This window comes from Cinclus cinclus, chromosome 1 (genome assembly GCF_963662255.1).
Source record: "Cinclus cinclus chromosome 1, bCinCin1.1, whole genome shotgun sequence".
NCBI lineage: Eukaryota > Metazoa > Chordata > Aves > Passeriformes > Cinclidae > Cinclus > Cinclus cinclus.
In genome coordinates, this window is record NC_085046.1 from 13,696,159 (window position 1) to 13,840,337 (window position 144,179).

At 40.1% G+C, this 144,179-nt stretch overlaps 1 protein-coding gene across 2 annotated transcripts; it reads left to right on the forward strand.

Moving 5' to 3' along the window:
- Window positions 1-1,389: 1,389 nt before the first annotated feature.
- NRP1 (neuropilin 1) lies at window positions 1,390-114,816 on the forward strand. 2 transcript variants are annotated; one of them, XM_062506816.1, is made up of 18 exons: window positions 1,390-1,475; window positions 1,641-2,086; window positions 5,346-5,520; window positions 48,203-48,384; window positions 52,874-53,101; window positions 60,510-60,665; window positions 63,353-63,519; window positions 80,911-81,066; window positions 83,741-83,885; window positions 85,287-85,618; window positions 90,154-90,298; window positions 93,170-93,274; window positions 96,239-96,298; window positions 103,441-103,572; window positions 107,323-107,594; window positions 108,082-108,175; window positions 109,759-109,818; window positions 111,057-114,816. In XM_062506816.1, the coding sequence occupies exons 2-18, from the start codon at window positions 2,020-2,022 to the stop codon at window positions 111,344-111,346; spliced, it is 2,766 nt and encodes a 921-aa protein (XP_062362800.1). In that variant the 5' UTR covers window positions 1,390-1,475; window positions 1,641-2,019; the 3' UTR covers window positions 111,347-114,816. The 2 variants fall into 2 exon arrangements, with proteins under 2 accessions (XP_062362800.1, XP_062362809.1); XM_062506825.1 differs by having other exon boundaries at window positions 93,170-93,253; window positions 107,320-107,594.
- The last annotated feature ends 29,363 nt before the right edge of the window (window positions 114,817-144,179 follow it).

Below are 144,179 nucleotides of genomic sequence, written 5' to 3' on the forward strand. Positions count from 1 at the left end.
GCCCTGGGAGATGAGAGTGGCTGACATCCGCCACTGGCTACAGGTAATTTTCCTAGCACAGACTTGTCTTTGGGGACCATTTAACACTGTGTTTCAGCTTTCAGCCTTGGAGCTCTTCCTGTAACCCCTACCGCAGCGACTGCATTGCCTTCACATAGAGGGTGTGTGAAGTACTCCATAAAAGAAGCAGTCGGGTTCAGCAAGGTGATCACTCCCCAGGTGCAGGGACAGCCTGTAAGGCAGGGCAATAGGGCAAGGAAGAGACAGGGCCCATAGCTGGTGAGCACCAGACCGTGCAGCTAAAGCAGCAGGATTTAGAGTCAAATATGTCCTCACTTTGTTCCAGTCCTCTGGTGCCAGTGGTGGTGGTGGGGAGAACGCTCAGAAGGTGCACACTCCCCAGTGAGGAGTTCATGCTCCTTCATCTCCATCGGGAGCAGAGCCGGACCCCAGCAGCTCCTCAGCCCCTCAAGAGGCTTCATGAGTCACAGACTGAGGGGGGCAAAGCTGCAACAGGAGCTGAGAGAGACGGGAATGACAGCAAGAGCGAGTGAGAAGAGAGGTGGGAAGAGGGTCGGAAGAGAGGGGATACAGGGAGGCCTTCCCCCGAGACACAAACATGCGGTGGCCAGATGAGCCTGACACCTGGGGGGTACTCTGATGGGGGGTCCTGGCAGCTTACCCCACATCAGCACAGCCCTGGGACAACAAGGGACGATGTGTCCCACTGGGGACAACAAGGGACGGTGTGTCACACTGGGGAAACGGCAGGGACCCCGAGGGACACGCACTCTAGCATGAAACAAGAGTGAGTTGGGAGGGGGAGAGGATGGAGGAGGAGAGAAAGGTGGCAGAGGGGATGACCCGGGAAGGGACGGGGCAGGGCTCCCAGGGGGTACCCGAGGCGAGCGAGCCGGGAGGCGGGCAAGGGTGCGTGTATGTGTGCGTGTCTGCGTGTGGGGCCGGGGCGATGGGGGCGGCCGGGCAGGACACGGCAGGACACGGCAGGCAGGACACGGCTGGCAGGACACGGCTGGCAGGACACGGCTGGCAGGACACGGCTGGCAGGGGCCCGCGGGGCGGCGGGCGCAGGTGGTGCCACCGCCCGCATCGACTCTACCTGCCGGGGCGGGGGCCGCCGCCTCTCGCCCACCCTCGGCCCCTCGCGTTCCCCCTCGCCAGTCCCCGCCTCGCCTGAGTGCCAGAGCTGGGGCTCGCCGTGTTTGTTTGTTCGTTCTTCCGCGCTGCCGATGTCTTGGGGGGCTGAGGAGGAGGAGAAGAAGGAGGAGGGCGGGGAGGGGGTGGGGACTGGGGCTTGGGAGACGGCGGCTCCTCGGCCTCTCTTATTGCCGCTGAGTTGCGCTCCTCTTCCTCAGGCTGCGAGCAGGAGCCGCCCGGGCGCTTCCCACTTCCCCGGCCGTCCGGGAGTCCCTGCGGCGGCACCGCGCTCGCTCGCTCGCCTCCCGCCGGGGCAGGTGAGTGCGGGCACCGCCGGGCACGGCCGCCCCGAGGCTCCGGAGCTGCCACGGAGCCGCGGCCGCTGGAGAGCGGGGCAGGCAGGGGGACGCAGTTTGCCAAACTCCGGCGCCCGGCTGGTCCCCGCTCACGGCCGCTTTCCCTTCCTTATCTCCCCTCCGCAGAGCACCCTCGCCCAGCAGAGCGCTCCCGAGGTGCCGACAGCCGCCAGTTTTTTTGTCTGTCTTGTTTGTGTGTTTGTTGGGTTTTGTTTTTGTTATTTTTTCCCCTCGTTTTCATTTGGCTTTCTAGTCTCGCTGGGAATGGCAGGGGCAGCGACGCCGGGAGAAAGAACAAGTGTGGGGAAAGCGAGAGGGAGCCGGAGCTAAATGACAGGATGCGGGCGGCTTGAGGCACAGAGAGAAGCCAGCCTTCTTCTGCCCCCGAGACTGCCCCTGCGGACCGTGCTTTCTGCTCCTCATTCCGGGTGGAAAATTTAAAGAAGAGTTGTGCGTCGAGGGCATTTTTATTTTTTTCCTCCTTTCCCTGCTGTCGGAAGGGAAAATGGATTGGGGACTTCTCCTGCACTGTGCAGCCCTCACGTTCACCCTCGCCAGGGCTCTGCGGAGCGGTGAGTGTCACCGGGGACGTCGGGTCTCAGTTTGGGCAGCTGCGGGGCCGGGCTCCGGGGCTGCCGGAGCGGCGGGCGGGCGGGCCGTGGGACCGGCACCGACATAAACCCGGCTGGGGGAACTTTCTTCCGGAGGAGGGATGCGGCGCAGTCCTCGCCTGAGGATCGCCCGCCCTGACGTTGTCTTCCGACTTTATTTTCGGCACTTTCGGTTTATTGTGTGAAGCCGGCTGCTCATTCTCACTAGATCAGGACAGCCAATTATCCTAATAATGTCCCGTCCCATAGGCAATTAAATGTCTCTCCTTCGATATCTGAAAGATAATGAACGCTTTAAAGGGAAGGCTCTCTTCCCTGCCCGCCCTTTCTGTTTTCTAAAGCGTAAAATTTTAGATCATGCCTCCTACTAGCTGTGTGTGTAAGTGCGAATAATCTTCACACAGAGAACTCTCTGGAGTACCCCTTTCCCAAGCCTGCAGTTTACGTGCAACTTACACTGTGCCAAGGGGGGAGCTGAGCTTCTCTGTGAAGGCTCGAGACTGCCTTCCAAGAGGAGAAATCCCATAACAAATGCGTGATGTGGCTAGTTTACTGTCAGGCAGCCCTTGAAAACGCAACTAATTAAAAGCAGCGTGCTCCTCCTTCCCCGAACAATGCCAGGGCACCGTGAATATTTCACTGCATGATGCATTTTTAAAGATGGTCTAACTGTGGGACTGCTTGACGTTTAAGTCTTGCACATGAAACAGCTCGTGTCAGTCTTCCTTTCCTGACAAATCCTGAGCAATTATTATTAACTAATTATCAAATATTTACTTTTGCCTGACTGGGTTTTCAATCAAAGTAATTAAAAAAAAGAGAGCATCCTCCACTTACCCTGGTATATTGTTTTAATAAGAGACCGCAAGTGGAGTGTCAAGTAAGAGTATTAAAATCGCATATTTTATGATGGAAGTTAATCTCTTTCCCAGTATGTTTTGAGGAGGCTGCTTAGTTTAATTAGGACGAGTTTTCTCCCTCAGTGCTGTGGCACAGGAGCAAGGGTGCTCTAGGGGTACACCAAGCCTGCTGTGAGGATGCTCTGAGAGGTTCACTTTGCTCATCCCTCCAGCCCAGCTCGGGGTGTGGGCAGCTGCCTCCCACACAGACCCATACTGCCCCCCTGTACCTCTGAGGGACAGAAGGGGGCCACCCCCATGCTCTTGTTGATCATTTCTCCCTGTGAAAAGAAGGGGAGGAGAGTGAGTTGCTGGGCAGAAGCCTCCACCACAAGTGGTTAATGTGGTGGTCTTGCTCGAGTCACCAAGGCCATTAACCTCCTCTATAACCTACTAGACCTACTAATGCCACCTTCACCTACACGCAGTATTAGTGTCCACTAAATTAATTCATTAACCTTATTTGGAACTAATGGTCCAAAGTCATTAGAAACTGCTCTTCTTAATCAAGTGTGTGAGAGATTGCACAGAGCCAAGGAGTCTAGCAGACTGCATTATCTTATTACACTGTCACTTTCCCAGAAGTCGCAGATTAAGGAGTGCTGGTGGTAGTGAGTCCACCTCAGCATCCTCTGAAGTGACTCTGTCAACTCTGTCAAGTGACTAGAAGCAGTAACTGCTTTATTTCAGGCATTTAACAGATGCCAGACCCTGCCATGCTGTTTGCTGGGCTGGAGTGGTCTTAATGAGACAAGATCACTTTCCGAGTATGCTTACACAGGGAGGAAAAGGCAAGATTCCCTGAGAGCCCCAGACAGCGGATTAGCAAGATCACCAGTGACAGCTTTTGAGCTTTGAGCAGCAATGCCTTTTGTTCTGGTCAGAGGAAAACAGCCTGTTTGCAAAGGCACAGCAGAAATACAATAAGATAGCCTTTCCCCGCAATGTGCTTGGCAGTATCTGGGTTTTGACCATACATCTGAGTACCTATCAACCCATTCCCTGCTAATTTATGGCAAATAATTTCTATAAAGAGTGTTGCTTTATGCATTTTTGATGTGTGCTTCCTCATTCCTTTCCATTTGACCTGTTTTTCCTACAATAAAGTCCTGTATATTTATAAATTCATGCTGAGAGCAAGGATTGCCATTTTGCTTTCACAGGGAATGTATTAGGTAGAGCACTGCAGCCTGTATATACCATTACTGAGATGTAGTGATACATAATCTTGCTTTAGTGGGACATTCTTCCTGGGCATAGTTTACTGTCATGCCTTATTGCTCAAAATTAAGCAGCCAACACTTGGAGAAAGTTTTTCCTATCTGAAGGTCCTCAGAAAGGAATCCATAGTAGTAAAAAAACCTGGTAACACAAACCTGTTCTGGATAGTGAAGTGAGTGACTGTGTAGGTTGTATTTTTTTTGTCCCTTTTTAGTTTTTCTATAAACCTTAAACTGCAACCCTGACATAGCTGACCAAAGGAGCAAGATGCAGCATACTACACTTCACAGTTGCGCTTTGTGATTCTAGAAACTTTTGCAACTATTTTGCTCTTAGAAATGAATCTTTTTTGTTGTTGTTCAGGGGAGGAAGGAATGAAGGGAAGAGGAAGGGAGGTTGTTCTGCTCCATTACTTTGATGCAGTCTCCAAGCATGAACAAACTTCCTTGAAAGAGTAAATAGCGGATGGTTTCTGCTTCACTAGAGCTACTTTGTTCTCTTCTGCCCTGGGTTTGAAGAGCACAGATAGTTTCAACCTGCCTAGATTTATGGACTGATAAAACAAAGGGAGAGTCTCCTGCGAATGGGATTGAATCCACCAATACAATCCCAGTGGTCGGTGACACAGACCAGACTTATCCCATAGCTGGGCAGAGGGTCAAATGGCATCCCTTAACATCTCCTCCCAGCTTTTCTTAAAACTTCATACTTAAGACGATTTTCGTTTTTGGAGTTAATTTTGTCCCAGGATCCCTTCTTAGCCAAAATTAACGCTGTTATGAAGGTGCAACGTTTTAACACTGTAAGGGGCTCTGTTAGAGTGGAGGGCTTTTTAAAAGGATACTGTTTAGAAATGGGGTGCCTTCTGCTACCTGCTGGCTGTCCTGGATTTAAGGAATGGGGGGCGGACAGGGAGTCCTCTTCCCTCCGCTAGAAAGTAGCACAGATACCTTTAAAAGCATAAGGATGCTAGTTTAGCCTGAAGAAGACTGCGGCCCCGCGGCATTCCCACGGCAGTCTTCCGGCTCCGCTGCTGCGGGCCGCGCTCGAATTCTCGCCGGGGACACTGAGACCAGCCCATGTGTTTTCTTCCCACGCAGACAAGTGCGGCGACACGATCAAAATTTTAAGCCCCGGGTACCTGACGTCTCCCGGCTACCCGCAGTCCTACCACCCGAGCCAGAAGTGCGAGTGGCTGATCCAGGCGCCCGAGCCCTACCAGCGCATCATGATCAACTTCAACCCGCACTTCGACCTGGAGGACCGCGACTGCAAGTGAGTGCGGGAGCGCTGCGGAGCGCCACGGCGACACCTGCCGGCCGCTGCGGGCCGGGCCGAGCGGGGCCGGGAGGGAGTGAGGGACAGACGGACGGACGGACGGACGGGGGCAGGGAGGGAGGTGTGCTCGTGCTTGCGTGTTAAAAATGACCTTACAGCCGTCTGAGCTTTGTAAGCTGCGTCTGAGCTGCGCCGCCCGGTGCGCTGCGGGAGGGGGGTGATGCGCGGAGTGGGGGTGCGGCACCGCTTGCTGGTCCGCTTCCTCTTGTAAGTCTCTCGTTAGAGTTTGAGTTTGAAAAAGGAGCTCCTTCTCCTTTTGTACTCTCACGAAAGAGACAGGCCGTTTATGAATTGCCAAATCTTCTTAACGCGGAGTTAGTCTGGCATTTGTCCTCCCCCTTCAAGGGCTGGTGGACTGGAGAACTGATAGTCGTATTTCCTTCTTTTTCCCTTTGCTGCTGATTTATAGCCAGAAACTTTTACTTCCCCTCCTCCTGCTCTCCTGTAGAGCCCTGAGAGGAGGGAGGGAGCTGAGGATCCCTTTGTCCCCTGTCCTCACATTCCCTTTGACCACCAGTTCCAAAAGTGAGAAGGAGAACCGGAACCTCCCAGAAGCTGTTCTCCACTTTTCCCCAAATCTGTAAATCTCACAGCTTGTGCAAGGCAACATATGGTCAGATCATTCCCCTCTTCAACGTGCCCTCTGAATTCAGCCTGCTTGTTGCATGAAGAAAATATTTTAGTGATTCATTATTTAAATATTTCTGGAGTATCATAGTAACTTAAATATTTCTTGTGTATCATAATTCTTTATCCCCCGCTGATAACTGCAAGAGAGTTGCTGTTCATTAATGCTACAAGTCAAGATTTTCTCTGCATGACAGAAAGATTAAACTCAGTAGCCAGTGGTGTTTGGTATTTCATGGGAGCATACAGGATTTTGTCCCATAAAATGATGCTCAGTTTATCAGGAGTGGTTGTGATAGACCATGAGATGAGAGTGTTGGACTTGGGGAAAGAGAGCACCTGTATTCAAGGACTTAATTTTTATGATGCATGTCTTTGCCCTATTATTTAATAAATTGATTACTTAGATCACAATTATTGTTTTTTCTTAAAATGGAATTTTGAATGATGCATTGTGGTGCTTAGTTGCTTTTTTGTGGTATTTTATAACTACTTATAGATCAGCATTTCAGTGCCATAGTTGAGTGATAATGCAGGAAAGCCCTGTGCTCATAAAACAAAACTTTGCGAAAATGAGTTTTTACTGTGGTGTTGGAGCTGCAGCTTGTATTCACACCATATGTTCACACCCTGACTTCCCATTCTTTAATTTTTAATGTCTTGTACTCAGGCAATGGTTCACTTCTGTGTCTTCTTGATACAGGTTTTGCTTTCATTCTGTGGAACGTTGCTAGTGCTTCAAAATATATGTCACTCTTTGCCTCTTAGAGAGAAATTAGGAAATTAAATCAAGCATATTTCAGTGTCAAATCCTTTTTCTCCCTTGCTAGAATGTGTGTTTTTCCAACTCTGTAAAACCATCATGGTCTTTGGCAGCAGTAAAATGGTGTACAGCATACAATTATTCGAAGAACAAGTAATCTTTGTGGCACAGTGTTGTGCTAAACAGTGCTAGACTGAGCTGAACTGGGTCCAGAGAAAGGATTGACTCCCTCCCTCTGTTGCTTCCTTCGCAGTGTTCATTGTCCACTCTCCCCACTGCATTATTTCTGCCCCTGAAGTGGAGCCCAAACCAGTAATGAGATGGTAGTGAGTGGAAGGAAGTCTCCCAACAGGGTTGTTTGCATTGTCTTTGCAGTGTATGATGGTGATGACTTTACCATTATTTTGTCTGTGCTGAAACGCTAATTTTCTAGGCTATGCTAAATTACTCAGCTGCTACTTCGTTTGTATTGAAAATTGCTCTTTTTAAGTTGAGAGGGATTGTATTTGAGGAAAAAAAAACAGAACAAAAAACCAACCAAAAAAACCCCCAAAAAACCTTAGGACCAGAGCAATTATTTCAGCAGCAGGAATTTGTCAACCATCCCCGTGGTCTGAAATTTCAGCATCTACTTACAAAATTCACATTCCTCATACTGAATATTGCATACAACAGGAGATTAATGCAATAAATGTATCACAAGATTTTTCTGTTCTCCAGCGAAGTACATTTTTTTTTCTAATATGCTTAGCTTATTAGAAACTCGGTCTGCAATCTAGAAATGTGTAATGTAGGTTACACTCTAGTTTATTGAAAGGTTTAGCACTGGAAATTAATAACCACTTAAATATGAAATGCAGATAGAAAATGAGAGATAAGGGAATTCATGTCTGGGAACAAAAAATGTCCCATACAATTAGAGTAGACTAGAGAAGATTAGCTTGCTGGCCTAGCTCCCAAAATCCTCTTTATAATGTTGTTCATTGCAGCTTGGACCTTAGTTAGCATTGAAAACAACTTTAATAACAGGACCCCCAGAGCACAGGCAGGGAAACACTTTGGAAAGGTTACCTTTTATTCCATAGTGCCAACAAGAAATCAAGAGGCTTTACCTAACTTTAAAAATATTGCTCTATATAGAGGGCCAGATGTATTGAAATGTAAAACTGGTGAAAGGTTGATTCTCTGAGGAGAATCAAAAGCAGCACATTTAAGCATTAGCTATTACTGAAGCTGTTCCCAGTTAGTCTCTTTGTATGTTAGGGTTTGAAATTAATTTAAGAATATACCCTTGATTTACCTACTTATTATGCTATGCTTTAATGAATAAGTATGTCTCAAATGACTGCTAATAAAATTCATATATGTATGTTTTTCTGACAATCAGAACCATTTGAGTTGTTTTAAATTTCAAGTAAATGTGGTGAAAATTCCGTTTTCTCTGGAAGCATTCCAAAGGACTCAACTTTCACAGTTTTGAAGAGTAAAGATATGCAAATAATTAAAAAGATGTTCACACAAGCTAGGTTCATCTAATAAACAATCTTCTAGACAGGGCTACTGTACCAGCAACATTTAAATTCTGGGTTTCGGCAGGAGGTACATAAACATGTCGACCACAGATTGTTATCAAGGACATCTATAATGAAAAAATTCACAGTCTCTTTTTAACATTTAACTGTAATTAGTGTTATGCCTCCTCTTCAGGAAGCCAAGAAACAGCAATTATTGTTGTACTTTTAAGAGAAGAGTAGTTTTTTGTTTGCCATTTTGTCTTTTCTCAAACAAGTCCCAATAATAAGCATGCATTCTTGGAGTCAGGAACACAGTTAAAATGAATAGAAGAGACAAAACATATGGCCACATATTAGTTAAAATGCTCCAGTGTTTGTTGCATGTGGTAAATGCTTTTCAGCACTTAATGCAAGCTGCACAAATCTCGTGTTGCTGAAGTATCCTACTGTGTAAATGTAGCCATCTTGAATCTAGTAAAACTTTATACCTAGATAATAAACAAGAATGTCACTGATACAGTACTTTGAATTTATGGAACTTTTCCGGTTTCCCAGCAATGCACACTATCAGCATGATAATTTATAATGGTTTGTGACAAATGTTGCTGAGCAAAGAGGTGTGTGGTTACATTCAGATCAGATGTCATTATCTAGGGAGCAATAAAAATTTCACAGACACTAGGTTAAAAACATTAAGAAAATGAATGTGAAGCTTCAGAAGAAAAGGGCTTAAGAAAGGTGGAGGGTTGGGTAGAGAAAGCCCTACAGTGGTTTCCTTACTGACAAATTATTAACTTTGTTGCCAGACTTGACTGTATTGTTTTACAAGGTTTTCATAGATATGCCACACAGCACTATTAGTTTAATGGCCATCATTTATATATGTAGAAAATAAATATCATTCTTGCTTAACACTTGTGGATTATATACAACAGTGCTGTCAAACCTCTCGGAAAAATTGCACATTTTGGAAATATTCAAGTTATAGGAGAGGTGTCAGATAATTACTCTTCACATTGCATTTACTAGAGATTACTTACATGGATGAGCTGTATAGAAATTGTGATCTGTTATAGAATACAGAGCAAAAAATATCTGTATTTGTTTACATGGAAGAAAATGGCTCATCCAGATCCTCTGGTAAGGAAGAAAGCATAGGTATTCAGACCTACAGAGTGAAAGTATAGCTCCACATAGCTCCCATAGACCTTAATGATGTTAGAAATTCATCCATCCATTTTATTTCTAAATAATGTCAATGGATTTATGCTACAAATCTGTAGGTATAACAAACTCGGGCTGGTAAAGTAAACAGGAGAAAGCGAAGTCATGGCTCAGCCTTTCTTTAGTTTCTGCATAGTTTAAGCTTTCATTTGCTTTTGTCTAAATCCTGGTTCCTGTTCTTCCATGCAGGGAAGTCTGCTTTAAGCAGGACTTGTGCCTCGTGTCTGTCCCTTTTGTTCAGGGGTGGCTCAAGCCCTTTGGGTTGAGCTGATGGGAGTAAGAGTGCCCATGTCCTTGCTGCCCACCTGCAGAACCACCCAAGAACGATCCTGCTGAGCTGCCAACTGAGCCTGTCAGAAGGGTTCTGCCATCAGCTGCACACAACAGCTGCTTCCTGCGTGCCCCAGGTGCACCTGGAGCCTGGGCAGCCCTGAGCTCCTCCCAAAAACTGCCCCAGGGACATCTCAGGGGTAGGGGTGTGCAGCCTCACTGCTCATGGAAGTGTGTGAACTTTGCCCTCCACTCCCAAAGAGCTGGCTCCCATCATTCTTGATGAGTGTGGAGAAGGGTTCAGCACAGGTCCTGTAGAATGGTTAATGACTGTACCAGTTGTTTGGATAGCAGATGTCAGTCAGAGTTTCTTAATTCCCTCTGCCCAGCTACCATGGGGCTCGGCAGGCAGGGAGTGCATGCAGCTGACAAGGCAGGGAGAGCATCAGAGCAGCACAGGAACAGAGCTGTTCAGGGCTGTGGAAGGCATGGGCTGTGTTTGCCCACTGCTGAGCAGAGAGGTCTGAAGGAACCAAGGCCTCTGAGATTTCCAACAGTAATATGGCTTGCCTGGCTTGGTCCCATCAGCTAAGCATCAGCACTGAGCTTTTAGGGGATTTCAGCTGGACAAGGTATTCAGGAGATATGGGAATGCCCCCTCTTCACTGCTGAGGCAGCTGGAAGGATGCCCACCCTCCCCTGCTTGCTCTGAGCTGCATTCACTATCTCACCCAGCTCACACGTGTGGAGTCACCCCAGCATGGGCTGCACTGTCCCAGGCAGTGACCTGGACCTCTCTCTGTCAAAGCCAGAGTGGGATGTGGGCACTGACACACTGGGAGGGCCATACCTGGGCTGAAGAGACAGCATCTTATATTGATCTTATCCTTTTTGTCTCCCTCAAAAATCTGTCCCTCAAGCACTGTTTGGGGTTAGCAAGGGATTAATTGGAATTACTAAAGGGTTGAAGGGGTCATCTTTCATTCTATTCCTAAAACAAACAAAAAAAACCAACCAAAAAAAAAAAAAAAACCAACCAAGACGTTTTGGCTTAGTTTGAGACGAGTTGTTGCAGTAGATTTGGGGATCATGTGGTATCTCCTGTTTCTGGGTGTGCTTTGAGGGCATTTCTCTGCTTTGTATAAAGCACATGAAAGGCTCTCTCAGGGAGCACTCAGCTAGACCCAGAGAGCCCTTTGGGAGACCACTGCTGTTTGGTGCCCTCCATAAGGCTTCAGGAAAGGTTCCTGTCAAGGAAAGGATTCAGCCCATTCCCTGTGCAGGATCAGGGAAGCATAAAACACTTGTACCCCCAAAATTTTTCCTTAATTTAAATGTTTTGCATTATGAAAGTATATGTGATATTCTCTTTGCCACAAGATTCCACGTGTATTTGCACACACAGATGCAAATACCTAAAGACCCTGTTATTTTATTGTAGGGACTAAATGAGAGTTAAAAGAAGTGGGAAATTATATATTTATCTGATTATATCACTGCGTATATATATGTAATGAAACAATACCTTTGTTTTTTATCCAAGCAGTTAACTCTTGTGAAAGTCTCTATTGTTAAACTGTTTAGCAATTTGTTCTTTTAAAGCAGTGGTTTGAGTTTGAGTTTTCTCAGGAAAAGGTATTAGGAAATCCATGCCCAAACTGCCTGGTCATAGCTAGAGGGTCTGTGTTGGTCTGTGTCCAGGGCTGAGGGGTGGGATGCAGAGCTCAGTGCTGCACTCTGTGTATGGGTGCATCCCCAGTCACAGGAAAGTCTTGACTTGAGTCTCTGTACAGCAGCACATTAAAACTATAAAACCAGTTATAAATGGACACTTAACTGTGAGGAGAATTCTGCCTAGATGTGCTACAACCAGATGCCCTTCAGACAGGAAAAATTTGAGGGTCAAATATGGATTCCCTTAAGCCTAATCCTTCATCCTTTCTGCGGACAGAGATAAACAAAATCAGAACAAAGGTCTAAGTCCTTTCTAAATTGAAACCCAGAGTTGTTGGAATTAGCTCCATGAAACTCTCAATATGTCTTCAGTCAACCTCATACTGCTCTTCTCTCTTCCCTCCTCTCCTGTGCTAATCTAATTGAAACAAAAACCTATGTGTTTCTGTTAGTTTCTTAGTTTCTTAATTATAGTTTATTGCAAGGTATAACATTGGATCATAATTTGGTAATTATGATATAGAGATCTTTTTACAGCTAATGTGAAAACAAATTAAATTATCTTCTTTAGTAGTATTTTCAAAGAATGAAATTATGTCTGAAAACTGGAGATACATGCACTCATATGTATATGTCTAGGCTTATATATCACCCAAACTGCTTGGATATAGGCATATGTTATGTGCACCTCTTTAGGGCTGTGCATGTGTACACGTATTTATGTCTATGTTATAGATTTCTTAGTTTATGTAGAAGTTCCTAAAGTAAATCTACTAATTAAAGTGCTAATGCCCATCTTAAGGCTGATAATTAGGTATAAAGAGAAAAAGAGACAGGATTAGTTCAGATCATGTTCCAAATGCCTCTTAATTGGGTGTTTGTAATCAATCCTGATTGCAAGAGGCAGTGGTTTGGCAGAATAAAGAATGAAAAAGGATTAGCCTTACTATTTTCCTGTTAGTTGATTTGGCCATAGTATTTTAGAACAGGATCCAGTGTCAAACAAGGTAATTTTGTCAACCTTAGCAATCCTTATAAAACATTTAGAAAATCTTCTCTAATGATATTTTTTATCAAGCTAGTAACTCTCTCAAGCTGGAGAGTTATTTTTATCCATAATCTTAAAAATTGTTTTCAAGTGAACCACAGGAAAGACTTTGTTCTCCTGGCCTCTATCCACCACTGACTTCGGAAATCATGTCTGAGTTCACTGTGGGATTTTCATTGCATTGACCTTGGTACTTTTCTCACCAAGCCACAGTTTTCCATCATAAAACCACACAGCTTGGTATAATGATTATTTCTTTATCCCGAGTAACCAAACAATTTTTTAAACAGGGTGACAGATTTCCCTCTCGCACTGTGGGAAGCAAGCACCTGGCCATTTCCAAATAGACTTTTAATGAACTTCCTGAAGGAGATTTGAGAGAAGTTTAATAAGTCACCTGCCAACTTTTTGGGAGCATAGGTCATTTGCTTTTCTACAGGAATTCACAAAAATGTGAGAATAACCCCCTTCCCAAGTCCTAAACTTCCATGGAGGAAATTGATTTCCATGGACAATATCAAAGGTTTTTAAAAGTGTAACCTCAGAAATTGAATTTCTGTTTGTTTCTCACACATAAGGTACTGTGAAACAGTATGATCCACAGAGCTGGTTATGAACTGTGTGAACTTTATAATAATTTATTTAAACATGATCAAGTTGTGCATATTTAGACTCATCTTGCAGGTTAATATCATTACAAGTATTTTATGTAATTCTATAAAATGAAAAATTTAGATGCCTCAAAAGGACCATTGAGAAAATATCTCCATATGTGGAAGTGACACCCATTTAATGTGATGATTTCTTCCAAAAGAAGCTATGTACATCCCAGAAGCACAATAGCCAGCTGTTGTTCAGGAGAAACTGGTCAGTTGTCTGCTGCCTTCCACACTGACGTGGAGTTGCAGTGGCCACACGTCCCACGCCTCCCCTAAATCCAGAAGGGCTGAGCCTCATGCTGAGTGGGAGCCTGGGTTAATCCCTTCCCTACGCTCTCAGCACTGGGGCCCCGTTGCACTTTTGTGCTCTGGGCTGTTGTGTCCCCATGTGAAGACACAGCCCTGTGCGGGTGGGATTGGAGCACCCCACTGCAGGTGGGGCAGGACTGAGCTCACATCTCAGCCCTGTGCTGCAGCCATGCTTTGCAAAAATATACTGATAGTCCTTTCTTTTTATTTTTTTTTTCTTACAACACTCCTTATTAAATTGAAAATTGGTAACCTAGAGAAAACTAGAGGTCTGTTCACACCAGAGTGATTATTCTGCCTCAAGCTTTGAGAAATCCTCCCTCAAAGCCACAATATTGCTCATTCACATAAACAGTCACACTGAAGTCAATTAAAACAACAGACTCACTTGAGGAGGGCTAATGAGTAGGACATACATTTCTGGCACTATACAAATTAATAATTGCTTTTTGTAACAGTGGTTTTCAGATGTTTGCAGAGTAATTTACAGTACAGTAGAAGATTCAGCCTCAGACTTCATAGATCACCATAAATAGGTTATTAGTTCTTCTCCAGCTCTTAGCTCTAGCTAGTGAATATTTGGGACAAGTTACTAAGTGCCTGAGTTAAGAATCAGTGTTTGCCTTCTTGTGCCAATCTGTCATTAAGGCAGACAACTTCTACTGACTTTCTTCTGGTGTATTCATCTGTAACAAGGAAGGAGATCAGCAATTTAGAAAAGGTTTAGCTTGATCACTATGTAAAAACGCAGGCTGCACTGCCTATTTCCATAGTGATCACACCACTTTGCCAGATGCAAAATGAGAGGCTTACATCCCTCATGCTAAAAACCCTTCTTAGAGGAAATCCTAGGCTGTCGCTTCATTTGAGTAGCTTTAGCTAAGTCTAGAAAAATATGCAAAGGTAGCTCTTAAATAAAAACTTTTTTTTTCATGTTTCAAAGTCATCTCCATAATCTGTTTTGGAAACAGAGGCATGAGATATATTACCATGGAAGGCATATGTTCTGATTGCTGTGTGTTTTTTGTCATTCCCAGAAAACCCCTGGGACATTGTGTCACAGTTCTGTAAACTTTATCTATTTGTATGTTCATATCTGGGCCTAAATCCAAAACTTCTTTACATGCATTACAGCAGAGAGTTTAGGTTCATCTCCTTGTCTTCCAGATGGCAAGCAGTTAAATCAGGTATACATTTTAACCACTCCACATAATCTAATCCTCTAATGCATTTCAAAAGTTTTCCAATGTGCTTTTATAGTATGTATATAAAACAGATACCGGACTACACTGAACTGTGAAGCAAGTGAAGATAGCTCCACTGACGCCAGTAGAGCTGCACCTGCTAATAGCTCAAACACAAAATACCAGAAGTATATCATATTATGTTCCTTACTGGTTTCCATTTTCATTTATTCTCCACAGCTACACCAGATGATGGCCTTCCAACAGTGTAATAGTCATCTTTATCTCATTTCTTTGACATAATTTTCAAGCTCCTTACTACTTTTGAAAAGTGTAGCTAATAGTGCCCAAATTGCTTCTCATTCTTCTCATTATAGTAAGTTATTATTCAAGAAACCAGTGCTGTTCAGCCTTTCCCACACAAATAGCTCTCCCCCAAACTAAACTTAAATCTTACCTCCAAGTGCCAGTCTCACATTTGCCAATTAGACTTCTTCTACTGGTATTACATTTATACTTTGCACATTTTTACACTTTAATAACTGTATCTGTGTACTCCTGGGGATTTTAATCCTTGTCTTCTAAGACTAGTCTTCATGCACTGATTTTTGCACCAATTAAATGATTTCAATTAAGGGGTTTTTTTGTGTATAGTTAGAACAATTCAGCATACACTGGGGGATACATATATTCTAATATAAAGATATCAGTACTTTTGCAGAATAAACGTTGCTAATGTCAGCAGTTTTCAGCAAAGACTGAACTGCTTTATCTATAAAGGTTTCTAAACTGGTGAAGATATAGTGCCTATAAAAACAATGTACAGACCTGCTTCTGTGTGACATAACTAGCCACCAATGCTAGTAGAGGATTTGGGATCCTGTATTAGCTAAATTTGACAGCAAAAGTTAATTGGATTGCCTTACTGATTGCAAATTGTAAATTGCAATATAGATATAGATGTGCATATTGAGGGCCTTCCTGACACATCCATTTACTCCCAGCTTTTAGTCCTCAAACTAGAGCTTAGCCAAAGTGTGTAAGATAAGCAGTTCGTCTCCCTGCTGTAACTTATGCTTTCCAGAAAGGTTTTTATTTGAACTTGTGTTACTAGGCAGCTATATAAATTACTGTGGTGTGACCTTCAAGCACCTCACTTAATCCATGGAAATTATCCATATGCACACTCTCACCCTGTTATCTTCTATATGACATGCAAGTTTCTTAGAAATTCCTCCCCCATACCTGAAATTACAAAGTGAAAACATGCTCATAGATGTAACCACAACTCATCTGATGCTCTGAAATCAAACTCTGAGTACTCTGAAAATAAATATCTGATCAGCAGATAACTTTTGCATGTCCCCATATGCTCAGCATAGAAAAGAAAATAAATCCTTCCTTTCAACATCCCAGCTTCAGCTCTTTCTCATCTGAGAGATACCAGATAATTTTGGTTTAAATATATAAAAAAGAAAACTTTTTTCCCATGGACTATATTCCTAATTTGTTTAAAGATCATTCTACTGAACTTAGTAGAACCCCAGTGATTTATATCAGCTGAGTGAGGAGCTGACTCCACACTTCCACAACTCCCTAGAAATTCTCAGAAGAAAGGTCAGTATTGTAGCTGAACAAATGTTAACTCAGAGTGAAGTCAGTTAAAGTTTTGCCATTCATCAGGATTGCACTTTAATATTTAGGCAGAATGGGTAGGATCTTCTTAAAAGTAGATGAAATAAAGACCGAAGTAATTCTGTAGGTGTACAAAACTCTCTTTCCTCTGACATATTTAAAGAAATGTTCAGGATTGGGTGCTGTGGTGTTGTGACTCTTTATAGTGTGAACTCTCTCCTATTGCTTGATCTTGGGACAGTCAATCATCATCTTTGTGCCTCTGTTTCTTTAGAGAACATAATATTTCACTGGTTTTCAAGTGTCTGAGGATGTGCTTATTAGTGTTCGCAAAGCCCTTGAGACTGCTGGTGAAAATGTAGAATAGTGTAATAGTAATTTGCCATTGTTTTGTGCTGTTCATCTTCTAGCTGTTAATTTTTTTAACAATATACTGCTATGTAAAAATGCATGTTGCAATCTTCTGACGTTCAGAGAGAAGTGTTATCCAAACGAAAATAAAGAATAGGGTTCATGCTCACAGGAGACACATTATCCATGATGCTGAGAATCTGTAACAGACATGGCACTAAGTCAAAACTGTGCAGCAAACAGCATCCAAATGCAAGCAATTTCAGATGTGTGCATATTGCCAGTACAAAACCAGGCCATTCTGCAAATGCAGAGTCCCCCAAGGAGCAGTGAACCTCACAGCAGCAGCACTAATGGCTGTCTTCTCATGTGCAGTGGGGAAAAGCAGCACTTTAGAGCCGCCTTGGGCAGCTGTTAAGTTATTCATTCTGAACTTACTTCTGTAAAGCTGTTATTGTGTGGAAGCAGAGGACACAAAAGATTTTGGACCTGTTATGTCTTCTGTGGTGGGAGCATTCCTCATTCTTGCACATAGGGTGAAATTCTGACTTCCTCCAAGTCAATGACAAAATTTCTCCCCAGCCTTGCTTGGACTGGAAAAAAAAAAAAAAATAGGCCCCAGAAAACCCTTTTTCCTATTTTGAAGAGCAGGTTATTGATGCCAGTGTCTCTAGTAGGATTTTCCTCTGTTTGGACTTTATTTTCCTTTCAATGCACATTATTCAATGGCATTTGTACTGCTAGAACAATAATGAAATTAAATTAAGAAACAAACAACCACAAACAAAGCCAAAAAATACCCCACAACCATTTCTGTTGGTAGAGTACACATAATGCACAGAGGTACTGTGCTGGGTCATCTGCCCTGTTTCTTAACTTCCTTTCAGAACATTTCAGGCTGGTTTATGGTTTGCTTGTTGCACCTGATGCCTTGTCCTTCCCTACCTCCTCTCTACAGGTGATTTGAAAACTCAGACTCTCCTCAGTAAAACACAGCAGTTTTCTTTATCAATTTTGTACACTTGAAATTTTGGACATCATAAGTCAGGCCTCAAAAAATTGTGAAACTTTATAAAAATCCTTTTATCTCAAAAACTACTGCTGGTTCCTCTTTCATTTTTCATCAAGTATATTTTGGGTGCTTTCCTCTGCCATAAATGAGAAGGTTGGCAATACCATGATACCAACAGCTGATGCTTTAAAATATGAAACCAAATTTCACGCTGCTCATGCTAAAATTAATGAGAGTTGGTAATGTTAGATTCTTGCAAAAATCACAGCTTCCTGATGCTGTTTCTGTTCTCAGTCATAGCCCTGAAATTCCCACTGAAGGGAAGATTTATGGAAGAAAAATAGAACCAAAAGGAAACGGAAGTGTTAATTTATATTGATTTCATTGCATGACTATGTTTCTTCGCCCCTCACCATATGATCAAAACTCACAGAAATCAAAATTCATCCCAGAAAAAAATACCTCTGAGTTTACCATCCTTTTTTTCTGAGAGCGCATGAAATAGCATTAGAGGTTGAATCGTTATGGTAACTACATATTTGCTTGGCTTCAAAGCCAAATTGGACCAATGAGAAGAAATTTGGTTGGAAGCCATTAAATACCAGGACATGGCTTTTGGCTCAGGAAGAACCTGATCTGCAAATTGCTGGCATGGTTGGTACAAGGATCACACTGGCTGTTCAGGATCCTTTCCCTGTGCCACAGCTGTCCTCTGCCAGTCCTGCTTTAGATAAATGAGAAGAAACTTGCTTATGCCACGTTCTTTTATGTGTTGTGCACGCTTATGTTTGCAGGGGATTGTTCTCATTCAGAAATTGCACAAAAATAGGGTGCAAAGTAGCTAACACTGACATTAAGGGGCCCATCCTGCACTTAACTGTACCATTTTTTGGTCAGCATGTTTCTAGTGAAGTAAATGAAGTTGTGGCCAACCACTTTGTATTTCCTTAATGGTTTGGATCCTTCCCTGCTGCAGTTACAATAACTGCAGTGGGTCTAATCTGATGTGCACAAGCTGTGAAGTGGATGCATAGCTCTAAACTCAGGGGCTGTTCTGAAGACAAAACTAATTTTTGAAATGTTTTTATAAACTCAAGGAAATCTTAATGTCTTTATTCTGTTATTGCTTTACAATAATAATCCCAAACTAGCCTGGGAGCTATTACTCAGTGAGCACTGGCCTCTTGGAAGGTTTCAACTTGTCAAGTTTAGCCATTTTTGAATGCACAGAGGAAGTCATTAAGGCACATCAGGCTGCTGATTGCTATTAAACTCTGCAGAGACTTCTGTGCAAAAATCAATGCCATAACGGGGCTACAAGAATCTAAGAGGTGGGAAAAGCATTTCTTTACCCGCTGGTAACTAAAAAATGGATTAATAGGCTCTGTGAAACCTCAAAAAAAATCACCTATAAGCTAGGGGCCAAATGTAAACCTCTGTGACAAAATAATACAGCTCAGAAAGCTCCAAATATGTGAAAATGGGTTTATAATGGAACTGTCACTGCTGTAACCTCAATTGTAGGTTTCTGTGCTGGGGAAATCTCACACATCTGCACATCTATGCATGCACGTGCTTATTTATTGCATCCCAAGGAACTCCTTTTTTTGCTGTATTGCCACTAAAGAACCCACAGGTAAAAAGCTTCTTTAGTGAGGTATGGTCTTAGATAGCTTTTGACAAGAAAGTACTACAAGAATTTTCCACATGAAAGAGATTTACCACATCAGAGAAAGTGTTATGTAGATGACTGGCTGGTTTTTACTGACGGGGTGGGAGGGGGAACTGCACTGAAAGATGCAGCACAGTTGCAACAATTGCTAACAGTTCAAGACCTTTGGAGAAAATATCTTTATCACGGGAAAAAACTAGTTTAAATCACATTAGGAAATTTTATTGTAAACATGTATTGTATAAATCTGGCAAAGTCCATTGTCTGACTCTGGCATGTCTTAAATTCCAACTGTCCAATTCTCTTCCCCCACAAAGCAAAGGGGAAACATTCAATTCCATTTTTGTCATGAATTTCATTTGAGTTTTGATGATAAAATGATGAAATGCCTTTTCAATTTAATTTTTTTCTTATATGAAAAAAAATTACTGAGTTGTATTACATTTGTTACACCCTATCCTAGGAACATTTGGGTTGGAAGAGACTAGGAGGTCACCTCATCCAATTTACTAATCCAAGAAATTGCATCTTATTTAATGCAAAAAATAAAGTGAAGCAACTCATGTAAACAAAATGTTTGTTTCCGTAAAAAAAAAAAGATCTAGTTATGGTGTTTCAGAGCCTTTATTTCAATGACTCTCCCAGCCTTCTTCCTTAAGTCAATACTAGTTTGCCACTAGCTCTGCTTATTAATTTTAAAATTTTACACCATATGTTTTTATTGAAAATAAGATTCCCTTCTGTTTTTCTTTTTTGAAATACATGGAAGTATCATGTAGGGTTGGCTTCCCCTAGGGCTGAGGGGTAGGGCCAAAAGCACATCCCTACACAGCAGTTGCAGGGCCCTGCTGGGTCATGGTCTGTCCCCTCAGCTAAGCACAGAAAAGACTCTTTTAAAGAAAGAGCATGAAGATGGGACACCTCAGTGTTAAGGCTCAGGGCAGGCAGGACTTAGGACCAAAATAGCCAGCTTTGGTCCAGGTGGAGGCAAGTTTTTCCTAAAGCTCCTCAGGGCTGTCTGACAATTTCCACCCTGCACTGAGGAATCACCACTGTACCTCCACCCATGGCAAGAGCATGCAGCCAGCATGGCAAACCCTCCCAAAGTATCTAGAACCAAGACTGAGATCTGGAGAAAAGGGTCAAAAATAGGCTTTCTCTTAAGGACTGTATCAAGTACAGTCAATGGAAAAGCTTTTAGCAAATGAGTTATTAAAACCTGTTGTAGTGCGTATGGTCTGGACCAGCTGCAGTGAGGGGGCAGATTGTGGACCATTGCCCCAGCATGGTGCTGAGGAAGGAGGCTCCTATATTCTCATTATAACAGGGGAAAATCCACTTTTCTCGCATGGATAATTTAGAAGTTATGAATCAGCCTGTTGTTTTTATTTCAGCAGAGTACAGACAAGAGTTGTGCAAAATGAGGCTGCTGCCTGTCTGTCAGGCAGCTGTAGCTTTTTACCCTGCAGCTTCTTTTAATGTGCATTCTTGGCAAATTCTGAAGAGAAGCAGTCACAACTGTGCACTCAGACGTTAGAGCAGATCTCATTCCCTTTCCATTGAGCCAGGGATTTCACTCATGCATTGTCCCATGTCTGATGCAGCCACTAAGCACCCTGACCCAGTAACCAGAAAACAGAATTGGTGTCTAAGTTAAAAGGCACTCTAAAAATATGCTCTTGAATCTTCTGTTTTTTTAAAAGAGATTAATATTTTCTTGCAGTGTATCTGCTTTTCCCAGGTGTTAAATAGACCATTCGCTCTCTGCTGGTCTTTAGGATTTTTTAAAGTAGGTGTTAAAGGCTATTCCAGCCTGGCTCTACAGGGTTTTAAGGCATGAGAGTTAGTTACCTGCAGAAAAATGCCCATCTCTCTCAAATAATTAGCAATTATCTGTCAAAAAACCTTCTGAGCTGACTACAGTAAGAAAAATACTTTTCATCTTCAGCTTTTTTGACTCTCTCCTTCCCTCTCCTCTTCGCCTCCCTCCCACCTTTCCCCTAGCATTTTTTTGAGCAGCCTTTTCCAAAGGAAACAGTGATGAAAGTGTCTTTCAGTACCTGAGCAGTTCCCTCAGACACCTCCTCCCTGTCCACCCCCGAGATTGCAAGAGACATCTGCCTTTGTACGCACCATGTCAGCGTCCTGCAGAGACGTTTTGTGTTTGTTGTTTCTCCAAAATAAAAAAGAGCAGCACAGCCAATGCAAACTGGCTATAGACATCCCATTGCTAATAACGCAGCTACGTTGGCAATTGCTAATAATGATGCAGTGTTTCAGCATGGGAACACTTCTAGCTGCAGTGTGGATAGGGTGACACATATGGTAACATTATTGCATATTTCTTTGTAGAAGAAGTTGAAATTTTGCTGTGGGGAAATTAAAAAAAGAAAAATTCTTACATTTTGTTCCAATTATTTCTTTAATATTAGCGGCATTGGCATGCTTGTTCTGTGAACTCTGTCAGTGCCACCTAAGGAAATACCAAGAGGAGTCTGCAAAGTAAGGAAAAGCAATTGTTTCTGCTTAGCAAAGGAAGCACTTAGATGCTATTTGACAGAATTGCATTTGCCCTTTTTGGCAGGGATGACCCGTTTTGATCACACGCAACAGCCAAACAACAGCCAATTTGCAATAAATCAGACTTTAAACATTTCTGTAGCTCCTAGGCTGATTCTGGAGTCTTGTCTCATGTACTAGAGTTCCCACATCTGTACCTCGGTTGTCCGGGAGTGCTTCGCTGCATTTGGCAGGCCACAAACAGCAGGAACACATGGCCTGTGGGCCAACTCCTGGCTTTCAGCTTCCTTTGATGCCTGCAAAGTACGTGCTCCTCTGGGAATGCCTGACATCCTCCCTGCTTACATGCACAACCCCTTCAGCACCCTGGTGAGTCCAAGCCAGTGGAAGCACACGGTGCTACTTTGGCCCAACTGCAGCACGTTTCCTTTGAAAGGTGTTTGGAGAGCTGTGGCAGCATGTCAAAGATAAGAGAGGCAGGAATTGGTTGTATTTGCCAAGTGCCTGCCTTTGTTGGCTCTGTCCACGAGAGCAGCTACCCTCACTTTTGAACTCCCCGATCTTGCTGCACGTTCATCCACAAAAATTGCTAGCTCACCCAGACCTGGAGTGTCAGGACAAGAGTTGTCCTTCCTGCAAGATTAGGTCATATCATTAGATCAAAGCCCTATTATGCCATTTTATACCACGTGGATGCAACACCAGCCAAGTTTCAAGTCCCAAGCACAGGTGTCTAGTAACTGTATGATGCACACATGAAAATTAGAGCCATAAGCCAAACTTAGAAGCTAAATTTCCTGCCTTTCCCCAGTGTTACACCTTTCTCATCCACATTTACAACTGCATTTCCAATTTATATTTCAGAAGAGTGCTGATAATGTCTGAAGCTAACCATTGTTCTTTTGCAACTTTTTGTCTTCATAGGGCAATTCAAAACTGCTCCTTTTAAACAGCTGAGAAACAGTGATCTGCCAAAGAGGTTTTTTTCCTGGCAAAAGGAGTTCTGCCTGGTCTTAATTTTGTTGTAGAGGGAACATGTAGCAGAAAACAGTGTTGGCACATGGGTAGGAAATAAACACAGGATATTTTGCTGCAGAGTTGCTGCATAGATGGAAGCACAAGGCATAAGCAGGAATGATAAGCAAGTGTCATTTTAAAATAATCATGGGAAAAAATGCTAGAAAAGCATGTAAAAACAAATAATTTCACCCAAATCATCTTCCAAAAAAACGTGTGTGTTCTCTAATATGGGTGTGTGGGTTTTTTTTTCTGTGGCTTACAGAGCAAAAATAAATCCCACCTTAAGACTGATCACCAGGATAAATCATTCTTTCCAGGTGCCTTTATCTCTCTCCCCAGACTACCAGGGGATAACTAGCTCAGAGTATCTCCCTGGGTTTTAGACAACTATTATAAGGTGAAATAGATTCTGCCCAAAATCCTCAGAAATGGCTGCCCTAAGTGGACAGGAAAGCTGGCAGACTTAGATAGCTGCTGGAACTCATTTCTGTCATGGCAGACACAGAGCTGGTTGCTAAGGTTGGTACAGTATTGCCCATGTCAATGAGGTTAAAAAAGTCTTGCTACTGTTTTGAAATTTTTTGTTGTGTCACAGGCTTAATGCACAAAAAAGCAGCATAATGGGTTTACAAGTGAAAATTAAAACAGAAAATGAGCACGAGACCTTTATGTTCTGCTCTGATAGAAGTAAACTTTTCTTCAAAAACCAGAGCATTTGTGTTGCAGTGTATCACACGTTGATGTACTCATAGTGTCAGGTTGTGTTTGCTCAGGCAGTGTTACCTGCAGTGCCTGTGGCTTGGCTCAAAGGCTGTGGGAGTCTGGGTGGGACAGGCTGACAGACCTGTGCTCGCTGCTCTGTGGCATTCAAAGGCATTCCTGCAGAGCACAGGCACTGCAGGAGCACAGCAGTCAGCAGCTAGAGGTCTTCTGTAGAAAAGATACTTGGTAGGACACAGTGGCTTGAGCAACATCCCTGAAGTGGAAGGGAATGGAAAGAAAAATACTGGAGTGTAACTGTGCAAAACACAGGCTGCCTAATTCAACAAATGTCATTAATTCACTTAGTCCTCCTCATTCTTCTCTCAGCACACGCTCAGTCCTGCTTAACATATGCTTGAATCATGCTTAATATAACATAGCCAACTTACAATTAAGCACATGCTTAGTAATGTGCCTGAATTAAGGCCAGAAATATTCCTGCTTTAACACATGAACAAGGCTGTTTCCATTAAGACAGAGCACTGCACGCTAGGATTTGTAATCACTACAGACCACACCACCTGGATGGTGAAGCACTCTGAAATTCTTCTGTTCAGAAGACTGTTCATGTGCATCCATTTGGGTCTGACCTCAAAACTCTTTTTAAATCAGGGTCAAAGCAATGACTGTCTTAGATCAATTTATGAAGCCCAAATCCTGAAGTTCTTGTTTCTTCAAAACTCCCACAGATTTGAAACATGCAAACTGGATGCAATTCATGAGGTCCTGGCATATTGACAGGGCCAAGTCCTTAATTTGGTGATGTTTTGCTATACTGTAGTATGTGGTTCTGTTTAAACTTCAGGAAAATAGAGGACATTGCATTTTCAGTTACAGTCTGATTTGTTGTCTCTACTTGATGTAACTAAAACAGGCTGGACTTGAACACCAATAGGTTAAGCAGTAATGATGCCAGCAATTTCTTTTGCTGAGGCTTTAGTCTGGCTAGGGACACAATGTTAATCTGGGGTTGTTTCTCTTTTTCCTTAAATAATATTTTTATTGAGCAAGAAGCGGATGTCACAATGGCCTTTTGATCAGCTAAAAACAACAGTGCCTCTAAGGGAATCTTTCCTGTTTATTGCATGCTGCTGCATTTGAAAAATGCTAGCCTACAGTACAGCAAGACTCCTTAACATACAAGAAGCAGGGCAAAACAGGATGAGGCCAAAATGGGAACAGTATATCACAGGAACTTGGAAAGACAGGATGTTACAAAAGAAGTACAAATTCTTGATTAAATGTATTATTATACCAGCTTGTGCAAGAGGATAATGACTTTCAAATGTCAGTCTTTGTGCCTGTTCATAATGATAAAGCTATTAAACCATATGTACTGTTCTTAATTCCATTTCTCATGGCAAGTCATTTAGGATCTATAACTATTCTGTTCACTAAAATCCAGAGTATTTCTTCAGTTGTATATTCAAAGAGTAGATTAGAAAAGAGTGCTACCTAAAGCAGAGCCAGCCAGGACTGCTGCACAGTAATTTAAAACTGCATTGGAGAGTCTGTTATAAGACCCTATCTTCAAGGATTTAAGTATCAGCCATAAAAATTCACTCCCAGGATAAAAGTCAACCAATGGGTGAGTATTTGAACCCAAATTATTAAAGTAAAAAGGCCAAAATTTTGCACTTAAGAAGTTTCATGTGTTAAAAATTAATAAGCTCTTCATACAAGTTTTGTAGATCTGTGACGGAAAGTAAATCTACTTGAAAAATTACCTAAATAAGAAATTAACTCTTAAAGCAATCAGTGGTTTTGCTATTTCAGAAAATTAGTCCTAGTAGAGGTAGTCACAAAAAGTTGCACTATTGAGCTTGGTCCAGCTCTGGCTTGCAAATGGAAAAACCTCATTTGTTTCAGTGAGGATTAGATCAACGCTAACTTCCTCCTGAGGAAGTTGAAGTCTTGAAGAAAAACTAAGAGCTCAGTTTTACAATCACTTTGCTTGTTAAAATTGTCATCTATAGTATCAGCAAAGTTACCTCCAAAGGGAAGAAGACAAACACTGCCTCAGCCTTACCAGCATTTCAGTCAAAGTGTCAGTGCTCCTGATCCCAGGCTGTGGGATGGTGCTGCTTCCACACCAAAGCTGCTAATAACATGTTTTATAATTATAGGAAAGCTATAGAATAAATTGCCATTATGAGATGGTTCAGTGTTTTTGGTAAGAAGATACTATTGGCGAATTCTGCAGCAACTTCTGCAAATCTTACCCAGTAGGTGGTATTTATGGACTGTTTACAAGATTTTCACATATGGCTTTTTAAAGAGGTCTGTAACTTTTATGCTCTTCCATCCAGCTTATTTATTTTGCAAAAATCCCACTCCAAAGGTCAGCTATGTTCTGTCTGTCTCAGCAACTCCAGGCCTAGGGAAAAATGGTGAATGTAATCTCAGCATGAAGTAGTTATAGAAATGTGCTTTTAAACATGGTAGAGATGGTTTTGTGTCTTGTTCTCATATATCCTAGACTGTGTGTCTCTTGGCTTTACACATCATTTAAATGAGAACACTGTTTAGCACCTCTTTCACATTCAAATGATGTATTTGTGCTCTTTTGTGTGGAAATGTCTGTATATTTTCAACACTTCTCAGTTCATGTGAAAGCAGACAGGAATAAACCAAGGAGACAAAGATTATGTCGAAGTGGCTGAATAATACTGAAATGATCATGATGCATCTATTCTTCTTTTCAAAATCTTCAGAATAAACCTTCTTTTCATTTCCAGCTTTCAAGCAGTGGAAAGAAATTTATTTCCAGCTCCTTCCAGCCTGACACTGCTCTTGGTGTTGGGTTCCCAGCTTTGACTCTTCTCCTCTGGTCCAGCTGATTCCTCCCTGCAAGCCAAACCCTAATACTGCCTTTTCCTACTTACCTGACAGCAGAACAGTATTCCTTCTCATTTTTTTACTGCATCTTATCCATATAACTGAATAGATGCCATACTTAGTAATAAATTGTAGGTGAAATTATGCAAACGCAGCTACTCTCATCTGATTAATTAATTTTGCAGGTAAAAAGCATGTTTGCATGCAGCAAAGTCACAGATCAGCTTTTTTATGTTTATCCTAGAAGTCACTGTAGCTGGGAGGTATTAAGTACCTCAAAGTTATATTTCCTGTATGTCTTGGTTTAACCTGGCAGGTAGCTAAACACCACACAGCTGTTTGTTTGGTGCTCCACCCACACAGTGGGATAGGGGAGAAAATGTGGGGGAAAAAGTACCATTTATGAGTTGAGCTAAAGAGAATTTAATAGGAGAAAAGTGGAAGGAAAATAACAGTAATAATAATATACAAAACAAGTGAGGCACAATTGCAGTTGTTTACCATCCACTGACCAGTGCCCAGCCAAATGCATGCAGCCACTGGCCAACTTTCACTCTAGTTTACAAACAACATCACACTGTATAGTCTGGAATATCTTTTGGCCAGCTGGGGTCAGCTGTCCCATCTGTGTCTCTTCCCAGTTCTTGTACCCCCAGCCTACTCCCTTTTCAGGTGATGTGAGAAGCTGAAAAGTCTTTGATTTAGTGTAAACACTGCTCATCAACAATTGAAAGATCACTGTTATCAATATAATTTTTAGCTTAAATTCAAAATACAGCATTGTACAACCCACTAGGAAGAACATTATTATAGTCAAATCTGAGACACTGTAGAAGACCAGCTATAAAAATTCAACTTGAATATCTGAATCCCTCATTCACAAAAGCAATAAGATTAGAGAGAAACTATTGTTTGTATAATGTTTTATTTGTGATATATGTGTATAATCAATTACAAATTATGTGCTTTTCAAACACCTGCTGTAGTTTATTGTGAGTCTATTAGAGGATATCTAATATCCATTAAGAAATGATGTGTAAGAAATCCATTACCTCTTTTCTGTCAGGAGAGCCCTGTAACTCAAACAGAGGCTGTCTTATCTTCTTTTTTATATCAACCTTCTGGATTTGAGAATCTGAGGCTTTCTGTTCTAGTATTGTGAAAATACATTCATTATGTTTTCATGTCTGCCATAATAAGCCTGTTTTTTGACCAAGGGGGCAAAGCAGCTGTACAGTATGTGGAAACTGGCACAGCTGTACAACAATTCAAAGTCATGTAAGTATTCTCTTAGGAAAATGAAATCTCTATCTTCAAGTCAAAATCACAATATTCTCATTTTCATCAGCTACCTGGTGATATCGCAAGCTCTAATTCTTTTAGGAATACAGCCCAGGAGTATAGATTCCCTTTGATCTTAAAAATCTGGCATGCCTGCTTCAGAAGCAAGATGTCTGGTTGCTCATAGGATACACAGGGAGGTTTGCAGTTTCTGGTCTTATGTGAGTTTTGTCAAACCGCCACAGTTTACAAATTCCACATTCTTCACTCAAGGAATTTCACAATTCAGCTGCAGGGTATAAAAGCAGCTATTAAATATACCTACTGTTACATGTTTATAGTTGCACTAGGAGGACTTGCCTTGAGCTAGACCTCAGCGGGTTAAATTGCCTCCACTTAAACTAATGTGTCAGTTTTCAACTTTGGTGGAGCTGGAGTGGGACAGGACAGGATGCACATCCTACAAGCAGGACCAGAAAAGCTCTCTGAGAAAGACTTGAATGTATTTTCAGATTGGAGATTTCAAATTGCTCTTCAAGAACTGAGATTCTCCACTCAGCAACATCGTTTCCCCTCCTGGCAGCAGCACCTTTGTGCCTCCATGCCTTCTGCTACCACAGTCTGAAGAGTTTTACTAGATGCCAGAGAGGAGAGCGTGGTTGCAGAGTACAGATTTTTTTGGGTTCCCTGTTGGGTGTCTGTCATGGTCCTCTGCCCAGGAGAGTTGTTGCATGTCTCCCTTGGGACTCCTGGTCTCAGACACAGGGCAGAGTGCCGGGTGTGTTTTTCCTTTTTATTTTCTTCTCAGCCTGGAAAAAGTTCTGTTCTCTCTGTGGGAATTTAACTTATGTAGAGACTGTGGGATCAGGACTACAGCTTACTCTGTTATACCTAATTAACTCTGGGAATTCATTTCCACAACACAGAACTAGGCCAAGTATATAGGTAGCTTTACAAAAGAAAATTAGGGATTTGCAATGAAGACATGGAATATCCACAATTACATTTCATATGATACAAAATAATTAAGGGATATAAGCCATAATGGTTCATGGCACAATCCAAGTTCTAACAGATGGGGATACGATGAAATTTACCCATGGGAAAGTGATTTTGTAATTGTAGAGGTGGGTGTATTCCATTTACTTCTGTATTTATTTTAGATGAATGTTTATATTTGTATAAACATTAAGGAAAAGCATCATTCTATAACCTCTGGGTATTTTTACTATTTATTTAAAAAACAGAAGTAATTGCTTTAACTTCTTAAAGAATAAAAGGAAAAAAAATAAAACTCTTGGTTTTCCCCACCCACAGATTTCTCTTCAGTTCATATATCCCAGCCCCCAGATTGCCCCTCCCTCTGCAAAAGCCTGGGAAAAAACTCACAAGCACATGTGAAAAATGATAGTTTCACATGGCTGTAGTAGGTTCACATCCTTATTATGTAAATGGGTGGTTTTGGTTTGGGCGTCTCTTTTGTGGTTTTTGTGCAGATGGTTAAATGCTTAAAGACAGTGGGCCAAATTGTTCCTACTGGAATTTCACTGGCTTTGACTAAACTACACCAGGAATCAAAATAGGCTGTGGAACCAAAATCTATTTTTGCATATAATGAAATAGTCAGATGGGTAACGGGATTGCTGCACAGTAGCAGAAAGGAAGAAGCAGCCATGAGGAGATTTCCCTTTGTCTGTTCAGTAATTAATGAAGTACCTGGAGAACAACAGATCTGAGAAACTTCACTTTGCTCCTGTGATCTGCACTTCTTCCAGCCAGGTAAGCACAGAGCTGTGTGTGCTGGAGACTGATTAATTAACCCAAGCCAGTTTTAAAAGCATTAGGAAACAAGTGGTGTCTGTTTTCTTCTACACAGGATGCCAAGAGATGTATTTAAAGTGTGAGAGTCAAAGGTCAGTTTGACATCATGTACTCTAAGAAAGAGCCCTTGCTTAGATCCCTGTTTCATGTTAGAAATGCTGTCTGCAAGCCGTGAAGTTATTGTACTTGATAAGAGAAGGAGTAGGATTAATCTGCAGCAAGGAAAATTTAGGTTAAATATTATGAAAAATGTTGTAACTGTGAGATCACTTAAATGAAGTAGCAGGCTGTCAGGGGAGATAGTCAAGGCTGGAAATGACACTTTTCTATCTGTGCTGGTTGGGAGAATAATTAATAAGCATTTCCCTGTGAAGAGGGAGTGGCACCTGGCTCCCCCAGAGGCTTTTGCCAAACCAAAGGAGCCGACGGATCTCGCAGACATGCTCAGAGCTAACACTTATGTACAGATAAAATGGAGCTTTCTGAAAGGACTTTTGCAACCTCTTCTCAGCTTGTTTTACATATTCTAGATGTAAATTGAATGCAAATGCTTTGAGCTGTTTTCCACAAAGCAATTGACAATCTCCTACACTAAATCTGACCCACTGGAAATATTAGGGTCCATAGTAATGCTTCATATCATTCTTTAGGAACTAACTGGGTTACAACAGGAAAAAGGTCTGCTCCCAATCTCTATGATTTTTCATGCCTATTTCATATTTTTTCCACAAAATTCTCTCCATAATTTAATATCTCTAAGTTTCTAAGCAATGTCTTCCTCTATCAAAGTTAATGATCGTGTTGACATTGCATTCAGTGAGAAAATGCATAAGTCAGATGCGTGGCTCAAGTTCTAACATTCTTCTAAGATTTTTAACTTCAAATTATTCAGGCTTATCTGCTGTCACCGAACCAGTGATAATAAGGTATCTTTCTTTCTGTCTTTGTTTTGGGAAGATAAAATTTGTCATTTCCTAGCATTATATCCAAGTGCTGTAAATTGCAAAACAAATGCCTCGATGTGATTTTGGGGATCCAGTGAGTATTAAATTGATTTTCAAAATGAGATTAATCTTAGTCCCTGATTGGTGCCAATAAGATTTCAAATCTACTTAACGAAGTGCCTAAGAATTATTGCCTTGATAATAACAGAAAATTTGAACTTGGCAGTTTTATAGATTGGCCTGTGTCTAAAAACCTTTAGTAAAGGTTGTTCTCCACAATATTCAGTGGAGTAGTGTTTCATAAAAGCAAACATTCATTTTGTCCACTAACAGGGGTTTTGGCAAAGTGAAGGGGGGCACAGACAACATGGTGTTTAATCCATAGTTTTCTGTCTACTGCACCCTACAGAGCCACAACCCAGGGAACCAGAAGAAAGAGATCAAAAGGCTTTATAATGTCAGGCAACAGGATCTCATTTAAATTATTAGGTGAGATGCCCTCTTGGGCTTGACAATAGCAAAACATATCACATAGCCTGTTTTCTTCTCTCCCTTTATGCTGATTTTGATAGTCTGGTGCAATTGCATGTTGAAATTGTATTTCTGTTCTCCAGCATCACTTTGGACACCATTTGAAAATGTCTTTTTGTATAACAGTGTAATATTCAAAGGAATTTGAATCATGCAGAAACTGGAGGATTTGTTACAGGTTCTTAACCAGTATTGACTGAAATAAAATGTATTTGACAAAGAGAACCCCAGAAACCTTCCTTAGGTGAAGCTGATAAGCACTTGGGGAACACAGAAGGGCTTATCTGTAATTCTGTTAAGTGATTCAGCTTTAAGAATTGTGCATTTCTAATTCACATACATATGCTAAAAGGCTTTTTTGATTTTTGAACAACTGAAATTGTTAAAACCATATAGGCAGAGATTTTTTTTCTTATTATTTGGATTGGCTTTATTGCAGAAAGATAGATACAGTTCCAACCTGATGTCATACTGCAGAACATTAAAACCTTTTTCCCAAACTCTGTGTGTAACCTCTATGCTGCTAAATCCTTGTGCATGAATAGTCTCACTGACGTCAGCAAAAGCAGGGCTGCAGAGTCTAATTCTTAAAATAAGTCATGTTCATATAAATTCTTACTGCTGTCATTTTTATCTCAGATTTTGTATGGTAGAACATATGGCCTGAATATGAGACTGGCTGAATATAAGAATTCTCTAGCTTAGTGAGTAATTCATGTTTCTAAATCATACAAGTAGTGGATGGTACTGATTTTGAAAAGCACCCATCAGTCAAAATCACCCATCATCATCACAGTTATGTGCTTAAAATGAAAGAAATACAAATAGAAGGTCATCAATATATACATGATTGATTACACACTTAAAAGCAGTTTTAACCATGCCTATATTAATGCCTTTGGGTTTCTTTACAGAATAACACAGACACTGCAGATTTAGGAAAACATAACAAGCTATTTTTAGGATTCCATTCGTATGAAACCATGTTCACTTACCTTATAGCAACTCCCGATTTTCTTCTTACAATTACATTGGCTAAATGCAGATGGGCAGAAGACTGCAAAATTGAACTGAGCAGGACTTGCATCCCTAAGAATTAAAAGCATCAGGAGGATGATGCAAAGAGGAACAAGCTTCTGGGTGTGAGGGGTGCTGGTCATGCTGGGTGAAAGGCGTTTCACATTCAGAATGCCTCACCATAGCAAAGTGTTTGCTAATGTGCTCTCATCCTCTAATGTTGCCCCAAGTATCTAAGACAATTTCTACATGGCAAATGAAGGGAGAATCGTTTATAATGTGACAGACTCATACTAAGGCTGGCAGGAAATATTGTTAACCTCACGAGTCCTGATGTGACTGAAGAGGCTCGAGATCTGTATGGGAGACAAGTCTGAAAATTAACAGCCTCATTAATCAAATCACAATGTTTTGACAACTTCATGGTGTGTATGCAATCTATCCTGTATACAATTAACTAAGACTTTCATGCAACAAGAGGTGTTTTTGCAATAACTTTATGTGAAAAGGCTCCACCTCACAGCAAAATTACTGGATTATATGTTGATTATCAAAGAGTAGAAAAGCATAATAAAATGAGATTCAAATAGAAAATCTTGCCAGGATTATGAAGGAGGTAACACGCCTCCTTTTTTCCTACTCTATTTTACTGACAGCAGTATAATCACCATCATCACTTATTTAGATAGTCTGGGAGAAAGCTGGCCAACCTCTCACACATGAGCTCAGGTACTGGAAATATTCCTCTTCAAAGCAGAAATCCTTTGAATTCCCTTGCCCAATGTGTTTAGTCAAGAGTGAAGCAAGAGTAGATAACCTGCTGGGGCACCATACCATGACGTGGCACAGCATGTCCCTCAGATAATCTAAGCTCTCCAAAAAGTTATCCAAAGCAACAGGTCACTCAAAGTAACTCTGGGTCCCTCATATGTCAATCATTTTCTACTTAAATACAGACTGTGCCCCAAATCCTTTGTTTTTCAGGCTCCTTGTAAGTACCTACCCTAAGGAGCTTGGGAATACACAGTTGCCTCTTCCACACCTAGGGATTTATGCAGAGGGCTTATTAATACTTCTGAGTATTAATTGTCTAAATCCCTGCACATATAGGCAAGGCTACATCAGTTATTATTTCTGGGTTATAAAGAAATGTTGTCGTTTGTTACAATGGGCTTAACAGAAGAAGGTTTGATATAGTGACAAGAGTAGCAAAATACTGGATTTCACTATGACTATTTTGGAATGGAGACCCACAAAAAATACACAATATTTTAGGTGTCTTTGTTGTTCTTAATGTCCATCTTCAAGGGTAAAATTTTGAATTCACAGCTAAAAAGGGTTGGAAACAAGAATGAAGAGCTGTCAACTAAATATATCTATTTACAAGAGATATATCGAAACACAAAATTAATTACTACTAGTAATTAATTACTAGTGTTACTACTAGTAGTACTGTGGCTATCTCAGTTCATCCTGTGCCTTCAAACTGTTCCATGGAAATGTCAATATCTGATTTTCCAATCCAGAAAGCTGTGGCACAGGGAAGTTAGCTGACACTTGGCTTCACTGAATACCCATGGCAGATGTAAAGAACTTTCTTTCAGCCTTCCAGCCCAGTGTCTGCCCGCTTCCTCCCATTGGCTCCCGTCTCCCTAAATGACCTAACTAAGCCCCATCATACCGAGGGTCATCTAGGCTCATATTTGCAGCTTAAAATCTCAATTCTCTCTCAAATCTCACAGCTTTATGGCCCTGCAAACTACTGTGTGAACATAACAGAGCTGTAACAAAGCAGAAAGCATACTGAACAGGCAACCCCTGGGCAGCCCAATTCCTTCCCAATGCTCCTGCCTTCCCAGACAGTGGCTCTGATGAAAGCAGAATGACTCCCAGCTTCCAACCTGCTGCAAGTTGGGTATTTACATCTGCACTGCAGTGCAAGACGTGACTGCAGCATCCATAGCAGTGCCAGATTCTCACCCAGTTAGTGGCAAATCTGTGGTGGCACAGGATTTATTGTTCCTGGTGGGAGCATTCAGCACTGAGCAGAGTATATGACATTATAAATACCTCAGCCAGTTAAATAAAAACAGTTCAGACATGTGTTGTAATCACATCTCCAAATGCAAGGATTGCAATTTTTGGTAGAGTTTATCACTGCTCTGAGCAGCACCATTAACAAGCAATATTGTGATTTTCCCAGAGCACAGTGCTGTGTAGAAACCTTACTCAGGTTCTTTCCAGCTGATATATCCTTTTGTTGCTGGTATGAGACACGTTTCCATGATCCTTATCCCTGTGGGGAAAAAAGAGGTAATCCTTCATCAGTTCTTCTATTGTCCATCTGCTAGCTCTGATTTTTGTGGATTCCCACGTGGAATATTTACGGGGGGAAGGGACTAAGGTTTGAAATTTTTCTCAAAGTTGTCTGGCTGGAGTGGTTCCTATAGTAGCCATGTAAGGGTAATCATTTAAGGACACTTTGTGGTATCTCTTTGAGGAGAAATGCGCAGTAATTGAGGAAAAGCTGAAAAACGGGATATGCCAAATATGTAAAATTTCAGTTCACACTGAGGAGCTGTTTCAGGAGTCTGTTCATCACAACTTTTTAGTACTGTAAGGCAGGATTGTGCCTATCCAGTGGTCTGTAAGTCTCCTAACATCCCTTTGTTCAGAAGGAAGGAGGGACTGGCTTTACAGTGCCCACGAGACCAAATCTGGGTTAAAGCTAATGAGCAATGCATAGGTCTAATTTACTGAAGGGGTTTTCTGCATGTTTCAGGAAAGATGTGGTGTTGTTACCATTTCCACCCAGTAATAAAAAACAGGATCCTGTATCTTGGAAATGTTTACAGTGTAACAAAATGAGGTTATGTTACACTGTAAAATTTTAAAGGGGGACTAGCAGGAGCGCCTAGGCTCAGGAGCATGAACCCCTGAGCTGTTTGGACATGAAGGGCTTGTATTTAAAAATTATGAAAATAGTGTTTCAGTCTGAGACAAAAACAAGTGGTTTTGACAGAAAGGTTGAGACTTTTCCAGCTACAGACCCTCCCCTGCCAGGTACAAACAGTTTTTTTTGGAGCAGGGGCTGAACAGGATGCATTTACCCCCTGGCTCAAAGCTGGGTGTGCTGTTGGTTATTTGGGTACTGAGAGAGAGCAAACCCACAGGTTTCTCTTTCATTGCTACACTGCAGGTAACAGTGTCTGGCAGTACTGCTGGCCAGGGAGGACAGCTCCAGACAGGCACCGTGTACCCTACAGCACAGCACCCTGGGCACTGCACCACCTCAGACACAGCACCCTGAGCTCTACAGCACCTCAGACACAGCACCCTGAGCTCTGCACCACCTCAGACACAGCACCCTGAGCTCTACAGCACCTCAGACACAGCACCCTGAGCTCTGCACCACCTCAGACACAGCACCCTGAGCTCTGCACCACCTCAGACACAGCACCCTGAGCTCTACAGCACCTCAGACACAGCACCCTGAGCTCTGCACCACCTCAGACACAGCACCCTGAGCTCTACAGCACCTCAGACACAGCAACCTGAGCTCTGCACCACCTCAGACACAGCACCCTGGGCTCTACAGCACCTCAGACACAGCACCCTGAGCTCTACAGCACCTCAGACACAGCAACCTGAGCTCTGCACCACCTCAGACACAGCACCCTGGGCTCTGCACCACCTCAGACACAGCACCCTGAGCTCTACAGCACCTCAGACACAGCAACCTGAGCTCTGCACCACCTCAGACACAGCACCCTGGGCTCTGCACCACCTCAGACACAGCACCCTGAGCTCTGCACCACCTCAGACACAGCACCCTGGGCTCTGCACCACCTCAGACACAGCACCCTGAGCTCTGCACCACCTCAGACACAGCACCCTGGGCTCTACAGCACCTCAGACACAGCACCCTGAGCTCTGCACCACCTCAGACACAGCACCCTGGGCTCTGCACCACCTCAGACATAGCACCCTGGGCTCTACAGCACCTCAGACACAGCACCCTGGGCTCTGCACCACCTCAGACACAACACCCTGAGCTCTGCACCACCTCAGACACAGCACAGGAATTGTTTGCAACAGAAAGATGGAGGCTGTGCTGCCAAAAGGAGTACCCAAGTCCCTCTGTGCAAGTCAGCCATCTCTGTGAGCCTGCTCAGAAGGCTCAAAGTTAGGAAAGGGATGGTGTATTATCTCATTTCCTTCCCAGACTTCCTACTACTGTTTTGGGCAATTTATGCCTTTAAGAATGCATAAGGCAAACAAACCTTGTTCTCCCTAGTGTGTGAAAGCCTGTCTTTTGCATTATTAAACCATAAAGGAAAGCCTGGTGTTATCTTGTGCAGATTCTCTGCACGTACAGGAGGATCCAGCCCAAACACATTTCACGGCTTGTCTGTCTGAGTTAGTGTGCTGCTTGCCAGGAGTAAAGGAAAGAATAAATGCTTCATACCACAGTCTTACACAGGTTGGTCTTGGATGTGCTTATCACCACTAAGTAGACAAACAAAAGTAAAAGCATTTTTATAGGTACCTACTGAAAGTGTAAACTAAACAAAAGCCATCAAATCAGGATTTTATCCATTTAATTGCAGAGTAAGTGTTTTCATCAGCTGTATAATGGTTTATTGCCTTTCAAGGCTTATTTATTGCAATTAAAGAAGACTTAGACCACCACTCCCTTATTAATTACAAAAGGAAAGAAGATGCAATGCCATTTTTGTTTGCAATTCCTCAAGCTATTTGCAGATCCCTTTGGTCTGTCAGGTAATGTATTATTAAAGCTCCAGGTCACACTGTCCATTTCTCTAAGTAGAAAGCAAGGGCAGAAGCCTGACCCATGAAATGCAGAAAACATATCAACATCATTATCTATACTTTCTTGAACCCGGTAACAGCTCTTTCCTCAAGAGTGTCTTTTTCTTGATTACAGCTGTCGAAGCAGCCTGTACAAGGATGGGAGAGTGGTTCTAGGAGAGCATTACTTCTGACCTCAGAAGCAGCAATTTCTTTGTGAGTGTGCTACTCCTGACTTAGGTTTTCCACTGCCCTGGTTTCAAAGGCAGGGGTCACCTCACAGCCGTGCCACTCCAAAATAGATTTAGCATCCACTGAGCATAGGTCCAAATGCTCAGCAGATTAAGGAGAAGGTGTATCTCAAGAAGTTGCACTGATGAGGGAGGAAAAGGAAGTGGAAAGAAGACAAACTTGGTCCCATTTAATGAATACTTCCTTGACATTTGTGCAGCTCCCGCTGGGGATTTGAGCTGGCATGTATATATTCAGTATGGTCCCAATTACTGAAGCCCATGAGCTGTGTATGTGCTTGTGTTGTGTGTATGTCCATTACCCTGCTTGCTTTCCTAAGTGTTAAGTACCAGAAGAAAACTACACAAAATATTTTAGCAAATGCTTGCGAATTCTGGTAGGTTTTCCACTTTGTTTTCCATTTTAAATTAGCATAGGGCAATGCACCTCAGATGCAATGCCACTAAAATCTAAATCTGTACCAGAGATGATGCTGATCTGCTATGCACATTTTCCTTCCTGTAATTCATTATCACATGCCTCTCTTTCTAAGAAAGACATTTTTATGAGAGGTGGATCACTGGGGTGGGTTTTTTTTGCATGGCTGGTTTGTCCCACATTCCAGCTATAACAATGCAGTTTCACTGGGCACTGGGTCATATGGCTGACCCCAGCTAACAAGCTGTTCCTGTTTTTAGGCTACTGGGAATGTTTATTGGCCACTGTTTTCCTCCTTTCTAAACACATAGTTATTTCTCAAGACCCATATAAATCATAAGGTCACAAAACACATAAAAACTGTAACATTATCTGTGATATAGGATACAAATTAACTAAATTCAGGCTTAGCAGCTTTAAATATCTATGATATATTTTATCATAAGATAAATACATTTATTTAAGTCATGTGTACTTTTCAGTTCTAAGATACACACAATAAAATGACGATAAAGTTGCTCAGTGGGACAAACTTTTATATACTGAAGTTTCAAATTGGTACAGTTTAACTGTGAGGTCTATTACAAAAGCAAAGTACTGTAACTCTGAAACAGTCTAAATAGATCTGTTTGCAATAAACATTAAGTAATCATGTGCTTTATAAGAAAATTATAATTCTGAGGGTAATTTTGAATTTCCTAATGCAGATTTCAAGAGCAGAATCTCAGGGAGAGGTCTGCACTTGTGTTGGATTGATGCTGCAAAACCAAACTACACCTATAAGGAAATGCATAAGTTATCAACAGGAGTTTTATTTATAATGTCTCTACTGAAATTAGACAACAAATTAATAGAAAAGCATTGGTAGCAATTATTACAGTTTAAATCTACATAGACACTCTGCTTCCCTGTTCTCATCTGCTTTAGTGGTTTTAAAATGAACGTCTTCCAGACTGAATTTCCCAGGCTGTTTCTCTGGCTGAGAATGAACTTTGGGAAGAAACACCTGAAATGGTTCAGATCTTTTCTTGTATAAAGAATATAAAAATATACACACAGAAACACAAACACACACATACGTGCATATACATCCCAGTTGCAAAACAGAAGACAAGCCAGGGAATTTTTCAGGCAGCTCTTCAACCACACTTAGTCAGATCAGAAGTCTGGAATTTAAAAGCACCATGCTTGAGTAAATGTTCTTTGCACTGCTCTTAGGAAAAATCATTCAGATTTCACAAAGCCAGGGCTCCTTTAAAGTTGCCAACCCTAAGTATTACTCATGTACTTAAGGGTTGTTTGTTAAAGTGGCAATGTACACAACCAAATTATTTTGTGCTGAGATAACGGCTCGCCAGGAAACATGCAGACATTGTAAGTGGGTTGATCTCTGAACTACGAATGTTTCTTGTTCAGCTGTGTGTGCCTCCTGTGCCAGAGAGTACACCTAGATGTTATGGCCAGGCACTTTGCCTTTCCAAGTTTGTATTATAGGAAAGAAATAAGGAGATGGTTTTCATCTAGACGTTGCAATAGTCTGCCAAAGGTCTTCTCAGTATTATGAGAATATTTACCTAATAATGCCACGTATCTCACACACTTTAGGACTCTTTTTTCAATACAAAAAAGACTTGAAAGTTTGGATCTCCTTTATATAGTTCAAGCTCCTTTTTCCTTGGTGATAGCTCAAGAAAGCCTGACCCCTTTCCTCAGTGAAAATCCACAGGTAAAGCTCTAATACACGCACATGACGAAACACTGACAAGCCAAAAGTTTCAAAAGCAAAGCTGGACATTTTCCAATAACTCCACTTGTTTGTACATATGCCTAATCGTGTGGCTATATACAGGTTTGAGATATAATCTCAGCAAAAAATCAATCCAATCATTTACATGTGTCACACTTTCTTTCAAGGAAGACCCACAGCAGTCATTTATATCACTACAGACCAAGTATGTGAAGACACTAATCCCACAGTGGATATTTCACTTGGCCCAAGGTCTGCCCACAGGGCATGTGATGCAGAACTCACAACAAAGGGAACAACACTGAGAAATATTGAGCTCCAAGTGCCTAACACTGCATCTTTAATATTCCTTTATATAGTTCCTAACTGGAAATAAATGAAAATGCCCATCACCTTACTGTATTTACAGAGCTTCAGGACATGGTTGCTATTGAAGAAAATTTCCATAACTTCTGTTCTAATGCTGATATATATGTCTGTAATTTCCTTTGTCCTTTAGCCTCTTTTAGTTTCATTAATTATAGGTATTGGTCAGAGAGGTTGTAGACAGCCCCCGAGGGACAAATATCTGAGTTTCCAAACTGTGGAACTTATTTTATGTTCTGAACTTTCACAGTTTCTGTGAAAAACTAACATCTACCTTATACTTTTAAAAGTTGAGTTCCTAAGGTTGTGATTAATATACTACATAGATCCCCAAAGGATAATTACAAATTAATCAGCGGTTCAAAACTCCCAAATGGAGTGCTACAAGGTTGACACAACTTTAAAGTATTTCTTTTCTCCTTTCATGGAAAGAAAAAGAAATCACAACCGATTCTGATCTCCATTTGATACAGCTCTGTGTCTGTTCTTTAGGCATTCGAGGAAGCAAACCCAAGGCTTCTATAACTTACCAATTAGTCAGGCTTTTTAGTGAATTCAGCAGTACATGCACAGAGCACTAATCCAACCACACAAATCATTAAATTTGTTGGGCACATGAAAACAATGTTTGATGGATATAGAGGTGTACAGTGAGTGTGTGTATATATGCATGAGTCTCTGTATGCAAGTTATTTAGTCTAGTTCTCCTACAGAAATTTATTTGTGATTCTGTGTGAGACTTTGCAGTTCCTTCATCCAGTCATTCTATAGCTTAGGAAAGCTTCCAAGTTTCAAGCCACTGTTAAGAAGCTTTATTTGAAACCCATAGAAGCCACTAGGAATCTTTCCATTATTTCAGGAGAAGCTAGACTGGGCTCTTATGTTTAAAACATAGTATCTGGCTATCTCAGCTTTGTTCCTTGCTGTTTGCAAAATTTCTGCAAGACTGCTGGCACTCAGTCTCTCTCTCCCATGTGTAAAATGAGAATGACAACTTTACCTCAGAGGAATGTCGCAAAGCTTCACTTATAAACAGATTGGCATACTTGGATGAAGTTGCTCTACTAACAAGAAGTTTTCTGATTGATGGGCATCTCTTGGGAGGTCATAGAAACAAAAACAAAACCATATAATCGAGGTTTTGTATTTTTTTTTTCTTAAAAGAGCCTGTTCTTATGCATGATAGCTGTTTGTGTCATCTTTCTTCTCTCTCTTATCACCTAGGATATCTTTCCAAATCTAACCACATCAAATTAGTGACTTACTAATACTAAACTAAGCCAAGGCATAACCCTCACACCTGAAACATCCACATGAAAAGATTGAGGCACAGTGAATAATAAGAAAGTTAGTTTTTTAAAAATGTAACTTTTTTTCCAGTTTCTAAAACCCTTAGCTGTTGCAACACAGATAAAGTAACTATTAACCAACCAGTAAAAATTAGACTGCATTTCATTTTGTGAAGAACACTGGAAAGTTGGCAAGAGGTAAGATTTTGCAGTGAAATAGGGAAGTGAACAAGTTGTAAATGACTCTAATATCTTCCAGATGGCATATTTTACTTAGGAACTGAGTTTAGAGTAATTAGAGGCATGTGAAATTCCTATAAATACTAAACTTCACCAGTTTGACACTAGAAAGCTCCTTCCTCTCTGAAGTCTTTAAACTTCTAAGTGTTTCTTTTTCCCCCACTTAAAGTGGAAGTCAAGCATTTGTGAATTTGTCTTATTTGACAGACAGAAACCTTTTCCATTAAAAGATAGCATTTTTCTATGCCAGAAAATTATGAACTGAAGTTTCTCACTGAACAGGTTTAAAATTGAATGTTTCTTCCCAGAAGAGGTTTTCACTTTTATATACTGGGATCATTATACTATAATTTATTACAGTATGCGGCAAGCACTGAAATCAGTGGAATTTACTGTAACTTCAAGATCAAATCTTTTCACTGGTGAAATGCTTTTGCAGATAGATGTGCTGAAGACCTTAGCAGATGAATTTTGCTTTTACTTCCCTTAGGACATTGTAATGCTAAAATGTCAAAACCCAGTCCATATCCTCTGATACTTGCTCATTTTCTGCATGACAATGTTACACACATTCTGAAAGTTAATCCCGATGTTCTTATTTCCGTGGAAGAATTTTCCAGATTTTATTTGGTATGAATAGAATAGAACTAAGTAAATACAAGGTGAAATATTCTGTCACCACTTGCACCCTCTTTAGAAATATGTCAGTGTAAACCGACTTAGATCCATTGGTATAAAGGGCCTAATCTCATTTGCAGCAGCTCAAGATCTGGCTATTGTTCTCAGTGGAGCTGTATAGATAAAAGTGGAGATATAATCTTGCTTATTTGGTTCAGATCTTCATTTCTGCCAGTCCCAGGTACTCAAAAAACAGGAGCCAAAATACAAGGAGCATGTGATAAAATGAAGGATACTCCAATTTTAAAACAGCAATTATTGTTTTTGTTACGTCTGGGTTTTGAAATGTTATTGGACAAGGTATGTTGCATTTCAGATTCCTTTGTTCAGCAGAGAATTAAGAGCTTAATTTTAAACTAAAGTGCAAATCCCAATGCATTCAATTATCCCAGAAACCAGTGTAATAACAAGACTGCTGCTAACATTAGTTGGAATTTAACTGTTGCAGTGGGTAACTGTAGAACTTCATTGATATCTTTGTTACATCTTTTCTCTTTTTCACTACAGCATTGTCTTGTACTAAAATAGACCCTCAGTAGTTCATTCTTAATGGAGACCCACCATCAGTTAATGGCATTAGTAAATTACTGAACAGTGGCCAAATCCCAATGGCCTTATTCCCAGAAACCTCTTAGGCTGACAGGACCTTTGTAGGAATAACTCCAGTGAATTTTGGCCCTGGGTGAACACCATAAAAACACCAGCTCACAAAAGACCAATGGAAACAAAGGCCCCCCAAACTGACAGTAAATTACGAATTGTTAATTGATTGCAAATTGTGCATTTAAATATCCAGCACTTTAAAGAACTCTGGGATTTAGATGATATGTTGTCTCCCTCATGGGGCTGCATCTGCACCATGAATCCAGTACAGGCAAAACCAGTTTAAAAACCTCCTTCCGTGGGCACTGACTCCCACCTTCCCTTCTCACAAAGTGTGCACTGGCTGGCTCAACCTAATTCAACTGTATGTGTGTCCACCCTTGGACAAATGATCTGTTGGGCATTTTAACAGACTTGGAGAAAAAATGGAGAAGGGTAGAATGGGATAGAGAGAAGGAGGGAGGGAGGGAGGGAGGGAGGGAAGGGAGGAAGGGAGGAAGGGAGGAAGGAAGGGAGGGAGGAAGGGAGGAAGGAAGGGAGGAAGGAAGGAAGGAAGGAAGAAAGGAAGGAAGGAAGGAAGGAAGGAAGGAAGGAAGGAAGGAAGGAAGGAAGGAAGGAAGGAAGGAAGGAAGGAAGGAAGGAAGGAAGGAAGGAAGGAAGGAAAGAAGGAAGGAAGGAAGGAAGGAAGGAAGGAAGGAAGGAAGGAAGGAAGGAAGGAAGGAAGGAAGGAAGGAAGGAAGGAAGGAAGGAAGGAAGGAAGGAAGGAAGGAAGGAAGGAAGGAAGGAAGGAAGGAAGGAAGGAAGGAAGTGCCTGCAGCTTTTAAGCTTTTAGCTATGGGATACAGACTGCCTTGTGCCACAAGCACTGTAGTAAATCCCACACCTCTAACCCTCAGTAACTAATGGGGCACAAAGCCACAGTGCAGAACAACTTGAAGCTCTTTATTTAGATTCCTTCTTGCGATGCCTTCTGTTCAATTAAAGTGGAGACTTGTAAGGAATAAAAAAAAAGTCTTTATAAAATAAAGGCGAAAGAAAGATACATACTAAGAAGAAAAAATTCAGAACCAAAGATAGTCTGGCCAGGGCAGATAATTCATATCAGGGAGAAATTTAGCAGCTTGGTTGGAAGTGGAATCAGAGTGATAAAGTAAAGAGAGACTTGGACAATTTTTTCATCCTAACAGGTGAATAGCCAAAGTATTCATAACAACCATATAGATCACAGTAGGCTGCAGAATAATATGGCATACTTGGAAGTAAATTATAGTTGTATATGTTTCACTGATTGTTTCATGAGATTAAATGGCAGATATTTAGATTTCAGATGAGTTCTGCCTATCTCTTGAGGAAGGATTTCTTAAGGAAAATGGCATAAGATCTCACTGCCCTAGTAATAGGCAAATGTGTAGAAGCAGAGTGTATGGCAGAATGGATGGCTTCAGCAGCAGGCAGGGCTTTCCAGCACTTGCACCTCACTTTCTGCAGTACAGTGTGCAATGGTGCGTTTCAGGGCTCTTCAGCATGTTCAGAACTGAACCCCAATGTAAGCACTGTTATCACTTATTAGAAACTGGCACTAGAAAATTCACCAAAATTTGAATTCTGCAGCTCTCTATGTTTTTCATTGCCCAGGGCTCTTTTTATAGGTATTGCTTGGCTTTTTCCTCAAAACCATAGCTTACACTTTCCAAAAAAGAACAAGTCTTTTGCAATTCCTTAAAGAATTAGAGGAATTCTAGATTCTCTTATCTTTCCACTGGGAATCTTTTCCAGACATGGCTTTACTAAACCATAAAATTAGGACCATCTAGTAATGGCCTACTCAGGTACCAGCTGGGAGAAGCAGGAAGTGTGTGAGCTCTTGCCCTGCTGTTCATCAGTCTCCCACCCAAAAGTCATGCATTGACCTTGCACACTACAGAAGTGGGATATCTGGCAAGACCCAGGCAAAAAAAAAGGGAATGTTTTTTGCATTGTGGCAAAGAGGCTCCACAAATGTATTCACTGACTGTCCTCTCTCCTGGGCAGGCACCTCCTACTTCCACAGCTGACCTCATGCTGTAGTCCTTCACCCAAAACTACACTCAATGGTTAGCTCCATGTTTATATTTACATCTCTCTGCCTTAAGCCCTAAAGGACTATAAAATTACAAGAAATATTTGCCACACCATTGACAGCAGTAACCAAGTGAAGAATTGCCAAATGGGAAATCCAAATTTGCAAACTCAGTATTCTGGGCTGTGTGCCAAGTCTGTCTGGGTGCTGCGGAGGTGACACATTCAGTCTTCTCGCAGGGATGCCAGTGTGCCAACTGTATCCTGGCACAGCATCTTCTGACAAACTTATGGAAAAGAACTGCTACCAAGTCCAGAGGGACATGCAAGCTGCTTTCTGAGCTTCCTTGGCAGTAAATCCATTTCCAAGTTGTGACTGTACTTTCTCCTATTTACAAGACCAGTTGTTTGTGATATACTGTGGTCTCTGGTAGGCTTTTGAAAAGTGCAAAAATGACAGCAGGATGTTGGTTTCCAAGTGTAAGCTAGTAAAATCCAGAGTAATTTTATTTCTCTAAGAAAAAATAATACAGGTACTCATTTACTGCACCCCAGACATGTTGCCACCAGTGTGGGAGAATCCAAATCCAGTTGTTAGCTGCCAAATGAAAAACATAATCGTTGGAATATGAAGATTGTGGGTCTGCTTTCTAAAGCTTCCTCTTTTCAAATTGTACTTATTACCCATTGTCTCACAGCTAAACTTCTCTGTCTCTCAGTAATTTTTCAAAATGAAAGAAAAAAAATTGAAAAATCCTCCATTCTTCCATGGGGCTGCATGACCTGTAACTTGCAAAAATCCATTAGAAGAAAGCCTTTTAGTAACCAAATTGTGTCATTTACAACTGCACAGCAGCCAGGAAGAGCACCATAAATTATGATTCTGTCCTTACAAGGAACAATGGAAAGTGTGGGCAGGCTATTGCTATAAAGGAGGAAAACTAGGAGAGTGATAGAATTTAATTTGAATGGGGTTTTTTGCCTAATTTGTTTCATATAATAGCAAAATTGGTACTTTCAGGTTAGTTTTTTTTGGCTGTATATGGAAGACTTAGCAAGACTATATAACATTGTTTATTTTTAAGGTGTAGCAGAATAAAAACACTGAATTCAAGCCTTTTGAATTTTTTATCTCTTTTATATGTGAAAGAAAAGAGATCGTAAAATTTGCTTAGCATTTTTAGTGGTTTTTTTTTCATACCATTTGAAAATTTGTCTACTGCTGAGCAAAGAATGGTGCCTGGGAAACTGGTGAAATAATGTCACCGTGGGGTAAATGGAGCAAAGACTGTCACTCAGATGCTGTGGCTTTATGTGGTTATTCTTTCTTTTTAACAAGCAGTTGATTATTTGGAGAAAGGTTGTCTTGTTAAAAATTCTCAACATACATTTTTTTCCTAAAATCTCAAAACTAGTAGAATGTATCCCTGAGTACTTTCAAAAGGTTTTGCAGGGAACCTAGAGCTGGTATTTTTAAGGATATTTTTCAGAAGGGAAAATAAAAAACAAACCAGAAAAAAACCCAAACAATTCTGAGGTCTCTTTACAACTCATCTCCTGGCTTTCAAATACTGTTATACACACATCATAAAGACATTATAGAAAGAACAGAAGTCTAATTTTAAAAACTACAGGCTACTTAAGTATCTGTAAAATTTTCTCAGAAATGCATGTTTATGCTTTGTATTTCCACCAGTCTGCACTGGGACAGTGAAGCTAGTGAGCTGAGCAATTGCTACTATAAAAATCAAATACATAAGAAGAAATGCAGTTAACACAATATTTCACATATGTTAATGCTTACAGTTCCATCAGTGTCAGCTTTATTTTCTATTTGATGTACACCAAAGTTGGCACACAATTTTAACTGATGAGGTAATGTCATTTTTAATTTAAGGAGCCTTAAGCTGTCCACTTTAACTAGTGATATCATCTTTGCAGCTGTCTCACAGGACTTCATGTAAATATAAGTAATGTGCCCTGGATGGTTAGGAGCAGACTTGTTAAAAATGACATTGGTCATCATGAAGACATTTTTTTTCCTTTGATCTCCTTAAAAATGCCAGACACATTTTATTGTCCTGTCATTTTTAGTTCTTCTTTGTATATTAATATGCTTGGAACATCTCAATGAGCGTAACAGTAGAATATAAAGGTCTAAACAAATTAATGGCAACATTTTAATGTCAGTCATAGTAAGATAATGAAAAGTAAATGAGATTGTCTGGCTAACAGCAACTTGTTAAATGAAAGGGCAGTGTGGCTGAGACACAGAGACGCAGGGGCAGGGAAAAGCCTTTTGCTGCTGTCTGAAAAAGTCACAGGACACAACCCAAGCTCCAAATGCCACCACCTTCTATGAGAAGACTAAACTGATTCTACAGATTGGGTCTGATCCTCCTTCCTGTCCGGGGTCAAGTGAAATCATCAGCTAATATAATTTAAGAACAAACCTGTCTCTGCACGTGCAGCTTCTCCCTCCCATGACTTTCATTCTTGTTTGTATTCCCTGGGCTGGTTCAGCACCACCAGCCTGCTGGGCTTGCTCTCCTCAGCCCCTGAATATCAAATCTGCCAGAGCAGACACTACACATTGGCACTTCTAGTGACAGGGCTGAGGAGCCCTAACATGTTGCTCACAGGCAAACTTTTACTACCAATTATTATTTGGTTATTACATATTTTTCTTTATACAGTCTTAGGTTAGATGCAAATAATCACTGAGGTTTTAGCCCAGTCTGTCTAGTAAACACATTCTGTACAAATATGAATGTTGTATCATGCACTTCTTGATTGAAATACCTAAATGAAGGTGATTTGTATTGAAACAATTTTTGTCTGAGAAAAAACAGCTGCTGTGGCTGACTTGTCACTTGTGGATTTTGTGATATGCTCCAAACTATTTGTCCAGATAATAAGGAAAATAACAGATTTTTCTACCACTGATCTGCAACATGATGAAGTTTTGAACAAAATCTAGTGTTTAGGGATTTATTTATTATTCTGTGGACATATGTTTGGAGGACAGCATATGGAAATCAAAGTATTGTTCTTAAAGAGCTACAGCCAAAAAGACATTTTTGAATTCATAACAGAACTTCACAGTTTGAAAAGAATGCTATGCATTATGTATTGATAACAACACTACACAGACAAAGGAACACAATTTAATAATACAGAATTGTGCTCGTGAGATTTCCTTTTTTTTTTTTTTTTTTGTTAATTGGTTACTTTAGCTGACATTGTCTGCAAGCATAATGGACACCATTCTTCCTAATAGTTCTATGTTGCCAGATGATGTCTACAGACATAATGTAGTCCATTTTAATTATTTCATTTTGCTTACATCTTTCAGCATAATGCATTTTCCAAGCAAGCTAGCATTTTTCTTGATTATCTATGTTGTGTTATGGTTTCTAAATTAATTAGGTCTCCTTCTTTCCTGGAAGTTAAAAGTTTCTTCCTTCCATTTATCTACCAGGTATGATTATGTTGAAGTGATTGATGGAGATAATGCTGAAGGACGCTTATGGGGAAAGTACTGTGGAAAAATTGCTCCCCCTCCTTTAGTGTCTTCAGGACCATATCTTTTTATTAAATTTGTTTCCGACTATGAAACACATGGAGCAGGATTTTCTATCCGTTATGAAGTTTTCAAAAGAGGTGAGAAACAATTCATTTTACATAGTTCATAACCTGTGTTTTTTACTTGCATCAGAAAGTTCACCATAATTCTTTGGAATGGGGAAAATGCATGAAAAAGCTTGAAAGAGAAAATATTATTACCCTAGTCATTCCAAGGTGGGGTGTGTATTCAATGGGTGTAAATCATCATGAATCCAGTGGGTCAGCTGCATCTGAGGGTTGACTCCTCTGCATGAAATATAGTACTTTTTGCCAGCTGTTTCAACCATCTTAAAACCATTAGCTTTATTGCTTTCCTTAAAAAAAAAATAATAATTACTGTATGATTTACAATGTTACTGCCTCAACAGCACTGCAACCTTCTGAGTCCCTGGCTTATTTTTGTTAGTGTTTTGTTCTGCACTCCCAAGAGATGGCTGCAGGCTCGGAAGGGACCCAAGTACACATGGGCAGCAGATGATGTTGCCGCTGCTTTCACAAATCATGTTTGGGAGGTAAAGGAGAGAAGCAGCTCGCACTGATCACAGTCATGACCTGCTAGATGCTCGTGCCAGGATTTAGTGCCAGTGGGCACAATTAGCTTTATGGGGCATAGAGAAAGCCCAGAGAAACAGAGAGTATAGGATTAATCAGACACAGAGACACTCCCTCTTTCATAACACTCTTCCCAAATCAATAGCTAGAAGGGCTGTAAGGTCACTTTTTTTGGCATACATCTTTCCTATAACTGGATGGAGATTAATAATTCATATATTCCATTCTTGGAGAATACAGGACCAAAACTCATAATATATAAAAAGACAATAACATTCATTTTATAGAAAAAATTTACTTAAACATCAATGTTTGTTGTCATATTCAAAAAAGCAGCTGAAAACTTCAAATTTCTAATGCACACCACTCCCAATCAGTGCCCTATTTTGAGAACCAGTCCAAGTCCCTTTTATGCACCTAAACCAGAGCCAGATTTTAAGCTGTGTTCAGCACACACTCTTGGTGGCAGCTGTACTGCTAATGAGAAGAAGCACAGTAGTGAAGTCTCTTTTCTATTGCTATTGCTGCTCTGCACAGTGCTAATTGGGGCCACAGACCTCTTGTTCACCATCTTCCCTGTCTGTAAATCCACTCTTGACTCCCAGAAATTCTTTTGCTGACCTCCAGGGTCACATTTTTTGAAAGAATCCAGCATCTAAATGACACCAAGCTTTCCTGAAAAAATATCTCTATTTATTTTGATGTCCTTAGGAGTCTAAACTCTTGAAAATGTGTTCTGACATTTCTCAGTGCTTATACATGCACTTTCATAAAGAACAAGGCTGAAACACAAGAAGAAGGGAAAGAATGATCTGTGAAAGTCTATTTTAGTAACTGAACGCTTTCAAAAAAAAGGTTTTGTTTATTTCCTAATAGTGTAGTGACAAGTCAGAACTCTGATAGGAACATTGTGTTTATTTCCTTGTGTGGTCATTTACGTGTCTCAAAGATACACATTCCTAGTTTAAGATGGCATTATAAATGCAATTTTCACACATGGAAGTCAGGAAACTCAAAATTATGGCTCCCAGAGTAACTTTAACTCCAGTTCATTCCACATAAGCTGTATATTAAGGCAGGACTGTTACCGCCATGCAGTGTTAGAAAATGCCACGTGTACACAAAGGATACAAATTATCATTGCTGTGGGAACACAGCCCTGTTTAACTTCTGAAAAAATGCATATACACTATACCAGTTTTGCATTTCAATATCTGTGCCAAATAAAGCGGTTCACCCTTTTGCACAGGTAAAGCTCAGCTGCTCACACCAGACTATTATGCCTTCTTTAGCATATTGGTGATATCACTTAGCTCATCATTTCCCAGGTATGGGAAGAACAATCCCAAACCCAAGGTCCTGTGGTGCTGAGCTGAAGGCTGAGCTTCATTCCAGCACACAATATATTTTTGCCCATTACTCTTTACTTCTCATTCAGCTCCAAGGCCAGAGATACACCGAAGAAGTTGTAGTCAGGACTAAAACATGAAACACATTTTGCCCAGCACTCAGCCCACATGAAATGTTTGTCATTCTGGCTTGGGCAGACATCCTATTTTAGGGTGGATGAGCGATGTATTTACTAGAAAGGGATCTCCACAGTTCGCATTCAACATTCCTAACTTTAGTTGACTAAATTTATGGTGTAAACTGAAAGAAAATGAAGTGTCAACCAAGAAGGCAAATTATTTTTTGGCTCAGTGACACCCAAAAATAGCAGATTAATTATCCCCAATGTCATCTCTTTTTCTTTGCTCTCTCTGTTGCCTCCTCTGTGTCTTCCCTTCAGTTCATATCTCTTCCTTTGTTTCATACACATGTGTACATTTAGTTTCTCCACCTCAGAAGTGTCTACTTTTGATATCTCATCTGGAACCTTTTCTGCCAGTTTTCCAAGCACAGTGCCCCATGGAGTTCCTTATAGCCTCAGTATTGATATAATTCCTGTAGCTGCCTCACAGTGTCAATAAAGGGTCAAAATCTTTGGAGGGCATTTTAGTGAGACAGCTCCCCTGAAAGCAGTTTCTGTTTCTTGCACCAGATTGACTCGAACATGTTTAAGATAACGCAAGCTGGCATCAAGATACCATGTGTGAGTGTAAGGAGCCTGACGATTGCGCACACTCAGAGCCAGGATCTGGCTGTATTTAATAAAGCAATAATGATCCTGGCTTACATTTCATATTGCATCTTTTATTGGATTCCAAGAGGAGTACAGAGCACTTTATACTATGAATGGCATAGCAAAGCTATTTTATCCTGGAACAGCAGCTACTGGTGGGAGTGAAGAGCAACAACTAGAATATAACCCTCCCCTACATGACAAGGAGACAAGGAAATGACAGGCAGAGAAGAGGAATATTCGACTAATGTGTAAGGGGGTGATTTAATTATAGGCAAAATGTAATTTCCCAAACTGGAATGGGTCAGGTTACACGACATCGATATCCACATCTTCCACATTTTGGAAAATGTGCCGTGAAGTGTTCTGAATATTGATGTGATAGTGCAAAAATTTCCTCTCAGTGTCTGTTGAAGGGCAGGAATACCTGAACTGAGTAAATTCATTCAGACCTCTTTCTTGTGTACTGAATTTAGCTGGGAGATGGCCAGATCTGTGGGGGGGTAATATGTTTGGCACATTCACAATCAAAACATTTTCTAAAGTGAAATAAGAGTATTCATATATTCAACAAGCCAGACTGTTTTCCTTCAATGATCTGTGTTAGGCATTGGAAATCCTCTAAGTCTCCTGACCACAGTCTCTAAGGATGCTGGGCATCCTCATCCAGACTGGGGCCTCACACACATCATCCTCCAGCACAGACCTGCCTGCTGCAACCAAGCTGTGCTCTCCATGTCCTTCCTCTCCTCCACGTCTGAGGACCTTCATTTGAGTCATCCTACTCAAACTCCCCAGGCCAGCTGATATCCACCAATGCCCCAAGTCCTGTAAATCACTTTACTAAATTTGGAGTGTCAAAAGGCAAAGGGGGGTACCTATGCTGACCTTGTGGGAGGATGTGAGGGTAGTGCCTGCAGCTGACTTCTGAGCACACCTGCAGGAGTGGGATCCACAGAGAGGATTCCTGAAGGACCTAAATAAAGGAGAAATGAGATCCATCAACAAGAGAGGGATTTCAGTTTGTCCCCTGTATTCACAAAGGCAAATCCAGTGACCTGGTCTTTTATACCCTTATATCTTTACTGCCACTTTCCTGCTCCACCAAGAGCACTGTTTAGAGCATCCCATTATGGCATGGTGGGAACATCAGGGAAAGCTGGTGTGTCAACACTGACATTAGGTGACTTCTAGCAACACTGCCTGTAATCACACAGTTTATCATGCCCACACTAACAGCAATATTTTACTGGTGCACCTGTGTCAACACCACTCAGAATGAGTCACTCACCCTCAGTACATGTACGAATTACCTTTCACATTTAGTTTGTCAAGAAGGCATAGGTCACATCTGGCAGAGTTACTGAGTCAGTGCTCCAGGAATCTGAAACCACTACTCCCTCTACTGAATTCACTCACCTGCTTTTGTAAAAAATTCTATTTTACCAATAAAAGCCTGTCAGCCATAAGATTTAAAGATCTGAGCTTGAAGGGGCTATAATTATTTCTCTAGGGCTCTGTCGAGATTTCTGCAGCTTACACTTTCATTGTTCCCACATGACTTTGTATTTGTCATAATTTTTTCTAGAGCTGGTACAAGTTTTCATATTGTTCCATACAAATTGAAAATTGAAGATCAGACAGTATATGTGAATTGGGCTTTAAATGACTGACTATCAATAATAGGAACAAGCTGGCTGAATGATTAATGCAGTGATTGAAATGAGGTGTTTCATTGAAAAGCCACCTTTGCTTCTTTGGAGAGACAATGCAACCTAATTTGTTTTCCAGATAACTGCTTTGCTTAGTAGCACAGTGTTAACCCAGTTGATTTTTCTCCTTCTCCTACAGGACCTGAGTGTTCCAGAAACTTTACTTCATCAAGTGGAGTGATAAAGTCTCCTGGATTCCCTGAAAAATATCCCAATAGCCTTGAATGCACTTATATTATCTTTGCACCAAAGATGTCAGAGATTATACTGGAATTTGAAAGCTTTGAGTTAGAACCTGATTCAAATACTCCAGGGGGAGCATTCTGTCGCTATGACCGATTGGAAATCTGGGATGGATTCCCTGATGGTAAGAGAAAAATGGATTGTAATATGCATAATCATTACTACGTAGTGGCCTGCAGAAGGCATATTCCTATTTTTTTAACTGTCATGCTAGAGAGATCTCTGCTTGATTTATGTGAAGTGAGTTGAATTAAAAAGAAATGAAGAAAATGCCCTGTAAATTCATTCAGTGAAGCATATCATAGTGTGAATGATTTTGTTTTTAATGAAATATGTTCAATTTTAACAGTTGGTTTAGCAGAAATCTCTGTGTTCAGTGGTAATATGTGGTGAACTTCCTACACTAAAATAAATTAAATGTGAAGCCTTATAGTGAGTCCCCAAATTTTCACAGCTACCCCATGAGTATAGTCCAGATACTTCCAACATATTGCAGAAACTGGACTTCAGGTAGTGACCCTCTAACTTGCAGAGAAACTGCGTTAAAGACCAGCTGTCAAAGCAGAGAATTTTTTTGCCTGAGAAAATGTGGTGTCCATGCAGTTGAAATCATAGTGACTAAACAATTACCCAGGTCAGTAAACAGTCACAGAGTTATTCATTCAGGTGGCTTCAGTGACTGGGCACTGCAGGGTTCCTCCATTATAGTGCTTTCTCTTCCAGTGGTTTAAGCAAATCCAAAGGTTTTCTCTTAATTTGTTAATTTATAATCTCTGATTGGATAGCCTCATGTGTCAGGGTGGGTGTGTTGGGTACCCTTCAGGAACATCTCTGCCATCTCAGTAATTTTCCACTTAGTTGTTGACCACACTTGACCTTGTGCACATTCACTAAGTGCATAGCTAGGTATTAGCTAAGTCTATACAGCCTCATTTCACCTTCTGCCCAACCCCATATCCCTGTTTTACACTGAGTCTGACAAATAAAATAGCTGCATGATTTCTCTATGCTTTTTATGTAAAATCTTGAGGGTGCAAGATTCAAATCTCCCCTGGGCAGGGCAGTCATGTATCAATTCTCCAAGGACCCAGAGCCAAAGGCTGCAGCTCCAGCCTAAAAGGGATTGTTTAAGTTGAATGCCCAGCTTTTCAGGTGCCCAAATGCCTTTATGAGCTGTGGAAATATCTGTGTAAAGCTGATTATTAGTGATGCCTTTTTCACTGTCTTTGTGTTTGGCATAAGCTGATAAAGAGAAACATCTTGAAACTGTCCTTTTTCTTCTTAATTTTTAATTTGTAGCAAAATTCAGTTACTGAAGATTTATGTTGTTTGTGTTGGGCACTAATTACAACTATTTCAGTTTTCCACTTGTGTGATAACCCACATTAATAGATAACTTATGTTTGTTTTATGAACAGCAGTGGCAGTTTTTACAAACTGCTAATCCTACATTAATATTTTATTTAAATTAAAATATATAACTTAAAGAATACATTTTAATAGCACATTAAAACTTGTCTGTTTTCCTAAATAAATCCTAAATATAATTTTGCTTAAATCTTCCATTGGTGCTTCAGGAAATATATGTCTTTTAACATATATTTGTTTTTTTTTATTTTTTTATGCCTAACGGGTTTATCATGGCTCTTCTCAATCCATTTCAATAAAGAGTGAAGAAAGACCCATAGCAGTAGCTAAAAGACTATTTAGTATTTAATGCCTCAATTAGGAAAACAATATTTTAACAGTACAATAAGGATGTCTGGAACACTTAATAATAGGTTTATTTGTATATAGGCCAAATCTGTCCTGTAGAGCTTGCATTTAAACTGATATTTGAAAAGATGATCCAGTAAATCAATTTATGTGTAATATAACCAAAAAGAAATGCTTTATTGTCAGTGTAGAGGGTTTCAAAGCATTAATTTCCTGGTTCAAGAAAGTGGCTGAGCCATTCTGAAGACCAATTATCAACAGGCATTATCTGCCTTCCACAAACTGTCTCACAAACTCTCTATGTTCAAAATGATCCTGACATCCACTAAGGGCACTTGCATGTTTACTTGTAAATGTTCAACAGAATTTGTAGGCTGGGAAAATATTTTCTTTGATACAAAATGTTGGAGGTTGCAGCAGTTGTAGGAAAAATGTTTGCTGCATCATTTCACTGTAGGACAATCCTCAGCCAGCAGTCAGCGTCTCTTGTTTAACTTAGCACTACAAAGGAAGAGGCAATGTGATTGCTTTTCTGTAAATGCATGGCACGATGAGTCCCTGGGAGGAAGAACTATTTCAACTGAAGAGCAAAGCTGGCACAGGAAACCACTAGTACAACCTGACCATGAACTAAAGATTGAGAATGTCTAGATACTGGACAATATATATAGAGTATCTGGGAAAAAAAATCTAATTTGCACCCACATGGAAATAATAAATATCTACACAGTGGTAAATTAGACAGTATGGTTCCCTTTGATGAAGGGAGACTCACCCAGGGTGAGTCTTTGAGCCATTTATCCATTTCCCTTTAGTCTGTGCAAAAATATTCTACAGTATTAACTGAAACATGGACATGGTTGGGTGCACTTCTAATTTAGTGGTGTACTCCCCTGTACAGTTTTAGGAAACATCAATTTGCAGTTTCCCAAGAAACTCCTAAACATGATTTGGAGGACAGTGAAAGCCAGGGATCATTCTTAACAGGTGAGTTGGACATGGCAAGCCAGTTTCAGAGGGAAGAGCCCCAGAGGGGCAAGTTGTGTCAGACTCTTAGTCTGGTCCCAGGAGCAATCCCGGGCTACTGACTGCTGATCCAGAGGGTGTCCCCTGGCCTGCTCTGTTTAGTGATATACCCACAGAAAAGGAAGTTAATTTGTTTTGTTATAATGCATTGTTGCTCACATGCCCAGTTGTGTTAAAGCTGCCATTGCATTGATATAAATGTGACAGAAGGACTTGTTAAATATGTAGAAAAAATATATATTCTTCAGCTCACATTCCCTGCTCCACAGCAACACAGCTGTGGTTCCCTGGGATGATGGCAGTATTGTAATAGGAGAGAGAGAACAGTTTTTCGAAAATAGTTGTGGTCTCAACAAGAGCAGAATTAGATGGACAGCCCCCCGAACATGCATCTCTGGAAAACAGGCATCTGCATTTGAGCCAGGCACAGCGAGTCCCTCTGTTCCTAACAGGGAATAGCATCCCACTCTGACCTTCTCAACATCTACTTGAGGCTGCAGTTAATGGACCTCTGGAGTTCCTTGTCTCATTGACTGTACTGGAAGCTATGATTCCCTTAGTCAGATCTAAACTTTAGATGTCTAAGTTAGAGAAGATGAAACCAAACATAAGCAGAAAATGTTTGCACTATAGAATTTTGTAAGCTACAGTTGCTAAAGATCATCAGGAAATAAATGTGCTGTTTTATACAGTTGCAATTATTTTTTCCTTCCTTCCCCATAAAAAAAACAAAAAATAAAGGAAATAAATGTTCTTTTAAACACATTTTCACAATGATGTTTAAAAGGATATGTCAAAGTCAGTAAGCTTCCATTTACATTTTACTTCTACATAATTTCCATTTCACTGATGGAAAACAATTTTCTGTTAGAGAATTTGACAGCAACTGTAACAGTCATTCAAAAAGACTTTAATCCTGAAATGCTCTGTCACAATCATGGAGTCCTCAGCCTACCTGGTTGTCCTTTCAGTGGATTGAAGCTGGAAAGTGCTGAGTATTTTCTACTTGATTCTACAAAATACGTGCTTATCTTTGAGGCATGTGAACAGTTAGATTGACTTCAAAAGGAATTCACCAAGGACACTTACAGGACTGAAGTTAAACAGTGGTATAAGTGTTTTGCTGTTTCAAGAGGGGAATAACAGGCATTCAGGAATGCCTCAAACCCGGCATTTTGTTTCATGAAAAAACCCTGTTGAAGAATATCTGAGAACTACAGGTGCCTGTTGTAAATATTGTACAGAAAAGGGACCATAGATTGAAAGGTAACAGGTGGATTTAGAGAAGGAGAGTGAGTAGATCTCAGAATAGAAAGATATGGTTTTGCATGAATAAACTAGATACCAAAAATATCTTTGCCCAAGGCACAGATATATCTCAGCCAGCATCTGCTGAGAACACTCCATTGATGACTTTGAAGAAAAATAGCCCACTCAAAATGAGAACTAGCTTTAGTGATGAATTGCACATATTCATCATGCAGCTCTCTTTGAAGCTCTATAGGCTGTCTACTAGGGCTCAAGAATAATTTAAAGAAGTTTACATATGGTTTGAGAACCACAGCCTAAGCATTGCTGCTTCAGTCAATACCACAAGAGCTTCCACTGAACTACAGAGCAAAGCAGAATGCTTTACTGCAGTCATTAACATCAGTACAGATGAAGGTTGCTATTAATCTAAGTGTGTTTCTCCTGTTGTGGTTGCTTTCTACACTCTTGTGAGAAGCCATTAAGATCTAAGAGCACACACAAGCTCAGTGTAGTTGACTACTGGAATGTGAGGATGGAATTAATTTTTCAGTTGTTTCTTCTTCAGCATCCTAAATTGTGCACAAATATTATTTTAAATTTAAATCATAGTGATGTGAAAATACTTATGTGCATACTTGCAAAATAACAGCTTTAAAATTAAATACATTGTTAGTTAACATAACATTTCAATATTTTAGAAGTCTGTTATACCTTTTCTTCTTGCTTCTGATTTTTTTGGGGTGTTTCTTAACCTAATTCCAAAAGTTAATATTTCAACTAGATAGGTAAAAGTGTATTTCAGTAAGTCTCAGAATTTCCTCATAGCAATATTCTTTGTGCAGAAGAACAAACAATAGTAAAGAAAAGAAGAACCAGTAAAGATAAGGTTTCTGTTTAGTCTTTATTCTGCACTCTGATCTTTAGACCTTCAAAAAATACTTATTAAGAATAATCAAGGATTTATTCAAGCTATAGAATTAGATTCTGCACTTTTGGAAATGCACACAAATTAAGTTTCTTAGTTGTCTCTCCACCTTTTAACCAGAAAGTTGCTCTGTTTTCCACTGTATAATACTGTGCCAGTGGAAAGAGGAGCCAAGGTCCTAGAAATTGCTACAGCATGGGCAGTCAGATGAGGTAGCTGGTTCACTGAAATGCCTTTGTTCTGCAGGTAGTGTAGAAGCATCCTTGAGTGAGGACATATCCGAGTGATTCACATTTGGAGTAGTCCTTCCTGGGAGGACACTGACATAGCAATGTGATGGTCCACAGTTAGAGGCTGGCCTAATGACTTCTCAGCACCTTCTGCCCTGAAATTCCCACTTGGAACTCTACACAATCTATTATGAAATCCCATCTCATTTCCTAAGGAATTGTCAGGAAGATGGTAAAAATTGACCAGTGGCATAGTCTACCTAAAAAGGCAGCAGTCTGAGCCCTTAATGATTCCTTAGATGGGTTTCCTGTACAGCATTTATTTGTGATGGCACACAAAATATTTGATAATTTATTGTCATTCAAAAGTTTTCAAGACTTGAATGGAAAAAAACATAGAAGGGGGAACTCTTTGTTAGCTACTTGTGGAAGAAGGAGAATCCCTATTTCATCCAGTTGTGCTCAGATCAATATCATATTAGCTCAGCAGGCTAAGGTTTACATGTTGTGCAAAAAAATTCAATATCTCTTTGTGTCATATTCTGCACATTTTTGGCACTTGCATCCACATAGCTAGCAAAGGGAATGGTACTGTGATGGCAGGGCCAATTTGTTGAAGACTCAAATGCATAATCACTAAATATGTCTTAAAAATTATAAACCAGTGAGTCATGGGGAATCTTAAAGCCTGTCTGCTTTAAACAAAGTTCTCTTCTGTTTGTCGTTTCAAAGAGACTTCTCTGCAGGAAATGGGAGGAGGGAGGTTCAGAGTACTATAACATGGTAGCCTTATCCTTCTTATTTTCTTGCAGTTCAGAGCACCATCAGCAGCTATAATCTTGAAAGCCATTCTGAGAAAGAGAAGGATTAGAGCTGATTACACACAAAAAATACAAAAGAAAACAAAAACAAATACAAAACCAAAAACCTGCAGCAACTGGAATATGGGGGGCATTATTTTGTGTTTTTAAAAAGCTGCTAAGGGTAGCAGTCTAAAACAAATTTCTCTCTCCAACAAATAAAACCATGACAATGCTGCATTGAACAACCTTAGTGGAAATGTCTGAATTGGCAGGTATTTCAAATGTCATGGGATTGCCAAGGCAACTGAAGACTAACTGTGGCCAGAATATGGATAGAAAAGTACATGCTGGCAACAAGAGCTATATCATCTGAGCTCCCTCTTTCTGGCAACTCTACGGCCTTACAGAAATGTGTAGCTTACATAATAAAGTCATTCCAAGCTGGAACTGTTTTAGTTGTTGGAAAATGCCAATAAATGACTAGAAAATTATGTTAGCTGTAGATTTTCTTTGAACTGTGAATAATTAGGATATCTAAACATTTTATATTTTAAACTCAAAGTGTAATGGACTTCCTAGAGAATTGACAAGGTGCTAATTTAAGCCTGGAAAGCCAGTGGTGTAAGCATTAGAATGACGCCTCATGATTATTTCCATGATTGACTCCATGGGTGGGTTTTAACGTTATCTTTTTTTATTGTTTGTAAGCACAGATGCATCACCATTCCACAGCCTAGGGACCTATCTGTAGGGAATGCTCAAGTGCTAGAAGGCCACATATGTTGGTTATGAATTGAGTAGCTTAATTAAGGAAAAAGATTGTCCCACTGCACAAGAAATGCTTGAAAATACCAAAATCGTATTTGTGCAGGATTAACATGAAGAGAGATCATGTAACTGTTTATGTGTGTGTATTCTGTGACATGGAGATATACTTAAGAAATTCTTGCTCTTTTGAAAGGATTAAGATTTCACTCTTAAATTCTTTTACAATATTCTTTAATATTGACCATATGGGCAAAAGAACTATGGGGGTCTGAAAGCCTAAATAAAGGGGGTTGGAGAGTTATTGGTCCTAGCCTCAATATGAGTCAAAAATATTTTTCAAAGTTTGAGATGAAGTTAACAGATCATCTGCAGTATAGAGCATAAAACCTTGAAGGCACTCTTTGAACTCCTCACAGCATCTTGTGTACTAGGTTGGCAAATCAAACCATTCAGTTGCTCTTGTCATAAATTGGTGCTTCAATCACACTTTGGAAAATCCTTGTGGTGCTTTGTACATGTAATTTTGTGCATCACTGTCCTGTCTGCACATTTTGAAGGACACTTTTTAAAATCCTGGTTCTGTACATTTTCAGAGGTTCATGGAGTGCTATCTGGAGCATTTTAGAAGTATGATTGCTAGGGTACTATAAGCAATTCATTGTTCATCTCTAAATTATTGATGGCATTGTTATTTTGAACTGTTACAGAGGTTCACCATTTCCTGCTGAGGGACTGTCTTTGGGAGGATATTGTAGTGGCACCTATTGTTATAGCAGCACTGGTAGTTTACTATTGTATCCTGTTTCTTTGCAGTTGGCCCACACATTGGGCGTTATTGTGGGCAAAACAACCCAGGACGTGTCCGGTCTTCAACAGGGATTCTTTCAATGGTATTTTACACTGACAGTGCAATAGCAAAGGAGGGCTTCTCAGCAAACTACAGTGTGTCACAGAGCAGTGTCTCAGAAGGTCAGTATTTATCTATCCCGCAGAGCTTCTTGGAAAATACTCTCTGTTATGTCTTCTTGCACACCAGGTGTTGCCTGAAGCTTTAAAGAAATCTTAAATAAATAAGATCGTGGAGAAGGATTGGTTCTGTTTTCCTTTTTTTTTTTTCTTTCTTTTTTTTATAAACAGCTGCCCTTTGAAAAGAAGTTGAAGAAGCCGAATTCTCCTTACAGTTTTATTCCACTGTATTGCTAGGAAGTTGGGATAATTATTGTGAAAAACTGTGCTGACCAAGGAAACGCAGGAATGCAGAGCAATTGAACACTTGCATTAAAACAATGAAACATGAACAATGAATGCACTATCCAAAGCCTTCTTTTATTAAATGGAAAAAGCTTTGAAGATTGATTTCTTGAATAAAAAGAACCCATTTAATATATGTGCTCTTGTTAAACCATTTCATAAGCTATCTAAGCTTTGTTCTCTGTCTCATATTTTTTCTCAATTGACTCATTTCATGCTTACCCTTTGGACAGAGAATGAAATAAAGTGAGGGAAACAGGAAAATAACATGCTGTGTTGCACCATGTCCTTGCAGATTTCACTGCTTTCCTCAATGATAAAACACACACTTTATTTCAAACTCCCTCTGCTTTCTGTGTCTTACTAAGTTTCAAGCAGATTCACACAGATTTGATGTACTTGTTTAATCAAAAAAGGGACAAAAGAAAAATGAGTAAACTGAAGATCTAACAGTAACTCCCCATCTCTCCTCCACTCCCTGCCTTTTTAACATCTTTCTTACACACATGTGGGCAGGAAGAGGGAATAGGGGACACACAGCCCCTGTGGATGGGAAGCATTGTACCTTCAGCTAGTTTGGTTTCTCCTTATGTAGGTGCTGCCCCTATCCCTTCATAACTAGCACAAGCAACTTGTGTCCCCACGTCCATCATCCTCCCTAGGCTGTAGATGCACCATCACACTGAAGTGAGAATTAATAGTATCTGCTATGCCAAGATGCCTTCAGCTCTTAAACACAGGACAACAAAACAGAAGTTAGTCTATATGAAAACCCTTTTGGATGACAAGAGGAAGCATTTTATATGCTGCAGACTTAGAGAAGTGAATTCTCTCATTTAATTTTGGCTACCCTTACTCTTTGTGTTGTCTGGTCACCTCCAGAGGACAGCCCAATCTACTTATCTCAGGGAAGCAGATGTCCCCAGGAGTTACTTGTCCCTCTCAGTAGACTACAGGAAAAGCCAACATGTCTAGATCAAACTTTTAAGCATTTTGATATTACTCCCACCTATCATGTTTTGCATTCTTTGTAGTGGCTTATGGCTTTCCTTCAGATTTCAAGCAGAGGTTCCTTTCCTTTGAGTCTTACCCTAATATAGTTCAGCTTTAGTACTTCACCACATACCTAATACATTGAAGCAGCACAGAACTGGGGCAGAGGATCCTATTCCACATGAAATGCTGCTGCTATGAATCAGTTAATGGAAGCCCCAACTATAGTTCCTATAAAATACCCTGATAACATTTCTGAATGTAAATTTTTGGATCCCTGATAAAAGATTTAAGCATTTTTTTTCACAATACTTTAATTCGTATTGAAAACCCAAAATCTTTTTTAATTAAAACTCCTTTTTCCAACTCATGGTTGTTGAAACTTTCAGCTCAGCACCCACCCCTTTTAGAGAAACATTAGCTCCAGAGAAGGTGCAATAAAAAGGAGCATATATCCAACATATATCCAACTCCATTTCACACAGTTATTTTAGCTTAGATTCTAATAAAGCAATTAATTACATTTTTGTAGTGTGAAGTCCTTGAATAGAAGCATAGGCACATGAGTTTTTTTCTCCTGCCCTTGTAGTGGGGTTGGTAATCTTCTGACATGAAGGCCCAGGAGACCCTGGGTGTGAGGATCTGTCTGAAGCTAGTGGCTTCTCTTGCCTGCTGGGGGTTGGAGCCTTTATTTTTAAAGACTGAGAGAATAATTGAGTCACTCTCCCATATCAACCTTTGAACTCACTATACTGATTAGGAAGTCAATTGATTCTAAATTAGCTAGGTAATTTTTGTGTCAACAAAAGGAGATTGAATGGAGATGGTCAATTCATTTACAATACACCATATCACAGAAAAGGTGGCAATTTCCTTAGGTAAATAACTCTGTGGCTCGAATTCAAATTTTGCTGATCTATTTCATTCCAGTGTCCAGAATTCAAAGACAATGGCTAAAGTTTTAATAATATTTTTAAGCATTTTATATTTTTGTATTGAAATAAATAGTTTTAAACTCAAATTATTTCATAAAGTCATCTAATTTGTCTTTTCTGCATCTGTGCATAATTTTGAGGTGAACATACATTGTTCTATATTATGAATCCACAGGAGTGTCTGTGCTAGCTTAGCAAAAACACTTCTATTTTCCTATACTGAAATGGCCACAATACTGGGCTAAAAATATTTGTATAGCATTATTATTGCAGGAATTGCCATGGCAACTCGAATGGCAGTACTAAGAATGACACCATAAGCCCAACACCGCCTCACTTAAAGTTGCTAAAGTATTCAAAGTCACATAAAAAATTATTCTTTAGATATTCATATTCAAAGCAGGGAAATGTTCTTATTATTCAAAGTTTAAATCAAAAAGCTGACCATAATAATGATGGTAATTTATTTTTCTTCAGATTTCCAGTGCATGGAACCACTAGGTATGGAGTCAGGAGAAATTCACTCTGATCAAATCACTGTCTCCTCCCAGTACAGCGCTATCTGGTCTGCAGAAAGGTCCCGGCTAAATTACCCTGAGAATGGATGGACCCCAGGGGAAGATTCTATCAGAGAATGGATACAGGTAAAAAGATAACATTTTAAAGATTTTATTAATAATACTCCATGGAGTTTATTGAATGTGGAGAATGCAAAAGAAAGAAAAAAAAATAATGCAGTAAAGTACCTCTACATAATTTAAGAATCATTGTGAGTGAATAGCTCATATTCCCCATTAGAGAGACAATAAAAAGACTTACTCCCAAAGGCATAGAAAAAGAAAAGGTCAGGAAGATTAATTCTTCTACTTCCCACATCTATTGTTTTTGCAGTCTTCTGGGCACAAATAACAGAGATTTTGGTTTAGTGGAAAAATCAATATTAGTTTAACATGCACTTAAAGTGGAATGTCCCAGTAAACTGAGCATGTGCTATGTCTCTAGCTGATTACAGTTAAGCATTAATACAATGTGGTGTTTTCATGCACTCAGATTTCACCTCAGAAGACCTACGTCCCTTCTAGAATGTGTTACTCACAGAATGAGTTCAATGGTCTCTGTCTGGTGGCTATTCTTCCACATCCTTAAACACAACATTCATTACCAAGATGGGCTGCCTTGGCTTTGCTCTATTAGCACAGGAGAAATCCTGCAAACATTTGTTAACGTGAAGAGGCTCCTTGAGTTCACTCAGTCTCTTTGGGATTGTTGTTTGTTATATATTATCAGGTCCATAGCTGAATGGTGCATAACTCCTGAACAGGTTCAGATTATTCATATCAATTACTGTGTACCAAAAAAAAAAAAAAACAAACAAACAAACAAACAAACAAAAAAGTATACTAGCAGGCAAAGTATTAATATCATTATACTAAAACCCCCTGATTTTCCTTAATTTTAAGTTCACTTGCACTACTTACCTGAAACCTAGACTCTATTTCTGTTGGCAAAAGCTAACAGAAATGCTTCAGCATATTATATCTATGTTACTAATACTGAAAAATTGTAGATTTGAAAGATTCCTCTTACTTCTGTAATTTTCTATAGGAAATTACTGACATATAAAAACAATGCCTTATTAGCCTTTCATACGAATGTTCACACTGATGTTTCCTGTGAGGTTTGATGTCTGCAAGAAAGCTCAAAAACATGTTGAGTAGTAGTTAGTAAAGGGAAGAAAGAGGGGGAAATCTTTCATTTCTGATCCCTGGCACACAACGGGACTCTCAGGTGTCCTGCTTAGGGGCCCCTATGCATCCTGAGCTCTTCAGAACTCAGCCAAATCAGACTTCAGAGTGGTAAAAAAAAAATCTGTTGATCCTTTTTCATTACTGAGGAATAAACATTAAAATCTCCTCAACCTTATCTAAGTGCAAGGCTTGTTATTAATCATTGCCACTTGCAATCCATGGTATGCACATGGAAAAAGGGTGGAATGCATCAGAATCAAATTCCATGTGTTTCATCTGGTCGGAAGGCAGTCACTTTTCCTTTATTTCTTTCTTTTCTGCTGCCACTTGCACATTTATGACTAGATAATCAAAACAAGAGAGTTAGTCAAATCTCATTCATGTGTTCTGTGTGCTTATTAACTTAATATTAAGTTATGATAACTACACTCCTATATATTACCCATATATATATATATATATATCCTTTCACATAGAACTAGATCTTTCTGAGAAAAAGTTTCAAAGGACTTATTTTGACCATAAACTTATTTAATAACAGACACATAACAGAATTCAAACTACTCCAGGTTTTATGCTTAAAGCAACTCAGGGTACCTCAGACCTCCTATTCCTCCTGCTATAAACCAGGTGCTCAGGGGCTAAAACAACCATTGAGCATAATTTTTAGCAGCTTTTTGCTGCCTCCAGCTACCACATCCACCCAGAAGTTGGAGCTTATTTGCATGTTGTGCTGCTCCTGCCACAGCTCTCATCTACTTCACCCAGCTCCTCATCTGGACATAGCAGCACAAACCATTTCCCTGAGCAATCCCTTGGACATCTCCTTCACTGTCCAGGGCCCATGTGGAGGGACCAGCATCCCCAAGGCAGACTTCAGCACAGAGCAATTAGGCTGTATCTGTCCTGTGGGCAGGACTGAGCCTACAAAGTCTTGCTGGAAGATTCACTGTGTTGAGTAGAGATGCTTTACACCTTCTGCAGAACTGCTCAGTAGTTTCTATCAAGGAACTGATCTAGTTCAAAGATTCAATACATCATCCCCTTTTGCAAGGTACAGCACCTTAACTCATCTTTGGCCCAAATAATTCTTATGCTTATTTTAATGTGGTATAATTCTATACTGGTGTTGAGAATTCAAACTTCCAACTGTATTTTAATGTTTTCCTGTTAATTGACAATCTTGAGATGGTTGCTGAGAGCTTCAGACCATCAGAAACTTCAGTAAGAGGGTCCTTGTGCATATGAACTGCCATCTTCTAAAAACTCTTGATGCCATTGGCAGTAAGTGCCTGTTGTGAATTTGTGTCTGGGTAAAATATTGAAGTCCCGTGTTTCCTCTGTACAAATATCCCTGGGAACAGATGTTCATCTCCATTAGAGCTTACAGACAAACAACCAAGGACATGTAACTGATAAAGTACTCTGAAATTACCCATAGAAAAAAATTGTGATATTTTATAAAAAGGAGGAAGGCACTTGTATGTGAAGGACTGAGGTCACTTTGTTCTGCTTTGTTGTGCATGCTATTGTAAACTAGTCATTTATGTGAAGTATTTGCTTTTGTGCAGTGCAGCATAAATTGTTTTTTGCTGCACAGTGCAGAACTCTAGAAGATACTCAACAGCAAAAAAACAAAGCTGAAGGATACAGCAATGCTGAACTTAGAACTTTCAAAGTGAAAATTTCTGATTATAGAAAATTTCTGAGAGACAGAACTTTTGTGTATATCAGTTAATAATTTATTTTTTCATAATTGCAGGTTTACTTACCTGCACAAACACTGCAGCTGGTTAAATAGTGATATCTGCCTTTGAGCTGCTAATGTGCATATGCAACTAGGGCATATATATGAGCTATGTACGTCATACATGGGCAGAACAGCTTGAAAATTCAGCTCCAAATATTAATTTCCTCAGTGTGTTAGGGGTTTTTTGTATAGGGGAAATATTATAGTTCTCCTTTCCCTTCCTTTTGCTTATCCCTTCAAGGTTAATGCTTTTGTTAAGACAAAATAAACAGAAAACCTCATTGAGTAACAGCCAAAGGAGATTGGTATCTACAGAGGACGTCTAGAGGGCATGAGATACTATTGTCTCCTTTGAGCTGTTGAAGTCTTTTGGACCATTTTGATGAAAATAATTAGGAAATAATGTTGGCTTGTTATTAGTAAGGGATTTGCATGAGTTCCATCTGTGGACCCGAAACCCATTCATTTGTGGAAAAACTAGATTGCTCCTTTGTGGCTGACAGGTAAGAGCTCCTGAGTCCATCTGAGTTCCACCTGCTTACAGGGTTCTGTTAAGAAAAAGATGTTTTTCCCTTCCTTTCCTCAGTTGTTTGAAAATCAACGTCAAAGCTCAGATTCAAAATAACCATAAGTGCATTTGCACTGTAAATCTGCACAGTACTTTCTCCATTTTATTTTTACCCTCAAACACACTTTGAAAATTGCTCAACTAACATGAGCTTTGGAGTGATTCCTTAATCAGAAACAGAGTCACTCTAGATTGAATTTCTTCTTTAAAAACACATTAATAAGTCTGTAAATTTTCCAATATGACTGGAATAAAGATATGCATGAGGGAACGAGGGCCAAAAATATGCGTGAATGTAGTTTATTGTTATATAGGATGTTATTAGCATCTCAACCTTAAGCTCAGCCTACTTGTTTATTGCATTTACGTTTCACACACTTGACTGCCCTTCAGTTTGAAACAGCATAATTTAAAACAAAAAATAAAACCAGCCCTTTAATTTAATCAAGAGCAGGGAACTGCCATTGCAATGTAAGTCGTTGTCCCTCATTAACGTATCCTTTGACAGGAAAAATAGTATAGTGTTTCCATTTCTGTAATCTGAACAACAAACATGTTAATAGGTATCAATTACCAGCCAGTTTCAGTACTTAGAACCAGTAAGAAGGCCCATGCAAGGGTTTCACATCTGGTTTTAGTGAAATTGTTCCTGTCTGTGGTATTTAAAATTTAAAGAACTCCTGTTATTGTGCAGTTGGGAATCCTAGGGGAGTACAATGTTAATGAAATCCATAATGCACAAGGATTTTATGATTGCATTTTCAAGGCATTCCTTCAAAAGGGACAACTGATGCCTGCCATGGCAGCAGTAATTGTGTTTTTACAGAGTAGATTTAATGTGCACATTTAAGAAAGCAGTTATATTTACACTTATCTGAAACAATAACATGCAAAATCTTTACACTTATGGGTCTTTTTTGCATCCTATTTATCAGTCCTTTGAGAAGGAGCCATGGGCCATCTTGCATGGCAAGACCTGGCTCAGGGGTGCCCCAATGGGTTGTGGCCAGCAGCCCCAGGGCAGGAGCAGGGGAGCATCCACAGGGAGAGGTGTCAGCTAAAGACACTTGAAACCCTCCTGTGTGGCTTTGTGGGGAGACTGATTGCCTATTACCAGGGTCACTGGGAACCTCTGCTGCCATCAATCTTCATCATGGGGTGGGTTTGCAAACCCACAAGGAGCAACACCTTCTGGATCCTTTTACTGCAGGATCTGTGTGTTTTCTATCAAAATGTTTCTTATAATGCATATAACACAAATCTTTGTGCTCCCACCAAGCTGGATGATAGTTTCTGGGTGGTATAATTTTTCTCTCATCCTGTAAGAGTGAGTGAGACCTCCAGATTGCCCAGAGACCAAAAAGTGTTTGTTAATAACACAAGATGTTCATTTCACATTGTCTGGGGTAGGACAAAAACATAAATACAGTTTTAAGAATCGTAGTATCAGATCAAAATTTTGCAGCCATAAACCAAAAAAGCACTAGTCTGGTATAAACACACTGCCAGTTCAAAATTGTTCAAAAAGGTTAACAGGGGGGTTACATAAGTAGACATTATGCTCTGGATTGAGCATTATCTGTCATTCTGCAGCTGTCATAGGTCCATACTCTAAGATGAACTCCTTATTGTTTGTTCTGGCTAATATGACATAAATCCAGCCAATCCAGCCCAAATTTTTACTGCTGGGTCTTTCAGAGGGGCACAGACCTGATACCACACGTATCTTCCAGACTCAGGGGCTGGCCCAGGGGGCACAGAAGCTTGGTCTGGTCCCTCTGGCCTCTGCCTGCTGTTCTCTATCTCACTGCCTGCCCATCCCTTTGGCACCTACAACCCCTGCAGTAATTCCAGACCTTTAGACCAGTCAGCCCTAGGAATGTCAGCTGATCTGGTTGCAAAATTCTCCCTCTGCTTCTTGCAGCATTCAGGAGTCTGGAGAAAGGCCGGAGAGGTAACAATAGGTCTCCTCAAAAAACAACCTGGGAGATCCCCCTTGCCTTCACTGATTGAAATATCAGTTGTTTATTTAACACTAACTCTGCTGTGCAAGGAAAATATACTCCCATTGATTTAAAGCATTTCTCTGTATACACTACTTCACCAGAACTGAGAGGGAACTCTGAGATGGAATTTGCCTTCCACATTTGTCTTCATTCCTTTAGTTTTTAACCTACATTCTTCATTATTTGCTTCTTTGTAAGTGAAACCCAGGAGCATACATCACTGATGTGAACTGGTATATAGATTAATACTGATTTATTTCCATATCACTTCTGAAAATAATTGCAGTTCATCATTTGGTGTCTTGACCTATCATCTGTGTCATAGCTGATTTCCTTATCAGGTATTCACTTAAAAACATAGTCAGTATTTATATTTGCTGCTGCACAGCACATTTGTTTCATTAACAGGTTTATTCTTACATCAGGTAGCTGTTTAGACTGACTTTATCCAGCAAATATCTCAATATTTCACATAAAAACTAATGGATGTTCTAGTCAACAATGCCTGTTATTTTTATTATTCTTTCTGTTTCTTTTGGAGCTTGGTACAGAAGTGAAGTGCAGCATATTGCAGCATAGAATAACATGAAAACCAGGAAATCTCAGTCTCCCAGTTCTCCTGGCCTTTGAAGGACTGCCTGAGAGCTGGAGTTCAAGGCTTTGTGGTGGGGCTTGCCCATCATTAGGGAGCTTACTGACATTAAAGCACAAAAACTGTCAGTCCTTTGTCTTCCCTACCACTTTAGATTACAAGTCATGAATTTGGTTCATGTCATTTTACAGTTCATAACTGCACTCCAGAAATCACAAAAAGCAGAGTTAGCTTTGTGTGGAAAAGTGTTACAGTTATCTTAGCAGTCTTAACATGCTTTGCACATGGGCAAAGAATGACAAAAGAATATTCCTTTCTGGAAATCACAGCCAGCACAGACTGTGACACAGCGCAGAACCGGGGTTAATTGACCCAGCAGGATACATTCATACCTTTATTTACTGTGACATGGGAATAAATGGTAGAGTTTCACAAAGGCAAGTACTGAAATTAGACTAGAGGGAGAGGGAAAAATAAAAGGGCCCTACAAAGTATGAAGGTTTTTTGATTATTCAAAGTGCTTTAAGAGCTATTTTAGTACCAGAAAGTTCCCAGCCATAGATTTATCACTCTGGGGAGGCTGAAGAGATGCTCAGAGAACTGTGCAAAACCATTGGCAGCCTTATTGCTCCAGAAGTGCAGGTGCAAAATGCAGTTTAGAAGAAAATCCTCTCTACCTCCCTCTGACATGTTTCAACATCAGGCCTAATACAGAGGGAAGTCCTGTGTGGCTTCAAGCAATCCTGAGTGCAACATATGGAGGAGCAGCAGAAGCAGAGCCCCTCTAAGCCTCCACTGCCAGCCTAATCATTATAATAGTTTCAGGCTTTTTCAGGGGATCCATTATGCAGAGATCTGAGTAGTTTGTATGTAGCTCTGTAATTACCTATGCCTCCTCTTCCCAGTCCAGCCCTACATCCCCTCAATGGCTGCAAGGACAGATGGCCCTTTGGAGCTGAGATAGTGAGTTAAAAATGTGTCCACCAAAAGCACTGATTCACCAACTACTAAAATAATTTTGTAAGTTACTCTCACTTTCACTACTTGGTCCAGGAGGCAAAGGAATTAAAATCTTTAAATCAAAACTAAAACTAGTTTTAAACTAAACACACAGGCTTGTTTAGTTTTGTTTTTGTTTGTTTTTTTTAATCACATCGTGTTCTTTATTTCGCAGAAATTAAATCCACTTACTCTGTACAAAGAGATTTTTCTTTTCTCTTTTGTTTTTATTTTTTCCATTCACCAGGTTCACATGTCTGGCTTGACTCAAAATATTTGTTACAGTTTGCTGGGTTTTAAGGCACCATCATGCCAAGAAATCAGTTGTTTGTGCCATTCTGCTGGGTAGGGGAGCTGCCTCCCAGATGGTTTGCAGACCCTGTGGGGGCTGAGGCAGCCTCGCCCACCCAGTACCAAGCAACACATCTGAAGCAACAGCACAGGCAGGACCTTCTGCAGATGTGAAGGAAGCTATCTCAGAGGGAGATTTTTCTGAGTCTGGCAGAAATAAATTAATCTATGAGACTAGGCAGGTGTCAGACTGAAGGTGAGGTAAAGCTCAAGGCTAGAAGTCAAGTGACTAAGGGCAGTGGCTAGAAACAGAGCCTCGGGGAGGAGCACACAGCTGAGGTGTGTTATAATAAGCAGAGTTATTACTGAGCTAAAGGTCTCTGTTCTCACGGGGCTGACCCTGGCTGGAGACGAGAGGTGTGCTGCTGAGTGCTTTGCAGAGACGATTATGCATTTTTATTCACTCTTTCCACACCTGCACAGTAGTATGAAGCTGCAGAGTTCATGAGTCCTATGGGCCCTTCCCCATCCCAGCATCTATGTTCCAGATTTTTGGTTGCTGAGCTATTATTTATCTCCCCTGTCCTTGTGTCATCCTGCTTTTCTGTCCCAGTTCAATTCATTAGGTGACATTTTCACAGCAGTAGCAAAATAGGTAGAGTGGAAGGATAAATGAGATTTCTTCCAAGTGGTAAATACCTGCCCTTCAGAAAGCAATTTGTCTTCTTGCCCCTGCAGGAAAAAGGAGGAAAAAAGTATCTTTCAAAAAGGAAACTCTTAATTTCATTTTGTCTTTACCTCTAATGTTTTCATTTAAGGTTTCAAAAAAAATCTTTTAAAAGGCAGCAGAATAATCTCCAAAGCTGACTGGTAAAAGCTGCTAGCAGAGGAAATACAGTTGACCAAACATTAAGCTGAGATTCGGTTCCTCTGTTTTCAGGCACAACTGGCTTCTCATCAGGGAAGTACTGTTTACACATAACTTCACCAACCAGCTGTACCTGTGTAGTCTGGTCTTCCTCTTCATTGCAGCATTCTGTGCTGAACACTTCAGGCTAAATTCATTTCTGGTGTTGAACCTCTTGAAGATGATGAAACGATCAATCTGTTCTATCATATATCAAACCAGGGTATATTGTAACTGGTTGTATTTAAGTTACAGATTATTGTACTAAAGACTAAAGTGCCTTTCAGCCATAAAAGACACAGGAGCAGGTTCTTCTCCAATGCAAATACTATTAACTTCAGCTATGGACTGAAGGGTTAACATAGTGCAGAATAATTTTTAAATGTTCTTATCAGGCTTTAAAAATTAGCTGCCCATAGGAGGGTTGCCCCCTTTCATAGATATGCTTAACTAAGAAAATACATCCTGTGTTTATTTTAAAGGCCACAGCACTTAAAAATCAATAGCTTTTCTCTTTACATAACTGCAGATAGAGTAACTTTTAGATAGGTAGAGTGGGGGTACAAAAACCAGGCACCATTATCTGGCCAAAGAAACCCTGGAAATAAAATCCTCCTGACTGAATTTTGAGCATGCTTTGCTGAGGGAAGAACAGAGCTGGGGGCAGCCAGTCTCCCTGGTTTGCTTTAGCACTTGAGGAAAGTTGTCTTGGTAGTCAGTAACCTGTGCCATCCCTTCTGCTGCCCCACTTCCCACTCCAGCACAGGACTAGAGCACCACTCTCAGCAGTGGGTCTTCCAAATCACAGCCTCAGAAGTTTTTAATTTACGTGTGTTCACTTCCTCAGAGCTCCGAGGGACATACCAGAAAACATGAAATAATCTTTTCATGTGCGGTCTATCTCTCATTTTTCACCAGACATTTACAGCACCCTCCCCACACTGTCTCATATAGCTACCTGGCATTTTTCTATAAGGTAGCACAAACTCATATTTTTAAAAAGCAGTGACTTGCTTGGTGACCCAACAGTAAATTAAAATCATCATATACAATGTGTATGAAATAGAAAATCGAATTTTGATGCAACAAAACTGACAGTTCCATTTAACAGAGAATAAATGAATGCAGACTCCTGTGGATGAATGACTGATTTTAAAAGACTGTGCCAATTTTCCAAGATGAGAAAGCTGATCAAAAGAAAATACCTGTATTTCCATGTGACACAGGCTGTACACTTATTTCAGTGAAATTAGGCTTAAAAAGTATTATATCACAGGTACTTTTTCCTCATTTTGCTGTGATTTTTTTATAAAAAGCCCAAAGCCTGAACTCACAAAAATATCTCAGTGTAGTAAATTCCAGCTATTGCAGTGGAGCTGACACTGAACACAGTGATTGCAAAGTCAGATCTATCTATGCCATCAAGGTGTGCTGTCTGAGACAGGAGAGGTTTCATTTTGCAGTATATCATCCCTTGCTTAGCAGCTTCCTACCATTAGCATAGGTATTCTGTGAAACAGGAAGGAGAAGTTATTACTGTGTGTTTACATACGTAGTATTGTACTTATACTCAAAATACCACAATTATAAATCAAGCCCTTCTGCCTGTACCCCCTGATTTTGACAAGACAGTAGCTGTCACAAAAAAAAAAAAAACAAAAGAACTTAATAGGCAAAATTTAGTTTTTTCCACCCAAAGTCTGGTTATTCGCACATGAAGAAGTCTGAGAGAGAAGCTTTGGATTACTTGTTTCCCATTTGTGCATTAGTTGCTCAGTACACTTAGGGAAAAGAAAGTCCTATAATTGTGTCCTTCTCTCAGAAAAGAGTGGTTCTGCAAGTATTGCTATAGAGTTTCCCTTTTCTATAGTTTCTAACACAAACCAGGGAAGGTCACATTCAAACTGCACTAAATAGTTGTCTTCATTCCAGATCAGAGGATTAAGCTCAGGTTTAAAATTAAATGTAAATTACAAATAAGTATTCAGAAAACGTTAATTAAAAGTATTACGTTCCTGATTCATTTATTGCTCAGCAAGGGTTCCTAAGTATCTTAGCTGGAGAAAGGGGCCATTCACATTCCTCCTTTTTTTTGACCAAGTCATTGTACATGTCTTAGGTTATCCATTTGCAAGTTAATGTAGTGCTGAAGCAAAGGTTCTCATTTTAAAGAAGTAATATTTCACAGCAAGATATGTTCCTGCAAGATGCAAAACAATCTTTTTCTAAAGCACTGGGAGTTAATCAGCCTTTCTCTCCATCACTGCAGAGAGGATTTGAATGGCATAAGATGCTGATTGCTTAGATCCCAGAGTCTATAGAAAACCCAACACGATTACATTTTCCTCCCTTTGTTATCAGAGTTTATTGTATCTTGGTGTTCAGGTTTTAAATAGTGTTCAAGTAAGAAAAATAAATTAGGAAAAAGGTATTTTCTGAATCTTCTGAATAACGATGGCGTTGCATCAAAGCCCCACATGAATGCATGAGATGGAGCTTGCAAATGAGTAGCAGGGGGATCCTTTCCTGTCCCTGCAAGTGCATGGATGCATTTCACCCTCTCGGGGAGCAGAGCACTACCCTTGCCCATGAGCCAGGCTCCTGCAAGGACTCACACCCTGAGTTTTGGGGAGCAGTGCACTGCCCTTGTTGGGCCAGGCTCCTGCAAGGACTCACCCCCTGAGAGTCACACTGAGCTCGTGTGCTGGTGGCAGTGCCGCTCCCGGCCCCTCGCAGCATTTCTCTTTCACATCTGATCTTTATAGTTTCCATACTGGAGCGATTTGGTTTGCTGAATTCTGGAAATGTCTCCAGTTAAAATGCTAGTGTATTAACCTGCTGTACTGAGTCTCTTTTGTTTCTCTTTACCAGAGTGCTGCTTGCCAATTTTTATGACTACAGCAGATTTTACTATTCAAACAGAACCAGATGGAACACCAGTTCAAAGAACATGTCAGAATTAAATATTTCTTTTTTAATTAGTTGCTTCTGATTTATGCAAAAAAAAATTAACATAAGAGTGGGAGAATGTGCCATGAATCCAGATGCAACACAGCCCACACAGGCATTATCTTTTCTCTGTCAGAGACACAGAAGCTTTTTCTTTTATTCTTTTCTTGTCTTTCCTTTCTTCCTTTATGTTTCTGGATTTCTTCTTTCTTATGCTTTCTGCATCTTTTCCTTCTTGAACCGGCCTCATAATGATGACTCAGGTTCTCTTATGTTTATCAATCATACTTTTTGACCATTATCTTATTTTTTTTTCTATAGAAACTGTCTGATTTGCTTTGGAGAAAAGTTACTGTACTCAATCCTGTGAGCCCAGTATCAGTAGCTCAACTTAATTGCATCTTTTGACTCTATTCTCTGTTTTCAGTTGGAGGAATCTTTACACTTCTGTTTTTTTCTTCTGCAGTAAGGGATTTGAGCAGAAGGTGAAGATTGTGAGGAACATATATTGCAACTGCTAAAGAAAGGTTCATTTCCCTTTTGCTGCGAAGAATTCCTATGTATTTGGCTTGAATGTTTTCTCATCTCTTCTTCCATGCTTCCCCATTTTTGCCAAGTCACATAAGCATCAGTTTAGTAAAACATGCTGACTGGGGACAGTTGTTAGGCACAGACTACAAGCTGGGCATTCAATTAGCTGCTTTCCCGTTTGGGGCTTTCAGGATGTTGCTGTCAACGTCAATGAGAAAGACTTCAGTGACTCAGGAGAGATCTTAATAAGAGCAATATTTTCTCCCCACTTTCTTTATGGAGCTGCCACAAGTATCACTGAGAGTTTTACACAAAGATTTGAGGCAGTTTACAGGCTTAACTATTTTCACCTAAATACAGGATGAATATTTACAACCTGTCATTAATCAAGGAGTTGTGTTTTTGTAATGACTACTCATTTCAAGAATGAAGACTTTTGGAAGTAATTTCCCAACCAAACTAATTAGACAATTTTCAGAATTTCTACTGGAGTCTGTCCCATTTTTACTTAGCATTACAGTCTAAGAAATTAAGGAATTAAGATGTAGTTGTATATACCTCATGAGAAAGCATGATTGGCCAAATCATCAGCAGTGTTAGGAAAATAGATCAACTCTTGCTTAATTAAATATTTGACAGAACAGTGAAGCGTCACAACAGTTAATCTGACTCAGAGCACTGTATGCTATCTAGGGAAATGACACGCTTCTCTAAAAATATTTGCTTTGGTATGTTGTGTCAAGTGATGGATTGTACAGCTTTTCAAGCCACAAGAGATGCCCACAACAAAAAGCTTCCTGTTGTTAATCAAACTCCAGCACTCAGTACTTTATTTTCTCAGGCTGTTGAACAGACCTACAGTAGGAGTGTTAAAAGCTGGCAAAACTGCTCCCTTGCTACAGCTCTCTCAATGACTGTATTTTATTTAACAAGGCATATTTTTATTCTGAAGATAAGGTCTTCCATACTACAACCTAGTTATGTATGATGACAGGAAGCAGCAATATTAATTTCAAGCTATGTATGTTGTGTGTCATTCTTTAGCCAGCAGTTTGCCCAGATTTGCTACGTGATGCATTGTGCACAGCTAAATGTTATTTTTTTTCCCTTCTCCTTAACTGTTCTCAAAAAAAATGCTGCCGCTTGCATATCTCTGTGTTTAAAATGTGTCACCCACCTGCATTTTTTGGAGACAGTAATAGAGCAATAAGAATATGTCTCCTGGATGCTAGGAGATAATGCAGAATAAATAGAGAGGAAGTAATTCATATGTAGAAGCACCTAGTGCCTTGCAATATGCTTCTGTAGGAAATAAATTTATTTTAAAAATAGGAACAAGTGAGACTTTTTGGAAAAAAAAAAAACATGAACATTTCTCTCCTGAAAAAAAAAAAATACATACTTAAGATGCTCCTCATTTTTTTGTAAGTTAGGGTCTGGTCCCAGACTTGCACTTTCAAATAAAGATGTTCATGTTGCAGCACAGGCAACTATCAAAGGCTGTGTTTTCAGATAAGACCCTTAAGCATCACTTTCCAAGAGAGATATGCTTCTTAATCTGGATGAAAGTGAAAATTTGAAAAAAGAAGAATTTGAAACACGCTGCTGTTAGTCAAAGCTGAAACTCCGGTCATGAAAATGAAATGTGAAGATTTCAGGTTTGGAGACAGCTGCCTATCTCAGATCACAGCCATAAGGCTTGCAATAACTTACAAAATCGCTTGCATTTTCTAAAATAAATACCAGATGTTTGTTTATCATATGTGCAGAATGTTAAATGTCAAATAATTGCAGGGAAATGCATTTGATGTTCATCTTCAAAAGTACCATATTTCAACACCACATCTCTTCACAGTCACTCTAACATGAAACACAAGTTCTTGAAACAAAAAGACCTAGAAGGCCAAAACAAAAAGCTAGTTATTAAAGACTTATATCACAATCATAGCTGGGGTAGCCTGCATCTGAGAAAAATGGGTTACCTCTGGTAATGTTAACACTTGGAGACTTCTTTGGAGAGGACATAATACTATGTTGACTGGAATTTACACAGAGAGGTGGACTCTATAGACATAAGCATTCAAGAGGCAAAAGAAATCCTATCTGGTGACACAGCTGTCCCAGAGTTATTACCCTCTGCACTGATTCCCCTGGGAAAAATAAGGAAGAGCTGTGTCTTATCACAGCTACACTTTGGTGCCTCCAGGTTCCAGTTGTTACCACCAACTGATATAGTTGAACTTCAATTCTTAACAGTCCCAGTGTCGTTTAGAATCTGTGTTTTATGGACAACTTTTTGCATTTTATGGAAAGCAAAGTTTCAAAAAACATTGGAACAAAAGCAAAATGCATCACAAAGTGATTAATGAGGGGGAGCTTAACAGCCCATTAAAATGTGTCATGCAGTTTCCAAGGTAGTCTTCTACATAATTCATTTCTATCACCTTGCTTAGAGAAGATTGCTACATTTAGAGCTTAATTTGCAAACATATTTAGGCACCACAGAGGAGTGCACAGTGTTGCAATTCTGTTTGCATGCACCTGGAGAGAAGCAGTTCACCTCCAGAGGCCACTGCACAGAACTGTCAAAGGGAAGTAAATGCTCTAAGCCCTAGCTCTGTCCTGGACCTTTTCACTGACACAGAGCTAGTACTAAAAATTCCAAGAGATCCTTCCGCTTCTCTGCTGTTTAGTCTCACCTCTCTTGTTTGCAGTGCTTCTTTCCCACAAAACACCAATGGAGAAATGTTATTCTTCTTTTCTCTATCAGCTTGTGAGCAAACAGCCCTTGGCATGTAGCAGGTCTGGGGTCACAGATTGCTTTTGCAAGGGGTTTAAAGCTGTCCTGAACACTTGAGCTGTCAGACTCCAGGCACTCCAGGAGAGGACTACTGGTGACATAGTTCCAGTTTTCAAGAGCACATAAAGATTTGCTGACCTGAAGAGAGAGCATATCTATATGAAGAGAGGTGCTCCCTAACAAAGAGAACCCTCCTTCCTCCAGTAATGTCTTTCTCAGTTACTGCAGCCAGGAGTGTTAATGAGGTTGCTTTTCCTTCCATACTTATAGGCAATAAATCAGAAGTCCTCTCAGAGTCTGGCTCTCTCCCAGTGAGAGAGCTCTGCCAGGTTTTAGGCAAGAAAGTACATGTCTATATCTTTTGTGTGTTTGGGACTTAATCCTGGGCAGTAAAATGGATGCTGTAGTAGGATATTCAGTGCTCTAGAGTTAAGAAGGTGTATTGAAGCCCTGGAATTAAGAAGCTGTATTGAATCCCAGAATTTGGGACCAAGCAAAATTTGGGGGCCTGAAGTTTTCTGGCAGGACAAGCCTCAGGCCTGAATGGTCAGTGACTGGTCAGTGACATCAAATAATCAAATCTCCCTAAGCCACCAATGTTAAATTTTAACTTGGCTTCAAATACCTAGAACTCTTGTAGTAGGCCATTGCTTGACTTTATTCACAATGAAGTACTTACTGTATATTAAAAAGCCTCTACTAGAATAATTTCAAATCAGTTGGAATGGTACAGGCTTGGGACCCTAATCATTTCAAAACTGAAGAGCTGTTTCAAATTGTAAGAGAAGCAGATCATTTAAATAACTTAGCTCTGCGCTCCCTCAGACTTCCAGATTTTCAAGTGCACTTCAGCCTGGAAGTGAATGTGGCATTGGACATAACTCAGTGCAGCACACTTTACAATCAGCAGAGTACAGCTTGGAGAGCATTTGAAGTTAAGCTGAGATTGCTCAGAGAAATGATGCCCAGATTCCCCCATTAACTTTAAGATTGCAACAATCTAACATCTGAGACTCTCCAGTTACTTTAAATCACTTGATTGTTTTTGTGAGGTGGTGCTGGGATTTTTTTATCTTTTTTTTAAAGACTGACATTTCTTTATCACACAAAAACTAAATGTTGCAGTATTTCACCCCTGAAGACAAGGGCTAAAATGTTACATATAGACTTTATGAGCCTTCCAAACTGGGGCAGGGGCTTTGCCCTGAAAGCCAGTTCTATCTGTCACACACAAGGCTGCTATTCTTGTGTTGGAGAGCTCCAAAATGCCTTGCATATGACATGGGCACTGAGAGAGCAGACACTGTCCTCAATAGCACTTCCTTCAGTCTTTTGAGAGAGAATGCTGAGCTGTTGATTTAGCTGCTCCAGTGCCTTTGGATATATGACATACATCCAGGAAAAAGGATGCCTGTGGGACACAGGACACATATATTCTGCATCCTACATACTTTGGAAATAATGAAAAAGACTAGGACATTCACAGGGCCATTCATTTGAGAAGGGTTAATTCAGCCTATTATTATCCTACTAAACTCTGGACAACTGATGTTAAATTACACTGATTAATATTTTGTGAATAGTGTCATTTTATACTGAAATTAAATTACCTGCTTTAGGAAAAATAAGAGAAGGTTCTAGCTGCAGAGAAAGAAAGTAAAGAATATTATTTTAATTGGTTTGTTGTTATAGCTAAAAATAGGCAATAAAGAAATGGCAGAGGTTACAAAAGCGTAGTCACCAACCTGACTGTGAGAAAGTTTTGCACCCAGTTTCAGCTATTTAGCAGCTGGACTTGTGCACTGGGATAAAAGTTTCTTTTGCCAGCAGAACTGAGTAGCCAGCTACTTAAGTAGCTGTATTCCTGCACCCCACATCATTCTCCCAAATATATTGATACTTCTTTGTTGCCATATGATGAACTAGATAAGGAAAATACCTGGATGAAAAATAAATAATGGGGGAGAGCAAGGTTAACCTAAATCACTTGTCCATTTGTAATGGACAATGTACTTCTATGAGAGAAGGAGAAAGAGAAGAGAGACAACCTCTAACACACATCATGTGCATTTCTTCAGCGAGTTCAAAACGACATTGCTTTCTAATGATAGAAGTTCGTGGCATTTGATCGTTGGAACAGAATTACTGCTCTTGTGCTAATGCTTCTTTCTGTTTTCCTCAAATGCATCCTACAGTACTAGCAACTAATTTACCTTTTTCCTGACAAAACCATACCGTGATTTGTAATTACCTTGTGACCAACTAATATACACTGGGATTCTTTTCTTCTCTTCCATTTGCAACTGATGATCTTCTGGGTTTCAGCAGAATTCTTGTTATCATTCTCTAAGTGACTAACTTTAAGTCCCTAACTTTGACATTATCCTAGTATATTCCATCCCATTTCTACTGCTGCAGTCCTCAGGGTCGCTCAGTTCTCGCTGCATGAGTCTCCTCTGTGTTGGCAACACCTTGCAGCTTAGTGTCCTTAGGGAATTTCATTAGCATCTCTGCAAGTGCTTAATGAAAGTATTAAGTAGGGTTGTTCAGCAGACTGGTCCTTGAGGAATTTCTCTAGTAACTCCTCTGCAGTCTGGTGGTTCCCATTTGCACTTATGGTGTCTCTGGTTCCTCCCTCACAGAGGAAAGAGAATTCTCTGGTGTGTGAATAACATTCCTGGCTAATTAGGCAAATTTTCCCATCTTCTGTGATGATGCTGTTTACAAAAGATGAGATTATGTCTATGTTATTGTCAATAATATTTTGCATTTTGCTTTATATAAAATTCTTATTGTTTTTGGAAAACAGGGTAATGTAGAGAGGGTGCCACTGCTGCAATGTTGTTATGCTCTGAACTGGTTGTCATCACATTCCAAATTATTCTCTACCACAGGTAGACCTGGGCCTTCTTCGCTTTGTTTCTGGAATTGGGACCCAAGGAGCCATCTCAAAAGAAACAAAGAAAGAATATTATCTGAAAACATATCGTGTAGATGTCAGCTCCAATGGAGAGGACTGGATTACACTGAAGGAGGGAAACAAGCCTGTTGTAAGTTGGTTTTTTTTTAATTATTTTTTTCTCTCTTCAGCTGAGAAATAGTCTGTTGAACTGTTTAGTTGCTATCATCTGTTTTAAAAAGAGGAATAAGCTTTAGTCAAGTTGATCCTCACTATTTCCCAAAGCCAAAAGCCAGTTTATGTCTCAGTAGTAAACAGAAATTGTTTATGCAAAGCCTAGAGCAGCTGAAAATGGTGTAAGGTGATGCCCTATCTATTGAACTGGATTGTTCTGCTGTTTCCCTGTTTCTCAGAGATTTTTTATGTGACCTTCATAAAAACATTATGCAGAACTTTTTAAAAAATGTGTTTGTCCATTATCTGCAGTGAAGCTCTGGATATGTAATGTGTCAGTGCCTCAGCTCCCTGTGCATGGCCATGCAGGACTGCCAGCAAGTGATTAGTGGTTTGTTAGACTTCCAAGTATTTCAGTGATGGGGGTCATGCAGACAGATGATTAGGCTCATCTTTCCATCCTTATAGATTTTTATCACTTTTCCATTTATCAGCAGATTTGCTCTCTGTGACCTCCCAATGAAACAGCTTTAGACACTCATAAGAAAAATTGTCATTATCCGCTACCATGAGCATAAAGCTCATTACTGAGAAGTCAGTTCTGCTCCAGCTCTCACATGAATAGCCCCAGTGAGGCTGTGCCTCCCTTCCCACCTCACTCAGGATGTGCCTGAGAGCAGCATCCCCAGAGGCTGCCAGGGGCTGATGCAATTGGAAAAGTTTTGTGGTACCTCCTTTCAAAAGAGCTTTTTTGTGACCCTTCTGTAAAGACACAGAAGAGCTGGGCAATATCAAACTCTATCAGTGTAACCCTATCTAGCTCTAAATATTTGGTTACTGGTTTGTCCCTGACTCATCTGTAAGTCCTATGCCAAGTCCACTACATTTATCTAATCAATGTGGTAGCAGTGTTTAACAAATACATCTTGCTTTTTTGAAGCACTTTGGAAAACAATAAAAAATGAATATTGAAAGCTTCTCTCTGACAGGTATTATCCTTCTGGTTTTACTGGAAGTTCTGAAAGTCAAATGACACAATGTGAGCACTGTACAGTGATGTATATAAAGATACAATAATAGACTTGCCCAAAGTCACAAGAGGGGCCAGCACAGTGGCTGGTATGACACACGAGGTTTCCTGGCTCTGGATTCTGTAATCTGAACAAATGCTTCTTTCAAAATCAGACCATGCCTGATTCTCATTACCAGCTTCAATTTGTAAACTCTCCAAGAGTGTATTTTACATAAGTTTCTCTTGCACATGCTGTCCTTAATTAGTGAGAACATTTCCTAAACCTGTGTCACTTGTACAAAAAGTTCATTTAAAAAAACAGTTTTCTAAAATGGCACAATTTTGTTGTTGATCAAGACAAGAAAAACGTATGCACCAGTCTCCCTCCCAGATATTTTAGTTCAAATTAAAAGTTTGCAGCTACAGGTCTCCAGGCAGCCATACACCAGTGTTGCACTAACTACACATAAAAATCTGTGTACCTTTGGGAAAAAATACTCTTTTTCTCTGTCAGATACAAACTTTAGCAAAACTACAGCAGGCCCTCACAGAAAAAAAAAAAAAAAGAAAAAAAAGTTTCTGGAAAGAAATGAGGTTCCATTAAAAATTTCTTACTAGATATGAATCTCTTATCTTAAACTACTTGAGATGTAACTGAGCCTTATGAGTTGACAGCTGTGTGCTGTTGGCCTCTACTCCAAATTAATGCAGCTACTGTGAGGAACAAACAGGAAAGTAGGACAGTGTGTGTAAGAAATGGGAGAATCTCCCATAAAAGGAGAGGGGTCTGCATCCATGGAAAACAACAGGAAATTGGTCCCTTCTACGTGAGGAAGAAGCAGGAAGCTGAATCACCTTCTTTGGACTGGAACATTGCAAGGTTTCAGCTGGGCTAGGAAGGAGTGTGTCTACAGGATCCCCAACATGAAAGCACAGCACAATCATGTGCTTCTGGTGGAAGTCTCATTGTTCATCTAATTTGACTGCCAGCCTCAGGGGATGCAGGGAAAATCTTGGAGCCTGCTATACAGATTTTAAATAGGCTTCAAACTCAATATGCAAGGAGAAAGAAATTCTGAGAACCAGTTGAAAAGGATTTGAAAACAGGAGGTTAACAAAGCAAGCTTTGCACAATACACCTTACAATATATTAAGCCCAAGGTCAGCAAAATAATACATGTTTTAATCATAAATCCATATAGGATTTTTATGTGGTCTAATGGAAACCTAAATCTTTAATTTGAGCCTGAGAGTCTGTAGCTTTCTGCATCATTGTGTAAGTTTACAAGAAGCAAGACTGCTCCAGTGGGTCATTGGGGGATTCTTCCAGGACACAGAAGTTGTTGGATGACAAAGACCAGTGTTTGTCATTCCTAAATGTAGATCTGGCATTAGGAACAACTTTTTTAGTATCACTGAATACCCTACATCTTCATTTTCCCTCCCCAAGGAAAGCAAACCTGTCTGCAAAAACTGTGCTAGGAGATTAATGAAATAGTTTCCCACGCAAGTCTTTTGTCTCAGCCCCCACAACCAAGCCTGGTTAGACCTCATATCATAACTATCTGTAAAATGAAGAACTGTAAACACCATTTAAGAGAAAACCTAACAAATATATACTTTTTCTTTCCACACTAAGGTGTTTCAAGGGAATAGCAATCCCACTGATGTTGTTTACAGACCTTTTGCCAAACCAGTTTTAACACGGTTTGTGCGAATTAGACCTGTGTCTTGGGAAACTGGAGTTTCACTGAGATTTGAAGTGTATGGCTGCAAGATAACAGGTAGGTCTTGGGAAACATTATAAAGTCAGAGGAATTTACTGTGCCTATGCTGTGGGATTTCTTTTTATGAGTAAAATTCATGATCATGATTTCTACCATGATCTGAATGCAGAAATGTTAAAAAAAAAGACAATAAAACACCACAACCCACACATCCAGTGTTATCCAAATATTTTTCTGACACTATATTTTAGTTTTAATTACTTTTATTGCAATCCCTTTACAACTTCATGCAAAATTCCTGAGATACACAGATGTTTTGCAAATTCCTATCTTATTTTTAAGTCTGTTATTCATAGGTACTTCTCAGCAGGTTTCTGAAGGAGCAAACATACATGACTAGGTTTAAAAGGATTGTAATGTACAAACACTTAGATCTGAAGCCTGTGAAAGTAATGGTGTTTGAAGTCAAGTCCCAGTTGTGACCAGTATTGTAATGTAATTCCTTTATATCACACAGTTACCAGTCAGGAATTTTTTAGAAATATCTTTTTTACAGTTTTAGGTTTTCCAGAATTTCTACATGATGGAAGTGTCTTTATATGTAAAGTAAAAATACAACTTACAGTTGAAAGAAAATGTTCATTATTTATTAGACTTTAGAAAGCTAATTTTTCTAACACATTTTTAGCACTTAATGCAGCTAAATGGCACTAATTTTTAATAGTTCTAGGGATATTTTTTTTCTCTTAAGGTGTTTCTTTAGTCTTGAAAATGTTTCTTAGAACTGGTTTCCATACAGCAGGAAAATAAGATTACTGATTACTTTGTTAGAGAATTCCAAGTAATTCTACGAAATCTTTTCCTATTAGATATAGGTAATCAGAACTACTGTTACATTCGATATTAGAATTCTTCATTCCTTTTTAGCAGGTGCTTCTAATTTATTTTTAGGATCAGAAAAGAAGCAAGTATTTAGCTTCTGTGTCACCTGAGAAGGTCTGAGAGCTGAAAGAAATGCATTAGGAAAATCTCACATGCAACAATAAATTATATTTTAATGTATGAAGATTTCCATTTCCAATGTCACAAAAATGAGGTAATCTGCAACCAGATTTTGGCTGGTTTTAGAAGTTTTCTCTGAGGAAATATGCACAAATTCAGATGGCCTTGCACTCTTTGCCTTAGCAAGAAGAATAGAAAACAAGAATAGAATAGGATTTTCTGATCCTTTTGGTTCCCACCAAGCCAAAAATACTTGTGGTATTTTGGTACTTCCTGCTAAAACTAGGATGTGCACATTTGAACAAATGAAAATTATATACAAATCTAATAGATTATTTTGAGTGTAAGAAATAAATAAGTAATTAATTATGATAGTTGAATTGACATGTCCTGTTTCTGTTTTGGCCCTTGTTCAGAATAAATATTTAATTTATTTGGATTTTTTTTTCTCTGTAGATTATCCTTGTTCTGGGATGCTGGGTATGGTGTCTGGCCTTATTCCTGACTCTCAGATTACTGCATCTACTCAAGTGGATAGAAACTGGATTCCAGAAAATGCTCGCCTCATAACAAGCCGTTCAGGGTGGGCACTGCCACCAACTACTCATCCATATACAAATGAATGGCTTCAAATAGACCTCGGTGAGGAAAAAATAGTGAGGGGCATAATTGTACAAGGAGGCAAGCACCGAGAAAACAAAGTGTTCATGAAAAAATTCAAAATTGGCTACAGCAACAATGGATCAGATTGGAAAATGATCATGGATTCCAGCAAGAAAAAGATAAAGGTAAGGGTGAAAATTCTTAAGAAAAGTTGAGTTTAAAAAAAAAAAGTTTGCATTACATTTCTACACATCTCTGTCTGACCTTAGAAAAGGCACACAGCTGGGTTGAAGCCAAGTAGGAGGAGTCCAAGGGCAGCAGCCCTGAAGGAATGCTGTGGGAGCTGTCCCATGCCTGAGGGTAATAGCTGGCCTTAGGACATTTGCCTCTCTGGCAGCAAGTTTTGCTTATTTAACAAGCTAGCTCAGGCTTGACTCCTGGCAATCTTGGTGTCTCTGTGGCCGACAATTTACTGCCAAATCCTATGCAATGGGATTTAAAAGTCTACTCTAAAAAGCCAAACTCTAAAACTGACAGTGAACAAGTTTGAGACAAGTTTGAGACAAGTTTGAGACAATTTTATTTGAATTACTTTTATTTTGCTTCTTTTCTGTCAGAGCTATAGAATGAGAATGGTGTTACTCAGCTCAGTGGGGTACCTGTTGTATTTCTCATCTGGCTATAGATTGCTTTGAGAGTTTCACAGGCTTTCTGTAATTATCAAGTTCCTCCAAAAGAAAGTGAGGAAGTTTTTGCCATGTTATCCCATCCCAAGTGAGAAGTACTATTCTGCTGTCACAAGGGAAGCATCTTGGAAGTTGCTTGGGAAGACATTTCCAGAGGAGGGACAGGTGAATTGCTGGATTCAATTCCAAGGAAAAGACAATTACTGAGGCCCAGAAGAGTTTCTGGGAATGCATCTGTTTTGATTTGTCTTTGAATGTATGCATTTCAGGACCTAAATTGCACTGGTGGTTTAGCTTATTTACACCAAATCCCATTGAAGTCTTCCATCCCATTTTGCTTTCACTGCTCACAGAGTGCAGTTTTGTCTCAAAAGGCACAACTCTTTCTTGTCCTCCTACCCAGTTCATTGAGGAAATGAGTAGGCATGCAGCTCTCTATTCACAAATTGGTGCTGTAGTATGGAGATGACCAGGGAATCATATACCAAAATGTGCCCTCAAAAGGCAAATCACTGTGGTGCTTGGCAGATGGCAATCCTAGAAATTGCTCCATATCTCATCTGTGTTAGTTTGAAAATTAGATGTAAAAGCTGTTTTGCTGTATAGACTCATCCATTGGAGGAACCTGTGTTTCCTTAAAGGAAAAGCTGAGTGGGCCCATGGATGCAGCTTTTCCAGGCACATTTGGTAAATATTGGACTTCATTCTCTCCTGTTTTAATCTCACTGAATATGTCTGCATTTTCTCACTTTTCATCATTTGTTTGGGGGATTAAAACTAAACGGATTCAGCCTTCGCAGTCATCTCCTTTCTCTTGTTAACATGAGTTTTGACTTCATCATAAAGTGTGAAGGGAGTGTAAATCAACAATGAGATCTTACCATTTTCCTTCTAAAATAGATGTTGTTTTGACATGTACTTCTACACTGTGGCTCAACGAGGGAAAAAAATAATGCCATATGCTTTTGAAGCAGCGCGCCGTCTGCTGCATGGCTTTCTGTTTTCTAATACAGGCACTTGCCATCATTGTCAGAAGTTAGCAGTTTGACAAGAAAACTAGTGTGCTAACTAATGCACTGAGCCCATCCTCAGCTTTCATCACCACCAGAAATTAACTTTCAAGATTAATGGAATGGAGAGGATGGAATTCAAATCTCTTGTGGCATAATTATAATCCATCCAAAAATTCAATATATTTAATAAACTTTATTCCAAAGCACAAGTCTCCTTTAAAGAGAATAGGATAAATCTCATGATTTTGGAGCCTGAGGAATTTAAAATGTTAATACTGGAATGCAGTGTTTTTAAGAGTAAGTAGAGCTGGATGGGACAGGATGCTATAATGAGTCACAGCAGGAACGTGGATTAGAAACAGCCCTGTTATATGAAATGAAACACATCGTTTCACTTGGTTTAAGTTGTGACTTTTAATAAACAAACAACTGCATTTCAGAGAAGAAAGAGCAGTGACAGGATAAACATAACAGAATGTGTCCAAAGGGTGAAACATCACCTTGCTTCTTAACATGATCTTGTCATTCATGCCTGCAGCTGCTTTCACAACGACTGCTGTAACTCCTTCCTCTTTGGCTGACCCAATTTCAGCTATTTTTGAGTGTGCAAAGTGTTTCCCCCTGTAATTTAGCACAAGCACTCAAAGGAATGAAAATCACAAATCATCAAATAACCATGCAGAACTCCATTTCAAGATCCAATTTGTATTTCTTGTCCATGGGCTTGCTTACTCAAGCTTACTCCATAAAGTCATCTTTCTCTTTCATACTTCATTCCTCCTTCCAATTTTTATGGGGGTGGGATGAATTGTTTTGCAGGAGTTTTTTGCTGTTGTTTTTACAGTTCCTCTCATCATTTCTGGTACAAGAAACTTCAGAACATCCTGCCATTTGGAACATCCTTTTAAATTTTTCCTGCAATATTTATTTTGATTTTAAAATATGTTAGGCAGATTTTTTCTGCTCACCATCTTAGTTCCTCTTTTGTATAACAATTATTTATTATATATCATATTTATTATATCATTGTAGTGGAGTAAAGCAATTTATGACATAGCTTGTATAAAGGACACTCACAAAGTGAAGTTTTGCTGTACACTCCTCTCTCCTCTCCCACAAAGAGTATCAGTATGTGTTTTAAATGAGCAGTCAAAATTGAATCACAGGCAGCTCTGCTCTACAAAGGACAATGATTCAATGTAATTCTAGATGCCTATTGAATCCTAATGTCTATGTGTCAGTACTCCATAGTGATGTCTTTTATAAATCAGTTTTCATTATTATATGTTGCTATTTAGACTAGTATTAAAAAAGGGAACAAGGATTCCTCAGATACATGTGTCTGTCTAATTTTTACACATAAAATGGCATTCATTCTTTTTCATATAGTAGGTAGCTTTTCTGATCATTTGCACTATATTGTTATTCAAATATAATAATATGTAATTCCATGTCAGTTAGATCTGACAGGCCTTCTACACATGAATTTGTGACAACTGTCTTCCAAGCACTGGCAGCACACTGGGTCAACCAGTGCCCATTGAAGCCGCCTTGGAGGTGCAATTCCCCTAGGCAGTAGAAGCAGCATTGATGTTGAAATTATTCTTTTAGTTTAGTTGTTCACAGTCTCCCATCACCACTGGCTTTTGCACCTGGCACTCTGTAAGCAGTGGCCAGAAGGATTGTGATCACTATGCAGAGGTGTACAGTTAAAACAAGGAAGGCTTTTAGAACGGCATTGAAAATGCAAGAAGCAATCAGGTTTACCTGTGCTGGTTTTCTGCCTTAGGAATTCAGCCAGCTTTTCCCATGGCTTCTGTTTTCTCTGCCCAAGATGAGTCAAAGGAGTTGCAGGTTGGGTTTTGTTCTCATCCAAAATGAAGGGCATCTGATGTTTCCTTCCTGAGGAATGCTTCTGGTTTCACAGCTGTATCTTAGGAAGTATGGTAGCACTTCCAATCTTAAATTTGAACTTCAGTTCAAAGATTTTAATTTTTTTTTTAGAGTTTTGCCATTTCACTAATTCATGGAAAATGTGAAAATACTTTTACTTCATTGTCATATACATTTTCACATTTTGTACTTTAGAGACTTCTGTACATGATATTCTGAATTCAAAATATTCTATTTTGCTATAAAATAGGATGAAAATAACTTCTTTTGCCCATCTTGGGCTATAAAGCTTTCATGCCAAGGACTGTTTCTTTGTTCAGTTGATTCCTTCTAAAGACTGATCATCTACATGGAGGCACTTGAGGTGTTGCTATAAGTACAAATTATAATGTGTTCTATATGCAAAAGATTACTGAAAAGGAGAAACTGAAGGTATCAAACAAATGCCATTGAGAGTTGTATTATGTCTGAAGAGCCCAAAGTGCAATTCAGAGAAGAGATTTTTTGTCTGAAATGTACATTTGCTGACCTGCCTTGCCTGTTGGATTATATTGCAGTTTTGTCAGGAAGCAGCTTTCTTGTCTTTCTTCTAATTCTTCTTCAATAGCAGGCTCACTGGAAGAACTCTTGCAGCTACTGCTCCTGAAGTTTAATTTATGCCTTTTGAAATAGCTACAACTCGTGAAGCTCTGTCACTGGGGGAAATCAGATTGAAATTTTCTCTTGAATAGTTGGATTATTATTGTAGCCACTTAAAAGGTGACAGGATCTTCACCGCAGCCATTTTTTTTCCCTGAGAAGTGTTGGAAATGTCACCCAGTTAAACCTCAAATCAGACCGTCATTTAAAAACATGTCTCATTAAACACTCAGCTCTTGTTATGACCCTGATGGATTGGTTGCTACTGAGTTTATGAAAAATGAAATGCATTACTTTTCCGAGAAGCTTTAACAATGTATTTTCCATTCTCATTTAGGATAGGAATGCCTGACACTTATTAAGCCGTTAGAATATGGCCTACTGCTCACCTAATTCAAAGGCTGGAGAATGAAGGAAAAGAGATGAGTGTGGAAAATAGACTTTTCTTTTCTTTTCTTTTTGACAAGTATCATTTGTCATGCTTTGCAGACTTTTGAAGGCAACACCAACTATGACACTCCTGAACTGCGGACTTTTGAACCTGTAACGACACGATTCATCCGCGTCTACCCTGAGAGAGCCACACACGGGGGACTGGGGCTGCGAATGGAGCTGCTGGGCTGTGAACTTGAAGGTAATTGCTCTGCTAAAAATGGATGCACTTTGTTATTTTCATAAATACATTCTCTGTTTGTTCTGCTGCTGAAGACTGCTGTGTCTGCACAGACAGCACATCGGACTCTTGCTTCCATGGCTGCCATTAGTGCTGCTTCTTGGCCTATTCAGTTCCTCTCTGCAACATTTGAGTGTGCCCAAGGCACAATTATTATTATTTTTCCTATTCCTTTGTTGAATCACAGTGATATTCTCCACATGGTTTTCCATTCCCTTAAGCAGCCTTATGATTGTACTTTTGAGAATCATGGAGCTATTAGGAGAGAATAAAGACAGGAACTTAAATTTTATGTTACCATGATACAACCCTGGAGGAGATGTTTTCCAAGAATCCAGAGCTTTGCACTAAAAATAGTAATTATGTCCCTCTATCCTTCAAAGGACCTGAATGTCACAAGCTATGCTGGGCAAAGATCGCTTGACTGGACAGTGTCTGTGGTGTTACTTTTGGGGGGTAAAGGGGGCCTCTTTGTTCTTTACTGAGCTTTAATTTTGCAAGAGTATGTAGGAGATGAAAGACCAGGAAAAGCAAAGTTTAGACATCTGTCCTTGGACTGTGACATGCAGTCCGCTTTGATTTTTGTTATATAAACATAATTATTTAACTTCATAGATAACTACAGATAGCACTATGTGAGTTTAACAATTTTATCTGGTGGATAATGGTACAGTGGTGAGGCTTATAAACCACACAGCTTAAAAATACACAGAATAACAAACCATATTATTTGGGGTTTCAGATGACACCTCTTATAGAAGCTGCTGAATGGGCTCCCAAGATGGGAAGAATGGAAAAAACTGCTCTACCTCCATTTCTTTCTCACCATTTCTCCCCCAAAAGGGAAGTGAGGGAGGCATTTGCTGTGAGAACTGATGAGTTTTGTGTTGTTTTTTTTTTAGTTTAGTGACTGAATAAATAGGATTTTACTTGGCCCGGAAAGTGGGGAGGTTGGAAATACTTCTTAGTTCCTGCAGGAAGTCCTCATTTCCTGTGGGAATCTTAGTTCCTGCAAACTATTGTGCTACTTGCTCAGAAAAAAAGAAAACCCAGCACCTGCCTTATGTAAACTCAAAACCTGTGGGCAAAGCCCTTCAGCTACAGGGCTCCTGTAGTCACCCAGCCATCCAGGAGTGAGTCTGTAGACCACCCTGCAAGAATATATTGCTCAGTGAGATGGAGGAGCCTTTGCTTTTAGCCAAACTTCCTTTTCCCTCTAGGACACATATTTTCACATTTTTCTTTCTGCTATGGTATACTTTTGATGTATGCTCACCTGTAGGTCACCCATGGACAAGTGAGGTCAATTTCCATTTGCCTGTCAGAGAAGCACAATAATGCCTGATGTGGTATAATGCATCTTAAGGAGGGAGTTGAAGGAAGTCACTTGAGATTTACTGAGCAAGAAAAGAGTTGAGATGAGAAAAGAAGCATGGAGGTTGGCACAGAGAGAATTGGAAATCAGCTCTTCAGCAGTAATGAGCAAGGGCAAGTTTTGTGTGCTTGAAGCATCCCAGGGGGCATATATGAAATGATGGCAGAGACGTAGGCAAGCTGGAGGCTATACAGGGACACAAAGATCAAGTTAAGAAACTTAACTGGATGTAGAAAGCTAGAGAGATCCCCCCAGAGGGGTTTTTATAGCAAAATGGGTAGCAAATGTTATGCATAATTCACAATAGGTACAGAAGTGTTTCTTTAACTAGGGATAGATTGAACCTGTAAAGCATAGGTCAGAGTCCTAATGAGGAATGTTTTATCCCATAATATTGCTACTTCAAAAACTACCACCTGTCCTGACATTTTCAAGCCAAGAAGTCAGTGTAAATGATCTGTGGCCAGCAGACACTGAGGGCAGAAGAATCTGCAAAAGACATACATAGCCTACAATGCCTATAGGCATAGCCTATAATGAGTGAAAAAGATTGCTAATGAAAATAACAGTAAGTGAGAAGAGACAAAAGCCTGGATCACATTCCAGGAGTGCTTATCTTAAGCCAGGGAACTATACGTGCAGCATGAAACATAAACGTAGCACCAAGTGTCTTTGTTCTGGTTTTCCAGATGTGGTGCGCTTTGCAGATACTGGGCTACGTGTTTTCTGGCATCTTACACAAATCTGAAGCTTTCAACTGTAATAACCAAGTTCATACTTTTACTGGTTAGGCTGCAGCTACCGGAAAGTCATCACCAGTGAGAAGCAGGCAGGTGGCCGGGAGGGATGACTGACATCACTGATGTCTTATTTATTTATAACTTCAACAAAAAACAAAAGAAACTCCTTCCACGTGTCCTTATTGAGCACAAAGTGATTTCACATCATACTGCCTTCCTGCTGCTGTTACCAGAGCCGTGCTCGAACGTTTCCTCTCTTACATGTGCTCTGCAGAGAGGTTTCTTCATCAATGCCTTGTGTGCTAGAGAATTACTACCTTGAGCAGGTACCCCTCCTGCTCCTCTGCACAGGCCCACTCACTGGGACTTCTGAGAGCAATAAAATTGTGGGGTCTCTACCCCACACACTACCCTCCAGGACTCTCATTCTGCCTTACCAGGCTTTCACTATTACTTGATAGGACAAACAAACACCCATCAACCAGCGAATAGACAGTCTGGGACTTTGCTGCCCAGCTCTGCTCAGCCCTTGAGCTCAGATACGCGTCAGTGCAGGAGGCAGAACAGGTACCCATTTCAAAGAAGTACTAAGCAACCTGCAAAATAGAGTTGCTTCAACCCTCAGATACAACACATGGTGATCATCAGAATGTTGCTTCCAGCTATATGCTGGTTCTCCAGCATGTGTTTTAACTGAACAACTGGGTTTTGTTTCAGCTCCGACTGCTGTCCCTACCGTTTCTGAAGGCAAGCCTGTGGATGAGTGTGATGACGACCAGGCAAACTGTCACAGTGGCACAGGTGATGACTACCAACTGACAGGTGCAGAAACCATCCTCATTCCATTGCAGCTTCCTTGTAGCTCATATCCATCACCAGCTTAATGTTTGCACTGATTTAACCACTCAGTATTAACGGACATTAGTATGCAGTTTGTATCGCTAGTGCTGTCAAAACATGGGCATCTGCCTTTTACATATGACAATACTTTTGATTGTTTTCTCAGCTATGTAATTTTTGGAGAAAATAATAGTGACTTGATGGAAGAGAGGGCAATTTTTGGAGCAGCAATTGTGTCTAATCAAATCTTCTAATCAAACTTTCTCTTACTAAGAAGAAAAGCTGGACAATACTCATGAGATTTATTGTCTGAGATTGAAGAACTTGAACTATTGCTTGGTTTACATATAGGCTTCCTGCCTAAAACTTAGTATAGGACTCAAATCCCATCTCCAAACCTTTCCCAGTGAGAAACAAAATACATTTATTTCATCAAAGTGTACTGCCACATACTCACACCACCAGAAATGTTTCCATGAGCTTCCCTGTCTATGCTGCATTACAGCCACAGAGAGGCTGATGTTCTCCAAGCTGCCATCACCAGCAGAAAAACAGGAGGGGGAGGTGTAACATAGACTGCAACTGGAACAGAGGAAGCTTGCTAGGTTTCATATCCTCACGCTTCTGAACAGAATCATTAGTCTTTCTAAGACAGCTGACACTGCACTTCTATGTTTTTGATCTCTTCTTGGAGGTCACTTGTTCCACAAATCTCCGTGTCTGATTAGATCTATACATCTGCAGTAACCGAGCTTGTTTTTAGATGCAGCGACACAAGTTATTTCATCACTGCTCCCTGATGTGGTCATCTAATAAATGTTTATTGCTTCTTATATCCATGACATAAAATAGCATTAAAATCTGGCAATAGCTGTCCAAGAGGACATTAGGTGAGCTTAGGTAAGAGATTGGCTTTTTGGAATGAGCCAAGTCGAACATCAGGCAGCAGATATAAATGAAAGTGAAATTTCAATATCATACCCTTTCTGAGCTTTGCCAACATTTCCTGTAATTGCATGTTGCAAATCATAAATTGAAAAAACAATTCTTGAGTGGAAAAGACAGTGCACGATCACTGTCACTGCTTTTCAAATCAATGTCCTAGATGAACCTCATTCTTTTTGAAAACAGCCATGAAGGAAGTCCGATAAAATAGTCTGTATTGTGCTAAGGTAGCTCAGAAAGCTTCCAATGTTACTAAACAATGTGATTTATTTATTTATTATTCAGAAGAGAAAGAAGCAGGTCAAGAAACACTAGGGCTTCCTGCAGAGCCCTACATTGTCTTGCAAAGCCCAGTAGGTAGAGACATATTGCACATAGAGGAGGCTCTGTCAGGGAAAGCAGACAGATCTATGCAAGCACCTTCCATGTTCATAGTCTCTGCACTTCAAGGAGCTCAGGACTTCATCCCACATGTCCCTTTAGGGAATGTTTATTGAGCAGAAGAAAAACCTTCTGGCAGTTTCTGCAGGCTGTGCTTAGGGGCAATTTATAATCTCTAAGACAAGGGAACAGCTGCTAGCCTTCCTGAGCACCATCTCTTCTAGGGAGCTGAATGTTTTTCAGTATTAATACTGAAAATTACTGCATTGCCCTCCTATGAAAGTGCAGACACTTACATATAATTTTTCATTACAACACTAGAAACCCTAGGCAGTGCATGCCCAGTTGTTCTAGGCATTGGAGAAGTGTTGCATTGTACGTATGGTGTTACTTGTAACAGCACAGAGCTGATTTTACCTATAAATTAAATATAAGCATTCTTTTCTTCCTCTGAAATGCATAGAAAGCAAGTGTGTAATTCTTGTGGACATTAAGGATAGCAGGGCAGTGCAGAGGGGATTTCATGAGTGCCTTACCCTCTCTTACCCGTTCCCAGTGCAAGCGGGGCGTGCGTGTTCTCGTGGGTGCGACGGTAGAGTCGCTTTCCTGACAGCACTTGCACATATGTGAGTACCACGAGGAAGCCTCCCTTGCAATTAACTGTAATTGTGCTGTAGGCCAAATTCCTTCCTGCTCTATTTGGACCCCATACAGAGCTACTCTATTTGCGTGGTTTATAGCATTTCCCATCAGATCATTCTCACAAACATAAAGCTGATACAGCTTGGGCATTCATTCTCATTGGAAGTCATCATAGTCATCCTTTCTATAATGCTTTAAGCACTTGCTTGCTAGAGAAAAGAAAAGAGGAGCTGTTGACTGGTAATCAGCACCCCACCGTGCATTTATAATTGTACTAATTTCCTTTTTGTTTCCTTATGAACATGAGGCTTACTTTAAAAAGTCAAGTATTTTAAAAATACCAATTAGTAAGCCTAGGAGAGGGCCATGACCCCACTCACCTCTTGTTTATCTATATGAAGAAAAGGACAGAGGGGAAGTCCTTAATTTTTCCTTCACTTTGAGACAGAAGTGAAACCTACTTTAGACTACATCCTGAAGTGTGGTAATTCCCATGCATCTCTCCTGTGAGCTGGTCTCACAACACAGCTATGGAGCAACACACAGGGAAGTCTCAGTTTTACCTCACATCCCTGATATGAGAAACAACAGGTCATGGGTAAATTAACAAAACAGTGACTCTTAGGAGGTGCCATAAAGACCAGCTGGCTCACTTCCCATGTGATTTGGAGCAAATTGGTGTCTATAAACCAAGGACAGTCACAGGGACATGTTGAGGATGATTTAGTTGGTGTTTGCAATGACTCCAAAGATACACAGCTTTATTTAATGAAGAGTTCTTGTGTTCTTTTTTGATAAAGGAAACCAGACTTTTAATGTCATATTTTCATGCTTAAGCTTGCATACTCAATTACCTACACAATAAATAATGTCTAATAAAGACAGTAATATTTCAGGTTTATATATAGGTTATTCCTAATGACTGCTGTGTCCTTTGTTGTGTCACATGTATCATGATACACATAATTTCTTTTCCAGGTGGGACTACAGTGCTGAATACAGAAAAGCCAACAGTAATTGACAATACATTACAACCAGGTAAAAAAAAAATTCTTATTAAAACCACAATAAATTCCATACCCAAATTTCATGCCAGAGACAAAATAATGAATTGCAGCACTTCCTGACTTACCATTCCTTAAAGTCTCTGAAGTAAAGAAGCATCTGGTCTCTTAGCTCTGTACAGTAAATATTTTATTCCTTTCATCCACATGTAGATACAGCAGAGAACAAGATTTCCTTCTGCATCAGCAAATGCCAAGTGCTGACAAAATTAAACTAACTTAATCACACAGTGCACTGTTTAAATGTGGTGTGTCAATGACACAAAGTGTGTTTGCAAACTCCAGGAAAACAAAAACAGCCACACAGACCTACTCACTATTTATATCTATGGTTTTACAAAACTAAGACGAGTAAAATTTGCCAGTTTTTTTCCACCAAGGAGCTGGCAGTTTTACAATATTGTTTTCTAGCAAGTTTTCATGAAATGGGGTTACACAAACTGCTACCATGAACTTGAAAAGGGAAAACCAAGTTGTCACTGGCAGCAGGTCCTTGTTACTTAATACAATAGCTAGCAGCTTTTAAATTCCTTAGTTTGCTGCTTCCTCAGCTTTCATACCATTTTTTTTAATATCCTGTACAGTTTACTGGGAGTGGGGGAGAGGATGGATTTGGGCAGAAAACCCAAACTCCAAAACTATAAGCAACAGTTAAAAATCCTTTGCCTCAGTAATTGTGGAGCGGTAAAGAGGTCAGTTTTCAGTTACTCCCATTTCCTCCATTAAGGCACAGTCAGGCACAGTCTTGCAAGTGATTTATTAACAGGGTGGGTAAGTGTTTATCATTGTTTCCTCAACCATGTGACACAACCCACTCTTGCTTCAAGTGAAAGAAAGGGACTAATAATGCAAAAAATTTCCTAAAGGACACTGATGGTGTTGATCTGATTAGGAGACAGAGCTGACTTAGCTCAGACGTTGTTCCCACTCTCAGCCTCTGCATGCAGATATTGCAAAGGCCAATACTTTTACTCTCCTCAAAATTTGTCTCTAGGGTCACCCAGCTGGCTAAGTCAGCATACACTATTTTTACCTTTGCCCTGCTTTATGAGCAGAGGTGGATCATGGAGCACCGGTGCAATGAGAAACACAACAGTGAGTCAGTCACAACCAGTCCCCCCTCTCGGGACACTTCTCCACCCTCCTCTTCACAGTCAGCACTGCTGAAGGGCTGGGCTGCTGCTGCTGGTCTCACAGTTCTGCAAAGGGGCTGGGGATGCAGAGGAAGAAAAGATTCCGTGAAACGGATTTAGAGCGAAGCATTTTAATTTTTACGTCTGAAATTATCTCTTAGGTTTCTATTTTGATGAGATTAAGGATTTTTTACAGTTTTTTAAACTACCTTCTTGCATTTGAACAAATTGCAGATTTAGAAAGTGCCTCTGTGCTGTGCAGTTTCACTCCCTCCGGAGCAGCGCCAGCTGCTTTGCAGGTTGTGTTTAATCCCCTTGGCTTGGGCGGGGCTCTCCAGTAACAGATTGATTGCTACTACCAGAGATTAAGATATCCTCATTTTCTCTCCTTACTTCCCTCCTGCACCACCTTTGCTTACTCCGTGATGTGCCAAGTTTTTTCTCTATTAAAAGAATTCCTGAGGCTCTGTTCAGAGCATGCCAATGTTACTTCCCTGCATTGTGCTGGTAGGAACAATTTCCTTCCGGGGAATAAGGGACGAGTTCGCATCCCAAACTCCAGGTTCTCACATGGCAACACATTACAAAGATCATAGATAGAGATCAGCCAGACGCTAATAAATAAGAATAAGGTTTCCAGAATTTCCAGTTTAAAACATAAAGTTTTCCAGGTGCCTCATAATCCCCTGCTGAAAACCAGCCAAAAACTCCCAGAAAGGGGCAGACAGAAATTTCCCTCAGCACGGGGAAGCCCCTCCTGGCATGGAGGTGGTGTCAACATTTGCTCCTGCTGAAGGGACATGGCTGGACCCGAGTGCTAGTGAAGCCCAGGGAGCAGGGCTGTGCAGCCGGGAGCGAGTCTGCTCTGTCAGCCACAAATAACGCATTTTAAACTGTCCTTGAAGTTCCAGGGCTGCTTGGGGCCCCTGGCCCTCTGCTGCCTTAGGATAAGTGCACTCTTTCTGCTTCTCTCAAGATGAACAAGGTAGGAATTTAACACATCAAAGACTGAGCCTTCAGCTTTGGCCTTAATTCCCTTTAAGGCCTGGCTTACCTTAAGATGTTAATGCACCATGAGGTAAATGATGAGCTCCAAGCCGAGGAGCTATTCCAGATCAGTTGCAGTTTGCAGGCTCCAGGGGTGACCCTGCACGGTGCCAGCGGTGCCCACAGCAGCTTGTGCCACAGTGACTGGGGACAGAGACTGACCAGCCCTCTCAGCAGCAGACCTGCCAGGGCACAGGTACCCTGCAATAGGTGCCAGCACCACGTACTGCTGTCCTACTGCCTGCATTCCAGCCTGCAGTATCTCTAATCTTGTTATCCCAGACTAACATGCTTGTGTGTGTGAAAGCCTGAGATTATCCTATTCCAACCAGCTTTCATACACTATGGAAACAGTTAAGAGCAAATAGCTGGAAAGTCTCCATGTATAAACAAGCTGTTCTATCAAGGAGTCTTTTACAGTTCGTTTCAAGGGGACTGAATTGGAAGAAAATTAAAAAGAATCATGATTTCAAAATGCTAAAATTGTTTAAAGGTTTGGGCGTTTTTTTGTTTGGTTTTTGGTTTTGTTTGTTTGTTTGTTTTTTTAAGAGAGGATCTACTTTCCCCTCAAAAAGATGCCTTTTACAAATCTGTCTGTCAAGGTAAATGCCTCAGTCCTCAGCCCTAAGACTTTCTAACATCTAGTCTTTTGAGCACAGCTTTTTCAATTCTAAAGGACTATTTGAAGTGCTTGTCTCTTAGCTATTTACATACAGAGCAAGCTGTTCATTTACATTACGTGCTCTCAGTGTGTAATCTGAGTCCTTCATAAAGCAGAGTGTTCTGAGAAGTACCTTGTTTTTCATACATGTAATAGCTATTATGGAAAAGTATAACTAAAAAAAACCTGAAGTTAAAATCTCTGCTAAGAAATAATTTAAAGGTAGAATAGGTCTGATTCTCATTCATGCTGGACCAACTTTGTATCAGTAAAGGGATATTAAGGCTGTTAGATTATCATTTACTATAATTTAAGGTTATCCTGTGATGCCAACATAAATGGTATAAAAAGGTGAAATGCAAATATGAATCAGACCAAATATACTACTTTGAAGTGGTCCAGATTATGTTTGTAATTTCCTATTTTAATGCTGATTTACCCTTTGGCAAGAGCATCTTAGAGAGCACTTTCATATCATCTTTAGTGCCATCATGCTTCTTCTTGCCTCTTGTTGGAGGAATTATAAAAATATGTCAAAGTCTGTAGGCCACGAAAGATTAATGGACTCGCAAGAAACTCACTCAACTAGATTTTCAAATTACTTTCTTGTTCATGTGCAGTAATGATCCCAGCTGTGAGCAAGATGTGGTCAAAAAGTACAGCTGTTGGTTATTCTCTGAGAGGATAAATCTGTTTTAATTCAGTATCACGTACCCTACATTTTGAAAAAGGCATATGGGATTTCATCACACCTCCCTCTCAGATTCTCGTCTGAGCTGCTTCTATTTGATTACATTATAGCTGGTTTTCTTTGTCATCTCAATACACACAAACCCAGAGATCAATCATCTATTGGCAGGAGAATTATCCTAGCATGGGAATAGGCCAGCACTGCAGAGGGAGCCCAACAATTGCTACTTGTCCCTAGTTTCCTTCCTTCCACCAGAGCTGCCAAGCTATAGTTCAAGGACAAAGAAGAGGACAGATTGCCTGTAACTTGCTGTGAGCTACTATATCAGCCCCCTGGGACCTTTAATAGAAGGGCTGAACTAGTCTGTCTTTTCTGGGGCAGATCCATTGTCCATACTGAACCATAATGAACCTATCCTGATGCTACAAGTGTCCATTATTAATTGGCTACGAGGCCTATTTTTCCTTTTTTATGGGTCCCTGGGAGAAGCACTAGAAGAGATACAAGAATAGGCAGTAAGAAATGGCATGTTTAAGAAGCTCATAAAACAAGAGCACTCTGAAATGCCTTGCCTTTGACCTTCAATCCCATTGCTGTGATTGTCTAAGGAATATAGTAACACAAGAACTTTTGAGAAAACGATAGGAACCTAGCAAGAAACAGCTAACTGTGTGCAGGTTACTGGTCAAATTCTCCTCAGTTTCAGTGGATTCTACTTCTGCGTGGAAAACAAGTTCATTTTTATGCTACACCATGCTGTCTCTGAGTCTGAAGCCAAGGAACACAGGCATGGCCAAAGCATATCAGACTTAGGCTCTTTGCCAATTTCCTGGACTGTATATTTCAAATGAAAGTGTAAGAAAGTATTTATTAGATGGAGCTGTGAAATTTAGCTCTGTTTTGAAACCCTACTTCTGATCCCAGTGTTCAGAACTGTCATCAGAGCATGAAGCAAAAGGCTTTTGTCACTTCCTGCACTTTAGAATTAACAATTAAATTCTGGATATTTTCCTTGACAGTGTCCAGTTCTCTTTGAATTGTGTTCAATCTTAGCAGCATTCAAGGGAGCAAGTACCACTCACATCATATGAGAATTTTTTTTCCTTTGATCCACACTGAACTTCACTGGATATCTCATATTACTTAGACTGTGAAATGGAGAAACTAGAATATTGTTCTGTTCTGAGTCTCTGGATTCATCACTCATTTACATACTTCTCCTATGTATTCTGCTATTTATTTTTATTCAGAGTTGAACAATATCAGTCCTGTCAATGTCTTTGTGCTACATGCTCATTTATGCTGTGTGGTATCTTCAGATGGATGTGATCTATCTACCACTCTTCTCCTTTCCTGTGGTTTGAATACCACACAGGCTATCACTACTTTGTGTGATATAATCCTTTGGGATTAATAAGATTAATTTTGCTCTACGTTTTCTAAAACCTTTTCTAAAATTCTGTCTCATGGCTGTGATGTCAAAGCCATGCAATATAGCTCTCCCTAGGCCTCCTTGACAATGGAAGGCAATTTTTCACAATCTTGAACTCTTTAGTTCATTGCAATGTCACTACATTTCTTTTAAAACCCCCCTTGATTTTCAGATGTCCCCTTTTGGGCAAGATGTCTTTGATCATGGCCCCATTGTTTAGGAAAAATACCTCATATACTGAAGAAAGAGATATAATGGATTGCCTTTCTGCACTCGTGTGCACAGACTGAGTTTTGCTTCTTCAACATTTTGAGCCCAAAGAGATATTATTCACCACAATCTGCTTTTTCCCTAGAAAGGGCAAGGGTGCTCTAGGAAACATCTTTCCTCCACATTGAATTCCTGTGCCAGATATTATCTGTTGAATTCATTTGCTCCCAACTAGGATGCTGCCTTCGTGACAATGTGGAGTAGACCCCTCTGGAGGCCAGCAGGAGAGATGGGGGAGGCAGACGGGATGGGGAGGATGAAAGAAAGGAGTGAAGAATGAGGGCTCAATGCAGAGACACCACAGCACAGCTGAGGCACTGACAGGCAGAGCAGAGGGACAGGAGCTGCTGTAGGCTCAGATGTCTCTTCTGACAGAATGACATTTTCTAGGGGCCAGTGGGGAGAGGGCGCAGTGGCCACAATGCAGGAATCCAGTGAGTTGAGAAAAAACTGTGTATGGGAGCAAGGGCCTGCCAAACAAGGACACAGCAGGCAAGGAGAGAATGATAGATGAGCCCTTATTATGGCCATTCTGTCTGAGCCTACTCACCTGAGGTTTAGTGTTGTTAAAATTATTATTCCAGTTTACCTTCCATTTAAATCTGGGTTGTGAGTTCAAAAGCCTTACCAGTCTTCCCTGGCAGCTCAGTACATGGGGGAGGTCTTTGCCTCTTCAGACTGGAAGAGCTCCACTTCAAAGGTCTGGCCAACTGCAGGTCTCAACACACTTCCCATATTTCTCATTTTTTCCCACAATAAACAAGCACATTCTAAGGGTTGCATTATCTTTCCTGGCTCTTTTTATTAATAATGGGCAAGAAACACAATTCTTCCTCCAGAGCTGATATTGATGGAAGAACAGAGTCCTTTGTTCTTAGTTCATACTTGCACAAAGCATCTCATTAAAGTAAACCTAAGTTACTCCTTTAACAAGGCATGAGTCATGCCTGAGAAAATACTCCAAGATTTGATCACATTGCTTTTGGGAGGGTATTGCTCTGCTGGGAGTTGTCACTGCTCAAGGTGGGATAAAAATTCATACCAATGGAGTAGGAATCAAATGCTCAAAAGATTTCAAACTGCTTCTGAAAATAAGAAATGCAAAGGATTTATATGCTATCTTTGTATAATCTTTCCATTGAAATTCCAAGTTCTATTGAAGAAAATAAGTTACTATGTATTAAATCTTTGGGCAGAATTGAAAAGAAGCTGAAAACAAGATATGATCTCATCCTGACCATAATACCAGACTTCCCTTATTTTACGCAGAGCTTGTTTTGAAGCTTATTTTGAGTTCATTTGGCAATCAGCCACATTTGTCCCTTTTCCCTCTCAATTTGTCCATTTCAATGCTGCCATCTTGTGGGCCTACTTAACTGTCTGGAAGATGCTGGAGAAAAGTTCCTTATTGAAGCCAAGGACTGTAGACTTCACCAGAAATCATTTCCTGAAAGGACATTCCATTGATGTTTCTGGTTGTTCTTATTTTTTTCCAAATCTCATTGTGAGTTGCAAATTGTGGCACCATTGCAGTGCAGAGATATTGACAACCAGAAAATACACCTGATAAGTTAGCCAGAGGGGGGGTTTTTTATGAGTTTTATATGCTGCAAGGCAGTTAACAGAAAATTAGGGTGAATCAGAAGAATTAATCTAACCACAGACACCCATAATATGGGTTGTAAAGAGACAAGAAGCAACCACATATTTTACAAAAAATAGTGATTTTTCATCTGTTTCCCAGGAAGGCTGTTCTTGCAATGGCTTCTCAGAATTTCAGGAACAATGGTTCTGTTGATGGTCAAATGTATTCATTTGTTTTGAAGCACAAAATCCAAATTATAATCACATTTCATCCCCCCTTTTCCATTTTTCCTTGCAGAGCTGCTACTATACAACTGTGCCTTTGGCTGGGGATCCCAAAAGACTTTGTGCCACTGGGAGCATGACAACCAGGTGGATTTAAGGTGGGCAATCCTGACAAGCAAAACCGGGCCAATTCAAGACCACACAGGTAATCATGAGTTCATGATGTAGCTGTTTTACACAGGATGAGATTGTTCTTCTTGTTGTTAATATCAACATCTTCCAAAATCACAGGAGAGTGAATTATACCTAAAATCCATAAAGTAACAAAGATGGTTCTCTAGTAAACGTAATCCATTTTAGGTAATCACGACTGTAATTGTCCTTTCTGTTGGGGAATAAAGATTGTTTCCTGTCAGGAACTGAAGATATTCCCTTCCCCTGACTTGCCTTTGTCAATCAACATCTGGGGTACAAAAAATGTGAACGACCAAATTTTTTGCAAATATCACTGACCAACTAATACAGTCAGTCAGTTAATAACCTCACATTATTCCTGATTGTAGTTACAGGGACTATCCACCACAGAAAAGTATTGTATGTAAGTGAAGCTTCCCAGAGGGGTGTGTTACCACGCCCCTCTCCATTCCAGCAGGAGTTGGAGATTATAGCCATTTTCTGCTCACAAACAGTTTTTCAAGAACTATCACCCTGGGGAATTGATTGGTTTGTTTTGTAGTAACTAACTCATAGCTCAGCATAATTAGGCAATAAATTTGCTGCAGGCTAGTGGAGAAGGGAGGGCACTGTGTGACCTGCACAGCCTCTCACTTTAGTGTTCTCACTTGCATGTGTACAGATTAATCAATTGGGTTGAGATGAATCCCCCTTCCCACTTCTGCTACCCTTTGCTTAATGAGAATGACAAGGAAATTAGACAAAATTGGACTTTTTAAATTCTGAGACACTTTCAATTGAATCTTAAGACAAGTACAGTAGTTTCAGGGGAAAAAAAAACTTGTAATACTTTGACTATAAATGGCATTGTACAAATAAATGGCATCAAATTAGCTAAATGCAGTTAGCTGAAGTGAAGGCTGTAATGGTGGAAAAATTGATGTAGAGTAAAGTGAAATGGCTCAGTAGGATCTGACATTGAAAGGAGGTTAAAAGCTATGTTAGCCAGAGACTGACAAAATCTAAAAGGCATGCATAAGTAAAGCTTTAATTAAGACAATGAAGACAGAGTTCCTGACCTGGCACTGCAATAATATTCTGAAAATGAGAGCTATCTGCACTTTGCCATCAAGGATTATAGAGAGAGAACCTGTCTTCAATCAGGAGATGAAGAAATTATATTCTTCAAATGAGATTTTGTTGTTTCCACTGGGTCCTGCTAGTAAAGAAATCTTATTTGTGCCATGAGCTGTAGCTTTAGTAAATCTTTCAGGCAGTCTCTTTTCCTTCTTCACTTTCAATATTTTCCAAAATTTTCCATGAACTCTAAGAGCACCTTCACCTGCCCTGTTTGTGATTCACCTGCCAGCAGGCACAGAGTGAGGTGGGTGTGAACAGACCATGAGCAGTCTGAATAACACTGATGTCCCAAACAAACCCCCAGGTGCACAGCAAGGCCACCCTATGTACTGGGAGAACCACAGTGAACAAGTCCCAGGCATATCTTTCTCTCAGACACACGTGTAAAGCTGGAAAAAGTGCACAGAAGTAATCTTCAACAGCAATTGCTCAAAGATGGCAGGATACACTGGATGTCACTTTAAATTATATAACTTGTGATGAAATCTGGCCAGTGTTAGGTCTTCCAACTCAGACAGCCATCCTAATGCTGAGATTATTTTCCTTTTTTCCTCCCTCTGGATTTCCCTATTACCATTCTTTGATGAGATTTGCACCTTGTGCTGCTCTGCACAGAAACAATGTTGGAAAGAATAGACATAAGCATTCCTGCTTAAAAAGCTGCCCATGATGTTACTGCAGAAAGACAGAAAATAATAGCCTACTTTTCCTTTACAATTTAACATCATCTTCTCATATAAAATTCTTCAACATGCACACTGAGCAGGATACCTCTAATGCTCACAGAAAGATCCAAACAAAAAAACCACCCTTATGTTAGAAGAAATTCATTCCTTTCTTATTTATTAGGTCTAGCCACTTGGTTTAACCCACACCTCTTCATTCCTGGTTCCCATCTCACTAGTCTGTCCTTCTTATGCTTACCAGAGTAGCAATGTTCATCTTCCTGTCTTCATTGGTGCAGGACTATACTATTGCAATCCAGCAATTTTACACTATTCTCAGTTATACACTATTTCACAAGAAATTCAAGGATGTTATGTATAGGCAAAGACTAATGCTGATAAAACACCGCCCTTACAAAACATCTTTTGCCTCTTTTTACTTTGCTTTCTTTTAAGTGTTGGTATAAACAGTGATGTGTATACTTCAGCAATGCTTGAGAAATAGTATTTCTTATTATTACTTTTATCCTTCTTACTCTCAACAGGATGATGTCAATAAATGCTGACTCCATCCTTCTGTGTGAGTGCATTGCACATGCAATCTATTCTTACACACACCAGAATGAACTTTGTGTTTTTCCACCATGACTCTCTGCAAAGACACTGTTCAAAAGATGACTGGAATGGATGTGTGGCTGATGTAATTCAGAAGCACTTCTCTATAGTCAGTATCTTACTTAGTAATTTTCTGTTACCAAACTAATCGCACTCCCACATGCTTCTCTCTCAGCATGATTAAGAAAGTAAGTTTCCAGGTTAAGGGTATTAGGTGCTCAGATTTCAATGTGTATAAATCCATTATGCCCTTTAAAAAGCATCAGCTATAATCTTACTCTTTCAGGAAAGGGGTCACGTATATATAGAGCCAAATATATTGTTACAAAAATCAAGGGCATAACTCTGACACCATCTGTGACAATGCTCAACCTCTGTTTGGGAACATTCTTTAAATCTCAGTTCCTGATCTCTGACCATAGCTGTTCAAAGCCATTTCACCCTTCAGTGTTCTTCCATTCTAATCTTTCCCCTTGAGCACAGATTACTTCAAACAGAGACTTTTTTTTTTTTAAATAGCTCTTTGCACAATTAACATAGAGTAGGCCCCAGGGATTTCTATTTTGCCTGCCCAACCAGGGCTGGCTGTTTTCAGGAGGGGCACACTGACTAATGGAGCACATAATGCTCTGTCTCACCAAACATGCTTGTGCCTCCTTCCCTTAGCAAAAGCAATTGCACTGTGTGTGCTTCATGTGGTGAGCACGGTGTTAGGGTTCACTCTTGGCACAAAACATCCCAGTGAACAGCAGAGGACATGGCCAGAAGAAAGTGTAGAATAACAGAATTGCTTGGGCTGGACAGGACCTTTAAAGGTCATCTAGTCCAACCTCCCTGCAGTGACTAGGGACATCTTCAAACCTGACCTTGAGTGTTTCTGGAGAAGGGTGTCGACTTCCTCTCTGGACAACCTGTGTCAATGATTCGCCATCCATCAATTTTTTTCCTTACATATAGTCTGAATCTACTCTCTTTCAGTTTAAAACAATTACCCTTTAGGTTGTCACTATGGGCCCTATTAAAAAGTTTCCTCATCTTTGTTTTAAGTCACCTTTGGTGGCTGAAAGGCTGCAGTAAGGTCTCCCCAGAGCCTTCTCTTCTCCAGGCTGAATAACCCCAACTCTCAGCCTGTCCTCATAGGTGAGGTACTCTAGCCCTCTGATCAGCTTTGTGGCCCTCTTCTTAAAGCATATCAGCTTTCCTAGAGCTCCCAAACCAACACCCTCTGACTCTCTTGTGTGTGATGCTTGAGACATCAGCATAGAAAGAAAGCGAAAGATTGGGGTGGTCAGGGATTCTTATGTTAACAAAGAAAATTAAAGCTGGTGGCTATTCCTAACACAGTCCTTCTGTCACAGTAGGAGATGGCAATTTCATTTACTCACAAGCTGATGAAAGCCAGAAAGGCAAAGTGGCCCGACTGCTGAGCCCCGTGATTTACTCGCAGAACTCTGCCCACTGCATGACGTTCTGGTACCACATGTCCGGCGCGCACGTCGGCACCCTCAAGATCAAACTGCGCTACCAAAAGCCGGATGAGTACGACCAGGTGCTGTGGACCCTGAGTGGGCACCAGGCAAACTACTGGAAGGAAGGACGTGTTCTTCTGCACAAGTCTGTGAAACACTACCAGGTGAGCTTGGCTGTTCCTTGCCAAACTACCACGGCCAAGGCCAGCAACGCCTTGCTGGTCGTGTTTTGTACACTGCAGTAAAAGATGTCACTGAAAGATTTATGTAGACAATATTACAGCTACAGATGAGGTACGCTTGCTGTGACTAATAATAATGAAATATTTCATGGCATCTCAGATTACTGTGATACAAACACTTTCTTATCAGAGGCCAAATAAGTACTTTATAAATCATCCATCACAAAACTGCCTCTTTGCAACAGTTTTGCTGATGTGAAAGGCTTTCATAAAGTCATGACAGTACATAATTTACATTTGCCTGTATAAGTTCATAAAGGCAGGCAATGCAGATTTTCAGGCCGCAATTGAAGCACAAGTGTGACATCATGGCAAGTGAAGATGTGTGCGAACAACTAATTAAAAAATCCTGACTGCTGTAGTTGTGTGCTAACACGAAAACAATGTGAACACTATCTTGTTTTTCCAGGTGGTTATTGAGGGAGAAATTGGAAAAGGAACTGGAGGAATTGCTGTGGATGATATTAAAATTGACAATCATGTAGCACAAGAGGATTGCCGAAGTAAGTGTGACAAGCAAGAACGTAGAGAATTCTCAAAACATTGTTTATTTTGTTTTGGTGGCTGGTTTTATATGTGAGAAAGGGATAGATAATTATTAGCTATGTTTCCACTGAAAATATCCTGATTCAGCCTGTAACTTTATTCAGAGTAAGTGCCACTGGTGTCACCTTGGTAGGGCAGGAGTTTGGATCAGAATTGGCATCCTCCTGACATGGGTCACAGCATATTCACATTCTCACGTCTCTCCCTGTATTTCATATTGCTGCCCTCTTTAAATTTCTCTGCTTTTTCTATTGCAGGATCCTGTTTAAACTAATGCACAAGATCCAATTTTATTTTTTCACCCTATTTAGATCATTTACTACGAAGCCTTCTTAAATGTATTAAAGGACCATATAAAGCCCTAAGAGGATAAGCAGATTGGGTGAAAAGGCCCCTAATCTGTCTCTGCTATCCTGTCATTCTGAGTTTGCTGTGGCTCACTTGCTGTAGTCGTCAGCTCCCAGACATGTGGGACACAAAGCAACTTTAGGACATGGCCTTTCCCATATCTGAGCCAGGCGATTCCTGAGATGCTCTTTGAGCCCTTTTATTCCTGGCCAGTCTTGAGTTATTCCAGTCACTGCTGATCATATGCACATTGCATACTGCACGTAATTTGGCAGCAGCAGCCCCAGATAAACACAAGCAGCAGAACACTGTCCTTCATAGCGGAGATGAAGCAATTACTTTTATATTAAAGAGGGAATAGAAATGAGAGCTCTTAGCATTAAGAAGATGAATTTATTCCGTGTGACTTAACAATACAACTAAGAGGAATAATAAAGGGAGTTCTTCACCTATTGTAGCTAACATCCTTTTGAGGGTAACATGACAGTCTTCAGCTATGTGGTAATTTCACTGCAGGATGAGGAAAGATTTGTACAATCTCTTTTTACCACTTGGTCCAACCCCTGGGTTTCATCAAATGCCACCAGAGTGGCAGTCGACAGGAAAGGGAGGCAGGATACACTGCTTAGTCCTCCTGCAGTGTCCCCAGTGCCAAGAGAGGTGTTGAGACCACAGTGACTGTATTTAATTGACTCCAGCAAGAGAAAGGAAAATAACTTCTTTCCTACCTCCGTGTTTTGGTTGTTCAAACCAAATATTGAGCAAAGATTTCTGCCTGAGGGAGCTAAACCCAAAAGCTCAGTCTGAAATCCAAACACAAGTGGTCTCGCTGCAGTCAGTGAAACTATTCTTGTGATTGACTATGCCTATGCTGATGAAGTGTTATGGAATTGGGCTCCAAAATTGTAAATACAGTGAATGAGATGCTAATTCATCACACTGATTTCTCTTTCCCAGGCACGGAAAACCCCTGCTGATAAGTAAAACTGTGCCAAGACTGGGCGGAGAGGAGTTTTTAAATCTTTCCTTTTTTTCTCCATTAATTTTCGGAGCCCATTATAATGAACAGCTCTGTCAAGCCACCATAATGATGCTCTGACACAGGAAAATCTGCTATACCATTATTGCCAGCATGATAGTCAATCAGTGTTTGTAACCTTAATAATCAATGTCAATTCTTTTGCCTCATTAGAATCAACTGATGTCGAGAATGAAATAGATGAAGAAGAAGACCCAGAAAGTAATCAAACAGGTAAAAATTGTGTTATTTTTTGAAAGGGAATGAATTTTAATGTGTATTTTAATGTGATTTTTTGCATTCTATTTATTTATTTATAGATTTGTTCTGTAACTGCATATTGTATTAAGGTGTTTTGATTTTTCTGGATGAGATGATAAGAAGACTTACATTTATTTGAAGGTTGTAATAATTTTATTCTTCCACACCATATGGACTTATGTACTTTTTATTATTTGCACCTATCTCAAACATTTAAAGTTTCATATGCTTAATTTGTTACATTATATTCATATACATGCAATAACATTATAGCCTCTCAATATTTTGGTACCTAGAAGGTTTGTCCACTGCTGAAGAAAGCACTATCATTATATCTTACAGTTTATGACTCACACTGTGCCTCAGTAATTAGGCTCAAAACTCTTCAGGTTAAATGTTTCACAGACCTGGCTGAAAATGCCATTTTATGACCAGTCTAGCAAAGCATTATCATTTCCAATGATGATAACAGTAAATGGATCATTAAATTGATCATAATTGTCATATTGTTCCAATAATAAAATATACTTGGATTTTTCAGGCAATGAGCTTAATTTTTTACTGTTGCAGTCAACAGAATCGCTATAATTGATTTCAGTGAAAGAGAGTGAGTTTGTCCAAAAAAGACTTTTTGGCTCTTCCAGCAACAATTACAGGGTTTGCTGCTTTTGAATCATTTTCATAAACTAAAAAAAGGTGAGAGAAAACATTATGATACCCAGTGAATATTTTACAGAAGAGCACTCTGCTCTTCTGTATCAGTTCTGCCACTATTTGCACTTCAAGATCCAATCCTAATGTCATTGAAGCAGAAATAAAATGGCTGGATATTCCCAACTGATGTCAAACTAGCCTCTCACACTGAGCTGAGTAGGATTTGATTAACATTTTTGAGCTAAATAATGCACCATGGCAAAATATAATGAAAAGGCCTTGTTATTCACTCCCAAGACTCCCACTTAATCCAAGGAGAACCAGTTCTCTACTAACAGGCAGCAGATTGGTGAACAGTCTGCAAAAAAATCCACAGCTATTTGGGCCACATTACAGTTTTCAGCTATTTATGACCACCTAGAAGAAGCTAGGTTTTAAAATTATGTAAAGAACTTAGGTTAAAAAACTTGATGGTCTTCTCAAAATTCCCAATTCGTCAAGCAAAGTTCAAACTAGGATCAGTTCTGAAAATTTTGCAAACTTTTATTCAATTTCAGGGTTTACACCTCCATACCGTACAGGTGACGACTATGATGACAACATCTCCAGGAAGCCAGGCAATGTCCTGAAGACCCTAGATCCAATCCTCATTACCATCATAGCCATGAGTGCACTCGGGGTGCTTTTAGGAGCCATCTGTGGAGTTGTTCTGTACTGTGCCTGTTGGCACAATGGGATGTCAGAGAGGAACTTGTCTGCACTGGAGAATTATAACTTTGAACTGGTCGATGGCGTAAAACTGAAAAAAGATAAACTAAACACACAGAATTCATACTCGGAAGCATGAAGGCGTAAAGCAGCTGGAGAAGTCAGAGAATCGGGATGGAAGGACATAGCTCGGTCGTGCTGGGGAACTGTTGATCTTTTACTGTACAGGCTGAAAAGTGCATTGATGACACTGAGCCAAGCTTTTCTCAGGAGCTTCAATGAGTGTGTAACTGATGAACATGGACAACAATCTGTGTTAACAACCTGAATCATGTACAGTCTGCTTTTTCTGTTGGTTTTATTTGAAATAATCGAATGCTGGTGTTGAGACCAAGTATGATTGACTTATAGTTCATTTCGTCTTTCTTTCTCTCCCTCTCTTTTGTTTTCCATTAATGGATAATTTTGTTTTTACTGTGCAAAATCCAAGATGCTGTCACAAAATGTATTCAGTGGGGTCCTTTGGATGGACATGCTGTCTGTAGCTCAGTGCCCAGAAAATATTGGAGTAACAGCAATTTAGTGGACTTCTGCACCTGTATTTGTGTATAATTGCTCGTGTTGTGCATAGGCAAAGAAGGGTTAGGATGTTTTTGAAAGTACTGCTGCATCAGTACCAATATAGCGTGTCAGCTCTGTTTACGAAGCAATACAGTCAAATTTTATTGATGTTTTTCAGTGTTGTACAAAATTTTGTGCTTGTGAACTCCATAAAAGAGTATGTGCCATCATCCGACACAACTGGTAACCAAGTGTACTGCCTAAAAATGAAACAAAAAAAGTCCTTGGCACTGGCTAGTGTATGTCCTCTCAAGTGCCTTTTTGTTTGTACTGCTTCTCATTGTGTTAACATTAACTACAGCTTCTCTGCAGTTATGCCCTTGTCTTTAATCATATTCTGATGGCTCACTGACTAAAAGAAAAGTATATTTTAGTGTAAGAAAACAGCCTCAGCCAAGGCAAGGGCTAATCAGATTTGACAACCTGGCTTGATTGTTCTGCTTTCTGTATTTCAACTTCATGTCTCTTGACCCTTTTGTATAAAGCTGCAATATCCCCTTTTATTGTTCTTTCATATAGAATGTATTTTCAAATGTAAAATCTCTCTCCCTTTCTCTTCTATTTCTCTCTCTCTTTGTCCCTCTGAGTAGGTTGCATAAGCATTTGCCATTGCCAAGGAAAGAAAACTTCAGCTTTAACTTGCTGGTAATGGCAAAGGATTTTATTAGAGTTTGTGTTAAAAAAATAAGGGAAAATTCTTAACTTTATCCTCCAAAGTCGAACTTTGGGTTTCTTCTTAACAGCATAAAGTGACAGTATCTTTTTTCCTGATGTCATGGAACATGTCTTTTATCCTGAACAGCTTGCCTGTTAATTACACTGGGGAAAATGCTTCCCTTACAGAAAAGATTGCCTTTAAAATGAGAAACTTTCCTCCTCTTGCCCCTACCTGAACTCGAGTTCTGTTCTCTCAGTTACCATGTATTTTCATGCTAATCAATGCTAATCGGGCTTACCAGTGGGTACTGAGGGCAGAATGAAATCCCACAATGTATGTAGGGTATGTTCTTACCATTATGTTATATCCAATTGGCATTTCATACCAGGAGGTTTCTGTTTGACCACAAGAGCAGGCAGTGACCAATGCAATGAACTGAGTACTTACTCTAAGCTGTCAGAAAAATGTGATTGACAATGATGTGGCAATTTTTTCAATATTTTAGGGCAAATACTATTGGTCAAATAATACTCAACAGCCTATGCAGCTGGTCCAACAGGGTAAAAACAAACAAGAGCACGTTTCCCACCGGGGTCCATACAAGGCAGTGAGGAAGCAGAGGGGTCACTCCCCTCCTGCAGGTGCAAGGGCAGCCCCTGGGTTTCTGCAGTGACCTGCACACAGCACAGCCATAACTGGGGGGCAGCTTCAGCCTTTCCCTGAGTATCCACCAACCAGCAGAGAAAACCAGGGCAAACATGGGGAAAGGAACATCCTACCAAGTGATGAACTCATGTTTTTCCTCATTGAATTTCCTGAGTAGAGTCAGGGAGGTGATTGGAACTTTCTGAGTTGGTCTTTTCCAAAATTACTTTTGTAGAAGAGCAATGAAATATCCTGTCCAGAATTAGGATTAAAGAAGGGCTAATTGAGCCTTGAATTACTTGGAGCAAAAGAATCCACCCCCATTTGTACATCAAATGTTTTGAAGTGTGTCATTTCACCAGTATGAACTATAAAATAGAAAAATATGTAGAAAATCCACTAGTAACCCAGAAATTGAAGAAAAAGGAGGGAGAGAGTTGATGAAAATGAAGCTTGAAGTTGAAAATATTTTAAAGGAAAACCCAACAGGAAAGAAAAAATGGACAGTTGCTACTTCAGAGGGGTCTTAAGGGCAATGACTATCAGGAAAACCCAAACACCCTCTTCAGGTCATCAAACCTTAGATTGATGGAAGATTTACCTCCCCAGCCTCTCAACCTTGAGTCCTCCAAAAGGTGAGACAGTGCATCTAAGGCCTGAAAGTTTTGCCTAAAAGTTAGCCCATGAGATGTCCCAAGCAACAGACTCACTTTGTCAGAGGTAGAATTTTCATTGGTTTCTAACACTGTAATTTGACCATAATGACATTGCAGCAGCTAGTTAATTAACCCAAAGAAAAAAAGGATTTTTCAAAACTATTTTCAGTCACACCACTGCTGTGTGAGTCAGGAATTAAGGGTTTATTCTCCTTAGCTGAAAAAACTTTTAGTCTGCCAACTTGACTAAGAGTGACATTCTTATATTGCCTTGAAGAGAAAATCCCATTGGGGAGCCTGAGCCCAAAACCTTTTGAAACATTCCCACTGATTTCAATAGATTCTGGACCAGCTCTGGGTCTTGATCTATTTGAACAGAAAAGCTGGTAGTTGGTGGGTTTTTCCTTCTTTTAACATACTGAGAATAGTGAACATTAAAAAAAATTATCTCCTTTGTGGTCTTCAGACATTACCATGATAATGAGGATCTAGCACTGAAGATTTGATTTCTCTGAAGGTAATAGAATTAAAGTTGCCCTTCAATAAAGGAAAAATGATACTGCAACTTTACATTGAAAAGTATCTTGCACTGATAAATATATTTAAAAGAATTATATGTTTATAAAGTTATTAATTTGTAAAGGCAGTGTTACAAAATGTTCAGTTTATATTGTTTTAGATTGTTTCATAATTTTTAAAGTGTAAAATAACATATTTTTTTCTTTATTGAAAAACTATAAAAATCTTCTGTAGTAAAATGATTTCATTTTACTGGTATATTATTGCTTCATGTTTTGTACCATCATAAAATTTTGTGCAAATTTTTTTTACAGAAATTTTTATTTTCTATGACAATATGACACTTGTAAATTGTTGTTTCAAAATGAACAGCGAAGCCTTAACTTTAAATGACATTTGTATTCTCAGACACTGAGTAGCATAAAAAAAACCACATAGAACTGAACTGTAACTTAAATTTCCAAACTATGACTACTACATTCCAAAGAAACAGTTGAATTAAACATTTTCATAAAATATCCCATAGCTGATGTATTTTATTATTCTAAAATGGATTGGTATTATTAAATGGATGGTTTTATTTAGCATCTTGCAACAAGCACAGTGTTTCAATTAATTGTATTTGTTAGTAGGCAGCTCCAATAAACAACTTTGTGGGTTTGTTCATTGTTTAGGATAGAGGCATTCACCTTTGCCTGACCTGTTCTCTTTCCTTGATGGAATACACTCCCACAACCTGCTTTTTAGCCAAACAGCTGGCATTTAAGAAGACAAATTTGCCACCACTGCCCCTTGCCATGGGCTGCTCAATGTAACAGCCTGTGCAGGTGTTACACCCCCTGCCAAGTACTCCCCGTTTTTGATGTGTTGGTCCATAAAGTCTCTGCTCCTGTGGTAAGGTTTGCACTGCTAAGCTTCCTACAAATTTCCAGGGGAGTCATCAGGACTTACCCAACCGTGGCCAGATTTCCCAAGGCAGAGCACAAGTTGATGATTGGAGCAAATGCAGCCAGGGTAGGCTACTGGACCTGGTTAGGCATCAGCTGGGTGCCAAACTCCCCTGTGGAACACAGGGTCATGTGCAGAGAGACCTTGATGAAACTTGCATCCAGATCAGAAGTTTTAGATTTAACATTTCCTGCTTTATGCAATACTTACCTATTTTGTTTCCTTTTAATGCTCAGCACTCTGCACATTAAAGTTTGACAAATCTTTTCTTTACATTGCACGCACGAACAAAGCTCAGACTGTCAGTATGTCATTAACTGGCGTATAAACATTTTACTTCAGCTACTTTACTACTCATGGGAAAAATACTGTACTTATTACCATATATTTGATCATTGTTAACACTTGAAAAGAATTGAATCTTGTCTCCTCAAGAGAGCAGCGCTGTGTGTACCTGTTTAAAATATAAGATGGAACTCCAGCAAGTACCTGAGCAAAATCCCTACTCAGAGTAGGGATTGGTCCCTAAGGTAGTTGTGAAAGTTGCTGTCCATAGAACCACTATATCCAAATTTCTTAAAGATGTACTTCATTGCACTCTGTTTGCTTCTGTGACAACCAGCCATGGGGCTCTTCAAAGGAAAATGAATGCCAATGGAATTGATCAGTGAAAAAGGGAAATCTATAAAGTGAATCTGTTGAGGATGAAGTTCAGGAAAGAGAGGCAAGTATTTAAAGTTAAGAAAATTCCCTTTCTTTCATTCAGGGAAAATTAGTTTGCCTAAAAGCTAACAAGTGTTTGGCATTAAACCCTTAGTTTTCCAAACTAAATAGGCTGCATAAAGCAAAAATGAAAATGGTATAATGGGATCTGAATTACTTTTCAGTACATAACTTGTAAACTTGAAGAAAAAGAAGAGCAGATGGAAATAACAGATGGGTCAGCTACAGACAAACCGTGCCAGAAGTGCACAGCTACGAGGGTCATGGTGTGTGAGAGGGGTCTTTGGCTGGTAGTGAAAGCAAACCCCTTTATTATCTCACTAATCAAACGCACCATCCCAGACCCAGCAGCCATGCAGCCGTGTAGCCAGTCCCATTTCCTTTCCTTTTGGCAGAACACAAAATTGCACAGCAAAAGGCAGATGGGGAGGAGAGGGTGGGGGCAGCACTGCTGCCATAAGGCTGGGTGAGGCCCAGGAGCAGCATGGAAATGACAGCAGTGCCCACCTGTGCCTACCTGCCCTCTGGAGCCAAGCTCCTCCAGACTCAGAACCTACCTTTCATGAGACACATGAAGACCTGACTGGTTTAAGCTAATGCAGCCATAATTTTGACCCTCACAAGTCTTTTCAGATGTACAATTAGTCCATTCCCAAGTCAATTCTTCTTTGCCAAAGTCAAATGTCAAAGTTGGGTTGGGTTTTCAGATCTGGACAGTAATTCCCTTCCCATTCCTTAATTGTTCTGTCCTTTGCAATCCATTATGCCTAACAGCATATTGGTTCAAGCAACATTAATTTATTAGAGATTTAATTTTCTATTTTATATCATTTTATGCCTCAAGTCACCCATAACCACAATTTTATCTACAAATGTCTGTTAAATTATAACAGAGTATGTCTGATTTTTTTTTTGTTTTGCCATGGGATATGTTGTATAGCTGTTTTATTTGCTGATTAGTCCCCCTGTAGTCCCTAATTGCTTTTCCACAGTAGGTCAGTTCTCTATATACATTTCCATTCTCATAGCTACACACAATCAAGCTCTAATCTTATCACCTCAGGACTGATGGTGTCTCAATGTTTATAACAGAAAATCTCATTAAAAAAAATCTTCTGGCATTTTTCACAGATGGATGGAGTCTTATCATGTGTCCAAACCTAATTCCATCTTCAATAATCATATTCTCCAATTTACATTTACATTGTTTTTAGTCATTTCTCAGACATTTGATTCATGTCCCTGTCATTGTACTGCATCACTGTTCACCATGCACTGTATTTTATTACAGACAGTTGTGTTTCCATAATAGGTGAGGTGGGTCTGAATTGAAACAGGAATTGCAGTCTTACTGGAGCATTGCTGGTACCAGAGAGGTCAGGTGTTTCTCTCAGGGGTAGAAGGAAAGGACAAGGCTTGACAGGGTTTGTCAGGTGCTGCCATGACAAAGACTGAGGGATTCAATGTTGAGAGTCTGGAGGATAAAGGGCTTGCCTGAGGAAATAAGTACTTCTGGTGACAGGAGCTGCTAAGAGAATTACCAGGAAACTCCATTTTAATTACTTCATTTTTCCCTGACAGAATAAAAAAAAAAAAAAAAAAAAACAACCTCACAGTTCTAAAAAAAAAAATATCTACAATATAAAAATATCTCTGGCATCTGCCAGGCACTTTTTAAATCCACAGGCATGGAAGAAAGGAGTGGGGATACCAACCCATCTGTTAGCTGAACCTAAATGGTGGATTACTGAACTCAGAGAGGCAATGGGTGTGGATGTGGCTTTGAAGATCCAGGCAACATCTCAGGGTTGTAAGACTGGAATTATTCATGCATAATTTTCATCTTGACATCTTTTCACCTTTATTCCCTTTCCTCTGCAACATGTTGCTTCAAACTAAAATACCTGGGCTGAACTACTGGTTTGTGTGGTTTTCTACTGTTTTCTACTATTAATATATTTTTCTGTAATGCAATTTATGCTCCTTCACTGCTCAAATACTTTTATAACATTTCCCTATCCATTACTGAAGAACGAATAGCATGAATTAATAAGAATGGAATGGAATGGAATGGAATAGAATAGAATAGAATAGAATAGAATAGAATAGAATAGAATAGAATAGAATAGAATAGAATAGAATAGAATAGAATAGAATAGAATTAGCCATCCATGCCATGTCTCAGAAGATAGAAGAACTCACTTTGTCCCACACCTCCTCTTTCACATCCCTGCCAGGGATGTGTACTCCATGTCAGAGACTCAGACACTACATCTTTAATAAATAATCTACCTTTCAGGGAGCCTCAATGCTTTCAATATCATGCCTGATATCTTCGCATTAATTAAATATTGATATCAATATTCTTACTAAATATTTATTTACTAGCTTTACAACTGTGGCATACCAGAGTGGGTCAGTGGGTCACTCTCATTTTGCCCTTTGAGACTACTAAGTAGACCACAGTGTTTCACCTTTCTCTACTTTTAACGTGCTAATCTATGTTTCTCATAGCTCTATCATCAAGAAAAACAAAACAAACAACACAAAACATAGCTCTATCCAACTTCTATTTACATGACTTAAAAAATCAATTGAATATGTAAAGAAATACAAACTTGTTGTTATTTTAAAAATGTGGTTTTTTGGAGTGAAGAGGAAAGCCACCAGACTGGTTGAAGGTAATATTTGAGATGTCTGTGAAGCAGTAAGGAGACAGCCACTGGAACTTTCTGAAAATTAACCTGTAACATCTGGAAAGGGTTAACAAGTCTGCAAAGTGATGAGGACACAGGAGTATCAAAGTTGGCAAGCATCGTTTTTACCCCAAGCATGGCTGGCAAAATGGAAGAAAAGCAGGAAAATACTCAGTGTTAAGAGTATATCAGAAAGGACCTTCCTAATCTTGGTTCTATGAGTTTCTCTTGGTTCTGCTAGTTTCTCAGAAACTACCTCTGCTAGTCTTCAGAAGATGGGAGGCAAAACAAGGAATTAACTGAACTACAACTCAGCCCTAGCTACAGCTCACATGGACTAATCCATGTTCTAGTTGCCATGTGTTGCATATAGGTAAAACCTTACAAAGGGAAGGTTGTAAAATCATGGCTCAGGCCTGCTGCTTTGGCTAAGCAGAAAAGGACTGTGAGAAAGTGACTCAGCTGAATTAGAGGTAGAAAAAGAAGTTTTGTAACCATTGTGTGTTCCCATCGTGGTGTGTGGTGGTTGGGTGAATGATGTTTGTTATGATTTAAAACTATGGGACCTGATAACTAGATAATTGCTTAAAAAGGCCACATTTCTGGAATGAAGCATCTCTCCTTCGCACATGCCTGGGGACCCTGCATCACTACAGACCCTCTTCTCACAACCATGCATCTCTGAGACTGAGGCAAGAAGTTGGTACCATGACTCTTCATGTGAAATATCTTCACGTGAAAGATCACTGGCCCTCAACACGAAGCCCTTTGCATGTTCTCAAAACAGTTACATGCAGGGAGGGATACCACTTTGTATTCATATTCAACCTGCATTTTAAATGCGTTTTTCATGCCCTACACCACATCATCTTCCTTTCACATTTCTTTGGCCTTTCTTCTTAAGGTGAGGGCTGCAATTAAGCCGCATTTCCCTAGGCTCTGCCTTGTATGGTGCAGGGCACTCCAGCTCCTGTTCACCAGCTTGGGAGGTCAAGTGTGGGACCAGATCTCCCATTGCCTCAGCTGATGCTGCTCTTCTGACAGAGTCTCTCCTGGCTCAATGGTTGTTTTGCATCACTATCTTGTTTGCAAGAGGAGGTCACTGAAAGTTCACCTGAAATCTGGACTCATTTCACTGCCATAGTCTCTAGGTGACTAAGGATCATCTTTGCTACTTTTAACAAGTCTTTTCACAATCTATACTCTTTTCTTCATGCATACTGAGGTCTTAAAGTGGTCAACTTAAAGCCATATATCTTGATAAAGTGGCTGAATTACTGCTGCTGAATGGGAGGCCATTATCTGCAATTAGTTTATGGCTCTTAATAGCCATTATTGCAAAAGATGGATTTCTCCATAGGGTAAGTGTCTTACCAAAGATCCTGTTAGTAGTCCTGCTTATGAGAACTTAAATTGTAGCTGCTTTCTGGAAAAGATCGGGTTGCTCTCCTTAAATAAACCATTGAAATAAAGTGAAATAAACCATTACCAGCTTATTTCTATGGGTAATAGATAGGTTATATGCATTATAATAATCATTTTAACTCAATATGAGGACTGTTTGGTTCTTCTGTGCTGTGTACTGTATGCAAATGCATGCAGCACTAGATAGACAGACTGAAAAAATGCTGTGAGGATGTCACCATATGGTTTAAGAGAAAATTACCAAACATCTCACAACTAGATGTAGTAACTTGCCTCAGAGTAGCAGGTTTTCTTTCTCTGTTTACAGAAATATGGTGGTTAGAAGAGTTAGAATGTGTGTCTGCCAATTCATTGGAGAAAACCAGGGATTTATGAATCTCCTTGAGGAAGTGCATCCTGATGAAGGACATGAAGAAGCAGAGAGTAGAGGCAGAGTAGATGGGGTCATGAACTTCATTTTACTTCTCATCATGAGTAATAGTGCTAAACTGATAGTCAGTCATATCTCTCATTTTCTTTAATTTAACGCTATACTTCTTGCTCCTTGCGTTACTGACCCCACATTATAAGTGAAGCATGTGTTTTATTACAATGCTAAGCACTGCTTTAAATGCATGAGAAGATTTCACTGCTTTTTGTACTGAACAGTTATATGTGGTGAGTTTTGTTCTTTTCACATGAAGAACCAATTCAGAGTTAACAACTTGTATAATTTTAATCAAGTCTTATTTCACACAGGCTGTGAACTTTAATACAGATTGCTGTTTCTTCTGGGTTTCAAATACAGTGTACAGCTCAACACAAGCCTGACCTTTATAGCTTCATACGGGCACATACTTGCTAAAGGCACTTCATTAGACATCAGTGACAATAGAGCTTTCAGCCTTGTTGCCAACTTTCTTCAGAGCTGCTGCTGATTAACAATATATACATTTTAACCAATGTCACATTGTTCATGTATTAAGTATAGAAAGCACAGTATGTACATATCTGCTGAGATGCAGCTGTGGTTCTATGTCAGAAAGTGAAGGAGCACTAGAAGCACTAGAATGGAGTGTTTGCCTAAAAGTAAAGGTGTGTGCAATTATTTACTATCTGAAGGTTTTAGTCAGGCTTGTGGATTCCTTTTGATGGTGTAATGCATTTAGAAATGCTAAGAGCTTCTCTACAAGCAGAAGTGTTTTCAGGCTGTTCTCTGCTCTTTGAGTCCACTTCCTAACTCAGATTTGAGAAAATATTTAATGTTTGGCAAATATTTTGGTCTACTATTTTATGTATATAATTTTCTTTGAGATAAATGCATTTGCATTTAATGTTTATACTGTGATTCTCCCTACAGGATTACAGTTCTGGTCTTGTAAAGCTAAGCAACATTAAAAGATACAGAAAATGTACTTTCCAGCCTCACAGACAGCTGTTATGGGTGCTGTGACCACAGGTGGTTCTAAACCCAGTGTCTTTGTCAAGTACCTTTATTGCCAGCTCTGCCTCTTGTATTTTCCAGAGCAGTTGCTGGATTTTAGGATCAATATATCTAAAGTATAGGATGCTAAGAAAATTGTTGTCAATTAGTCTTCAAGAGTAGTATACAGCTTGTTTATCACTGGCTATGTTGGGCACCATCTCCAAAGTGTGAGTTACATTCACTGTTTCAGACACCTCCCTGATGGGGTGAATTTTCCTTTTATAGCCCCAATTTCTCTTGTCTGTACAGTAACTTAAATTAATAGTTTGGATTTAAGGGCCTGTATTTTAGATGGATAAAATTAAATTAAAAACCTCCTAATAATTTCTAATTATGTGCAAACTAGTTGTGGCTTTGTGTAGTTTTACCAAGGACAAGGATCTTGACTGCTTTGACTGGTTTTTATCAGTTTGTTTTGACCTCTGGAAGTATTGTCCACCTGCTAGTCAGCAAGCAGAAGCAAAACTCCACCACTTGGGCTATAGTAGGAGTCTCAAAATGCACTGGCTCAGGTTTGATAGTGGATGCAAATATGTCATTTGAAGGTAGGTAGAACACTGAATCCTTCATCACTGTGTCAGCCACTGCTACCTCCAGATTTATGATATGCCTTGAAGAAGTTTTATCCTACCCTCATATTTAGGTAGCCTTGCGTCAAGTCATGTCTTTATTCAGAGTCTAGAACTAAGAATTCAACCAAGTTTTTTATAGGTCTGCTAAATTTGCTTCTTAAATTCGTTTTGCTCTGGCTCTACAAGGTAATTATAGTGTTTCCTACAGTGCTGCAGTTCAGACCTATAGTCACCTACCTCACAATCATCTATTCATTTTCTCACTTCTTTTTGTGTTTTGGTTTTGTTCTGATCTATGTGTGTAACTTCACATAAAGCTGAGGGTTTTCTTCTTAGAGATTTGCTCTACCTACAGTTTTATTCTCTTGTGACTCTGTGAATAAAAAGCATCTATTTCAGAAGTGCAGCTCAATTCTCTCCAGGAAATCTCAAACTTCTGAAACTTACAGCTTTATTTTATAACTTCACACACATTTCTAACCATTAGTTTAGATGGTTTGTTAAGTATTTTTCTCAACAACAAGCATGCTTATGGCCATGACAGGCAGCATGAAAGATGACCCAAAATCATTGTCTGCTTTTGATACAGAAGGAGGCTTAGTGAGTATATTAATGAAACCTGACAGAACCCTAAAATGGGCTAGAAGAAACAATCATCAGAAGTGTTAGTAAGAATTATTACAGTAATTATTATTGACAACACTGAGCTTGCAGCAAACCTCAAATTCTTTTCATATTGCTTCTTATTTGGAAAAATCATATTTCTTACCTGAATAGACATTTTAACAAAAAAAGCCATGACATGTCTTCTTTCTTTTTGCATTTATGGGAACAAACAGGACAGGTCCCAGTAGGTGTCATATAAATCACCATATTGAGGAAGCTGGTTCTGATGTTTTGGTCCTTGTTTTTGAATATACTTACAAATCTCTATGATTCATATTACAGACACTTCCAAGCACAGTTTCTGTTTCTCCATCCTCACTGTGCAGAATGAAGATAAAGATTTTCTGACTGTCTCTTCAATCATTCTAAAAAACGCACCTTTTTTCTTTTATGATCATTGTCTCGGGTCAATGCATGTTCTAAAACAAATATCAGTGCATGCAGGAGATGTCTGTAATTTCTTAGGTGCATATGTTATCAAATGTCTGGAAGATATTGTGCAAACAAAATAATAGAGAAATGGAAAATGGCTAGTTATTCCCAAGCCCTTAAAAACAAAGTAATCAGACATCCCCAAATCTGCTGAGCTATACTGAAGCTGTAGAAAGCACAGAGCAACCAAAATGTCACTGCTCTTCCTGCTAATGATGCTACCAGACCCAGCTTGAGGGGTCTTACTCAAGTCAAACAGCACAGAAAATCAGATGGAGCTTTTTTTGGAGAAATGTTCAGGGCTACTGTTCACTCCTGCCTGCTGAAAAACAATGTCAGTGTCTTAAAAGCCTACTAGCAGAGACGCAGTAAGTGCCATAGTAAAAAAAGACTGTAGAAGAAATTGAAAATGCAAAGTTAATGATGACTGATTGGAGAAGCAGAAAAGACTGGTCATTAGCAATTCATGCAGGCTTTCAAATATGAAATAATCATTTTAATTGTTTGCACAGATCACAATTTCAGCCTTTTATTGTAATAGCTTAGCTATAACTCCAAGCTCTGAATCTATTTTTATGTTCAATGCAGTATATTTGTTGACTTTACTGTATGAAAACCAGGATCTGTAAGTTTGTAAGAAGCCCCCAGATTGCAAGTTTCAAACAACTCCTGATGCTAACAAATATACAAAGTGACTTTTTACATCATTCTCTAAGGTTAGTAGCTCCCCATTCCTCCCTAGACATCTGTTTGGTGCACGACTGCAGCAGATTTGGGTTCACTTCAGACACATAACTCACATAACTCATTAAACATCCAATTTAGCTGTTCTGAATTACAGTTTGTGAGAGCTTATTTCTCTCAATAGAAACTTCAGAAGACAAGTCTCGTCTTCTCCTCTCCCCTGACTCAGTTCCAGTGCTCAGCTCCTGCTGTAAATTCTTATTCAGTGGAAGCCAAAGTCTCAAGAGCTTGCTGGCCTGTTTGCTATTGGCAAGCATATCACAATCATTCAGCAGTTTTTCAGGTTTTTTTTTTTTAACTCTTCTGCCCTTTATTTCACTGGAAAGGATAAAAACAGAGAAGGTTGATTAACATGGACATAGGACCTATCCAAGATTTTTGACCCAAGAATCTGGTGGCCAACATGTGCATCAGCAAGAATACTTTAAAATATATCTCTAAGATTTGGCATCATCTCAATATTCCACACACAACAAAACTATATGAGTGTAATCTATTTGATGGCCATTGATAGTGACAGGATTTGTCCTTTTGAATTCCATCTCATCTCTAGAGTAGTTGAACTCTATTTGCACCATAGTTCAGGTCTTAGAAGCTTGAGTTCCACTTTCCAATAAATCATTATCATTTGACTGCAAAGACTTCATTCTTCTCCAAACACTGAAGAGCAATGCAGGTCCAGCTCTGAGAACTAATATTTCAAAGACCATGGATATTTTTAGACCTTTAAAACAAACTACCCCCATGGAGTGAATAAAAACATACCTTGTCAGCCAATCAAGATGAAATGATCCCCCGAAGCAGGGATTTGGCACTGAGAGAACATTTGTAAAGCTTGCTTTGGAACCTGCTTGAACACAAGCTCAAGTATATTGGAGGAGTTACTGAGGAGTAGTCAAAATACTGTATATTTTATGTGGGACCCTAGCTTGTACATGGATAGAATAATTAAATATAAGTGAAGAGAAATAGTTAATTAAACAATGAGTGTAACTGCAGTTTCCTAACATATGTCTTCATCTCTGTACAGACAATGGTTTCTATTGTTTTCTTTAGCTTGTGAAATAGAAACAGCTGTCACCAACACTGTTGCCTTTTCAGAAAACAGAGCATTTTGCTGTGGCAAATTGTCCAGTTTTTCTAATTATTCAACATGCAGGTTCATCTGTCTCTTTTCTGAAGATTTTGCACTGAAAGGCTAACAAGAAGATACACAGCTTAGCCATATTATTGAATTCAGCACTTAATTAAAGAGGGTGCTACTAGAAAAGTGGATTAAATCCCAGTGTTTTAATTGAGTTCTAGCTTGGCACAAGTCCACCTGTCTGGATTCAATTGGATATAGTTCTTTCCTTCTTGCTCCAGACATTTCCGTTGCCTGCTCCCATTGAACTGCTGCAGTGATTCTCCCCTTGCATCTGAGCACGTACAAATGCAGTCCTGGAATACAGAAAGTCTCCTGCGTAAAAGGGATGTAACACAAAGCTACTATTTAAAACTAAAGCTTTACACCATTTACATGTTCAATTGTCTGAGGAAGGCAGTTGTGTTCACACTCTGCCCACATACTGAGTGTGATGGTATAGCCACAACATGAAGCTCAGCACAGACAACTAAAATTAGTTCAGAGAGGTAACATCTGTTATGCTAGCAAAACTCAAGTTATCACTTCAAAATCATACTAGACAAGTTTATATAAGGCCCAGTGACTTCATTATGTCACAAACAAAGGGGACAGAGATCTCCTACCCAGAGGCACTGAGTGGGTGAAGTCAAAATCCCAAATGTATTGATGGTGGCCAGTATTTTACAGCTTCATTTTACTCATCTTTGAAAATCCTAACTAGTTAAACACAAAGGCATTCAGAAGAGTAGATTTCTTGGAGGCTTTGTAACAAGTGTTGTAACAAGGAAGTTACAAAACCTGATATTGTAACCTTTTGACTCAGGATATTCTGTGATGTTATTCCATGATTCTGTTTGCTGTCTCTAGCCAAAGAGGGGCTCAAGCATGTCATGAGGAAAAGGAAAGGGTGGAAAGTAGCAAAATAAGGGATATGGAAGCAGGAAACTTAAAAGGAGCAAGTTAACATCCTCCTGCAAAACACCAAAAAAAGAAATCAAGTGCTGAGTCGTAGCAGCAGGATTCATCTTCATCCTCTCTAGTCATTCAAAGTGAGATCCAAACCAGCCACCTAATCTCCTTCTGTGAGTAGAGATGGACACCTCCACATGGCAATTCAACCCACAGTTCTCAGGTGTCTGGGTAAAAGCCTGACACCCTCGTGTTCCAGCAGCCATGTAGCTTCTTGGTTCATCAGGGGTTGAAATGTCAACATACGCATTGCTCACCACCCCCACAACCTTGATCCTATCTCACATCTAACTTCTATAGCTCATCCTTTTAGTCCCTCCTTCAGACATATGAAGGAACTCTTGAAAGATACTTGAACTTTTAGAGTCAATACAGCCCTGGGCATGAGATTCGTTGTATTTTAGAAGTGTACCAGTATGATGGCTGTTTCCCCTGAGGTGACATATGTGAAATACTGAGACTACACCCCCTCCCCACATGAAAGCAAATACTGAGAATTGCACATGTTTACCAGCCTGAAAGCCCTGCCACATAATGCAATTATGATCTGTCAAGAACTTGCCAGTTTCACTCTCTGAAAAGAGCATTTTGCCACTCTCGGTTTGCCCATCCATTCTGTGCTAAAAAGAAAAGTTTTTGCCAAAATAACATTAGTGATAAAGAAGGAGATATGGGGGAGGGGAGGGGGGGGAGGGAAGCTACATTTCTTACTGAAAATAACTGCATAATTAAATATCACAATGTGCATTGTTAGACCTATTGAACTTACTTGACTGCAACATATTATGAAACTAAATTAATCCACCATTACCTGGCAGGATGCAAATGTTTAACTCAAAGTTACATATTCCCAGTTTCATCTTTATAGAGAATTACAGGATAACCAGAGACATGTTCTGTTCTGTGGTTTTAATTTAGGATAGACCCACAAGACTTCATACTGAGCAAATTCAAGAAATTAAAAAGAGCTTTCTAAACTCATCTGAACCTCAAGTGCCCCATGTCCCCATGATTTAAGAATCACCCCAGCCCCAGCACTCAAACAGGTGGTCCAGGGAGCAGCTCACTCTCTCCTCACGTCTGCACAGAGCTCTTCTTCCCAAAGGTGAAACCATGATTCATATCTGCAGTTTTGTCATACTTCTCTCTTTCAATGACTTCTACTTTTAAGATGATGCCAATGCCACTGGCAGGGAATTTTCCTCTGTGAGGCTGTTCTCTCCTCTCTGTCTAATGTTGTAGGTGTCTTGTTATTTTGTGAGTTACTTTATTGTTGTGATTAATCTTCAGCTTCTTCAAAGGCTGGAATAGGGGCTGACTACCTTTAGAAATCAGATATAGAAGTGGTTTTATTCTCTAAGCTCCCCTACATCCATTAGGGTATTACTTGGGCTGGTTTTTATTTTACACCGATGGAAGGAGGTATTACAGAAAAGGAAATGATAGCCCTATTCAAATGAGGACCTAAGTCTCAGTGTTCTTTCAACTGAGACAAGTTACAGGCACTAAACACAAGTCCTATCCCTTCCCCTTCCCCTTCCCCTTCCCCTTCCCCTTCCCCTTCCCCTTCCCCTTCCCCTTCCCCTTCCCCTTCCCCTTCCCCTTCCCCTTCCCCTTCCCCTTCCCCTTCCCTTTGGAATAACTGTGCAGTTTTTCCTCCTTCTCACCTTCCAGTCCCACCAGTCTGCAGGAAATTCAGTTTTGATCTCATACCTTCTGTGGTAGTACTAAGGCTGCAAGAGGATCTGGAAATAAGAGAAACTGCAGGCAGCCAAATTCCTTGCCGGTGCCTAACATGGGGATCAGGTCAGCTGAGTGTGAAGCTGAAAATGTTTCTCAAAGTGTTAATAGCTCCTCACTTTCAGAGATAACCTTCCTCAGTGGCAGCTTCACTTTATAGTCCCAGCACCTGGTGACCACAATGCAGTGTGTGTGACCCACACACAGCTTGGATTGCCATTGCTTCCAGTATGCTCTCACTTTTTTACACCAGATGTACCAGACCTGGGGAGAACAGCAGCTCAGACTAGAGGATGGAAGATGTGTGTGGCAGGTAAGAAGGCCATTTTGTTCATGGAGGCCTGCTGGAGGCAGGAGGAATGATTCACATGTGTTTGTCTCTCTCCAGCTGGGGAAGCTCCATGATGTGCAAGGAACCAGCAGATTGCAGAACATGCCTGTGCCATGTGGCATGTGCTCAGAGGGAGCAGCTTGTGGCATTGCAGGTGCTGGAGGTGCTGCTGCTGCCTGGTACTGCCTGTGCCTGGTACTGCCTGCCATCTGTTAGTGCTGCTGCTGGACCAAGCTGAGCCACCAGGGACACACTGCAGAGATGGTGGGCTAGCAGCAGCAAGATGGGATGGCCCAGGCTGCATGGAGATGTGGGAGTTTGGAGGAGGCAGTGAAGGATTCAAATTGTGGGGGGGGTTGAGGGAAGCAGAGAGGAAATGTGTCAGTGTCTCGGGGGACATCTGGGTTGGGGCAGTGGGACTCAGGATGGCTGAGACAGTCACTGGGGAGGCAAAGGCTCTCGGCCAGATGAACATGTTGGATTGTTGCTTGCAAGACCTGGCAATCTGGGCACCCCTGTCATAAGCATTTAGAGGCACTTTGGGTTCTGTCTTTCCCAAATGAATACTTGTAAGTCGCCTTGATGTTAATGAGAATTGCATGCACGCATCAGGGAAAGAATAGTCCCTCTACAATGGGCATGTGACAGCTAAAGAGCATCAGTCAGGAGGGAAACAAAAGAGGTCATAATTTATGTAAAAGGTTCATTTTTAATGTAAATTCTGCCCCCAAATGTTCTGCTTACCAGCCTGAATATGTGGTATTTGGCAGCAGAAAATGAAAGGGGTGAAAAACTCACTGCTGGCAGGTAACTGCATAATGTGATAGATTGATTTAAAATCCTTGTCATCTTTCTTTTTCACCTGCATACATAACGATCCTCTGTTAGTCATTAGGGCTCCTTGTACCTTCAGCACTCTAAAAAAATATTGGCTTTGAAATGATACTTCATTGTTAAGGAATTTTTTGTCAGCTAGCTCCATTTATCGATGTATCAAAGCCATTTTACAAGAGATAGGCTCCACTTTGGCACGGATAGCGCATACATTACACGCCTTGCGAGGACTCATCTCATTCCAGCACTGAGTGCAAGTGCCAATTGCCACTGCGGTACATAATGAGCCATGTCACCCGGCGCTGGGGACAGCAAGGAGACGTTCATGAATCAGCCCCCAGTGTTTCCTCCCGGCCAGAGATGGGAGGAGCAGGGACACGAGGGTGACAGCAGACACATGCTTGGGGTACTCCTCTGTCCAGAGGAGCAGGGGACTCTGCTGTCAAGGCTCCCAGGTGAGGGGGAACATATGCCACCAAGCTGCAGCTTTCTGTTGTTCTATTTACACCTCCTCCCCAAACAGCAAGAGCCAAGCCAGGGAACACTCTTTTCTGAAGCCATATGTGTGTGTGCAACAAGGATTTTTTCAGCGTATCAGTGATAACTGAGGGTGTCACAATGCTTTGCGAGCAAAATTTTGTAGCATAAGCCAAACAACAGAAAGACTACTACCAGCAACTACCTCCAAAGCTGTTCAGGCTGTCTTGGGAATTAAATCATTTTTCTTTGTCCTTTTGTTTAGATCTTTATCTTGTGTTGCCAAGCAACTGCACATGGAAGGTTAATGGCAAAGCTCTCTTTTGGACCAGGCAGGTAGGAGGTCTTTGAACTGAGTCGATCTGGTATGGAAAAGACAATGGTTAACAGAGCTCATGGTCGTTTGGATCTTCTTGTATTTTCCATGCATCCTAGTACAGAGGATGCTGCAGCAGAGATAGTCAGAAACAGGGCTTTCCAGTGCAAAGGTTATTACTGTGCAGTTCAAGGAAACTGAACCCAAGCTCAGGCTGCGTCAAAAAGAAAATATCATCGCACCAGTGATTTCCACTCTGAATTATCCTACCAACAGGCTTTCTCCCTCAAAAGGAAAATCTCAATTCAGTGCCACTCAAGCACTCATAGTCTGAGCCTCTCTAGCCCAAGAAGGAATCTCTCCATTAAATCACAGTGAAGCTATAAACAATACCACAGCTTCCTATCGGCAATACCTATTTCACCTTCCAGGTGAAAAACCCAAAGCCCACAGATTCCCTGTGAACTGGGACGTGTATTCAATTTAGGCTGAATGTTCTCAGCTTAAACAGTAAAAGAGAGGCCAAAGACTCTGTCTCATACTGTCTGCCACATTCAATTTGCACAACTCACTGAGCACAGTCACAGGAGTTGAGGAATCCTGACCATTAAGCACTTCCATGCCCAACCATCAGACTCCTGAGCCTGGTCTTCATTCACTGCCTTGCTTTTTTCTTTTAGGTATATTATTAATGATCCCAGTCCTGTTTTCTAGCTACACCACATAACATCCATGTGTCTCAAGGCCAGGATTTCAAAGGACTCACATTATTCCTAATTACATCCTTCATTTTGTAAACTCCCGGGTCTAGAAGGTATTAATTAGATTGGCCTAGTTAGTACTATTTTCAATTAATGATTTTTTCCATGCCTCATATATTTGGCACTCCTCCCAGGAGCTCTGCTGCTGGACTCAGGACACTGCACAGGGACACTTCCAGATCTCTTTGCAGAGAAAAAACCCAGTGAAAGTCAAAGCTTTTGCACCTACAGGCTCAGAAGAGCACCAATGAAAGTGTTAGTTAAAAACAAGCCTCTTGAGTTTTTAAACCAATCAAGCCATACACTGACATTGGAGTCTCTGATTTTAATACCAGTACTAATAAGCTGAACTAGTGCAAGCTCAATTATTTAAACTCTGGTCCAGACATAACCAGAATAAAGGAATTCATCTCCAAAAGCTATATGTGCTATTTGTGCCTCATTTAATCTCCAAAGGCCAATAAATACATCAACAGGATCATGAAAGAGCTATGCATGGAAGCCAGAGACTCAGTAAAAAGAAGGTTTAGTTTCTGCTGGTTTTCTACGGGAACCAGAGGGAACATGAAAAAAGACATAAGAAAGGCAGAGAATTGCTGAGGGCTCATGGGATGACTTCATTTGAGCCAAATAGAGCACAACCTCTCTCTCTCTCTCTGTCTCTCTGACTGAACAAACCCTATTTAGAAGTGAACATTATTCTATGTTCATCATTCACTCTGGAAAAAACTTACTGTGGCAGATGAGAAACTGTACCATGATAAAAAGAAACTGCAATCAAGCCTGCTTCTTGTCACATGGTATCATAGGTGCAGCCATGAGAGTAGTGCGGAGGCTTGGTTAAAAATAGTCCTATGGTATTTTGCAAAGTTTGCAGGCTGAACTGACCTGGTAGTTTCTGTGTTTCTATCGAGTCTAACATCCTGTCTCAGAGAAACACTTACACCAGCAGCTTCAAACAAGAAATGAAACCTCTCACAGCAAATGATTGATTACTGAAGGCAAACTGGTTCAGCTTTGTAACAAATGCCCCATATGCAAAAACAGCATAGTAGTTACAACTCATGTGTGTTAAAAATCAAGCAACATGGACTTTTAGCAGCTGTAGAACTGTACCCAGAGACAACCATCTTATTCACAAGCTGTCAGCTCCCTCTGACTATTCTCTGAACACAGTAAATATTAGGTTATTTAACCTAGCAAGGTAAATTCAGCTGTGAATTTACCTCAAATAGAAAGAATAAATACTCCTGTATTTGTATCTCCTGAGGAGATACAAATTTAAGATCTCAGCTAAAACTAGAGAAATCCATCAATGTGCCAGCATCATAAAGGAATTGTACACAGCCCAACTCACCGTACTAATATGGTTTAATATTTCCTTCAAATATTGCCTAAAATTAACAAACATTTTATTCTAGTTTGATAATGCTTTATTTCTTTTCATTCAGAGTGTTTGTGTTCATATATATCTCTGATAACCTCTTAACTCTCTTCTAAACAGGAAATTACACTGTAGAGCTCTCTTCTAAGATCTCTGATAAAATTCACGCCTGTGTTCATACGCATACCTATTTAGGGCTGGTACGGAGTTAATTTTCTTCTTAATAGTTGGTACAGTGTTGTGTTTTGAATTTAGTAGAGAATAATGTCAATAACACACTGATGGTTTAGTTGTTGCCTGTGGCACTCACTCTAAATCCAGGACTTTTCAGTTTTTCATGCTCTGCCAGCAAACAAGCGTGCAAGAAGCCTGGAAAGAGCACAGCTAGGACACCTGATCCAAGCTAACAGATGATGGATTTCACAGAGATGTTTCATGCCATAGAACATCATGCTCAGTATATAAACTTGAGGGAGTTGTCCAGGAACCCCTGGTTTCTGCTCAGGGATGGGCTGGGCATTGGTCAGTGGGTGGTGAGAAATTGCACTGTGCACTACTTGTTGTTTTTAAGTTTTATTCCTCTCTGTCCCTCCTTTCCATTACAATTATTGTTGTTGTTTTCATTTGTTTTATTAGTAACATTATGTTTTACTTCATTTCAAGTATTAAACTGTTTTCAGCTCAACCCATGAGTTTTAAGTTTTTTTCCAATTCTCCCTACCCAGGGGCAGAGGTGTGTGAGTGAGTGGCTGTGTGGTGTTTAGTTCCTGGCTGGGGTTAAACCACAATACAATATTTGTTATTAACTTGTATTTCTGTGTGACCATATGTTTTCACATTTGAAAAATCACTTTATTGGGAAAGACAATAATAAATTTCTCTTTGCAAGTGTTCTGTGTCTCCGGAATTCCCTAAACACCATTAAAGCCTTTCTGGTTTTTTGTAACCCATGTTAATTAATATTAATTATAAATTAATAAGGATACTCTGTGGCAGACAGCAATTCTAGAAAAACCATAGACAGATCAAATTGTACCCTTGATTGTGTTTTAAAACATGGAAAGTATAAATTCTACATAATGCTTTTGAACATAAGAGGGTTAGGAGGATGTTGTGGTGGTCTCTGTCCTCCTTAAGAGACATGAGAGAATTCACTGACAGGAAACCACCAGGTAAATACATACTTAGAGCTCAAGGAAAGTGTCTTATGAGTTCCATGTTAATGACCTCCCTCCTCAAACACACACTGCTTCTTAATGGGCAAAGAGGCCAGTGTGGCTGAGCACATTTCAGGTACCCACAGGTTGTTTGCCTAGAAGCACCAAAGTTTGGAGACATCAGACACAGCCCAAGAGAGGTGTCTGCATCTGGGACTGCTGCCACCAGAGTGAGAGAAGGTCACTGCCAAAGAGACATGAGGGATAGAACAGCAAGAAGTCCTTGCAGAGGCTGGCAGGCAGAACTGGCAGCCCGTGATGTGGAAGTCTGAGCTGCAGAGCCTTCTGGTGCCCAGGAGATAAGGACAGGTACTGAGCCTGCCAGGGAAACCAGGATGCAGGATCTAAGGGTTTGTACTGAGCAATCACGTGCACACATCAATAATTGAATTACATTGCCTGTGGACAAACAATTGCCAGACACTGCCTGGAACTCACAGTCTGCTCTGATGAGCAAGGTACCTTCTTCAGATGGTATTCAGAGACAAGGGTTCAGGGTGTGAGGAGTTATTGGCAACACAGGGATGAGCTATGGAAGGGTGCCTGTACCTTCTGGGGCACCTTCATGGCTCTGCAAAGAAGGATTTTCTCTCCCTTCAAGAAATGCAAAGCAAACAGCTTAGCACTCGGACCTGGCTGACATTTTTCCCACTGGCTTCTCATGTTAATAAATTTTAATTTAGCAGAGTACACTGATTCTGCTATTTTACCTTCCAGTTTTCTTTGTGCAATTTTTTTTTTCCAGGAAAGGTATTAGTTTAATGCAAAATGCTGTAGTCAGGAAATAAAAGCTTTTTTTTTTTTCTGTCCCCAGTTCTGGCACTGCCTCCCTCCATGCCATCAGTGTTCTCAGTCACCCTCCCAGTGCCCACAAAAGACTGCAATGCTTCCACAATTGGAGGAACTTGCTGGTTACATTTGACCATTGCTATATAAATAGCAGGAATTTTAAGAGCAAGAAACTCTCTATAAGCCATATGGCATTGATATTAATATATAAATAAATTCCTCCCTAACTGCAACAGATGCTCAAGTCAGTAGTTTCACCATACAATACAATGCACTGTTATGTCCTTTTCCATGATCAAGAATAAGCCAGATGCTTTTCCACAACATACTGGCAGAAATATGGTGCTATACAGTCAGAAAAAGCCAACTTTACCTTAGCTACAGATGAACATCTACAGAACAGGTGTTTTTAATTTTGCTTTCTTAAAACTGATTAATTTTGACAAAGGATTTACCTGCTGATGTCTATCCAGATGATCAAATACTGTTGGAGCTGAGATGGGTTCATCATCAAGGAATATGAAATTCCCCTAATGTCACAATTATACTTTTCTTATTTCTTTCTGTAGAACCATCAGAAAAAGGAAAAAAATCAGGCATTTTCCTTTTTCCTCCCTTAACTACTTTTCTCTTATTTATCTTCTCTATTCACTCTCATTTATCTTCCTTCTCATTTCGTCAGAGAGCAAACAGTGTTAACCTTCTTTCCTATTTCTCTCATTAAATATAATTTTAATTATTTTTACTTCACCCATTCCTGCTAGTTCGCTAAAGTTCCCTTCCAGCTGCATAAATTAGCACCTCACTATTCTAATAATGCCATGTTGCAAATATCACCACCTAATTTTGGCATTTGGATCTTTGCTCTTAGATCCTTTAATTGGCATCTACTGCTGAATTCCTGCGGGGCTACAGACCTCCCAGTAATTCACATTACCAACTCCTAAGCCTCCCTACCTGACTATATACCACAAATTGTTTGAGCCACCTGAAGACTGCATGGCCACCAACCAAGAGTTATCCTGCCATCCCATGATGCCAGGGTGGGACGGATCCCACCCCGCTGCTGGCACTGGCATGGCCACTTGTGCAACCACACAGTCAACCAGACCACAGCTGCTCTTTCAGTTCTTTGTGCCTTTTCTGGGAGCTGAGTTTTCTGCTAGATCATGTCCAAGGGAGCCAGCAAGAAGATGAGCAGAGAGGGAGAAAGACAGGACTGCCTTTTTTGCCCACAGGGCACACAGATTTCACGGCAAGTATGAAACTGCCATCTGCTAAGTGCAAAAACCACACAGTGACAGGAGGAAATGTGCATTTAGATTCTTTCCAGCTACCACTTTTCTGTTTTAATCACAATCACAGTTTCATGTGGGCAGTGCATTGCCCTTGTGAGGAGGGGGTTGCTATTTGCTTCACTGAACTGTTGAACTTCACCAAGCCTTCAGATCAGCCAAGAGCAGAACACACAAGAAACGAGAAACAGGCAGGGCTTGCAATCCTTAGTCATCAGCTTCAACAGAAGTTTGTCTGGAGGGGAGAAGGGAAAGCCGTTAACGAATAGGCCTAAAAATAAATGCAAGGGTTTCCTGACATTGTTTTCTGGTCCTCTGTATTCCCCCATGAAGGATAAAAAGCTGTGGGATTCAAACTGCATTTTAGTTTGTTGTTAGAATTCAGATCCCAAGAAAATATATAACAGGAGTCGGAAACAAAAGAAGGTCTTGACAGTAGCCATGATGACCTTCACTTCTGTTGTCCCTGGGGTTTGTGAAAGAGAAAGGAAATCATCCATTATTGCCAACATCCCTTCAAATTATTAGTTACAAGCTTAAGTATCCAAATACTATACACTTAGAGGACCTTCCTAAAGCTAGACCACTTTTATAGAAAGAACCAGTACATTACATTTATAGGTAATATCTTAAACTTTTCCATGTCAGAGAATATAATGGAAGATCTAATTGTTTCTTTCAGTATATTTAGGGAACCTGTCTGAAATTCTCCCACATCTGCAGCAGCCAAATATACAACTTTTCTAGCTATGTATCTATCTATGTCAGAGGAGATGCTTAAAAAAGAAGCAGCAATATTGATCTTTCAGAAATCTATACAAAAACTATTTAGGTTCATCTGTCTTGGATACCATAATTATAGAGCACAGCTCTGGCTGGCTGTGAGGTTCCTCAAAACAGGCTGAAAAGTAGTAGTTTGAGTATTTATTTTCTCTTTTGGAGTGCCTCATTGCAATTGCCCTAAAGATAAAAAATCCACAAGTTTTCCTAATGGTTTTCAAAAGCAAAAAAGCCCATTTTTAGGGAGGGCTGCACAAGATATATATACCAGACAAACTCCACTGGAGTCTGATGTATCTGGGGTGTGTTGTGCTGATGTAGCAGTGTATAGTTTTCGCACTGTTGCCCTTCTGGTGCCCTCACCCAGCTCTTTTGGGGGAGTGAGCCAGGGCCTGGGTGAGGCTGAGCTACCTACCAAGGTTAACCTAAAACAATATATTCCACATTTTTTCCTGTCCTAGTCAGTCTTTACAGAGCATAAGAATCCAAATTATTATTGGTTGACCTAATAAGACCTTCAGTACACAGAAATAAAGTAAAACTCACTCACAAAGTTAGGCAAAAGATATTTGCTTGACTAAAGGTTTCCAGTGTGGGGAACAAGAGCCAGTCCAACTGGTACAGTTTGCTGCAGGGAGGGCTCCTCTCCTGGTTTGATGCTTGCCAGGTGCTCATCCTGGTCCTCTGCTCCTGCAACACCAACAGCTGCTTCAGCTGTGTCCCCCGGTGCTCTCAGGCATTTTGCTACCCCTTGCACATCTGCTGGCATCCTGAATCCTTTTGACCTGAGTAAGCAAGTCTCCATCACCACCCTGACTTCTGCTAGACAAGAATTACAGATGCCCAGAGCCACCTGCTACTCTTCCATCCTTTACTTCCTACCCATCAAGTCACACTGCTCTTGTTAGGAGCCACAGTGCTTTGAACACAAGACAAAGATGTTATCAGCATTATTGCTGTGTACATATCCTGTTACAGTCCTTTTTTTCTTTTAGGTCCTGCCCTTCTTGTGACTTCTCCATGACCTTACCACTTGCTCTGTGAGAGTGCCTCTGGTTATTGTGCTTCTAAGCTTAGATGCTTTCCTGTTATTGCTTTACCTTGATCTGCTGTGTGCACTCCCAGCAGAGAAACAAGTGGAAAAAGGCCGAAGCTGTAGTCAAAATGCATTAATTTGGAAGTATAGCATATCTATCTGAGGGATGGGGGAATGAAAAAGAACTCAAAACCAAGGAAGTGAATTATATAACAGAAAGTACGTCCACAGCTTCCCATTTTTCTTCTGATGCAGTTTAACATGGCAGTTCAGCTTACAAACATGATCTGGATGCTGTCCTTCACCACTCTGACCAGCAAGCACTAGCTCAGAAAAGTGGCTAAATATTATATAAACCATTACCAGAGAGAGCTTCGTAAAATATATACCAACAGACCTAGGGCTGCCCCTGTTTGTTTGAATTTTCACTCTCCATCTGACGGATGCCTGTCAGAGCCCGTGTTCTGCTGAGGACAGGGTGTCCCTGCCTGGCTGGCAAAGCTGGAGCATCATCAGTGGAGGCAGAACACAGCAAGGAGCCAGCCAGGCTGGGAGGCAGCTGGCACCATCTGCATTGATGCAGAGAGCAGCCACCAGCTCAAATCCCTTCTCCAGCTCCTGTTCATCTCCTGATAATATAATTACTTGATCATGCCCCAATTTCATCAAAGACAAACTTGATCTCTGAATCATGACATGATCTTGGGACAATGAAATTTTTACAGTTGGGATGAAATGCACAACAGGAGCTTTTACAGGAGCTGGGAACAGAACATTTTTGGATACTGAGAATTGACACTCTTCTTCTGAAAACAGACAAGCCTCAAGTCTGATTCATAGAATAAAAATAAACATTATACATTAATCTAAAATTGGTAACCATTTTATATAAAGCTGTGAAAATAATTTAAAACTGAATGGACCACCATGATCATTTGTTTTGATCTCCTACAAGATATTGACTATATTAATTCCCTGACTTCTTGATTTTAAAAAGAGCATGACAATATTTATTACAAGCCTGTTACTAATTATCCTCCTTACTAATAAACTGTTCTTTTATCAGTGAAAATTCAAATAAAATATTGCCATTCTACAGTGAATGTAGTGTGGTAATACATTAGTTCCTTTTCTTATAAAATGTTGAATTTACAGGTTAAAATTCATGTCAAACTGCAAATATGTGAATAGAGATTTTCACTCTTTTGACAGCCTTTAGAAATAATCAAAGACACATAACATTGGCATCACTGAAAACCTGTATAGAAACCTGGTTTGTATAGAAACCTGGTTTGTATCCAAAGGCAATTAATCTCTTTCCAAAATGCATTCTAAATAAGAATTGATTTGGTAACATTTTAAAATTGTATTATCAAGAAAGCCAGGTCTAAACGTACCATTTTAACTTAATTTGCCATTTCTCATTATCATTTTACTATTTATTTTGTCCCATTTTTCAATTGAATGACTTAAGTATTGCCCTTGAGATGTTACTATTTATAGCATATCTTAGAATTTATTAGGTTCACAAAAATTCAGTCAATGATGTTGACCTTTACAAGAAAGAATCACTCAGACTCCTTAATTCAATTTCACTGCATTGCAGTGGTGGCTATCTTTCTCCATTTTATCTAAATTTTACCTATTTATTTCTCTATCTTAAGGTTCCTTCAAGCAGGAGGACATTTTCAAGCTTCAATATTTCATAGCCTCTTTAGTAAATGCAAATTTCCTCTTTTTGTAGTTTTCCTTTTCATTGAAAATATAGGACAGCAAATAAAAAAGCCTTAAGATCTAAGAAAAAAATGTTGGTCAGTGAGGTATTGTAAGGTATGATCTGCAAAGACAGAGAAGCTTTTCCTTCCACAAAAGCATGGGCAAGTCCAGACCAGGGCTAAGAATCAAACTGTAAGAGTGACCATCCAGAGCACCTTACAGTAATGTGGCTTTTCTGCTTCAAAATTACTAATAAAACCACTAAGAGTAGGAATACCAGCACACAAGGAAATTAAAAATAAAAAAAAAAGCCAAAAGCAACTCATGCAAAACTGAATTAACTTTATAGATTACCAAGAGGTTAAATAAAATGTCTGTACAGGGAAGAGCATACATCACTGAAAAGCTTCAGCATACCAAATAGATAATGTGGCTGTGGATTCACAGAAAAGAAGGTGATGGCAGGTTAATTAACCACATTTCATGTAGCCCTAGAAAGATGACAAAAGGGGCAGAGTCTCAGAAATGGTAGTATAAAAACTGTATTTTAACTTTCAGAGTTGGAATTGGCATGGATTTTGTTTGTAGCTGCTGTCATTAACTGCTGACTGTTTCATGCTGGGGTTCAGAAGTATGTGCCCAGTGAGAAACACCTCAGCACAGAGATTCTTTTAGAAACTCAACAGAAGCCAGAAGGATGGCAAGCCCAGACAGAATCATGGTATTTATTCAACCAGAGCCAAAAGCAAAAGCACCAGCTCCAGTGCAATGACATAACACACAGAGGAGGAGGCAGGTATTTATGAAGGCCATAAAGTGATTTTTTTCACACCTAGGGGTCAGCAAAGTTCATACTTCCAATCTTTTTTCTCACTTTCTTATGATCATGGAAAAAAGTGGCAAAGTAGCTTCCTCCTTGCAAATATAAGACTCTTTCTACCTCGCAAGCCGTCTCTGCCACCCGAAGTCACCCCACGATTTTGGCTGCTGGGAGAGCCAGCAGAGCAGACGAGGATCCCAGGATCTCTGAGGCATCACAAGGCAAATGCCCAGATCAAGCCTCTGGAAAACTCTCCTCCTCTTAATTTTGGAAAGTCAAATTTACCAGTTTACAGCATACATTTGAAGACAAATGGATGCTCCCTAACAGACTGCAGGGACTTGTAACCATACAGTGTGTGGTGCTCAAGGAGAAATCCCACAGCTCCAGTGACTGCAACTACAGCATCCAGTGTCTGCCTGGCAATAGCAGCTCAGTTCTATCCCTACAAGATGGGGATGAAAGATAAGGGCCATTTCATTTTGTAAGACACAGATTAAAACAGAGATCTGCAATAATAAAATTGTGTCAGAAAACTATAAGGCAGGGTTTTTCCAGTAAGGCCAGCATCTTCTCAGCTGTTCTAGTGAGACATATCTGTCCCTGTCTATCACTTTTGCCATGCTTGAAAAACTTCCTTCTTTTCTGTCTGTATTTTCCAGTGACAGTATTCTCTGTGACAAGTCACATGGCAATGTGAAAAACTAGATTATCCTTTCCATTCCTCCTTGCTGTTTCCACGAATCACATATTCATTGGATCCCTCTGCTACTTGTCCCAGGAGGAATATTTTAGTGTGAGGAGGGTGAAAATAAAAGGAGGGTGAGATTTGTCATCATGCAGACAAAAAACTCTGGAGTGTGCTATTTATGGGACACATCTACCTTCTCACTGACCTTACTTTCTTTGCTCATTTATATATCCATTAGAATTTATTAACTATGAATACATTAAGCTCCAGGTGCATAACATAGTGTCTAGAAAATGTATTTTAATAAAATATCCCAACAGCATGTCCAGATAATGCCTGCAATGTCCCCATATGTCTCACTACACAGATCACACAACTTAGTATGTCCTGGTAATATATGAGCTGCCATGGTATCATCAGCTACACTCATTACCATTTAAGATAGGACAAAAAGGCAAGCTCCTATTAAGTGTTTTTGGGTTTCTAACTGTTCTATTTGATACTTAAGAACATAATATTTTAATTAAGGGGGCTGTTTTCCCATTATGGAAATAATTTTGAAGCAACTTTCCTCCTGGATGCTTAAGCAGGTTCATTACAATGCAAAGCAATTTACCCAGCTGGACAGGTCTGCAGGTGGCCAGAAACCCATTAGAGAGGTATGTACCTACTACAGGGGAAACTAATATTCAGGAGACAGGAAATCTCACAGGGACTTCGATTTTGCCAGGCATTAGCACAGCTGACTGGGTAGCAGGTGGCTGGAAGCATAAATTTCCCTGTAACTTATTTATTAGGTCTCCCTTGCCTCCCTTCTTCTAGAATTATGATATGCTCCTGGCATTGATAAACCCCAGCAAGGGCACACTGTAAAGACACAAGTAGCAAAGTCTTGAGAAATATTTTTTATCTATTTGACCTGAGCTATTTGAGCCAAACTGGAGTCTTTTTCTTTTCTTTTCTGAGGAGAAAATAAAATATTCCTACGATGCAAACCTCCCCATTTAGAAATAATTTATTTCTGCCTGTCTTCCTGAATAGAATAAGAGTTAAAGAGGAATTAGATTCTTCTGTCACTGATCCAAACCTCCTTTCAGCCAACTCTCTGCCTGGAAAGCTTTCCATCAGCTTTTCTTTCCCTACACTAAAATCTGGTTTTCCTCTCTGTTTTTTTCCCCTCTCCATATTTCCATGATGTTTTCTCTCCCACTAAAGTTTTAGTCCCTCTGCTCATTCCTGTGGAAATTATTTGAGCTACAAAGATTGGTTTTCACTTATTTCTGTGTACTGCTTATATGTTTCAGTTACCTGGTGCCCCCAAGGAGCTCCTCTGAAGTTCATGCTTCCATGGCAGGCTCATCGTCACACTCACAAGCTCTAAAGAGGTTTACTTCTGTGTAAACCAGAATACACAAAAGAACATTTTCCATTCACTTTGGCAGGAAAAGCATAGAAAAGTCTCTCATGAGTGCTTTGGGAGTAGTTATTCAAATTCCCTGGAATATTCTGAAAATTTCAGCACTGATCCACGAAAGCCAAGGTCTGTATGACCTCACTGCATCTCTTACAGAGCAGCTTGTGAAGCAGCACTCACCACACCTTCAGCTTCACAGCACACTCACCTGTTGTGCTACAGCAAAGCAGAAACTTGCATTTAGGTTTCTTTTTTTCATGGTTCACTCAAGACAATCTCATATTCCATCTCCAGCTCTATGACCATACGTGCCACTTGTGTATGGCTGTGGATTTGTGCAAATGCAATGAAGCTGCCTCAGTCCTCCTTGCTCCATGTGCCACCCATGTCCCACGTCACAGCCTGATGCACCACTAACCCTTGTACTGCAGAAAGAGGCCCTGGAGGGGCACAGGAGTATATGGAGAGCCACGGTATCCACCTTTCAGGACCAAAAGTTTTGGAAAAACATTGCCTTATGCATACTGAAGAAATAATTCTCCCTAACACCCACACAGGCTTTCCTGGAACTCACAGTCTCTGAGTAAGCAAGAGATCCAGAAAGTTGATATAGTTACTGTAAGTGGTTTGGAGAATGGAAGTAGGTCTTACGTCTGCTTCTAAGAAATTTCATTAATAAGTAAACATATCCATAAATATTCTGAATAAAACAGGGGCAAGAAAGACATACATTTCATCCACTTAGCAGCAGGAAAGCAAGAAAGGATTTATTTTCACAGGCCCTTCCTGTAAATTATATGGGAGAGCTGCATAAATCTTCCTTGATCCAGTTTAGCCATACACTATGTTCTCCTGTTAAAATACTCACATACAATTAAATATCCACTAGGCAGACAGACAGAAGCAGAGACTGCAGAGATGTAGAGAGAGTCTGTCACAGAAACAGACTCCTCCTCACAATGCAAATTACAAAAATCTCTGAAGTGGTCAATGTAAATTGAATCTCTTCAAAACTGGCTTTAACATATTGTCATTTCCTTTGTCCTTTCTCCCAAGTAATTCCAACTTTTCTCTTTTAAAGCTGGCACACAGAAAACAAGTCATTACAGTACCCCACACCGTTACTAGACAAATGCTGCTGGCTTCATTCATACACATCTCATCTTAATGACAGTCTAAGGCCTTTAAAATAAGGCTTTGAATAATAAACTCAACCACAAATATACCAACATTGCAATAAATTCGTATTAGACACTCAGACACTATGGCAGGAAGAGGTTAGATGGCTAGAAAGATACGCTCTTAAAGCCACCTGAAATACAATTACTAAGGAAAAGCTTTCAGCTGTGTTTTCCCTTTAAAAAATAAAGCAATGCACTGTTCCTTCAACACCTTCCATTCTTGCCTTTCTCCCAAGTGAAAGACAGAAGGGCCACTTTACAATCTCTTGACCCCGACGAATGCATCTGCATCAACCTCAGGTATTCCTGGGTTTGGCCCCCAAAACATTTCTTCATTGGTGTCCTTGACTTTTATGGTAAAACCACTAGCCTGGGGGGTGTAGAAGTTTCTTAGGAATTACCCTTCTACCCACACACCTGCCTATAAGCAGTCCTGATCACCTCCAAGGTAAGCAAATGCCATCACATCCTCCACAGCAAGTGGACACCTACCCTGAAAAAAACAAATGCAGTTAATTCCAAATCATCAAGACAACAATTTCAAATGGAGCCAAGTGTCAGACACATAAGATGCATCCAAAGAAGTGGTGTTGGATGTTGGCTGGTCTCAGAGCACTTTGTTCCACATACAGGAGCCTTACATCAACCTCCATAAGAGAGTAAGCTCCCTATTTAACAAAGGAAAAAGCATTTCATTCACGTTCTCTACATAGGCCTGCAGAGGTACTCAGTCCCCACAGTGACTGCAGAATCCTGTGCACCTAATTTCAGCAGTGTGAATTCCCCCTGCCAAGACTAAACACTCATGGTTTTTCACTGCCTAAGTAATGATGGTAGGTGAACAGAATCTGGCTTAATACCACATAAAAGTCCTTAGAGGTGAATCATCCCCCAAAATGTATTCAGCCTAATTTCCTGGTAGGAAAAGAGACTGCTCATAACCCTTTGTGGAGTGAAGTGGTTGCAAGGCATACATTTTACTTGTTTCTTCTATAATGTTTGGTCTTAATTTTTCTACATATTTCCATGCTTCTCCTCCCCCCCCCACGCCCCCCCCCCCCCCCCCCCGCTTTGTATTTAGGGACAGAATAGTGTATTGTATTGTATTTAGGCACAGAAGTATTGTTTACTATCTCATTAAGCTCATCTGAGAACAATCACAAGCTCCATTAGACCACACTGGCAATATATGGCTTTAATTATTTTTTCATAGAAAATTCTCACACTGGAGTAAAGTAATAGAGTGGTTGCGACATCTTGCTACAAATTCTTACGTGGGAGTGTATGTGGTGGGAACAGGGCCTGGGGAGGACTAATGGAGAGGC

Bases quoted from the DNA above. Each gene is read 5' to 3' on its own strand.
- NRP1 (XM_062506816.1), top strand. From the start codon at position 2,020: ATGGATTGGGGACTTCTCCTGCACTGTGCAGCCCTCACGTTCACCCTC. The intron at 2,087-5,345 runs GTGAGTGTCACC...CTTCCCACGCAG, and splicing joins CGCCAGGGCTCTGCGGAGCG to ACAAGTGCGGCGACACGATC. The intron at 48,385-52,873 runs GTGAGAAACAAT...CTTCTCCTACAG, and splicing joins TTATGAAGTTTTCAAAAGAG to GACCTGAGTGTTCCAGAAAC.